The sequence below is a fragment of the Cebidichthys violaceus genome, unplaced genomic scaffold, assembly GCF_023349555.1.
Source record: "Cebidichthys violaceus isolate CVI_PGR_0920_01 unplaced genomic scaffold, fCebVio1.0.p SCAF_102, whole genome shotgun sequence".
NCBI lineage: Eukaryota > Metazoa > Chordata > Actinopteri > Perciformes > Stichaeidae > Cebidichthys > Cebidichthys violaceus.
In genome coordinates, this window is record NW_027176266.1 from 425573 (window position 1) to 569442 (window position 143870).

General features: G+C 44.0%; 6 protein-coding genes across 9 annotated transcripts; 4 read left to right on the top strand and 2 right to left on the bottom strand.

The window, feature by feature from the left end:
* The first annotated feature begins 30163 nt into the window (after window positions 1-30163).
* Window positions 30164-40192, top strand: stom (stomatin). Of its 2 annotated transcripts, XM_068729818.1 has the most exons (8): window positions 30164-30350; window positions 30813-30839; window positions 31258-31367; window positions 31620-31692; window positions 35222-35304; window positions 35466-35669; window positions 37689-37823; window positions 37922-40192. In XM_068729818.1, the coding sequence occupies exons 1-8, from the start codon at window positions 30290-30292 to the stop codon at window positions 38108-38110; spliced, it is 882 nt and encodes a 293-aa protein (XP_068585919.1). In that variant the 5' UTR covers window positions 30164-30289; the 3' UTR covers window positions 38111-40192. The 2 variants fall into 2 exon arrangements, with proteins under 2 accessions (XP_068585919.1, XP_068585927.1); XM_068729826.1 differs by lacking the exon at window positions 30813-30839.
* A 1-nt stretch (window position 40193) lies between these two features.
* Window positions 40194-57757, bottom strand: gsna (gelsolin a). 2 transcript variants are annotated; one of them, XM_068729802.1, is made up of 16 exons: window positions 57623-57757; window positions 50446-50646; window positions 49710-49864; window positions 49185-49346; window positions 48831-48980; window positions 48662-48751; window positions 48224-48356; window positions 47274-47578; window positions 46924-47057; window positions 46299-46389; window positions 44357-44527; window positions 43682-43856; window positions 41616-41737; window positions 41386-41463; window positions 41227-41287; window positions 40194-41110 (listed from the first exon to the last, which is right to left on the bottom strand). In XM_068729802.1, the coding sequence occupies exons 2-16, from the start codon at window positions 50639-50641 to the stop codon at window positions 40941-40943; spliced, it is 2193 nt and encodes a 730-aa protein (XP_068585903.1). In that variant the 5' UTR covers window positions 50642-50646; window positions 57623-57757; the 3' UTR covers window positions 40194-40940. The 2 variants fall into 2 exon arrangements, with proteins under 2 accessions (XP_068585903.1, XP_068585911.1); XM_068729810.1 differs by lacking the exon at window positions 57623-57757 and adding an exon at window positions 50738-50796.
* Window positions 57758-63927: 6170 nt separating this feature from the next.
* LOC137887064 (serine/threonine-protein phosphatase 2A 55 kDa regulatory subunit B alpha isoform-like) lies at window positions 63928-75600 on the top strand. The gene is made up of 10 exons (XM_068729836.1): window positions 63928-64221; window positions 66290-66358; window positions 68773-68870; window positions 69484-69649; window positions 70270-70382; window positions 71279-71456; window positions 71576-71740; window positions 72566-72735; window positions 73373-73464; window positions 73885-75600. Exons 1-10 carry the CDS (start codon window positions 64215-64217, stop codon window positions 74162-74164), a joined length of 1338 nt encoding a protein of 445 aa, XP_068585937.1. The 5' UTR covers window positions 63928-64214; the 3' UTR covers window positions 74165-75600.
* A 537-nt stretch (window positions 75601-76137) lies between these two features.
* Window positions 76138-87879, top strand: bnip3lb (BCL2 interacting protein 3 like b). The gene is made up of 6 exons (XM_068729847.1): window positions 76138-76534; window positions 79723-79945; window positions 83077-83155; window positions 83653-83756; window positions 84061-84210; window positions 85111-87879. Exons 1-6 carry the CDS (start codon window positions 76474-76476, stop codon window positions 85157-85159), a joined length of 666 nt encoding a protein of 221 aa, XP_068585948.1. The 5' UTR covers window positions 76138-76473; the 3' UTR covers window positions 85160-87879.
* A 6887-nt stretch (window positions 87880-94766) lies between these two features.
* dpysl2b (dihydropyrimidinase like 2b) lies at window positions 94767-120602 on the top strand. Of its 2 annotated transcripts, none has more exons than XM_068729860.1 (14): window positions 94767-95738; window positions 106153-106241; window positions 106766-106950; window positions 108311-108475; window positions 109722-109783; window positions 110682-110762; window positions 111001-111069; window positions 112568-112688; window positions 113481-113637; window positions 113771-113912; window positions 114251-114421; window positions 116898-117077; window positions 117193-117358; window positions 118471-120602. In XM_068729860.1, exons 1-14 carry the CDS (start codon window positions 95472-95474, stop codon window positions 118560-118562), a joined length of 1947 nt encoding a protein of 648 aa, XP_068585961.1. In that variant the 5' UTR covers window positions 94767-95471; the 3' UTR covers window positions 118563-120602. The 2 variants fall into 2 exon arrangements, with proteins under 2 accessions (XP_068585961.1, XP_068585969.1); XM_068729868.1 differs by lacking the exon at window positions 94767-95738 and adding an exon at window positions 98161-98479.
* Window positions 120603-131484: 10882 nt separating this feature from the next.
* On the bottom strand, window positions 131485-138661 carry adra1ab (adrenoceptor alpha 1Ab). The gene is made up of 2 exons (XM_068729516.1): window positions 137582-138661; window positions 131485-132240 (listed from the first exon to the last, which is right to left on the bottom strand). The coding sequence occupies exons 1-2, from the start codon at window positions 138555-138557 to the stop codon at window positions 131774-131776; spliced, it is 1443 nt and encodes a 480-aa protein (XP_068585617.1). The 5' UTR covers window positions 138558-138661; the 3' UTR covers window positions 131485-131773.
* Window positions 138662-143870: the final 5209 nt, after the last annotated feature.

Genomic DNA, 143870 nt, shown 5'->3' on the forward strand with positions numbered 1-143870 from the left:
TAAAAAAAGAAAAGAAAATGGCAGTAAAAAAAATAAATAAATAAAAAAAGGCGCTTGCTCTGGAGCTGGTGCTGCACCCCGGACCAGTCAGGGATGCAAATGATGCACCTTAACGCCATCAGGTACTGGAGTTGACAGAAAATAATGAGAACCCGCTGAATCTTTTATAAGGTTAACACTCACATTTCCCAGTCAGCTGTCACACAAGAAAGAATTTAGCACATGCATGCGGGCGAAATAAACCTTCATCGTCTCATTAATGCTGACAGGGCCCTGGACCGGCAGCTCCCAGCGCCGGCGCCGCCACCACCTTTCGTTTTGTGTCGGTAATTTGCAGCGGAGACAGACCCCCTTCTCCCGGAAAGAAAGAGGAGGAGAGGAAGAAGGAGGAGGAGGAGGAGGAGGAGGAGGGAGACATTAAGGAGGAGAGCAGGAGCGAGAGGGAAAGAGGGGAATGGTAGAGGATCGTGGAGCGAGTGCAGAGGGAAAAAGGGAGGGAAGGTGGGCTGGGGGGGGGGGGTGGGAGTGGGGGGGGTGGAAAGATGGCTAGCGCGCCAGGAGTCTGATTCTCCCCTAATTGGAAGCATTGGGCATTGTCAACGGAGGATTTTCAGCTGCTCACTGACAGGTAGAGCCGTCAGAATGATAGCCCACTTGTCAGCGCAAAAGACCAATAAAAACAAACCACTTTTGATTTAATTGGAGGCCTAACCATGGTGTGTGTGTGTGTGTGTGTGTGTGTGTGTGTGTGTGTGTGTGTGTGTGTGTGTGTGTGTGTGAGGTAGAAAGTGTGTGTTGCCTGCAGGGCCATGGGGGAGGTGGGAGGGAGGTGTGAAGATGAGTGGGGGGGGGGGGGGGGGGATTTGTGCCTGTGTGAGTGTGTGTGTGAAGGAAATCATCACTCTAGCCATCAACGTGCTCGCCCTGCCTCCATCTTTGCCGTCATCTCCTCTCTCATCTGGCGGCTCTTTGGGGGCCAGTGGTCACCGGTCGCCCGCGGTGAGAGGGGCTTCAGCGTGGGGGGGGGGGGGGGTTTGATTCCATCCCAGGGGGGGCTTCCCGAGCAGCAACATCAAGAGCCGAGAACAGTTTCTCCCTCTCGCTCATCTCCCCTTTGTTTTTCTTCATCCTCCATCAGCAGAGTTGGGTCCTTGTCGCCGATGCCAGCCCTTCAATACAGGATGAGCCATGTTTGACATTTCCCGCGCTGCTCTGTCGACTGACACCGGCACGACCAGAGGAATCCTGAACTTTTCTGTCCAACGGAGCAAATGTCACCAGCAGAGGCGTCCGTGTAGTCCCTGTAGTCTGGTTTGTCTCCGTGTGCTCGTTAAAGATGCATCAGCTGAATGTTGGTGACTATATGAAAATAATTGATGCTAAAGTTCAAATGGAGTATAAAGCAAAAAGACAAAAAGCAGGTTTGGGTTCAGGAGCGGTTCTCTGAGTCTGAGTCCAGCTGTCAAAGTTATTTGTAGCCTCTCAGGGCTCCAGGCCAACTTTTTACTTTGGTTGCACTGGTGCGCCTAACTTTTTTCATTTAGGGGCGCCCACATTTAATCTTTGCTGAAGATGTTGGGTCAGGATTACCCGGCCCAGGATGACGTCTGGGCCGGGTAACCCAAGCAATCCTCAGAATTATCTGTATGTTTTAAGGCTGCGATATTGCTCTTGAGGGGGAGAACTTATTTCTAGTAGTCATTTCTTCACCCCACCAACATTCAGCGAAGAAGAATGTCAGGGTCAGAGCCAATCAGAGGCAGAGTAGGGGGCGGATCTTTGCAGAAAAATACAAAACCTCCAAAAAGCTACACACATGCACACACAGAGAACGACCTGGACAATGTCAGGTCCACCTGTGCGACCAATGAAAACGTTTTGGTCGCATGTGAAAAAACGGTGGCACTCTGAAGCCATGCCTCTCTTGTGTTTGTTGATTTGACCCGTGCAGGGAACTGGTTCATATGACCTCAACCCCGTCATACACCTGTGGGATGAACTGGAGCGCTGACTCTGAGCCAGGTCTTGTGTGGCAAAATAGGAGCAAATCCCTGCAGCCCGACTCCAAAATCTGTTGGAAAACCCAGAAGAGTGGAGGCTGTTTTACTGGAGGAGCAGATGGATGCCCATGTTTTTGGAATGACATGTTTAACTGTCACATATGGGTGTCATTTCTGTAGTGTCCACATACTTTTGGCTAGTAATTTAGCAAAATGACAATCTGAAAGGTTTGATCATTGCTCTTTGCTCATGAATAAAAGAGGGAGAGGGAAGAGTAAATTGAAGAAGTCCATGTGCATTGGATCTGGTTAACTGACGGTTTTCACCGGTGGAGATCTTGTGTAGCTCATTAACGCCCCACATTTGGATTCCCAGGGGGCCACTTACACCTTTTAGTAAATATTTGCATTGATGGTGCTGCAATGTGTTTGGATTTCAAGTGCCTTGAAATATGTTCGTTCGATTAGGAAACTACGGTCCTGACGATTTGTGTCTTATTACCAAACAACACAGTATAGCACTTCTAATAGGTTTTGATCAACGTTATACAATGTTCTCTACAAAGCACCGTCGACACTGAAGCGGCTGCTTGAAATTGCAGTTTCCCGAGTAGTACACTTTCAGTTTATTGTAATTCAGATGATTTAGAATTAGCTTAGCATCAGGGTCTACACCCCTAAACCTTCCCCACACCATCACAACGAGCACACAATTAATTCACAGTGGTAATAATCAGGACGCCTCATTTGGCCCTCTGGTCTAATCTGTGCGTGTATTTCATAATTACAGGTCCAGGCGTGCATCTGAATGCTCACCCGCCCGCCCTGCACTGCGCTGTCGGCCCTGGCGCGCTTCCCCTTGCAGCCAGCGTTTTATTATTCTTGACAGAGTTCAACGAACACATCTGGTCAGAGGATAAGAGGGGATGGAGGGATGGTGCCAAGAGGCGGAGAGGTGAGTGAGGGTGACAGTGGAGAGGGGTGTGGGCAGGGGGAGGACGAGGACCTACAACCATCCATCATCCTAACCGTCCCCTCATGAGGAACGCCAGCTCCTTCAAGCCAGATCCCCTCCAAGAGAGGATGGAGGGGATCTGGCTTTAAGTGATTTTCTTTAGTTAGTGTTAGGTGTTGTAATTAGCAGTAGGGCTTCAGCTGATTATTATTTAATTAACAACTAGTCCATTGCAGGACTGTCCTCCCAAATGTTTAAATGACTTTAAAAAAACAATTGGTTTCTTTTGACCGTGACCACATTTTCTCTCAACCGTTGCCGATGAAGCTTCCCTCACTGACCGTGTAACAAAGTATTTATTTGAACCCAAACCATGATGTCTCCCGAATCCTAAATTATTTTTGTGCTTTAACATTATCAAACCTTAAACATACAACCTGACTGTGTATGGTCAGAAACCGCGAACATGAATCATCGTTTTGTTACAGTTACTTGCTGGCAGTAAGGCAGTAATAACTTTTGAATGTAATGTGATTACTTTTCTCAGTGACAATTTGAAGTTCAGTAAACGTAACAATCCTAGGGATGCTTTGTGACTTGGAGTCGATTTGTTGGCTATACCTGACTGTCGCTTTGATGGATGGCTTATATCACTTCTCGCCGTGTTCAGTGGACACACTGCTGTGGGACGGGACAGGAGGTGAGGAGAGGCAGTGAGCCTTCACCAAAAAAGGAAATGTGCTTCTCCGTTCCTGAAAAGTTCTCTTATTTACATGTTGTGTCTTCTTAGCTGCCAGCTAGCCACTGGTAGCTTGGTGCCTAGATTCGGTCTGTAAGCCTTCAGTAGAGGACTTTTCTGGAGTCCTGCATTAGCTTAGCTTCAGAGTTGTTTGTTGAAATCAATTGACTTACTTTTGCTGTGGTTTTGTTGCCCAACACTCCTGCAAGGTAAATGTTGGTAACGATGTTGTTGTTTAGTTTGGAGGACCTGTTGGCCAATATGATAACTAAGACACCTTTTTTTATGATTCTTTGAGGATTATAAACACATTTTACTTAAAAACCCTGTTTTCGTCCAAAAGAACAAGACAAACTTCTTAAATGTTCTAAATGGTACCGTTGTCTTAACACAAACTGCTGTGCAAGGATGTTGTCTGATAAAATACAATCAAAAAAGCAAAACTATGATATTAATAACAAAATATTTCATAAAAAACTGAAGATTCTGACCAAGCTTGGATACTATTATGTTCATTATTGATCAATCTGGCAAATAGCTTTTACTCATTTATTATAATGTGAGGATGAGAAAAGATTTTCACTTACAATGATATGAAACCAAGTCTTCCGTTTGAGAAACTGGAACAGTGCAGTGATGGTGCATCTGAGCAGCCGAACCAGTGCTAGATTAGCGCTGTTTTCCCCACGCAAGGTGTCATAGTTCAATGTTATCCTGTCATGTAGGCTCCCTCTGAGTGATGGCGTGTTGGTGGGCTCACATTGGGCGGGGGAGTCCCCTGCAGCTGCCACAGGGAGACGCACACAAGCTGCTGGACGGTGCGGAGACTTCCCCTCCAGGTCCAGGTTCGCCCCCCCACACACTCCTCTTTACCCTGCCAGGGGAGGCCGAGGCGGGCCGTGCCCTTGGCCTTCTCCCTCCATGTGGGGAAGCGGGGGCATTGGAGAGGCCGTGCTTACGTCCATGAATCACATCGTGTCACCACGGACACGCCCACACACACACACACGTATGAAAGAGCGATGAAAGCGATGTCTGACTGTTAGTGTCCAGGAGACGGATGGCCTCGGCTCCTCTTTAGGGCTGCAACTGAAACTATTTTCATCACCCATTGATCTGTTGATTTTGATACATTAGTTAGTTGTTTACTCAGAAAATGGCAGATTACTGAGTTTGAATGGAGGGCTGTTGCGATGAGATGATTATATCTCGATATCGTGTCAAAATTCTGTTTGAGACGTGTTGCTGAAGTTTTTATTTCTCCACGTGGAAAGAGTTTGTTTGATGTGATGCAAAGCAGTTCATCGCATTGCAAGTTGGTCATTTTAGATGTGGTTTTTGCATTATTTTTCTATCTGTGTGTTCTTATTTAGGTGGTGATATTACATTTTCTAGTCTTGCTGTCTGTGCTGAATTTTACAAATTAAATTTTAAACCTTAAATTGTTTGTATAATTGTGCAAATGTTCCTGCACATTGTTTTTCCATCTCATACAGTGAAGCGTATTCTAGTTGCATTTTTTAAATTCACATATATTTTTGCTCCTACACCTAACTGAGCGCTTGTTACTGCAAAAAGAAAGAAGTCAGGCCTTGTTCTAGTTTTGTCCCACACACACACACACACTGCGTGGATCATGGCAGGGGGGGCTCCAGCTTTCCATTCTGGCCTTAAACTCCCTGCTTCCTAATTTGGCCAATATGCAGGTAATATGTGGGGTCGCAACATCTCAATTATCACACCTCCTGTCAGAGGCTCCCAATCCTCCAGTCGCCGCTATACCTTCCCCTCCAACATGCCTTCACCCCCCCCCCCCCCCCCCCCCCCCCCCGCAGTGACTTTTATTGCTTCATTAGTATGCTCCACATGCTCCGGCGCACACCCACGCTCCGCGAGCCTCCAAACCCTAACAACGTTTGGCAGATCGGTGCGTGATGAGGGGATGATGAGGGACTCGATCTGCTAAAAGCCCACCTACCTGGCGCCCTGGCCCAGTTTTTGTCCGAGTGTGCGCCCGACCTGGTGATGTGGAAAGTAAGGGGAAACAGCTGGGCGAGGTGGTGCGAAGGGGTTTCCGGGTGTCACGCCTGAAATCTCGCAGCAGATGAGATGACCTGCCTAGGACCCGGTGTTATTCTTCTGATGCCAACTTTATGCCTGAGTTTTTGCACCAATACTTTACGTCTCTGGTTTGAATAGTCAATTCAATGTCAACAAAATAGAGCTTCAACTAAGAGCTGTAATAAGCTGATACAGAGCACATAAGGGTCCGATAGACGGTGTGGAATAAGGGGAAGTAAAATAGGGAAATTGGATGTTCAGGGGTTATTTAATGTTGACTTAACGCAAGCAACCATACAACTTTACCAATAGCAAAGTTATGACAATTCCTATATTTGACAGTGTCTGATAAGACACATTAGTACATACTGTAGTAAAATATTGATGTCGTCCCCACACCTGCCACAGATCACACCTGACACGGATCACTCACCTGCTCTCCTGCAGCGTTGTCTGATTTCTGTGTAAAATACCTGTTGGGATGCATGCGAGCATGTTCTAGTTCCTGTCACAACCATCCATCCTACAGCTAAGCAGGTATGTCCAAGGTGTGTTTAGAGTGTGTGTGTGTGTGTGTGTGTGTGTGTGTGTGTGTGTGTGTGTGTTGGTGTTCAGCGTGTAGAATAAGACCCCAGAAAATGCTCATTAGAGTTGACCTTGGCACTTGGAGCCTGCGTTTGATGGATCGGGTACAGGGCCAAACAAGCCCCCGGGGAGCCATGATCTTATCTCTTATTGTACACACACACCTCCTCCCCCCCCCTCCCCCGTTGACCCTGCCCCCGCTCCCCGCTCACTCACACTCCTCTGCTCTACACGCATCACAGGCAGAATAAATCTGTGTCTGACACCACAGGAAAAAAAGAGAGTGGGGAGGCCTGAGGGAGTAAAGGAGAGAGTGCTTGAAGAGAGATGGGGAGGGGGGGGGGTGTGACAGGAGGAGAGAAAAAAAACACAGAGAGGGCCGAGGAAAACCAATAGCTCACTGAGGTGTCATTACCTACATAAGTCAGATGTGTGTGTGTGTGTGTGTGTGTGTGTGTTTAAAAAAACCTGCTATGCCCACGGAGTGTTAAAGGAAAACTGAGGAAATTGGCTGAGTGGGGGAGGAAGGAAGGAGGGAAGAGGGGCGAGGATCAGTGGATGATGAGTCTGAGATGAAAGAAGAGACTCTCAGGTGTCTCTGTAGCGCGTTCACAGTTTGTTCTGTTCCTTTTACCTGTCCTTCTCCACGACACACACACACATATATATATAGCAACAAACACACACACACACACACACACACACACACACACACGCGCACACACACACACACACTATTGCGACCGCCACCCTCGTGCCTCCCCTCCTCTGCTCCCAACCAGGGGACACACCAAACACACAAAGAGACATGAGGCAACATCCACCTCCAGGATGGCAAAGTTTCTCCCCCAACCACCCAGCATCCCCATATTCACAGGGGTGGCATCACAGGCTTGTGGGCTCTTTGTGTTCTCTTCTTCTGCTGCTGCGCTACGGGGAGAAAGTGACACTCTGAAGTCTTAATTGAGGTTTACCTGGTGTGTGTGTGTGTGTTTTTTTCTTTTCTTTTCCCCCCTCAGTGTTGTTGTGTGTTAAAGTGCAGTTAAACTTTATAATCAAGCCTACAGGGTGTGAAGCGAGGAGAGCGAGGAGCGTGTGATGACATTACAAACACGGTTGTTTACCAGGTTGCTAGCAGCAGCAGCAGCAGCAGCTAGCTCGCTACCTGCGCCTAGCGCACAACAACAACAACAACACAAAACTCTGCCACATTCTCGCTGTCAGTCAACAGCCCTCTAAACAAACCTCTTAGTGTTCCCAGAAAAGGAATTTAAGTCGAATGCAACTATTTACTGAATCATTGGGCATGTTTGAATGGCTCCCTCGTTTTTCTCTTTGCACTCCGTCCCCCTTACCTCGCTCCTGTCTGTCAGTCTGTCTTTGCAGAGATCTGGGAGGGACTGAGAGACTGATGTCTCAGCTCCTCCAGGATCCCACCAGGAACGCCTTTTGACAGTTGCAGGAGCAGAAGGATACAGCGCAAAGATGTTGCTGTAATTGCACCTGGTTGCGTCATGAAAAAGTAATAATTTGCTGTCAAGGACGTCAAGGTGTCAGCGTTCGGCAGGAGTTGATAAGGTATTGACTGCCTCCAGAGTGCTCACTCACTCACTCTCACTCGTACTGCTTTTATAAAGTTGACTCCCAGAGAAAGAGGGAGACAGCAGAGGTTGGGGAACAGGGGAGAGAAAGAGGGAAGCGAAAGAGAAGGGAGGGAGATGGAAAAAAAGAAAATAAAGGACGAAAGGAGAGAGAAATGAACGACGAAAAAATAGGCTAAAGACAGTCAATCTGCATGCTCTGAGCTCCGAGACATTAATTGCACTCTATTTGCCACTTCGTAAACCCTGTTCATTTATAATACATGCACAGATTGCCTTAAATTATACATAAGCGATCAACAGGCTAAAGCAGCATGCCGTGCTCCCGGCAAGTTGAATAATACACAATTACCACCTGGCTCACTCTTCTATTCACTTTGATTACTGTCGCGCGGGTCGCGACTCGCCACTGATTGACACCCACTGGCAGGAGAGAGAGAGCGGGAAAAAACCTGTGACTTCTTGATGCGAGGCGGACCCCGCCGCTCCCAATGAACCCCGATCTGAGAGGGAACACAAGGCCTCTTGGGAAGGTCGACCTCCTCAGCTGAAGGCGAAACGCAAAGGTGTCTGGTGAACGATTGTGTGACTTTGAGCGGCGTTGAGTCGGGGTCAAGACCCTGAAATCAAAGAGTGTAATGTATGGCAGCGGCACAAATGAGTGCACGTACACATAGGAATAACTTACATTCCCATTTCAGAGTGCTCTTATTTTGAAAGAGTCAGCAGGGCTAGGTGTAGTTTAAAATGTTTGTTTACTAATTGTGTCATACATTTAGGTGCAAACACCAAATTAATATGTTTTATGATACCTTAGTTTGAGAAATACATGTTTCATGCACAAAAATATACAGTAAAAGAAGTTCTTAAAAGCAGCGGTTGGTACAGTAACTTTTGCCTTAAAAAATGGTCAAAATTCATTAAAATAAGATTTAAATCTATAACTATCTGATCACAGAATAAGTGATCAGGATTAGGTATCGGAGTGAGAATGTAATGCTTTCTGCACTAGATAGTTTATGATACTTGCTGCTACAAACACATTTTGATACCATAAAATGATTGAGCTTCGATCCCCGGCCCATCTTAGGAGTGCAGGAGTGTGTGGGCACACCAAGCCGACCTTAAAGAGATAGTACCAACAAAGACACTTGAAGCTGCTGGTGGCCATCACACTGCATGCTCTGATCCTGCTGTAGGTGAGAGGGAATAACTTCTAAGTACTCTCCACTTGAACTCCAGAGAACATCACAAAGAGGCCATCTCACCACCTCTGTGAATCTGATTGGAAAGTGTTGTCACATGCTCCGAATACAAATGGAGAAAAAAAAATAAAATAAAAAAGTCGCTCTTGGCAATGTAAAGTTTTGCTTAACTTTTCTCTGTCGGTGTCAGCCTGCGGTCTTCAGCTTGTGGAGTAAAGAAAAAGGCAAGAGGCAAAAAATAAGGAGAAACTGAACTAAATGGGGGAAGTAGCTGATGAGATGCGGAACAGCCGGTCCGAGAGCTCTTTCACCTTATGTACAGACATTCGCAAGTGAAATCATCAATCGTCATTGGACAAAACTAAAGTCGGATTCAATAAATGCTTTGACTTGTAGTGCAGTTGTAAAATAGAGGTTGACGAAAGCAGCATCTTGTGAAATTCAAGTGAAATTCAGTGGCAGTTAAACACTTTCTTTTTGGCGTTTTGGTGCATTTCTGACGCCGACGCTTAGTGACACCAAGCTGGAACCTCTGGTGATGAAAAATAAGGCTATTGCGGAAGTGCCAAAAACTGCAGTTCCTCAAGTGGCCACTTGACGCTGGCTCCAAAAGCAGCTTAGAAATAAACCTGTTTACAGTCTGGTACAAAAAACGGTTTTGGTCCCTATAGCTAATAAGCTCGTTCATGACTGTCCAGGGGAAATTCTTTTATATAACTCACCCGTTTGAAAAATATTCAGACTTAAAGTTAGAGCATAGTGCAGGGCGTGGCCGCTTTGAGTGACAGTTGGGTGTTGACTCAGCTTTGTCCTCTGCTGCGTCACCCGGGCCCGCCTCAGCTCCATGAGCGATCCACCTCTTATCCCATTTTTGGATTAGACGGTAGTTTGGCTCGTCCCTCCCAAGATGGCGACGGCCAGATCCACCCACTTTGAGGTTCACAACGGCCCACCAGAAACCTATGTGTGACGTCAGGGAGACCACGTCCCACATCTTACACAGTCTATGAATGACACCCAAGGGGCAACACATCGGGGCCACTTCAACAGCAGCCGTTAACAGGTGCTGGCATGCCGGCCGGTGGCTACCACAGCCTTCATTGACAGGACAATCTCTCTCCAACCAGTATTACACCGAGCTGCTCTGTGATCTTTGGTCGGGGAAATGCCCTCTGAAGTGGGATGAAGCCCCAGGCTCAAGCTTTGATATCCAACTTCCACCTATCCTCTTGATGTCGCCCATTCCTATTATTGTGATCGGGAGACAAAAACAGGTTGACGACGATGCGTTTGACAGTTATTAACATGCAACACGGCATCCACATGTGTGAGAGGAAAAACACCTGCTTCAATCTTTGCCTCTTGAATGCTCCACCCTGGTTTAGCATAATGGGAATGCCCCCCCCCCCCCCGCTTCAAAGCTGGGGTGACGTAAGCTAAAAGCCCTTTCTGAGCGTCAAGCGAAAGCCACCAATACAGCAATGCAGTGGTTATCTGTCCTCATTGTTGCTTAATGAACCGTCAATGGAGCAGCTTGGACCAGCTTATAGACTTCTCATTGTAGCACAGGGACTCCCAGGGTTGATGGATTCAGCGTCAAGGGTCAGGATTTGCGGAGCTCGAGGCACAATCCTTCGGATCTTTCCCAGAGATCTAAAAGCCAGTTAATCAGCTCTCCCTTCATGATCTCCCTGGCTGTTCATCTTCCCATGGACGCGTTCTATCAGTCTTTTTACCACCAGCCTCCTCGCGCTTTCTGCGCCTTTCTGCGCCTTTCTTCTGCTGTGTTTGTGTTTGGGATTTGCACCAAGTGGCCCCCAGATCAGTTGCCCTGACCCCGACTTGGCGGAGAATGGTCCGGGTCTTAGCCGCAGCCTCTCTTACATTTTAATCACAGCTCTGTGTTTTTTTTTCTGTCACCGCCACACACACAACACACACACACACACACACACACACACACACACACACACACACACACACGGAAACACACACCGTACTTTTTTTCCCTTCCGCCTAAGCAAAAATTATCCGCACAGTCGACGCTATGATGATTCTCTTTAACCTGTACTTCTAAACTGCGGTGAAGATAAACTCATCTCTCGCAGCGCCTCCTGTAATTAAGCCCGCTGTCTTTATTTCTCTTGGATCACCTTGCATTAAAAATTTCCCCCCGGATATCAAGTCTACCCCCCCCCCCCCCCCCTCCTCTCTCTCCCCCTTCCTCATTCCAACTGCATCCCCCCCTTCCTGTGCAGTTTGTCAGCTGAAGTGATTGCCTCCCTCTCCCGCCCCCTCAGTGGCATTTAGCTATTCTCATTTGCATGTACATGCCCTCGCTGTGCGGCCTGTGGGCTGGCGAGATTGATCAACAGTGCCGTGTTGTATTACATGTCAGTCGTAAGGGCTGGTTACTTACCGCACGCCACGGGCACACATGTGTGTTGCGTACGCCGGTGGGTGAGCACGCCGCGTCGGTTTGCGGCGCACGACAAAACCCACACGGAGCTCGTGCGTCGCATGCAGATTTTTGACAATTTACAAACATAATATGCATACCTGCACACATGAGACCTGGTAGAGAGGTACTGGGAACGCACACATCTTTCTTGGACTCCGCACCCCGCGGGAGTTGATGCGGCTGAGCATGTGCATTCTCGCTCGGCGAAGCCCGCGTCTACGGCTGGTATTTTAGCGTAGCCTAAGCCTTCATCTCCTCATATTACATCCTGAGCTGACAGATATTAATATGCAAAATGGGAGGATGCTGAACAAAATGCTGATAATTAAGCGAAGATGTTCTGGGTAGAATCGCTGCTTAAGGGTGTGCACGTGGGACCCAGCACATGGTAAGCCATATGCCTCTGCGCGGTAAGCGCTATCCTTTGGGGTAGAGGGGGGGGGGGGGGTTGGGGCCTGTCTCCACACAGGCACTGTACAAATGGAGCTTGTGAGACTTGAACTGTATCCTCCTCATACTTTTATAGAGTCGTCAGAGGAGAAAGCTGCTGTCCTCGCTCTGGTTTTTGTCGGGAACAAGATGTTGCTTCATGTGACACCAACGCTGGGGTCAAAGGTCGGCGAGATCTCCTCACTCTGACGCGGTGTCGCTTTATGAACCGTTGGACGGCGCCGTTATATTTCATACAGGCGTATCTCCCTTCTACCAGGTTGGCTGCCTTACCCACCAGCTCCTTTCTCCCTCCCCTCCCTTCTTCCCTCCCCCGGCTGATCTCTCCCTCCATCCCCCAGAGGGGGTGAGGGAAGTGGGGAGGATTTTCGTGCTGCCGGGGGCGACAGGCTCTCTGTGCCATCCACTTACACAAACGGCAGGATCAGCGCTCCACACAAGAATAATTAGAAGATAATGGGTAGTAATGCGGCCCGATCTGTCCCGATTATCTCCTGGCACCGACCGGCACAGCGCCATCTGGTGCCAGATCTCGGGGCAGCGGCTGCTCTGCCACATGAAAAGAAGGTGGGCTTAGGCTTAATCTCGCACCCCATTCTGTTATTGACTGTCTGTATGGTGCTGTACTCAAAAGTGAGCGCGCGTGTGTGCATGTGTGTCAGTCTGTGTCTGCCCCTCAGAGACGGTCGATACATATCAGAGGGAAAAAGTGAGATTGCATTTATATTACATGTATAGGTGACAGCCGGTGTTGCTGAGTGTCTTGGTGATCGACAGTGAAGCGGAGTGTTGCTGAGAGCCCGGTGTGAGTTTCTGCAGAGCTGTAACATGGACAAGTGTCTGTCACGCTGGGCTCTCTCTCTCAGCTTAACTCCCACCCTGCGTCTTCTTAAACAGCCTCTCTCCCACAGCTCCGGGCCAATTCAATATGACAGTCCATTGTGTGGCCAGTGTGGCCCCGAGGTTTAGTGCGTTAAGGCCCTTTGTGATTCGTGTTTACAGACGCTTTACGTTCCCGGCAGAATTCAAAAAGCCCTCGCTCGCCCCACACCTTTTGCACAAAACCAAACGGCCTAATTCGCCTAATACCCCGGCTATTATCTGTGAGAATGAACGGAGGCGCGCTGCTTTATCAAATGATCCCGTCACGTATTTCACACACAGTCGGTTCCATTTCGAGGAAGTCGTGGTTTTTACACAGCGAGCATGGATTGACTCCTGTCTGTATGAGGAGAGAGTTGCTCTGCATCAGTATTTCCTCTAAGTGTCAGACGTCAAATATCCTCCGTCTGACTGATGGTAAAATCAGTAGTCAGAGACAGTCAGACAGACAGTTACAGTGATCAACAACACTGTTTCCCATTTCTAATCATATCATTGGAAATTGCATGTCTTTTGGTTTTAGACAGTTTGTCAGCCAGTTTAAAGATGGCGCCTTGAGCTCTGCGAAAAACTGATGTTATTTTATGGACTAAAGACACAATCAACTGATCATAAAGACAATCAAGGCATTAAAATGATTTGATTCTGAAGCTATTCACTGCGAATCGTCAGTCTGACAACATGAGAACACTCGGTTCAAATACTTATACGTCACACTATGATCATTAGAATTGTATTATTTATTTTATTATATACTCCATTCAATAGGTAAAAAAGATCCTGTAAATAATGAATGTATTAATTTACAAATATAATTTATCTATTAGCAAAAACTACTTGAACACACAGAATACACACGTTACTCTATATAACATAATATATATTCTTGACCTATTGGAACAGTGTATATAAATAAATAGAGAAGTCTACTTTATAGCATTTCTGAGCTTTCACCTGCATATTACGGTCTTGATCACATGGAGCCTGATATATGTAATATGCAGTATATTGCAAATATTTTATATATTTACTCATTCAAATATGGAATGTATGCTTCTATGTGCCTTCTGCTAGCGTTTATAAATTATTATAATAATATGCGTCTTCATTATTATTTGATTATTCTTCTATTGTCATTAATTAGGCATACTAGATTATTTTTGAATATTAAGGATAATCATTTTAATATTAAAATAATCTCGCCACAAGGTCCTGTCATGTCATTTTCATCAGCATGTCATTGATTCATACATGTTAAAATGAAAGGACCGCTCGTTTACCTAAAAGTTGATTATTAATAAGAGTTGGTATAATATTGGGTAAAACCCCACTGCCCCCAAAAAAAAGTGCCAGACACAATAACAAGAGTTTGGACTGTTCTGTAACATGACAGCTTTCAGGTAGTATTTATCGGTACAGTTCTGTTCAGAGTTCAGCCTAACTGCCAGCTACCAGTATCACCCTCCCTCCTCCTTCCCACTTCTGTCTTCCCCCTCCCACAGTCCCTCTAATTTGCTCTCCGTACACAACCTTTGCTGTTTATTGAGATGCTAACTCTCTTTATGAGCACCTAATCCCGGGGCAGGGGGGATAATTTATGAAGCATTTACATGAAGAAGCCCAGCTAATTGGAAGCATGTGTCTGGGTAAGCCTCTCCAACGCAGACACACCGCAGATGAGCAGGCCAGGATTCTCGCCGGCAGTCGCAACGTAACGTCTTAATCACCGCTTCATCTCAAAATCGAAATTATTCCGAGACCGCGCTAGCCGGCCAGGTCCTGAAGCGCGTGTTACGCCGGCGCCATATGTCAAAGAAGCCAAGCTACCGGCGCGGAGGGTCTGGAAAGCTGTCTTTTGTTTGCCTGGACACGTACGGAGGCAGCATTTTTCTCAGGCTAACTGACCCATCAGCAGAAAAGCGAGCCGGTCGGAGAGGCACTCTGCGCTGCCTCTGGAGGCCTGACCCCCAGTCCGCTGCGTCCAGGGGGGAGGTCAGAGGTCAGGGAGGGCAGGTCTTTGCCAGCCAGCCAAGAGGGCACTGGCCATTTTGATGGCGGATGACACCTCGATTCTTTATTTACTGCACCCCAGCATCCGTGGGCCTATTCTCTCCGAAAACCCCGCCTCCCTCAAAACACCCCCATCCTCATTTACATCAGGTCGTTTGTTATGACTTTATGATTATATATGGGGCTTTGTCTGGCTGTGCATGTACCTTCACCACTCCCAGCTGGTCCCCATTAATAACAGGGCCCCGGTGTAGACGGAGCTGGAGAGACGGAGGAGCTTGTTAGCGTCATAGCCGAGCGCAGGGGCTCAGCATGTGAGAGTGGAAGGGCCGACAGAACAGGAGGGAGATGTACAGTACACACACACACACACACACACACACACACAGTCACCTGGAGTATCCTCTCACACTCCAACCACAAATTTGAAGTACATGACATGGTGTCCGGCATTTGTCCTAGCAATTGCACAAAGCCATCATGGCGTATTTGTGTGAAACTACATGTGTAAATATGTCAGTCTGCTGCCGTTTGTGTGTGTGTGTGTGTGTGTGTGTGTGTGTGTTTGTGGGCCACTGGGCATGTGTTGGGGTGAAAGCATAATGAGGCCGACTGGACAGAGTGGGCTGCCATGCAGACGGGCTCCATTGTGGGTCCCAAACGGCGGCAGAAGCCCCTAAAAATCTGCGTCCCGTGATCTGCGCTCCAGGAGTCGGTTTGGGAATAAAGGCGTGGAAATAGGATTTATTTAGCACGCCTCATCAAAAGGGAATTAGCAGGGGTTTGGGGAGGGAAGACGGGGCTCTGTGTAGAGCTAGGATGAATGGCAGGATCATCTCTGTAATCCTGCCCCCCCCCCCCCCCCTCTCCCCCTGCACCCATGAAAAAGAAGAGAATCACCCACATTAGCTCTAAAGGTGCCTTCTGTAGCCGCACCCCGAAACCTCAAACCAGTGATCCTAAAAAGAGAATCAGTTTTGTAAGATCTTAGCAGGTGAGCACCTGGATCCTTTCTTCCTCTCCCCCACCCATCTCCATCTTTTAATTCCTTCCCCTCCCTTCAAAACATGGCCGCGGAGCTGTCAGACTCGATGATGGCGAGGCTGACGGCAGAGAGCTGGCGCGTCAACATGCAACAAACAACGAGCGAGCGTGTAAACTAAAGCAAACAAAGCCCCTCTCCGCTCCTCAAAAGGCAGGATCCCTCCCACCTGCCACCCCGCACCACTGATGAAACATACAGTAACACAGAACAGCCATTAAATGGGCGAGCGGTAAAAGCGAGTTGTACAATGTGAGGGGGGGGGGGGGGGGGGGGCCTTGTTGTGGCACATCCTGCTCTCAGCCACACACACACACACACACACACACACACATACACAAGCTTGTTCATTATCATCCCTGCTCGTGTTTGTGTTTTCCGACTCCTCAGCCCCAGACATGGCGGCTGGGTGCATCGTGGGGGATTTGTTACCTGAGGAAACAGTGACAGGCTAAAGGGCGCTTGACTGGCAAATCTCTGTCAAATGAGGCAATAAAAAAAAGTTTTGCTCAAGTTCCAGCAAATCTCATCAACATTCCTCCCGGTATTTATATAATCCGATTTGGTTGGGGTGAGGGGGGAATCAATAATTGACAGGGAGCTCACTTTCCAGGAGTTGGAACAAAATAAGGTGTAACTATCCATTTTTGAAATGTCACAGAAGAAGAAAAAACAGCAACTGAAGTCATTTTTCCGTTCGTGTTTTCTGGTCAATCTCTCAATTTCTCCTGTTTAAAAAAAACTACCAAGCCGCCAAGGCTTAAATGAGGCTAAAGTCCACACATTTAGACAAATGAAGTTTTAATTGTGCTAAAATATGCAACGTTATTAATCTACATTTTCTGCTCCCATGGGCTCATCTCGCTCCTGCTCTGCGTCTCCCTCCTCCTCCTCCTCCTCTTCGTCTCAGGAGCAAGGCTGATATAATGGGCTTGGCCAGAATAAGCAATTCTGCCGTGCCCGTATATACATCTCAGCGGCCGGGTAATTCCAGCTCGGTTTATGTGTCCTGGAGGCTGCGCCGAGCCCCGGCAGACCCATAGCTCCTTTATGTAACACCCAGGAGAATCTGCCCCCCCCCCCCCCCCCTGCACAGGTACAGGCCTGGGAGAAACAAACACCATCAGTAACCTGTCTGCTGTACACAAGGATGCTGGGCCCACCTTCACCCCTCCTCCTCCTCCTCCTCCAATACATCCATCCCCTTCTTTTCTCTTCTCTCTCTCTCTCTCTGCACCCCGCAACCTAATCATCGCCGGCCCCCATTCCCATGATTTATCGCCTCGCGCGCTGCTGAAAACCAATAGATCAGGCTTGCGGCGGGGGGCCCGTGAGGCAGAGAGGTACATGGGATGGGAATGGTGGCGGAGGGGGGGCGGATAGGAGGGGAGGGGACCTGGAGAAAAACCCACCTATGATGAAGTGCTCTGTGACGCAGAGGAAAAGCAACAGCAACATTACAGCTCGCAGTCGGCGTCCTGCCGTCCCCCTGAGCGCATTCCTCTTCCTGCCTTTACTCCATCTCTCTGCAGCCCTCCCTCCAGCGTCCTCCTCTGTGTCTCTGTTGCTCTCATCTCTTTTCTTTATGAATAGCCTCCTCCCTCGTTGCAGCTTTTCCCCGTTACGCCACAAGGTCTGAATTTCAACATTAGCACAGTGATCATTTCCACAATTAGCTTGGATCAGCTGGCTGCATGTGCTCGGCGAATCGCTGAAATGGAACAGGGCCGTAGCCGGGATTTGAGAAGCCATGAGTATAACTTCCCCCGATCACTCTGGTCTGTCGGGAGCAAAGGAGGACGTAGTTTGACGTTGTAGGAGGGAGGAGGCCCGGGTTTTGACGGGTCAGCAAAACGTCCACCACTAATCACCGTAGACAACTGTTCACTTCCTGTTTCCTACCTACAGTGAAACCTTCCTACTTTTAACCACTACCACCATCGTTTCCTAACCTTAACCAAGTCCTTTCATGTGCCCAATCCTAACCAAACCTCAACCTTGCTGGTGTCAGATCAGACAACGGTTGTAAGTGTCAGGAGGACAGTTACAAACAACGCATGTTGGAGGAGATGTTGGACGATCGTCTGGAAACTTTGCTAACTTTAACTTTCTATTAAGGCTATGTTTTTAACCTAACACTGATTGAGCGGATACATTTTGTTAGATTTTGTTAAGTGCCTCTCAGTCAAAACTTTGGGAATTTCATAAACTAGGTTCTACGCTTAAATCAAATTGCCTAAAGGTGCTATAGAAACACACTTTGAGAATAAATTATGACAAACGAAGCATGTGATTTAAATGACCACTGGGGCTTCCGTTCCACTGAGGAGACGAGTAATGCTGGCAGACAAAAGCCTCCATGAAACAAATGTGCTAATTCCCTCGCTTTCTCTTCGGGGTTTCACTCCATTTGAGGTTTGGCTGTCACTCTTTGAATAAACATCATATCATGGCACACCTTCTTCTTCTAAAATGATTGAAAGCCACTCCACTGGAGAATTGGCAGCACCAGCTTTTCAGCAGCTCAATGTGTCCAACTCTTAATATTTGCATTACAGTAGTGGTTGGAAACTCATGTTCATTTTCTTTTGATTGATGTTTTAAATGTAGAAGCTAAGCATTTGGACTTATTTATTGAAATTAGCTATTGGATGTAAACCTTCACAGTCGAGCTGTGTGACCATTGACCCTGACACAAGCTCACCAATTACCTTTCAATGATAAAACAAAAACATTGCGTCCACAGAATATTGTGGACAGAACAAGTCAGTCACAACATTAATTGTAAATGTGTTAATTAACAATATATTGCATTATGGAAATGTGACCGTGTGTATTGGAGGTTGAAAGATTAAAAGAAAATTGGAATCCCGTAAGGTTCATATTCATGTTTGCATACATTAGATGCACATGGCGCATTTAATTGCCCTCCCAGCGATCACAGTGGCCATCCATTAACACTGTCAAAGCCCTTCTCCAGAAATGTAAATCAGTTTGCATGAAGATGACTAAATTGTTCTATGAGTTACTGCGAGCAAGTTCAGACATCGGTAGACATCGGGTTTACCTTTATGATCATTCTATTATTTGAATTTTGGACTAAGAATGGTGTAAAAGTTGCTCATCACAAGTACGACCAACAGTCCAGAATCCCAATTTATTGAATTCATGAGTCAAAAAAACCCTTAACACTTCAGGTGCTAAAACTAGTTAATGATTGGCATTGTTGCTTGAAAAGTGACTTCAATTATTAATGAATTATGTTGAATTAAGGTGAAAAAACATCTGCATGCTGTCATCATTAGGTTATTGTTGTTACATTTATTTACAACGTTTCAGATTGAATGACTTTCATTGGATATAGATTCGGGGTAAACTATCCAATCAGACAAACCGTCAGACAAAACGTCACAATATTTATCACAGTGGTTGTCCTTGGTTTACGCTAACGTAACTTTAAACTGCAGTTTTTGCAGATTTTGAGCCAAAATAAGACTAAATAATGTTGACCTATTATAGACCATCACAGTTTGTTTTCATTCCAACTTTGTCAAAAATACCATGTGTGTGTGTGTGTGTGTGTGTGTGTGTGTGTGTGTGTGTGTGTGTGTGTGTGTGTGTATTGACCTGTTGTCTCCACACCAAACCTCTCCTTCCAAAGGTGGACGTGTAGCACAACAGAATAATCCCCGGCTTTGGAGAAGCGCTCGGACTCGCACAGGTACGACCCAACACTTGACCTACTGGCCACCTGGTCTCTGCGCTCCGCGGCGGACACATGGAGCCGGTCCTCAGAGAGAACACTTCATTACAAACATAGATTGGATTATGTCTTCCCAAACAGACTGACCGTGTCCAATCACTCTAGTGCGCCTTTGAATGAAGAATATTCACCTTATGTCTGGACTGGTGGGTTGGGGAAGGTTGACGCGTACGCGCACACACACACACACACACACACTGTGAGCGTGGCCCTCCTGGGGACTGGTACATGGGGCTGACGGGGAACAGAGGGGCATAAAAGGGGAGGGGGGGGGGGGGTGAGCGAAGGAGCGAGGGAGAAAGAGAAATGTCTTTTAAATGACATCCCCATTGTGAGCCCGAGCAGGACGATGGCACTTTGCAAAACTGCTAACAATGAGCACAGGAGAAATCCCTTATCCTACAGGGGCCCGGCAGCATGCTCGCCATTACCATAGTCATTTAAATACAGTAATCTCATTTTCTGCCTCAGCCGAGGGGGCATGCTAAATTTCCCAGTGTGCCGGGAGGAGGGAGGGAGGGAGGGAGGGAGGGAGGGGAGCGCACGGCGTCCAGGGCATGCAGGATTAGTGACTTCTCTCAATCTGTGTTTCGTGGCTGAGTTTGTGGGCTGCAGTGGTGGCACACTGCAGAAAAAATATCCATTTTACCAAGTGATTCCTGTCTAGTATTGAGTCCTTAGAATCGAATCCTACTTTATTACAATTTTTGAGCTTATGGCCATCATGCTTTGGTTATAATTGTACTCACATAATGAATTGATAAGATATGGGAATGCAGTGAAAAGGAATCAGACGGGTTCTAAAGAAATTTCTCGTCAAACTTTTAAGGGAGAGAAAATAGAGGCTAACTTATTCTGAGTTAAATATACTTGCAGTGAGATACTATTGACTACATTTCTGGTGTGCTCTCTTTCAGTTTTATGTCCAAATGGCTGTCAAGTTTCTTGCCCAGTCCCAACATTTCAGCAATCAACGTAGTGATTACAGTGCTGTCATGACAAACACATAAGATGGACAAAGCCTACAAAATGAGGCCAGAGTTGTCATAAACCAGAATAATCCTTTAAATCAAGAGAGCAAAACAACCATCAGTGCAGCGGGTTATTTAATGTTAATGTATTCCCAAGTACTTTGTTTCAATTTCCTCAGGCTGCAACTAATAAGTACTTTCACAATCGTTATAAAAAATAAGTTACCTCAGCAGTGACTTCCTCACATGTCTTGTCTTTTCCAACCAAAGGCCCAAAAGCCAAAGATACTCAATTTACAACCATGTAGAACAGAGAAAAGCAGCAAATCCTCACAGTGGGGAAGCGAGATCCACTGTTGTCAAATAAAGAACCGCTGGAGCGGTTCACGGCTGGCTTTCAGTCCCGAGGATGGATCAAACTCCAAAAACGACGGATATCCTGTAATGCAACGCAACGGTATCTTTTCATGAGACAATCTCTTTTCTTTTTTCAGCCTCTCTTGATGTGAAATATTGTTGAAGTTCCCCATTAATATTGTGATGATTGAATGTTGCATTCATCATTTCAGCACCAACATCAAGCGTTAAGTATTGAATGTCTTCAACAGACTGAAAAACACAAATCCTTGGAACAAGTTGATGTGCACCGGCAGATTTGTTCAAGAAAACACAACTTTTAGGACTTTATTGACAAAAAATGCTCAATGGTAGACACATTTGTTGCAGTGTCTATGCATGTGCAAAAGTGTGTGTGTGTGTGTGTGTGTGTGTGTGTGTGTGTGTGTGTGTGTGTGTGTGTGTGTGTGTGTGTGAGAGAGAGAGCGTGTGTGTGGCCGTGGCTTGGGGTTGCAGCAGCAGCTTTGGGGATATCATATCAGATCGAACAACAGAAAAGAGGAGCGGGGGAGAAAAAGCTGTTTCCACATAAGCTGTTTTCATTCTTCTCCGCTTCCGGTCCAGTGGAACAGTTGATGAAGTTTAAATGAAGCAGAATTAGGAGATCAAGCAGACACAGGAGCCGGTGCTGATGGTATCCGCGAGGCCCCCCGCGCGTGGGGAAATCGAAACCGAGGGGCGGGGGGGGCGGGGGGACAGCTGACCTGGATGAAATCAAGAGAAAGAGAACCGTGGAGAGAGAGAAAAAAGAAGGAGTGAAGGCGAGGGGGGCGGGGGGCTGAGTGAGATAAGGGGATGAAGTATCCCCTAAATGTGATAATCTCCAATCACCTCTAACATCAATTCTGCCAAGGCCCGGGTTAATGAGCTCACAGCCGATCAAGCGTTATGCACCGGCACCCCCACCGCCCCCTCCCCCTCCACTCTCCCTTTCTCCCCCTTCGCTGTCGCTCTCATCATCATTGTTGTTCTTTTGATTTAATCCCTCTTACTTCAGCTGATTTGAGCAAGATGGGAGAGAGGGATGGAGGGAAGGGAAAAGCCTATTACCCAAGCTCCTCTGCTCTCAACTATCTAAATGCTAACGATGTGAGGGGGCGAGAGGGAGAGGAGGGGAAGGAGAGGAGAAGGAGGAAAATGATGATGGGAGGAAGACAACCGGGGGGAAATGGGAAAAGAGAGCGCGAGCGTGTTGGCAGGAGAGGACGAGATGCAGCGGAGGGGGGCTAATCTGTTGCTGCTCGGGGTCTCCGGGAGCAGTTTGGTTATTTTGAAAGCAGGTTAGCCGAGGAGAAAGCCCGGCGTCCCGTGTGCTGACCTTCCGTCCCCGGGGTCAAAGCACCTGGTCTCGCCTCTTTACTTCCGCTCGAGCAGTCATGACACACCAACACCAACATCTCCTGTCCTTGTCCGTGCTTATTCCTTTCCCTTTTTTTAAACCTGCTTTCACTTCTCTATTGATCAAAACACGAGAAAGCAAAGAATTACGCGTTGTGGATGTGATTCGCCCTGGCTGGTGTAGTTGGTCGGAAAAGACTGGGGTAAAAGCTTGCGGGTCACCTTGAACTGAGAGTAATGTCTGTGTCGATCTGGTTTCTCGGCGGCAGCGCCGAGGGCCCGGGGATTGTTTCGTTATGAGTTCTCGCTCTGCCTCCTGAACAATTGTTTTCTTAGTTAGGCTTCTAGATACAGTACCCAGAGGCCCTAAAAACAACTGAGTAAATATTTGGCAATTGCTCGAGCTGAAAATGATGATTATGAGCCAAGGTTTGGCACGACCACGGGATGCCGTGTCTGCGCCACCACAATTCAAACCCGCCGCTTTAATTGGAACTACAAATTCTCCGAAGAGAGCAGGCGCGATCCATTGTTTCCCTTGTTTAATTTAGCTCTTTTGTGAACTTTGCAATTACGCGGCGGTAGGTAGCGAGGCACCTGTGTGTCGCGGATTAATTGCCTCGCAAGTTCACACGGCGGCTCGGCTGATTTACATGGCGATATGAGGGAGGGGAAACACGCTCGCAATGTGCCACTCTTTCAACTGCAACAATCATTTTGATTTGTTTTTTTTTTTTCTCGCCGCCTGGCACTCAGCATTTCAATTCATCTCGAATAACACAAGAACAATGGGGGGAATTTGCTCGAAAACACGCATGCACGCGTTTGGGCTCGTTCGCGTCCGCCCCGGGAAGCACAGTCACTTATTCCTGTGCATAACAACTCTACCCCTCAGATTCTCCTCTTTCAAGAGTCCCATTTGATTTCATATTGGCCAATGAAACAGTGGAGGGTGAGAGGCAAGTGAACAATCAATCTTTGTAATGTGATCCACGGATTGAGCGCGGCGAGTAAATGTTTGCACAGGCAGCCATCCAAGCCTGCAGTCAAACGAATTCTGCAGAAAAGGGAATCTATCCAGGGCAGGCCTCTCTCTTTATCTCTCGCCTGCCCGACGGCAGCAGGGTATCAAGCACATTATATTCCAGCGCTCTGTGCATTTTTCATATAGGCTCGCCTTTTATGTTTTATGTACGCCAGCTCAGGGGAGAACAGCTGTGTGGGCGCCGCATCCTCTGTAAGTTTAGAGGGAGAGGGAGAACTCATTTCAGTGGGAGAAGTGGAGCAGAATGCCAAACGCAGCGAGCGCGGTACCTGCGAACAAACAGGAGCTGCAGACCAAGGCCTGCCTCAGCTATCACATTACCATAATACACGGAAACAACACCTCGCATGCTGTTACCGCAGTAATTTGAAAACAGATTGACAGGATTTACAAGTTCTCAGCTTGTCTTCGCGGTGACCTCTGTGACCTCAATCTTCACTGTCAACTTTTGGAGTGAAATCATACGTTGGAAGCTTATTCGCAGTTGTTGCAGACTTTTCCAGGATAATCTGGTATTATATATAATAATGGAAATTGATTTTTTTCTCTTTTTTTTTTCATGTTGCATTTGGTTTCTGTGGAACTGTGTTTCGATCAAAATGGAAAAGAATAATCACACTATATATATATATATAAATCACACTATATATATATATATATATATATATAGTGTGATTTTATAATTGACCCTACTTGCTCCTTCATACAGAGTTGATAAATCCCTCAGGCCTCTACTGTGACTGTCAGCCTGTTGGATTATAAAACACTGTATATGGAAGATACTGTCAACAGATCAACAGCAGCATTGTGAATTATTAGTATGTGCCATCTATGCAAAATGTTATGTTGAAACCTTTGCTTGTTTTTGCAAAAGTAACCACTGACGCAATGTCTAGTTAGATTCAACGGTCAAATGTTAAAGTGTAAGAGTGTTTGATGCAGTTTAAATGAATGTGTTCAAACTGGTTTTGTGGTTTTACAATATTGTTCAGATTATATTAAGATATAAAATCAAGAAAGTGCAGAATATGAACTCGTTCAGGAAGAAAGATTTAGAAACCACAAACTACCAATAATCTGTATTAAGTCTATATGACTGTATTTGAAATGAATTAACAAGACCCATATAGCTTTACAAAAATAATATTTCATACAGAATGAGTGCATCCCTTACAAATATTATAGCAAAGAATTTAGATTTCTTTCCATCTCTTTTTTGATAGATTACAGCAAACAAAACGTTATAGTGACTGACTTTACATGTTGTTTGTACAGTAATCATTATGGCCTCAGGCATTTATTTAAAAATGCATAGCTCTTTATTTTTTTTAATTTTTGCACCTGTCTGAGTCTAGATGGCAAGTTAATGTTGATGCATACTTCTTATTTGATTCATGAAAGTAAACGATAATACCCAGTGCTTTAGGTACAGTGGTGAAGTCATTTTTAGGAGTAATCTATTAGTCTTGAGCTGATCAAACCTGGTGGAGCTATAGCCTCAGAGGCTCACTCCTCACAGACTGAGCTCCTCTGCTGGAGGTGAAAGATTTCTGTTTAGAGGGACACACTGCCACCCAGTGTTACAGGCTGAGAGGCAGGAAGAGCTGAACTTTGACTGTCCACTTCTGACACCAGACACTTCTCCTCACCTTCCTCAGCAGTATTGATCCTGTCTGATGTTCATGTAGTCCAGAGAATCGGATGCTGAGAAGTATCCACCGCTGTGAGCGACACAGCTACAGAGAAATTAAATGCACTGCTCAGGGAGCTTCACAACAGCCGTATGACCCCAGGCCTTCAGTCCATATAATAAGTCTATCAGGCATATACAAATCTGTCTGGATCAAAATAGCCTAGAGGATTGGCCTGTGTTACACTTATATGCAGCGTTACTGTCTGCCACCTTGTCTTTTACAAACTAGCAGTGGGGAGCGTAAATGGAGAGGAAGTACACCTATATGCAGCAACCATGATTTTTAAAAATAGTTTTTTCTTTATAATAGAGAGGAATAACGTGGCTCAGTAGTTACTGAAGTATCTAGAATGGAGTGATTATTTCCATCCATTACAGGTTTTCGTCCTAATTATCCAGAGAGTGCTAATTACTTTTTAAAGGACAACTTAAAGAAAGAGTTTGACATTTTGGGAATGGGAATTTTAATTAAATGAGAATATTATCATGTTTGTAAACTGGATTATGTGTCTATGGATTAAACAAATGAGATTCTGAGAGACCTTTATGCTAAGCTAAGCTAACTGCCTGCTGGTTCTGGCTGCATTCAGCGTACACACATGGGAAAAAAAATGATAGAATCAAAAATGAATTATTGATATCATGTTCATAATACACATGATAATATTGTGTAAATAATACAGCACCTGTTTAATCACACTTTTTTGTTCAGTTATGTACAGTCTACAGACTTTCTCTCCACCAAAAAACAGACAAAATGCACAATGAACAAAGTCAGATTTTATTTTTATTTTTTGGGTCAAATTTTCTATAGCTGTCACGATACTATCATTATCAGGATTTTTAGTATAGTCACAGCAAGTTTTGAGCTGTATGCAGACGATAATGTTATATATCTGGTGGAACTACTAGGAACCACCACTAATATTATTCCTAAATAACTATTACTATATTAGAAATAATATGATTTATATATGGGACGCTTTCATACTTGAGCTGAGTTTCCCACTATGGGAATCCTTCTCTCATAAAATACTTATGTATACTTATACTTAAGTCATTTTTATTTGTTTCTTAATCTTCTTAAATATGACTAATAATATCTCAATCATTGCTATCTTGCTAGCGTATCATCATCTGAGTATGAGATATACAAATCTGAGAAAAGAAGGTTTTGTACTGTTTTTGTGTCGAGCTGATTGCTAATGTCAGTGAGGCACACAGTAGGTCCTGAAGGCTATAGTCAAATGTTTGCTCCCTTCAACAGGCATCCAACCTGCCCACCACAATGTAACCGTGACGCTTCAGAGTGTGTCACAGGTGCCTGGTTGGCTCCGGTACAGCCTTCCATCTGTTAGTCGAGATTCCTCTAGTTGTGTTTTGACAGACTTTGAAATTGTGTCGCTGCTTTACTCCCAAATTTTCACCATTTCAGTACATTGTGCACAATATCTCATGATAAGCGATCAAACACATGGAAGTTACACTATGTGGTCAAAGTCATTGTTCCACCATGCATGTGTCATTTATATATACAGTATATATATATATATATATATATATACTGCATATACAGCATTCAAACATTCAGAATGGCAACTGTTGGCTTTGCAGGGGAAATAAACAGCTGAAAACAAGGTGAAGTACTTTCTGCGGATTGTCTTGGACAGTTGTTGTTCATGGAGAAATGATGAATTCATATGTCAACTGCCATCTAGTCACACTATCCAATCCACAAACCCTTCCACTGCACCAACTTCAGAAATGATATCTGACACCATTCGTCTATTAATATTATTTTAATACCAAAATACATAATGTTCCACATATTACTGGGGTGATAACCATAGTTGAATGAAAGCCAGAACAATGACCCTGGACTCTTTATAACACAAGCATCAGTGTTCCTGCTCCCAGTCTGTTTCTGTTTTCCATAGAGTTCTGTTTGTCGACTCCTTAGGCTCTGATATAAAAAACTAGACAACTGAATGTTCATAAAGTGAATTCTTTTTTCAGTATAGTAAAAGCAATGCTCTTTTTTCAGCCTGAGATTACACTAGATCAGTTTGAGTTACTCATTGGCCACCGCTGTAGTCTGCTGATAGTTGCGCTATAAACCAGGAGCTCACTGGAATCACCCCAGTGACCCCCAGTGGTCACTTAACCAATCACTTTCAAACATCTGTAGAGCCTGGATATTGCTCAGTTCTTTGAGCAAATCTGTGAATACAAAAATATTTCCAGTGGTGTGTCTCCATTTACCTAAAATCCTCCTGAAGATACACCAAAAACTTCTGGGATTTAAAGCTTTTTTTAAACTGTTACTGTAAAACATAATTTGCACTACATTGATTCATTTTTCCGCGTGCTACTGTGCATGTAGACCTGAAGCACTATAATAATTGTAATTTATATTGATTGCATGACTTTCTTTGTGTCGTGACACATTAAACTGGCTGGTGTAATCCCTATCTGTACATGTTCAAAGATCTGAGTGGGCAGCGCAGACTATTTGGCCGTTAATCGATTCTTTTGTTCACCTCAATCCTCATCAGCATGAGGCTGAGCCTCCATTATTGACCAAGAAAGGAAGGAGGGACGGAGAAATGGACAGACAGAGCATGAAGACAGATAGTTAGGGATGGGGAGAGATAACGAGGAGGGCAAAGTACCCTGTAGGATTAGCAAAAAGGGTGGATAATAGGGAGCAAGTGTGACTGCAGATACAGTGGCCTGTCAAGTGAGAGTGAAAGGGGGGGAGGGGGGGGGGGTTACTGGGGATGAGCGAATCATACGCTGTAACTTATCCTCCTAGTTCACCAGAGACCAAAGACACTTTGGTTTATGGAAGCAGGGAGGCAAGTCTCCAGGTAGCCGCTGGGAAATAACAGGGCATTTTTTCACGCCTGAGAGGGTCTTCCCTCTACCTAACTGGCCACACTGGCCACCAGACCTGTACACTGGTCCCAGCTTGGTGCTTTGTCAATGTGCTGTGACTAATCCAGGAGGGGTCCCGCATTTTCTCTCACCCTAATTAAAAGAGGATTAGATGGGATGGAGCTCTGGGCCACTCCAACATGCACGAACCACCATCACTTCACTTTCCCAGGATAATCACACTTGCTGGAATTGCCTGGATTTTCTGTGCAGGCCACCACCTGAACTCCACCGACGGGGCTGCCTCTGAAATAGTAGCTGAGACTAAATGAGGCTTACCAATATGGATTGGTCTACAGAAAAAGGCACTGAAGCAATTCCCAAATGCACACTCCAAATCTGCGTTATTGTATTGCTTATGATGGCTTGACCATCATTTTTATAATAATATCTGCATGTGCTGTGAGGGTATCTAAAGGGCTTTTAATTACAGTAAGCTGCTTATTTTATTTTTGAAAATACGCATTTCTTTACAATTTGCACCAGTCTAATAATTTATTGTAATTTAGGGCAACTCTTCACAGTTCATTTCATGTAACAGCAACGTCAGCTCCATTAGAAAATACTGTAAACTTAAGAAATCAATACAAAGTGAACTGAAGAACCACATCACTTGAGGATTAACTGAATAAACAAACAAATCAACCAGCAGGCATGAGTCCAGCACCATGTTACAAAAGGCCTGGCTCATGGGCAGTCTTTGCCCAGCACACAGACCTATAGGCAGCAGATGGACCGGTCCTCGGGCAGTCACATACAGACTGTACTGACACCAGTGGTCAATAAAGCTGGATTTCTATCCAAATATTTCTTACTGCCCTCATTCTCAACTACATCGTTCATTTACGATGAGTTGAAAGAAACTAAAAGGAAAAAGCTAATTTTCTTAAAGGTTTTTCAAATTTGTAAAATACATTCAAATTAATCGGGGAGTTGTGTTTTTCATAAACACATAGATTACACAATAAGTAAGATAAATGGCATAGTAATGAAATTTAAGTTTGAAATTGATAATGTCAACAACACACATATACCTCCAAGAAAGGTCATGCCCATTGTCTCTCCCACGACTAAAGTGCTCATTGTGCTGCTCTTACGGTTATTTGTTTTATGTCAAAGTGTGTGTTTGCTTTTGTTATCCACCAACAACATTATGTAAGCGGTCATCTTCATTTTTCTTCTTCCCCATTTGTTATGTAGCCACTGTAGATGTTTTTATTTACTTACCACAAGTCATGTGACAAACCAAAGAGCCCCTTATATGCTTTATCTGGTGACATTTGTATTTATTTCTCAAACTTTGTCTGCAGCTGTATAGAAACAGGCATGGCTGAAGGTGGCAGGCACCCTGTGCCCGTAGACATGTCTGATTTGCATTGTTTTGCACTGACGGACAGCATTTCACACAGTTCATCTTTGTATAGTGACAATAAACATCTTGAGTGTCGAATCTTCCTACTGACAGTTAGTTTTGAAAGGTTAGTATTGGGAGCTGCTTTCAGCTGTTAACTCATTTTGCACAGTGGCCTATAAATAGCCATCTCATATTAGCCAGTTTAAAGTGCTGGTGAATTTAGATCCCAGCTGCCACAGAGTATACGGCACCGCTGGTATGTGGGTGGACCTCTGAGGCCCTGACCTCATCCCAGAACATTGTGTCAGTGCCGGTAAAGAGTGTTGGCTGCACTGTACTTTCAATCCCATTTGCAGCTTGAATTGTCAGTCACAGATTTTGGACGTGATCATCCAGTTAACTAAGCTGTTAACTTAACTGTTGCTTTTTGATTGGTGAATCGTGATGTTTAGGAAATGCAGCCTACACTCTGGCAGAAAAGTGACAGTACCAGGATAGTTTAAGACTGCATTTCAAAAACAAATGTTAAGACTTTGCATGACTTTACTGCTTCTGCAGCAAAGACGGGCCATTAATATTAATTGTGTGTATGAATTTGGTCGACTTTCTTGTAGGCGGAAACGCCTGCAGAACGTGCCTCCCTTTCTGCGTCACTGCACCTACAAGTCATCCATAAGGGGAAAAAACCCAAACAAGAGGGCACCACCCCCCTCAGCAGCAGCTCACAGGGACACGGTCACTCCAGTAAACACAGGGCTACAAGCGTTCCTTCACCGTTACATATTGTATCTGTCGTATGTTATGGATACCGACAACGAAGAAGTTGCAATGAAAGACTCCAGAAGACGAGAACGTCAATCAGGTAACGCTCGCTTAACGTTTCTTCTTAAATGTGCTATTTCGGGCAGCTCGGCCACAGAGGCCATCACAACTAGCGTTGAATTCAGACACCTAACGTGAACGGTCGTGCAGCCATTGGCTTTGTTTCTAAGGGTTATGTTTATTGATAATGTTATTCCGTGAAGATAGCTGGGTTAACGTCCACTGTAGCTTGTGCAGCTAGCCTAGTTAGCTTAGTAGCTGAAACCAACCAAAATGACTCTTCGTCACAGGGTGGGTTCAGCTGGTGACGCCTCGTGCTAATCAGTATTGATTATGTCAGTGACGTAACGTCAGTGATGATGCGCAGCATCAGCAACAACCCCAGGCCACTCATTGACATGTCTTGTTTTCATACCATGTATCCGTTATTCAGCCGTGCATCACTGCTGCAACGTTACTGTGAGTCGTTCTATGGCGTTCTGACGTATCACTCTGTCTGTAGGTCACATCACTTTACATGACGTTCAAGGTAGGGATCTCATTCATCGCATGTCCCTATCTCACTTTGACTGATCTAGTGAAATGCTGCAGGCAGGGCGGCTGATGTGGCTAATAAGTGCCAAAGAGTAGTGTGTGTGTGTCTGTCTGTCTGTCTGTGTGTGTGTGTGTGTGTGTGTGTGTGTGTGTGTGTGGGGGGGGGGGGGGGGGGGGTATGTGTGTGGGTCGAGGTGACATGAAACATGACTAACCATAACACATTTACAAGAAGCGGGTGTTTAGAGATGGATGGAAGCTGGTCTGGGGCATGATTGGTTTAGAAGTGTGTGCTTTTAGTAAGAGCTCACATCTGAATGAACTTGCTTTTCTTAAACAGCTGTTTGCAGATGTGTCAGATTGGGTGTATATTAAGATATTCCCACGGATGTGTTTGTCTTCTTTCCCCTCAGCGTTGGAGAATTCAGACTCTGACATCGGCTTGTGTGGCTGGCTGTTGGTCTCGCTCTCCATTCTCCTCATGCTGGTCACTCTGCCCATCTCCATATGGATGTGCATTAAGGTCAGCTGCTGGTCAACTCCAGTTCATTTTCCACTTTACAAGCAAACCTAGCTGGTATTATATATCTATATTATATCTGTTTTATTACATTTACTTTGTAGGGTTTGTACAGGAAACTCATCCCCTATATTATGTGTATATATATTTAACAGTCTTCAGAGCTAGATATCTCAATATCTAACTACATGTAGAATGTCAAATACGAGGAAGAACAGACTGATATACAAGCCTGTGGTTTGTCTCTGTGCACAGATAGTGAAGGAGTACGAGCGAGCCATTATCTTTCGCCTGGGGCGCATCTTACGAGGAGGAGCCAAAGGTCCAGGTCAGTCATTTTTTTTAATTTTCATACACCAACAAATCAAATATTGTGATATTTTTGACCAAATACCTGTCGATACTGTGATGATAGTGAAGAGTTGGCTATTGGTCCGTTCACTAAATATTTACACAATGAGGTTTTTGACAAATAATCATAATGATGAAGTGGGTGAATTAAAATAATAGAACAGTAAGTCCAAAGACAACACGTGTCTGTGTGTCCCCACCAGATTATGTTACACTAAGATGCTTTTTTTTTAGCGCTGAAGGCAGACCGACTAAGATCTAAACCAGTGGCGGCTTACAGGCAGCAGAAACCACAATTTAAAAACATGCCGGATGCCAGAGCTGCAGATAGTGTAGAGCTCCTGTTTGTTTATCAGATCAACTTTTAAATCCAATCTGGTGCAGTGCATCAGTCACTCAGTGTCCACGGCAAGTTGATGTCACAGAACCTAAGTGAGCAAATGATCACGTGATCAAATAGTCTGCTCATCTTGTTGGTCCGTTGTCTTCAGTACAGTCCATTCACGTAGGCCCTGTTCAGACCACCTCCTGCTCTACCGACGTGTGTGTGTGTGTGTGTGTGTGTGTGTGTGTGTGTGTGTGTGTGTGTGCGTGTGTGCGTGTGTGCGTGTGTGCGTGTGTGCGTGTGTGTGTGTGTGTGTGTCACACGATAAATGTGATCCACAACACCTCGTGTAGCTGAGGTTTACGTTGCGCCTGTAGCTTACTTCATGCTTGTCTAGATCTCATCCCTGTTGCTCTAAAGCTCTGTGCGCTGCCGGTGTTCGGCAAAAGTGCTGTGTCGGTGGAACGGAGGTCCTCTGGGACCTTTAATGTTCATAAAATGTAGGATATTACCACTGCTGTCTCCTGCTGCTTTAAAAACAACACAACATGTTGTTGTTGTTGAGGTAGGCTGCGTGTTTATTTGAATATAAAACAAAGTGGTAGTGAGATCCAATCACAAGCGGTCACTCGAGACACAGATGAGGAGACGCATTCTACTGCCAGCTCTCACTGTCTGTCCCCTCCAGCCAGGGACAGACTTACCGACACAGATTCGTCAGCAGACGCTTGGCGTTTTCCCAGCAAATGCTCTGCTAAGCCTTTACTGCAGCCATTTAGTTCTTGTGTCACGGACTCTTTGTCTACTGTCTTCAGTGGTGAAACAAGCGATTGGTTGTAGTGAGGTCTTTTGACTTGGACAGCCTTGCTTTCATTTTTATTTTTTTTAATAGATTCCTACACTTTTCACCAAATACAAACATACACACTCCTAATCTCCCGTAAAGCTGAAAGTCAGCCCTTAAACCTCATAGTCGGTGTTTAATTGCAGTGTTAGTGTCCAAATAGGTAAACTTCTATTGAAAGGACGTTTAGGGGCTTTTTCCTCAGGAAGAACATTTTCACTTCAGCCTAAAGGATACTGTGCTTTTAAGGCTGATGCCGATAACGACGACAAATATCGGATGATACTAAATATTGGTTGTCTGTGACTCTTGATTGTCAACAGCCCTAAAATCACAAAGTGTAACCTTTAAAGCCCAAATTATAGTGGTTGGTGCCTGCAAGTAATCCCTAAATGTTACATCATGTAAACCTACATAATGTTGTTTCACATATCAATGCTCATCAGATATTGTTTGTACAGCATCCAAACTCTGGAACTGTCTGTATTTTCAATATGCACTTGTATTGTAATATTTCATGAAAGAGTAAAACGAGACTGTGACCGTATACACATCCTTAGTTTGACACTTAACTCTAAGAACAGCTGAGACTAATGAACATGTTATTGGTTCTGCAGGTGTTTGAGCATTAATCGACCTATTGGGCAAATAAAAACCTAATGATGGAGCAAGAGAGACAGTCAGGGAATCACCAGAATCTTTACGCCTCAACCAGAGGGAGACATGAATGTCTGCACTAAACTTCACTTCATCCATTCAGTAGCAGTTGAGACATTTCACTCAGAACCACAGATGTCAAGCTGCTGGTGGACATTTTCATCCCGAGAGCCAGGCTGCTAAAATGGCTGAAAAGTCTTAACATGGGAAGAATCACACTCTGGGGGAGGGGGAAGGGGGAAGGGGGAAGGGGAGGGAAGGGAAGGGGATTTCCCACCCATCCCCTTCCTGCTGGGCAGGCTGACAAAAGACAAGTCAAATTATATTACATTACATACATTATATTAGATTACAACTACAAATTAAAAACGGAGAAATATGTAGGCCTAATAATAATAATAATAATAAGAAGAAGAAGCTCCATCTCAGAGTTCTACACAAGTTTAGATGGGCTCCCAGTCCACAGAGCCATATTAATGCTGCTGCTTATGTTTCTGTTCAAGGTCTGAGTGATTTAATCATTCTATTCTCAGCGATGTGACTTCTGTTTTGAGAGGCGGTGGATTTGTTTAAGTAAAAAAGAAAATAAAATTTAAAAAAATACAGACTCCCACGAGGAGTAATTTGCATGCATCTCATAACTGGCTGTCTTTTCATCTTTGATTTCTTGTTTTACGGGATCTGAAAAAACCAGGCAGTGTCCTCTCAAAATGCTGAAATGTGACTCCTCGGAGTGCCAGGGGACCCCTGTTTATGACAGTGTGGAGTAATAATAGCTCTCCGCCAGCTAACCTCACGTTCCTGAGGAGCTGGAGGAACCGGTGCCGTAGCTGAAATCAGCATTTAGTTCCCCGTAATGCCCCTCGCCCTCCCGCTCATAATCTGCCTCCCTCTCTCCATCTACAGCGCCTCTTATATACAGTTGTGACTTGGAGCGCTTCCCTGAATGTTTACTGCAGTTTAAAACAGGCTTGCTGGGATAGTTTGTCATAATATGAAAAGGCTGTGTTTGTGGAACATTTTGCATCTGTATCCACTTCCCCTCTGCCATGAACAGAGGTCTTTATTGGAAACGGGGTTTTTTTCCCAGGAAGCTTACTTGTGGAATTTTCCACTGCAACCCAAGATGGTTTACAGGAGTCTCTCGTGTGAGGGCGACCAAGGCCTCTCCTCTCTCCCTCTCTCTCGTCTGACGGGAACCGTAATCGTTGAGAATGCTAGAAATGTCACGGCGGGAACGCCACGAGGAGCCCGCCGCTGTCTTCCTCTCCTGCTCCCGAACAGATGGCTGTGATCTCACCATTTAAAAACACAATATCCTGACGGGAAGCGCCGCCCCCGCTAGTCTTTTTTTTATTTACCGGTGTGGCGTTAATGTTTGCTAAATGATCGCACACCTAGCACATGTCTGTTCCACTCAGGCACATGCCACGTGTTGTTTAATGCACTAATTCAATCATTTGCGACTTGAAACCCGGCTCATGAAAGCTGCGAGTATCTGCAGCTTTGCCTCGCTGTCAGCACAGCTGCAGCCTTACAAAGAGAAGCTCGACTTGGCCTCCTGCCAGAATTCCATTCATCCCGGTGTTTTCAAACATTTGTGAAGACGCTTCCTCATTATTGTGTTTACAGGGGCTTTAGTCTTTGTTAAAAACTGTTTGCGTTCTTGTGATTCCGCAGGGCTGTTCTTCATCTTGCCGTGCACTGACAGCTTCATCAATGTGGACATGCGCACCATCACCTTCGACATCCCCCCCCAGGAGGTACGACTCGCAGTCTTCCAATTACATGAAACAAACACTTTGTCACACTCGCAGACGTTCAAAGGACATCAAATTAATTGTAATCACTAAACAATTTCTCACTTTTTTTTTTTTTTTTTGTATTGCCTAACGTGCGTGTTGAATCACCGTCCCGCTCTCAGGTTCTGACCAAAGACTCGGTGACGGTGAGTGTGGACGGCGTGGTGTACTACCGGGTCCAGAATGCCACTCTGGCTGTGGCCAACATCACTAATGCGGATGCCGCTACCCGGCTGTTGGCCCAGACCACCCTGAGGAACGTCCTGGGCACAAAGAACCTGGCAGAGATCCTGTCCGACCGGGAAGAAATCGCACACAGCATGCAGGTAGAGTCCAGTAGCTGGTAGCTGTTAGCATCGTGTAGCATATTAGTTAATCTGCCATATGAGGTCATATGGACATCCATACACCGTCTCTCTTGTATGACCCTTGACTTCACCCACATTCTCTCCTCGACACGTCTCAGGATACCCTCTGTGAGCTGTGTTGACGTAAACATTGGAATGCAGAAAAAGATAAGAAATCATCATTATGGGAAAGCTGCACTGATGAATTGTTTTTAATACATTAACAGTAGATGCAGAGTGAGGGTTTCTGACACAACTTCAAAGGCTGAAGAGGTCCAAACCCCAGCAACACTTTTTTTATCTCTCTCTCTCTCTCTCTCTCTCTCTCTCTCTCTCTCTCTCTCTCTCTCATATACAGATATTAACAGTAGAACGTATTCATATAAACTGATTACGTAGTCAGTAAAAATAGATATAGGCAATAATGTGAGCCTCCTGACTGGCTGGTAGAGAAAACAGAATGCAGGATTACAGTGGCACCTTGCCTTGGAGCCACTCTGCCTGAACTCGGTGTCAGTTAAACTAACAAACTGCGGTTAAAGTGTGTATCCGCTGTAAACTGAGAAAACCTGAGGTAATCCTGGGCTCCGTGTAGAGCACAGCTGTTAGTTTGCATTTGAGTTCAATTATTTATTGATTCATGAAACTTTTACTTCCAGTTTATGTCGAGCTTCTGTCACTGATTTAATATTTATTCCTGATGCACACACAGTCGGAAGGTTTGTCAGCAATCAATTTAAAATACTGAATGTTTTAGTTATGCTGCATTACTGCTCGCGTCTTCACTCCATGTACATAGTTAGTAAAACGCTCTAATGTGACACTGATAAGCTCACAGTTATAAACGACACGGGCAGGGATGTACAGTCTGCAGCTTACACCAGGACAACATAAACACTTTGCATCTGAGGTTTACTCTTGTCACTCTCTTATTCCCTTCCTTCCTTCCTTCCTTCCTTCCTTCCTCCCTCCATCAACATCCTCTTCAGTCTCTTCTCCTCTGCCATGATGTTCTTACTGAGAATATAGAGCCAGCTTCTTCTTCTTCTAGTTAGCTGATGTGTGACGTGACGTGTGTGACACTTCTCCCGGAGGATTGTACCGGCTCCCCGTTCTCCCTGTTAAGTTTATTTATTAAGTTTATTATGTGTCAAATGGGAGGTTCTCCAAAGCAGCACTCCCAGTTCACGGTGAAACCTCTTCCTCCTCTTATAGTGTGTATTGTACTGGGGGTTTGCCGCCATCATCTGGCACAGGGTTGAATTGATAAACCATTTAGACGTCAACATCTGTTTGAATATGTAATCGCACAGATGAAGTGTCTGGTTCAGTGTTCAGACGACTATGAGAGTGTAATGTAGTGATGATTGCTTAAATCGCAGAAGCTGTGAACTAACAGTGATTCTGCTGCTGCTGCTTTAAGAGCCTTGATCGAATCACCGTTCAGTGAATAGCATTTAAACACAGTGGTCTTGATAGACAGAGTCAGAGAGCGTTAAATAATGTTTTCACAGGAGGAGTCTTTGTCTGATTTTGAATTAAATACAACAAGAACGAAGCTCCTTTCTCCAACAACGCCACTGTACAGACACCAATCTGTTTCTATGGTTTCAAGGCTCCCAATACGTAGGTGCTCATCTGCATGAAAGACTTAATGCATAAAAGTGAAAATAATGAATCACTGCAGTACGATGAGGCTTGCAGTTTTCCATTTAATTTTAGCTGTGGGCTAATTTCTGTCTGCAGGAGAGAATTCATGCGCTCAGGTGGAGCTCCACCTGCTGGACAAATGGAAAAGAGCACGATAGTTGGCTTTGAAAGAGGAACAGGTTTTGGGCAGATCTTGGTCTTTGATCTATAACTTTTTTTTTTTCCTCTAATCTCACAAGAAAGTGTTGACATGTAGCCAGTGTTTGTCAAATGCTGGCAAAATGAGATATTTCAACAGTGGCTCCGGAAAACTTTAGCAAACATGTCGAACGCTGTTTGTCTCCTCAGTCCACTCTGGATGACGCCACAGACGACTGGGGGATCAAGGTGGAGCGGGTGGAGATCAAAGACGTCAAGCTGCCCCTCCAGCTCCAGAGAGCCATGGCGGCTGAGGCGGAGGCCAGCCGTGAGGCCAGAGCCAAGGTAAGGTGGTTCTGCTCAAACTGCTCTCTATATTTACACCGGTATTGATTTCGTGCAGGCAGGCGTCCCTCACCCTGTGTGTTGTTTTCTTGTCAAAGGTGATCGCAGCGGAGGGAGAGATGAACGCGTCGCGGGCGCTGAAGGAGGCCTCTCTGGTGATTGCGGAGTCTCCGTCAGCCCTGCAGCTGCGCTACCTTCAGACCCTGAACACCATCGCTGCCGAGAAGAACTCCACCATCATCTTCCCGCTGCCCCTGGAGATGATGCAGGGCTTCATCAAACGCTGAGGAGGGAGTCTCGGAAACACTACTGTTCACGTTAGCGATGTCAGTTTCGGTTCATTTTGCTTTCGATAGGCCGACACCCATTGAGCAGTAACTAACCGGTTCATTTTTAGGAAAAAAAAACACTAAACGACATTTCTGGCGCGCCATTGACTCGAATAGCTTTGGCGCCGCTACATTCAATTTTAATGTTTTGTATTGTAAATGCCTTTTATTCATCTTCTGTTGGCTTTGCAGACGTTTATTATTCAGGCGACGGATCGTTATCAGCTGATATTAATTCTACACAGTTTGATCGGTGGCCTTAAACGCTAACTGTGGACATCCCTCATTCACATGCGCGCACACACACACACACACACACACACACACACACACACACACACAAAACATGCATCACTTACACACACACACTTAGGCCTCTGTGTCTATTAAGCATGTCTCTTTGAACCAGCAGTGCTAAGATGAAGCTTAGGAAGTTGTGTTTGGGGCTCCTCATGCACCAAGAACGTTTGGCAAATAACAACCAAATGTTAGCTGCCACAGTTCTTTACTGAATTTTAGGATAAAACTCATTCTAGCCTCGGCACCAAACATACATTTTGTCCTTGAAGGTTGAAATGAGTACCAGGACGTACAGTATACTGTACTAGACCTGCTCCACTCTCGAGTTACATTCACACTGGCATGCTGGCATAAAGATCTGCTGCTGCTCTTTGCGAGGCGCTGGATGGATCCTCGCAAAAGCTGCAGTGGAGTAATCCTGGTGGATTGCCTTTTTGTTTGCTGGATCACAACACTAACCTACACGAGAGGTTAGCAGTGATCTTAAAGTAGCCCCTTCAGAAAGTAGGGTTTGGACAAAGTGACATGCAAATAATACACACACACACACACACACACACACACACTACATACATATATACACACACACACACACACACACACACACACTACATACATATACACACACACACACACACACACACACACTACATACATATATACACACACACACACACACACACACACTACACTTTTTCTCCAGTTGCCAATACTTTTGTAGCAGATTATATAAAACTTGGCTGAGATATTACATGTATATGTTTTCTGTATGCTTTCCATTCATACATAGTATACAATATATTTAGAAGGGTGGACGACATGTTAGGAACGCCTCAGATAACCGTAGAGTCGTCTGTGGCTAAAGTGAACACTTACCGGCTGTTTTGTAGGTTCCTATTATTTCGTCCACCCTCCCTTCTGGTTTCACTGCTTAGGAGAAGCCTATCGCCAACCGTTCTGCCAAAAGCCTTAACTTACTGCCATCGATTCATTTGACAGCCTAATATCACGTTTCTATGCACTACGAGGGACAGTATTTTATCACATGAGCTCTTTCTAGGTGTAAACAAGCCAAATAGTTCAACCTCTTTGTATTCATCTCATTTAAAACTGACGTGTAGTTGTTACATCTGTCCTCCTTTTGACATAGAAAGGACAACGTGTAAATGTACGTGAAGAGTGTTTCTTTAGTGTATGTCTGACTCGATAGTGTTAATATGTATGTGTATCTATACAGAATAAGTAGGAGTTTACTATAGTTTTGCTGTGACTAGACAGGGTTTCAGGTTTAAAGTAAGCGCTGTAAGTTTATTTGTTTTTATAAAATACAAAAGCTGTTCCATCATTTTAACTCCTGTTTGTTTGAGAAGCCACAACAGAGAGAGAGAGTATTATTTTTGCTACGGCTTGATAGCAAAGAGTCTGGAGTAAAGCTGGTTCCACACATACGACCACATCGTGCTGCTGATCGCCGAGCAGCCACTCGGTAGTGTTGCATCATTCTCGTCCACTTTGTCACTGCGCTTCTTTTTCTTTTAGCTCACTTCTCTTATGTTTGGCTTCACTTTAAGAAGAAACCCTGCTCATTGCATTGTAGTATGTTATGTTAATCAGTTTTATTTTTTTAAGTTTTATTCACAATTTATGATTGTGTTTCTGCACAATTTATTTTAGTTTGCTAATGTTTGATTTTATCCTGACATAATACAAAGACTTTAAATAAAGACACTATCAAAAAGCGTTGTTGTCTCTGGGTTTTATTATTTTCAGATCAGTGTACACGTGTACAAGCAGAGCCATCAAACACTTGACACGTTTAATTATGTTTTATTGAAATTATAACAAGGTAAACCTTTAGAAAGTGTCACAGAAGACGTATCTGGTTTGTAAAGCAGCAAAGCGTTGGGTTCCCATTTAAAGTTGGCTACTGCAGCATCACACAAGCTTTGCTGGACATGAATCCAGTTATATTTAAAAAATAATAAATATCTTAAGAGGCATCTTAACTGAAGGTGCAAACAACTTCTCTATAAAGGTGTCCTTAAACTGGAACGGTACCTTTTTTAAAAAAGAAAAGCAGGTGTTCTGTAAACTAGAGGAAGAAATATTAAGGCATCAGTTGCATTTTCTTGGCAGGTGTCTTTTCTGATGTTGCAGCACACCAAGACTTTGTTTTTATTACATTTCACTAGTGAACAGGTTTTGGTATCAATATATAAAACAAATGTGAAAAAATTGGCTTTAATAAAAGAAGCATACTGTGTTTAGTGCAAAACCTACAGGAAGCCTGAGTATCTGTTGAAGCTCTATTGCTATTGGTTGAGACAAAGTGAATTAAAACATCATCGACCAGCATCCCTCTCAAAAACAACTAAAAGTTAAAAAGAGTTTTCTGGGTGCATTGGCGGCTAAAAAAAAAAAGTCTCATGATTGGAGCTCAGTGCTTGCGGCGGAGCGGAGGGGAGGGGGGGGTCAAAGGTCAGAGATCTCACAGGGCCAGTTCGGCCATGGCGCGCTCCAGGGGGTCGCTGGTCCAGTACTCGTGGTCCCAGCCCAGGAACCAGCCGGTGAAGGTGGGTGGCTCGAAGCCCTGCTTGATCTTGACGATGGGCGTCCTGCGGTCCCTGTTGGCCGGATCCGTCTCGATGTAACGGGCCGCTGAGCGAGATGAGGAAAAGCCCGAATTAGTGCTTGAATCGCAAACGCACCCCGGAATAATGTGTGTTTGCTAAACGAGCAGAATCAAAATAGGATTGTATCAAATATTTTCTTACCGGATGCCATCGCCTCAGTCTTCTCCTCCTCTTGGGCCTCGTTTCCGATCCAGACGAACACCTAAAAATGGGAGAGTTTTATACATATTTGTTCCTTTCGTTGCGGTGACTCTGCTCTGCATCTGTATGGTGCATCTAAAGGCGGCAAAAGCTATTTACCTGGTCCCAGGAGTCCAAGATCATGACATCATCAGTGGCGAGGTCGTCCTGGGTCATCTCCCCGGGTACCTCCTCAATCTGAGAGGAGGAGACGGATTTAGTGGAGCTGTATTGATGTTGGGACAATGTCTAGGGAAAACTGCCAACTGTGAATTATCCAGAGTAACCGGGACATTATTTGTCCTTTGAAAGGCGAGCAGCAGCACTCGCAGCTCAAACCAGAGACTTACGATGAAGTTTCCGGTCTTATTGGAGCAGGCGAAGAGCCGGGGTGGGTGAGCGTCCATCTTGTCCTTAAGTCTGGTAGAAGTGCGATATTCCGTCTTTCCTCCCAGAGCCTCCCAGAACTGATCTGTAAAGAGGACAGACACACTTCAAGTTATTATAGTTTTTATATTTAAACCAGGGATGGGCAGATCGATACTCACAAGCCCTGTGTCACATGACTGTAGAAACCATGTGACATCAGAAACTTGCACGAAGTCGCACGCATTCACAACAAACGTGAGAGAATGGCAAAAAGGAAACGTTGCCTGTGTGGCTGCTTTTCACCAGATAAAAAATACAGCAAGACGCACTATTTGTGACAAGAAAGTGACTCACTTTAAAAATATAATATATATTTTTTAAATAATTTATTCTTTAAATTTCTTTAAAATATTTGTTACACTTATTAGCACAGTAATGTGTCATGTGATTTGTTTTTAAGGGCTTAATCACGCTGCCTTTTTTTCCTCTAAAAATGACCATTATTTTGAAAAATGAAATACCCATTGAACAAATGACTAGTATACCAGTATTGTTAAAATTGTGTCAAAAAGTATCATATCAAATCAAACAAAGCGTGGTATCGCCCATCCCTAATTTAAACAGGAAGGATGCGTTTAAATACATGAAGAGCAAGAGCTTGAGGTTTGGAGAAGTAAACTTATATCTGTCAGTTAAATATAAAGCCACATTCAGGAGGCTGCTAGCTTAGCTTAGCACAAATACAGAAAACCATTGCTGTATAGGCCCTTTTTTCACAGCAGCAGCCATTTTGACATGTCACAGCAGGGCAAACACAGGAGTACTTAATAACGTCAATGACATGGCCCTGTTCCATTTAGGTTGGCCAAAGCTCTGGTATCGTTTATGCGGGCTCACTGGAATGGCTGTGACACACTAAATAGAATGGGACCATAGTTAAGTTTTTCAATTACACCTGTGTTTACCTGACCATGACGTGTCAAAACTGTGACTGTGAAAAGGACCTACTGAAGAGAAACAGCTGCACTGTCAGAAGGTAAACAGAACATCGTGGTTTGACCTAAAGGGACAGAAGAACTAGCTGAAACTGATGAAGTGCCACCCTGTTAAGTTGTTACAGCTAACTCACTAGCATACAGTTGCCTATTTACATGGCAGCAACGCAGTAGCATTCATGTGGAGTGACGTCTGAGTCTAATGAATATACTATAATACTAATATAATGCTATATTCACTCTTCTGTTAGCTCTGGTTTAAACCTCTGAGAAAGCTGTCTCTTTAGCCGCTAAATGCTTGACTCTATGTTCACTAGCTGGTAGCTAACTGTGTCTGTGTGCTGTTTGGGGCCGGGCTGGTAGTGTACGAAAAAAACAACCCTGTGACCTAAAATATGCTGAAAAGCCCTCTGTTTGTCACTATGAGCAACTCCTTCACATTACATCATTTGATCCATTGTTAATGTAATAAATATTGATAAGTGCAGCTTTAAAGACGTACAAAGAAAGTACAAAATGTATTGTTTTTCAATTATGAATTTTGATTCCAGATGTTTAAAAGTGCCAATAATAACTATCATTATAATACACACTTTGCCTGTGACAAATCCAACATGTTTGTTTTTTTTATACTGCATGGATTTTGAATAGGAAGGTCTATACACTACCAGCAAAAGCTCACAGAAATAAAATGTTGAAGTTCTGTTCTGTTCGGTCCCAGTTAAAAAAATGTCCTCTGTTGTGTTTTAGCCTCAGGTCTCCTGTTTGAAATTGTGAGCAGAGAATCCAGTTTCTTCTTGAGCTTTGAGAGCAAACCACAAGATCACTGATAACATCTAAAGGAGTGATGCAACCAAGTCTCCTTTGTTTTAATATAGATGAACACAAGCACCTACTTTAGCTGAGATACAAAAAGCAAACTGTCGAGCTTCACACTAAAGCGCTATTTCAGCAGCTTGAACCCAGTTTGTAACTGACACAGGAGTATATTAACTGGTAGTGGGTTTCAAAAGGAGAGAAATTGTTATTCTGTGTTCATCGCACTTCCTCACCAGTCTCTCCTCCCTCAGACAGCTCAGAGGCCGACACTCCCAGGATGTCACACAGCTGCTGGGCTCCCTGCTTCTCGGTGTCACTGGCACCAACGCCCACCCACAGGAAGGAGCCTCCGGGGGTCACCAGAATAAAAGCGTCGTTGGAGTTCAGGTTGGGTGACGCTGCGTCAAGCTGCAGGGAATGTGGAGATACCGTAGGTCAACATGCAGAACAAATGCAGTTTTGAATTTCCAAATTGTGCTGTAAGTCTCTTAAATAGACTGTTTGTATTAGGCAGCAACCAGACCTTATTGTGGACCTTATACGGTTGTAATGGTAAAAAGAAAATCTACTTAATTACTGAAACAGGAATAAATAATGCCTTTGTTGGGGACCATTTTGTCAGCTGCGGATTAAACTAGTGAGTATTTCAAGCAGCAGGAAGACGCTTGTTGGAATGAGTTAAAATACACTACTGTGTGTGTGTGTGTGTGTGTGTGTGTGTGTGTGTGTGTGTGTGTGTGTGTGTGTGTGTGTGTGTGTGTGTGTGTGTGTGTGTGTGTGTTTTCATCATAATGAAGGAACATGTGGAGCCAGTGTGGCTCACTGATGTGATTTGAATAGTCGTTGGACAACAAAGGAGCTCGATGGCACAGAGGGAGAAGATCTAATGACGACGTGTGTCCTCTTACCTCCACAGCTCTGGTGTGTCCTGCGGAGTTGGAGCGCACCTGGAAGAGTCGCGTCTCTGCAGGAGCGGACTGACCTCCCTCTCTGGACGTTCCTCCCTTGTACACCACCATGGGCTGTCCTCCAAACAGACTCATCAGGTGGGCCGGCTCCTTGCCCTGCACCACCCTCACCTGGTGCACAAACGGCAAAGTTAAAACACAAGAATGATAAGGCGCTTTTCAAACAGCACAGTGCATCATGCGCTTTGACGAACCACATCACATCAGACAGATCGTCCCCTGTTGTGTCTCGAGAAGTACGCGTCAACAATATGTCAGACATGTCTGCTGCACTCCCGACTACGGACACAAGGTGGCGGCATGGGACTGAGCCACAGTCTGTGAGGTGGTGAGAGTTTGTGGAATCAGGACCCAGCGATGACGCAGGTTGTGTCTAACACAGTATTATGAGTCTCTCTCTGGTCTGCAGCTTCTCTCAGAAATATATATGGCTGCCAGCTCTCCTCCCTAACAAATCAGCGAATGATACTTATCCTGAGAGAATGGAGAAATGATCAAATAATCATAGATGAGTTTACAGTCGGACACTTCCAAACTACACACATGCCCAGCAATCGTAACTCTTTGTGCGTCCTCTGGTATGATATGAAGCTGTCTCTCTGGTGGTCAGCAGGATTTCTTGTCAGACAGTTTTGCTCATCTCTAAATAGCACAAAAGTTGTATTTTAGTTTTGTTTTCTTACTTTAAATTTCTCATTAAATAATTGTCCGATAACTTGTTTTGGTTGCTAAAAGTCGGCGACCATTCGCATTCCTCCGCAAAGTCACAAAACACATTGTGCCTTCACCACAAAAAAAACTGTCAAATTCCAAAAGTTGAAGGTCAAGCATGATTTTAAAGACACGTTTGACAAACTGTGAGCACAAAAGTGTTAAAGTCTGTGCAAAACAGCTGCACTCTACTTTGACAGTGAGCGCAGCGAAACATCTGCAACACGTAAAGGTGACATCTGCAGATGTTTCCACACTGGATGTACTCATTCTGTATAAGAACATGCTCCAAAGTTTGATTAAACACACACACAGTCATGCCACAGCACACACACACACACACACACACACACACACACACACAACATGAACATGAAGGTTGTGCGAGCAAAGTTAAGACACACATGAGGAGTGAAGTGCGAATGCAGACCACAGAAATGAAAGAAGACTCACATGAGTACAGAGCCAGGGCTAAATAGCTCAAAGCTAACCCAATGATCTCCACAGTTCTTTCCTCACTCTAAACATGAGCTCTCATCGACAGGTTAAGTCACGATGTTGCACTGATCACGTCAGAGCAGAGTTTGGAAACAGGGCTGTTATTTATGTGGATTCGACAGAGTTGGCGACAGAGGAAGAGGGGGGGGGGTAAACTCCTGCTAACATCCACATCGGAATGTCCTGTTTGTGTTTGACCGAGACGGTTTCACTGTAATTCCGATTGGACTCATGATCACATTAATAATTAAGTCTTGAAGGAGCCATAAAACTGAGGACAACAAGCCCTTTTTTTTAAAAAATCACACTATTCACATTTACTTGTGAGGAAAAGAAGAAAACAGGAATTGGCTCTGGACAAAATCATATGAGTCCTTTTGTGAAGATGAGGAGCAGGGAAGGGAGGGAGGGAGAATACCTGAGTGGTTATAGGAGCACCAACAACCTGGAGACAGAAAACGTCGGAAACCAAAGAGGACAGAAGCAGCAGCAGTGGGGGGGGGGGGGGGGGGGGGGGGGGGGGGGGGGGACCATCAGGGAGAGGAGAAACAGTTAGAGGATGTAAAGATCAGAAAGGAGGTGACTGAGCTGAGTAAGCCAGAGGACGACAGGCTGTGATAACATGACGGATGAGATGAAGATTAGAAGCCTCTAAAGGAGCCGTGTGTTTCACCTGCACAGGACCACCGCCGAGCTCGTCGTCCAGCTGAGCGCCGAGGATCGCAGACGCCCCGATTTCATCGTGACTGGAGTCCGCCCCCTGCCTGGGAGACATTTTAAACGCATCGTCATCACACCGAAGAGAATGAGAGGCACAAACCGGCCTCTTTTCAAGGTACAATAAAGTAAAAATGTATTTTAACATTGTTGGAGATTGAGCTGCCCCATTTTATTTCTGACAATGCATATTATATATCTTTTAAGAAACGATTGTATGTTTTGCATATGAAGCCTTAATCTACTAATAAAATACAAATGTTGCTCCTTTAGTGCTACTAAAGGAGGCACCTTTTTAACTTCCAAATCAAACACTGGTTATGTTAATTAATATCTTTGATTTGCACCCTTTTTTAAATTCTTATTAAATATAAGAAGCACATTTCCCGGTCTGACTCCTCTGCGCTCAGTCTCAATCATTTTCTCTGCTCTTGCTTGGTTCAGGCAAACTTGTATTTTGCTCTTAGAATTCAAAGACACCCTACTTTTTAATTCGGCCAGTTAAGACAGGGTTTCATTTTCTACAACAAAAGCTTGCCTAATGCAGCTTTATCCGAACCGTTTGTCTCTCGTATTCTCACCACATGTAGATAATGTGTCCCTGACGTCCCCCATGACTGTAGTTATAAAGGATGATGTAGCTGTCTCCCCCGTAGAACTGTCCGTGTGTGGACGGATCCACCGCCACCTTGTCGGACGCCTCAATACGCCAGATCTGTCCAGAGAAAACTAGAATTACTGCCTCCGCAAACCAGTCAAGTTGCAGTTTACATACATGTCTGTCCAAAAATGGCATCGCTTCATTTTTATCTTATTCCACAATTGTGTGCAATTGTCAAAATTAGCACATGAATTCCCACAGGATGGGAAAGTAAAAGCAGCAGCAGCAGCAGCTGAGACCTCTATCTATTTCAGTACTCTGTCCCCTCACCTGCTTCTCTCCACTGCCGTCATCCACCATGCCGTGCTGGGCGGCCATGGCGGGGGAGTCGTGCAGGCCGGCAGCGTCGAAGGGCACCTTCTCGATGTTGGCGATGCTGTTGGCGATGTAGGCCACGCCCAGGCCCACCGTCTGGTCCTTGTCCCGCCAGTTTTTGAAGAACTGCTTGAAGAGTGGCGTCTCGCCCATCTCCGGCAGGATCTGGACTTGTGTGTGTTTGGGGTAACCCATCTTCTTGATGAACTCGTCCGCCGCTTTCATCGATTCCTTTCGCTCGTCCATGTTGGCGTCTTTGCCTGTAAGAAAAGAAAGAGGTGGTAAGGATTGTTAAATCAAGTGAGAGTATATGTAAAAACTTTGGGAGTGACTTCTATGACTGTAAAAAAGCAACAATATCTCATGAATGAAGCAGAGTTCAAATGAATGGGGATATTTGGATACCCCTCTCATATCTGTATGGTAAATATGAAGCTACAGCCAGCAGCTGGTTAGCTTAGCTTAGCATAAACACTGGAAGCAGTGGGAAACAGCTGGCCTGTTTCTCTTCAAAGGTGAATAAAATCTGCCTAACAGCACCTCAAAAGCTCACGTATTAGCACAGCTGTATCTTGTTTATTTAATCCGTACAAAAACCTTTTTACAAGGTATAACAAAAAATATTTTTTTTTCTTTTGGACAGAGCCAGGCTTTCTCCCCCTCAATCTTTACGCTAAGCTAAATGTCTCCTGACTCTAGCAATTGGTCCACATTTAACAGAAAATAAGCTTGGACTGAAACTCTTTATATGTCCAATGTGCTACACTACAGCTCAAATCCCAAATTACAGTTTTTTTCAGAGACCTGGCTATGAGACCTAATTCAGCCATGACTGCTCAGAATTGACTACCCAATACGTTTTTTTAACGGAGGCGTGAAGAATAAAACATCTGCACTGCACCGACCTTTCCAGACGAAGATCTTGCCATCGGAGCCGTGGTCCAGAATGAAGCAGTCGCCGGACTCCAGGGCGCTCTGGGCGAACGGGTTCTCCGCTGCCACCAGTGCGATGGTCATGCCTCCACTGGCATTGGACACCTGCATCGGGGCGAAAGAAGAGAGAGGTTGATTCGAGGCACCAGGTGTCAGAGCAGGTTGTCCTGAGCTTTTCAACCTGGTAAATATCAGCTGCCATAAAATCACTGACAATGATCAATAAGTGGAGCTGTGAAGTTCTGCCATGTTCGTATTTCGAGACTATTTTTCATAGTTTGTCAGTAAAATGATTTATAAAGTTGAATTGAACAGATTTTTGGCCTGATCTGATCTTATTTTATTTTCATTCTAACTTAAAATAGAGAATGAGAGAAATTAAAGAGAAAAAGACAGCATGTGTGTCTCACCTTGTAGAGTTTGGCCATCTTCCTGTTTGAAGCGTCGGCTTTGATGTCATCAGAGGCTCCGGGAGGCAGATCTGGTTTTGCTCCCAACACCTGAGGACAGAAGCAGCTCGAGTTTGAACTCCGAACTCAGTTTGAGACTTCATTTGTTCTCGTGACTCACTGATCTCACCTCCACCATCTTCTCTCTCTCCATCCCCTCGTCGCAGACATAAACCCGGGCCCTCCCACTGCGCTCGTTGTCACGGATACCCTTGGCAACCTGAGTAGCCTTCAGCTTCTCGAAGCGGTTGCTCTGGGAGCCGCACCACTGGTAAATCTCCTGAGGAGCGAGAAGGAGAGCAGATTGCAAAGACAGTGAAGAGAGCTGAACTGCAGAAACATATTGTGTTTTACAAACCATGTTCTCCACAATCCTTAAACAAACACACCATGTGTACTTTTGGCCATGTGGTGAATGTCTACTAGTGACAATCACGCCGTATGATATTGTATCCCTAAGATTGATCTGCTCTGTGTGACTCACAGCTCCCAGGTCCAGGATGAAGCAGTCTCCCTGGTTGAAGCTGTCCCAGCTGACCGCCACCTCCGTTGCCCGGACAGAACGGCGACCTTTGACCTGGAGCAGCCGCTGCATGACCACCTCGTTGGTGACCACGTGCTTGAACCCAGACGCCACGCCCCCTTTCTGTAAGATAAGAGTTGCACTTCAATACAAAATACTCACCTTTGAAGAAAAATGGCTCCAATTTAAATTTTAAAAATGCTTTTTATACATTTTTGGACAGATAATGGCAAATTTACGAAATAATAGCGTCATAACAGACTGGCTCTTCTATCCTAATGGATACTGACTGATAAAATGCAGTTTATGTTTTAAAATATGACAAAATATAACCTTAAAAATGTCAGTAAACAGATCACACTTCCCATATAACTTTACGTTTAGGTATAAAATGCACCAAAACAAAAGAAAACAAATCCCACAAAACGCATATTACACTTTTCCCATGTATGTGGATGTTTTGCGGCTACAAACATGCCATCTTACCATGTATTTGATTCCAGACTTGAAGTAGCCAAGAAAGGTTTTGGACTCGTGTCCCTGGACCTCGCGGTACTGGATGGGTTTCCCCCCCAGGAAGTCGTCCATTTGGACTGTAAAGATGGCCGCCGAGCCGCGCTCATCCTGGCTGCAGAAATCACCTGCACCAGAGGAAGCACACGCATGCCCCACGTTAATCCCCGTCCTCATTCTGTCTCAGCAGTCATCTACCCAGAGAGCTACATTTTGTGTTTGACGAATTCCCTCACTGAGGACTCGGTGAGTCAGGAGATCGATGTGCGGGAGCAGCAGCGGGTCAGATCCCAGCAGACACATTAATACATGCAACATTATTCTATTTCTGGTTTTACTAAATTAAAGGACGGAAGGCGACAGAAGGCTTTTACCAACAGTTCTCATCCCCCCAGATTCAACACGTCGCATGCAAATTGTCACATGTCTCATAGATTTGTATTGTGCTTCCTTGAAGTAAACATTTTATTCCGTTCTCTGTGTTTTTCATTGTTTTGGGGAGATGACAAAAGTGAATTCCCTAATTACTCAAAGTTACGTTTTTAGAGTACAGTTGTCATTTGATTTTACAAAAAGACAATAATCACAGAAGGAAAAATGCTGCAAATTAGCATTCAATCTAATGTCCTCTTTTAGAAAAACTAATACATATTCAATGTTTCCATTTCTCTGTAGTAACGCATCATAGCGTCCGTCTCACTGCACTCACCCAACCAGAAGTGGAGGTCGTACTGCAGGTTCCCGGAGCGTTGTTTGATGGTGTTGAGGATGAGGTAGGCGTCTCCCGTGTAAAATCCCCCGTACAGGTTCTCAGGGACGGGCACCAGGTCGAAGTTCTCCACCCTCCACACCTGGAGGCCCGGCTTCTGTCCGGCCAGCTGGAACTGTGGGTGGTTTGCTGCCATCCTGCCTGCGGGTGGAATAAACACACACCTGATGTTTATTGCTTTTCTACTGACCGGTCTTAAACATGTTGCCGTGGCAGCACGCTGTGACGTTACCCTCCGGATCAGCGGTCAAATGCTGGACGAATGAGAGTCGTGGAGCGTTGTAATAAACTGGGAGGAGACTGGGACTTCCTATTTGTGAGATGTTTGCTCTGGAAAGCCGCTCCCCTTAAGGCTGAGTTGTTGCCATGGATACAAAGATAAAGTTTAGGGTTATAGTTAGATATTAGTGGGACAGCAGGGTGAGTCACTGTTTCCTCCAGAGCAGGAAGAGGAAGTCCTGGCAGTTATGACTCAGGCGTAGTCATAACTGGCGAAAGAAACCCTGTGATTATAGATAGGAAAAGACTGGTGTGTAACCAGACATTTTACTCTTCAACCCGTCATAACTTTGTCCCCCATGTCACATAGCACAGCCCTCATGGACACATCAGCAGTCAGACGTTGGTCCAATCACAACCAAATTCATCGACATTCCTGCACACACATACCACACACTTCAGCTGTGTCTGAGAGCATTTCGAGGACATGTGGCGCCCAATCCAGAGTTCAGTGTGGGTGTCTGGCTGTGCTGCATTGGATTACAACCGGCTGGCCTCTCAGGAACATGTGTGGATGTTTAGGATTTTTAAGATGGGAGTTGAGCATCCTGTTAATTCCTCTAGTTATGGCCGTCTGGGAGCTGTTTGCAGAACAGTTTATGAATCGACAGCGAGGCCATCAGCTGATTCTGTTGTTTTGGACGTGTTTCACATGTTGGTCTTAGATCATTTAAAAAGAAGTGATTGTTTGACATGAGTTTCAAAAACGTGTGTTACGCTTCATATTTGCACAATTTCTATTAAAGACAGCATAACAAAGAAAGTTTCAGTGGTTTCAGTAACACTCTGACGTGCTTTTACTTTTGATGCTTACTTTTAATCCTTGCTTGGTGGAGACCAAAGACGGAGCCAAAAGAGAGTGACTAGGGGATTTAGATCCACTAACAAGCAAACAAGTTCACTACAGCAAGCTAACATGGATGTAAACAATGTAAGCTTCTTCCAGAAGTTGGCTTTGCAAATGAGTAATGAGGAAGGAAATGCATTAAATACATTTAAAGGAATCCAGGATACACACTGCGTGTTTTTAAGAATGAGAAAATGTAAACACAGGAGCCGGGATCAAACAGCAAACCTCGTGATGAAAGGACGACCCGCTCTAACCCCTGAGACACAGCAGCCCAGACCAATTCAACATGGTAAGCACTTTTCTTTTTTTAAATACAGAATTCTCCTTTAATACATTTTGTTGCAGGCACTACTGTACTTTTACTCTAGTAAACCATTGAATACAGGACTTTTACTTGTAATGTATTATTTCTACATTGCCGTTCTGTGGTTAGACCTCAATGTTTGCAATGTCAGATAACAGCAATCCATTTCATAAAATATGCAAACGTGAACAGATGCGTCTTCTGAGATTTTGCAGCGGACTCTGAACCACGCTGACTCCACACCACGTATTAATCGCACAGAGAGAGAGAGCAAACAGTTCCTCTGAAGTGAAGCAGTGTTCCCAAATTAGAACCTAAAAGGGCTTCTGTGAGCTTTTATGGTGCATTTCTATCCTTTATTTCACTCATGTATTTGAATGACGACGCTGCTTATAAGACATTCAACCCCTCAATGAAGAGCTGTTAATGAAGCTCAGGTTCATACCAACTCCAAACCGGAGGTCGTGCAGTTCAGAATGAACACAGCACCCAGTTTTCCACAGGAATGCAGTTTGGACCGGCTGCCTTTCAATCTGCATGACTAACGTCCACACTGGAGCAAGAATCGCCCATTCTTCTAGGCGGCCGTCTGCCCACAAACATGGCAGGAATTTGCTCCTGACCCTGGACGAGTGAAGTGGCTCAGCATTCATGGAACCAGCCCAACAAATGTGGGGTTCCTTTTTTCCCCCCTATTTCGGCTCTCCTCTTATGTAACAGACTCACTGCGCAGTGCTTTTTCAGCTTTGGAATGTTCCAGCCTGGAGAAATGAAGGGGACACTTTTCTGAAAGAACCATTTATTTCCTGATTTTTAAAACGACACATGGTGACACCTGGCTGGAGGATTTGAAGATGAATTATTTGGATAGACATCTGACTTTGAAAGGAAAGGAAACAAATGCATTCAGGTGTCGGACTATAGAGTGTATGCTTTCTGCGTCCGCGAGGGACAGGTACCTCACATCCTGTTACAACAACAGCTTTATTCATTCTAGGCACAGGAGCTCCTCCTCATCATCATCATCAACATTCAGGGCCATCAGAAGTAAGACAAGGATCATAAAACCACAATGGGCCACAGTGCTATGTATGCCTGGCGTGCATGAGAGGTGCCCACACCGTTCTGCACAGAACTCACAGCCACAGGAGTTTAAATCAGTTGGCAGCGCACTCAGTCCAAACAGCAAATAAAAGTAGCCAAAACAAATGTGTACTCTGAAGTCATGCGAGGTCATGCACCGTCTGAACTTCCATCACGCGTCCAGGTTTGGCCAGACAGAGAGAAACTGAGGCAGCCGGGCCATTCCACTGGGATCAACGTAACCTGACGGACGATGTGGAAAGCTGAGTTTTCCTACAGTGGCTCTAAAGAAGTCTGGTGGAGTTTCCAGACTGGAGAAGCAAATCTGCAGCCTCTGTGGTCACACAGGAAGGTTTAACTAAGCCTTAAGCGAGCTTTAAAAAGGTGCGATCCCTAACTTGTCAAGGCTGAACACAAAGATGCCATCAGATAAATAGCAGTTTTAAGGGAAGTAGGTTCACACTCATAAATTCAAAGGATTTTCACAAGGAAAACGCTGAGCGCTCATATTTTGGGACATGGAAATGATCAGATATGGAAACTTTGAACACTGACACAACTGTGGATCGTCTGGCTTAAATGTGATCAATCTAAAATCAGCAAAGGTTCCTGTTGGTTATTGGACAAAGTGGACTGGATGATCAAGATGAGATGGTTCAGCCCTTTAGGTAACCAGAATCTGTGTGTTTAACGGTGAGGTATGCAATGCTACAGCGGAGCACTTCATCGGAGGATGCTCAACGTATACGTAGGTATGGAGTCTGTTGAAGAAAAGGCGACCTGTTATCGTCATTTTTAAATCCAAAGGAAGAGCTTAAGATTTCAGAGAGTTGGATGAGAAGATTGAGACCACTCTTAGCTGTCAGTGCTGGAGCCAGGAAGCGATTAGCCTAGCGTAGCATCAAGACTGACAGCAGGGGAAATGGTTAACATCTCAAATGCTAAAACGCTTCTAAAATGAGACAACTAACCGCATCCTCCAAACTGCTACTTCCTCAATATCTGAGGAACCATCTGAAAACAATCGAGAAGAAACAATAACTTCATGTTCCCTGACAACCGGTAATAAATCAGTAACTTCTGCTTGAGTTGATATACAGCCATCCATTAACTTCAACTGACACACCCAGCTATATGAGAACAGCTTGTGTGCAGAGATCTGAGCTGAGCATGGGGATCCTCATTAACGCCGCAGAGACCTTCACTTCAGCTTGAAACCCTGACGGTGACATCGGGTGACATTAACGCCTCAAACTGTGCTCGTGACGCAAACATACAGTACGGGAAAAGTTGTCGCAAGCACACTTGGAGTAAACTTTACATTATTGCGTCTAGGAATTGAATCCCCACGATAGACGTTCAGAAACACGCTGCATACGTTGCTCTCTGATCGCTTGAAAGCAGATCCTAAAAAAGTTGACGAATTTAAGAAGTCTATTTCATGCAGCAGCAGCAGCCAAATACCTTTTACTCTGAAGCATTTCACACATAGAAAGATATCCCTTCATATTCTGGAGGCCTTTGTTTCTGTGGCACTAAATAAATATGACTGTCTTTGACTGTGATCGTCTCCTCTGATGGAGAGGAATGTTCCGTCAGTCTTTGCGCATCAAAGCCTCCTTTTTCTCCCACAGTTAGATACTCCTACTTAATAAAGCAAACATCAGAGGGGATACGCAGCATCCCATTCACCTCACACTCAGACAAATCAAAGCCCGTATTTAAAAATGTGACAACATGTGACAAAAGGGAAAAAAATCTATCAGGAGTGAGGGAGAAGGTTATGACTTTTTGTTTTGTTTTTACAAATTAAATAATTTCATGCAAAGTTTTTATTGAATGAATAAAGCATCATTTGGCGAAAACAAGCAAACATTAACTGTCAAATGTTCGAGGTTGGATTAAATGACTCAGGGAGGAGCACTTTGTTTGACTCAACACACACACACACACACACACACACATACACACACACACACACACACACACACACACAGTTTAAATAGAACTGGTCACATGACCACTGGATAGTGCTTCTTCTCTGGCATGCTGGGAAAAGCATATGGTGTCTGCAGGCCGCCCTGCTGCACCTCTGCAGAGCCGGGCCCCCTTCTCTGCAGTCTCTTTGCCCCCCCACCCCCGCCTCCAGACAAACGCGGAGTGAGTGTGTCATTCCAACCTCAGTTATTCGCTCCCCTCCCCCATATTCACCAGCCTCTCTTTGTGTCTGCCTTCCCTTGAGGCTTCGACACTTGAACGGTGGAGTCATATGATAATGATTTCTAAGCCCTTATGATTGTCTGCTGCTTCAAATAAACAAAATTGCTGCTTCAAATAAACAAAACAAACAAGCACATGTGAGTTTTATCTGTGACATCTGCGTCTCATGGGCCACTGTTTGTGCCTCAATTCTCTTTGTGGAGTTATCGGTCCCTGTTTGTACTCGTATGTGAAACTTTGTATTTGCTGCCCATCTTGACCCGGCCTCCCTGACGGAGGAAATTTCAATGGTAACTTTCTGTTTTTTTACAAAAAAGGATACATTTTCTGACCCCCCCCCCCCCCCCCCCCCCAAGAAAAAAGAGATTCCTTGATGACTCATTTTCTCCACGTATGCTACTCTCAGGGCTGAGCAGCTGTCCTCTACCTCGCTCAGGACCGATAACGCTCTGCTTCCCTTTAATCTGTTTACACAGTGTCAGACTAAGACAATCAAAATGGCTGCTTATGACTTAGTAAATAACCGACCTGATATATGGACGGTTATTAAAGGAGAGGGTTGTTTAGGGAATGATTTATCTGAAACCAGCATATAAACTCATATTTCTAAACAAAATATCAGTGTTTGATTGGCATTTACAATACACTACACTCTTAATAACAGAAATGTATGCGTATAACAATTTGCTAAGTGTTACATTTAATACCATACAAAGTTTCTACCGTTAACACGTATAAACCCAAAGCAGCTAGAAGTAGATGTGTGTTTTGAGTGAGAGGTGTGGCCTTTTTCTTCCTCGGCTGGCTCGAAAAACATTGACTATTAAAGTCAATGGGAAACACCCACAACTTTTGTCCTGAATTACAGTGTCTGTCAATATTTTTCCACAACAACTCGTGGTCTCGGCCGCTCACTCTTTTAGAAATCTGCTGTCTCATGTAGTAGATCTTAAGACGGGTATGTTTGAGGTCTTCTGTGAATGCCCCCACTCAACAACGACCCACATAACTGTCCAAAACACGACTCCTATGAGTGCCACCCTGATGATTAAGATCTGGCATCAACTGAAACTATGTGGGTACGGTGTTTCATATGCTATGTTTCAATATGTAGCTAGGACGCGATATACACTAAAATACAGTGATTGAAATGGTGGAACACAGTTATAGGTAACCTCGACAGCCCCAGTTTTCAACTAATGTTGACTGGGTGTGTAAGTCAAAACATCCACCCGACCTCCTCCCTGACGCTTTTCCGGTCGTGCCACCTCCACCTCTGCTACCGAGAGAGGAGGAAATGGAGGACTGTCATCGCATGACAGCATAATCCGCATGAGGCTGCCTGTCAAGAGACGTAAATATAACTTGTGTTTGCAATTAAATATAGTTTAAAGACCTATGCTGTCATTTTCCGTGGGAGGAAATTTGATTTACTGGCTCCAGCTGTTGACAAACAAAACGGTGAGCGGGAGCCTTAAAGCTCAGGCTTCAAAATGTCCCCATTACGTTATGTTTTTCTAATTTCATTTGAGTCCTAAAGGTAAATATGGAGAATATGTTCCCATACAAACACTCAAACCCTTGGACAGAAAGCGTGCGCACAGCTGTTTGAGGCTCATATCTAAATCTGAAGAGGCATATGGTACAGTCGGTGTGTTCAGGCCTCCTGTAATCTCTGTCTGGCTGACAGCTGAGTGTGGATGTGACACACACTTTCTAATTGGCCAACAAAGACCTGCCTGTATCTCTAACACACACACTCTCTGTCTGACACGTCACAGCTGCTTAACTCATAACCACATAGGGGATGTAGTGATTAACTTCCTCAGTGGACAGTTCTGCTGTTTGGTTGTGTGTTTCTATGGCAACCACAGATGTCCTGAAATAGAGAGGAGCATGTTTACAGCTGCTGAGGAAAATCTTTTTAACTGAGATGCTAAAACAACTTTTTTTTTCTTTTTGTTTTACTGCAATGCAGCAAAACACAGGATGTTAGATGCTGTATTGAGTTCATGTCAGCCTGAACTCACTCCAAACTGAGCAGGAAGAGACTGTAAGTGGAGGCACACAGCATTTTTGAGTCATCATGCAGGGTTTTCCACCGCCTGTCCATATATGGCAGCAGCTGCGTTGCACTTTTGACAATAAAAGCTGTTTACACTTCTTTAAATGAGCGCGAGACGCCAAGTAAAGCGTTTTACCTGCAGAGAGAAGCCCATCACTTCACCCTTACAGACTATTATTCAAACAGTTGCTCCATGTCCGGATAGAAAGTAACGGTACATATCGTTGCTGCTCCAATTAAGGCATCAAGTTACCGTCCCGCAATCTGTGCAACAGCCTGCTCATTGTCTCTTTGAATAAAGCGGCTTTCAACGTACCTGAACGCGTAGTAGCTTCTGTTAGGTGACGGACGGACGGACGGGTGTACGGTAGACCTGGCTGAGCCGCGGTAGGCGCTTCGAGCTGCAGCGGGAGCAGAGAGGCGTCGAGTCGGCGGGGCGTCGGAGTGCGTAGAGCCGGTGTTTATGCTTCTGGCCCGGGACACTCCCCGTTTGTGCCACTCCTCCTCCGGCCCGGCTGCTGCACCGCCCGCAGCGGAGGAGCGGCCGACGCATGGACGCGCACACGCACACTGATGTCTATATTAATCGAATCTAATCTAATCCATCTTCAAACTTTCTAAACAACGACCGGTAAAGATGCCGGTGTTCATCTTTTGCTGCAATGATCATCATTTTTTGATGGAGTCATAAAGGGGCGCGTGTTGTTCTCTGTACTGGATGCCAAAGTGTTTATGTTGGATATGCAATAAGACAAATTAAGATAAACTCAAAAGTTAGAGATTTAGCCTTGAATCAAACCCCATCTGTCTCAATAAATATAATTATGTTTTTTCTCTGAGTCGAAACTTCCGGTTTTTAACAGAGCATCTTGACCAACACTGCCCCTGGCTGGTCTTGGTGTAGCACTGGATGCTTACAAGGCGCACCTCGTTAGCACACTACGAGTGCAGACTGCACACGTTATTTTCCATGATCTCACAGAGGGTCAAAGGCTCATTACTACACGTTGTTCCTAGCAACGAAGACATTTACTGATTACATCATAATAACTACACCATACTTACCACACAATTGCATGAGAAATTATTTTTGCAAATTCATAATCTGTTTCCTTTTTTCTATTTAAATTAATTCAACACTATTTAACAATAATGTGCCTTAGTGTAAGTTCTGAGTACTTTTTTGCAGTAATTACTGAGATGCTAAGCTCATCCAAGCTGTCGTTTCTGTTCCACATTTATGTGCAAAGAAAATTCACTTATTTATAATATGATTTTGCATAATACCAGCCAACAAAATCAGGAAGTAACGTGTGCATGTCATCTCTACAGAAATACTCTGAAAGCATATTGTAAACAGTTTTTAGGCCTTGAAACACATCCAATGATTACCAAAGTTATATGGTGTATGGAAGTATGGAATTTGTATGAACATGTTAATTATCATTTTGAGATATTTTTCCATCTTCTAAATACAAAGATGTGTCTTTTTGAAAACCTGCCCAGGAAACCCAGCACTGCACTGCGTGGCATGGAAAACATGTTGATGGTAATAAAGGTATTGTCTAAAGATGCATAATAAGAACATGTAGCCATCTGCAGCGACGTAACACGCAAAATAGCATTCAGAAGTCAGTGAACAGTCCCTGTGGATCTTTTTGGATGAGGTAGAGGCACGCCTCCAAACATGAAATCATAGGTGGGGACGGCTTCAGACAGTCGGTTGACTCGGTAGATGAAATGGCCGAGGCTTAAATGTCTTTAAACTGGTCAAAGCTGTCAAGCAGACTCTGGAACCATGGCTTCATCTTGTCAGTGTTCCATTTCATTGTCCATTTATGTGCTTACTGCTAACAGTAATGACACGACTAGTGATAGTTAAGCTCTACATGCATTCCAAATGAATAGCATTTAAGTTAATTGTATCAAGATGTTTGAGGACAGGTGAGCGAGACATTGAGGCTGCTGGTGGGCCCTGAGTGGTATTACAGTAATACGCAACATATAGTTATATTTTGAACCTTTTACCAGGTTTGCAAGGTCACATTCAAATATTTCTAAGTGCATTTAGAATTTCCCTGGATATTACATTTGTTTATCCGACGCCTTTATCCAAAGTCACTTACAATAATTGCATTCAGCCGTTTGGATACAAGCCAAAAAATGCATGGGGTCATTCATCAACTTCTGAAACATGCAAAACTGCTTTTTTTCAAATGGGCCAAGGTGCAGTCCAGACAGATGAGTTTTTACTCCCTGCATATCTGACAACAGAAACCCACCAGTGCTCCCACCACCAACATTGTCCAGGTGGCCTTTTATCTTTTTCACATTTTTCACATTTTTAAATCTTGGTGGCCCTCTGGTGGGCAAAAGATAAAAACAGAATAACGGAGGAGAATGTGTGTTCATCCTCGCTGGCACATTTACTGGACAAAAATATGAGATTATTGACAAGAAAAGTAATAACAAGGTAACATTATCAGCTTATTGCTAATGTAACTTAACAGGATGTAGAAAACTAACAATCAGCTGTCGGTGGCTTTTCCTCTTTTACATCCTCTATGTTATTAACGTACCAGTAAACCATATAAATGCATGTCTTGGCTGTGGTAACGGGCAGCTGTAAAGAAGGTAGAATGTTCTCCTAACTATATCTGATCATGGTACATAATAACATGATGCATCAGGGCGCAGCAGAGACATATTCTTACTCTCCATGAGAGCAAAATGTTGATATTATCAGATTTAAGGATATCACATGTTGCCCCCCGGTTACAGATGTCAAACCGCTCTCACTCATGAACATCGTCCAGGTCATCCAGATTCTAAAATGAGGAGCTGTAATTTATGCACACATTGAAAGGCTTCAGTCATGGATGAAAACATCATAACAAGAAAGTCTTGTTTTTTGGGGCCTCGCTGTTTCAGACAGCAACACAAGCTGCATTCAGCCTGGCAGGAAGTCCGGCGAGCCTCAACAGGCCGAGCTGTACACTTGAGATTCGAGACTTGGACATGAGTTGGACAGCTCCACCAAATAAAAAAACAAAAACATATTTTCCCAAGAACGCAGATTGGGAGCCTTGAGGATAGTCTTATCTTTATTTGGCAAAACACATTATGCAGCCCACAACAGCGTTTTAATTTGTTTATTGCAACGGCCTTTTACTTTTTTCTAATAATTAATGCTTCCTTATTTGTTGTTGGCCATGCTAGCAGCATGGCTGTGGGGATGGCAGTGTCGATCAGACCAAAATATCACAACAACTAGATTGATTGCCATGACATTTTATTCATGGTCCCCAGAGGATACAGATTTAGATTTATTGTCCCAGAGGGAGATTTGTTTCCCAGCCAGTGCAACACAGAAACAGATACAGACGATGCATAAAGTCCACATGAATACTTTCATGATCCTTCCGGTGTCCCAGCTCACAACAGAGGCAGAGAGGCAGTTTGTTCAGGGCTGCTATGGCAGAGGGCAGAGACGGGGACTTAAATTACAGTAGAGTATAGTCAGTAGTCGGAGACCCACTGTAAATAAGGTTGGTATTAAGGTACTCTCACTGTTGTTGAAAAATAAGTTCTGGTTATTATGACATGCCTTATAAAGTTTTCAGTTTTTAAATGTTTAAAGTGATGATATATAACAACAAAAACTTGTGAAAGTCTTTTTTTGTAATAGATAAAAGGGTGATGATACCGACATGCTTTGAATTCCTTATAACTCTGTAGTGTTCTGGCTTGCAGCAGATGACAGAAAGTTCATTACAACTGTGAGAGACTTAAGACTTGACTTTGGACTTGCAAAAAATGACTTGTAAGCATTTCTGGCAGAAGGGACAAGACTCCTGCTGAAACAAGCCCTTCTCCATTTTAACCTCTCACCTCGACCAGGTGACAGTAATGTAAGGTCTTAAGGGGGGTGAACACCTATCGGTTCTCTTTTCAGCAGGTTGACATTTAGTGACAATGCCAACAGATGGGCAACATCTTCACTTATCTTGAAATCAAATGAACTATCATAATAACTCCTCCAAGGATTAGCAACACTTTGTATACAGACATTCATGGTTGCCAGATAACAAACCCTAATGACTTTTCCTCTAGCGCCAACATGAGGTTGACATGTGTGGGTTTTTGAGTGAAATGTGTTGCCACAACATTTGGTCCACACATTCACATCCTCCGCGGGATGAACAGTTATGGTGATTCCTTAACTTTTAATCAGGCGCTGTCATCCAGTCAAAAAATACTTCGGTTTATGACAAAATACCTGCAAGAACTAATGACATCCCCATCAGACTCAACTGTGCTTTAGTGCTGAGTATAACAAATGTTAGCATGCTAACACGCTAATCTAAGATGTGTGACCATGGTAAACATTGTACCTGCTAAACATCAGCATGTTAGTATTGTCAATTTGTGAACCTAAAAGCATTTAAAAAAAAAAAGACATGTGTAAAAAAAGACTGGAATAATCCACAGACCTCCCTGTGAACAACTGTTTTTAGGAACTAACAAAGACATATAGCAGTCCCAGTGAAAACCGCTGACAGCGAGCTTTGTGGCTCATCCTTCAAGATGGATGCATGAAACTCAGGCTGCCAGCTGGTCGTCACAACATCTGAGGCTTTTGATGGGGGGTGCCCATTACCCCCCCTCGGCATTCCTTTTATTCCTTTGCTGGAAGTTTTTTGCGCTGTCTGTCTCAGTGATCAGGGGCAGGTGCTGGCCCAGCAGAGGGGCCCACTGCTGCAGGTTGTTTGAAGAAGTCTTTGGAAATGTCAATTATAGGATGCCAAATCATTGACAGGTGAAGTGGGTCAGAAAGCAATGCCTGGGAGTGAATTGACAGCTTCCCTGAGTCTAATCAGATACTGTAGTTGCCAGTTTTGAAAGTTCCCCTCCAACTGCACACGTTCCTGGCAAAGGAAATATTCATCCTCTTTTCTCGTGGGCTTGTCATTTTATTCCTCACATTCTTGCATTTCTTACCTACGACTAAGGAATTCTGGATTTCTCTTTACTTCCGTGGGCTAACTTCTTCTGAACGAGAAAACTATCACTTGCACATCTGAAGGCCTCTGTATTTGTGGTGCTGGGACATATTGCAAGCTCTTAAATCCCCTCCAGAGGCCACCAACAGACTAATGTGAGGATGTGAGAGATATCTTGTTCGGAAACTCTGACAGGCAATTATAGACAGAGCAGAGGTCCATTTTGGATTGCAATAGTTATGCATGGAAGTAAATAGTCATGCATGGAAGTAAATAGTCATGCATGGAAGTACATATTCAGAATGTGCATAGGCTTATATGTACTACACTGCTATTATATGACAGACAAGCACAATGAGTGATGTGTCAGATAACTTTATTATCAGATTTTAGGTCACAAATCAAGTGTGCAGCCACAGCCTTGCAATGTGTAATTTCTCCTCTTTTTTTAGCTTAAGTTCAATAGTCTTGCAACAAAGCTGTTGTTGCAAAAATTATAAGCTGGATTTCACTTTTGGGGAAAAGCATGAAGCCAACAGTTCACATTTTATGTTTTTTTTTATTGTCATTTACTGTAAGAAGACAATAATCTTTAGTAACACTGGAGTGATTCTCTTATTGCTCTGCTTTCCCTTGAATTTGTCTAATGTTCCTTGTAAGGCCTCATTTATACAAATGTCAGTATGGCTCAGAATTGATGTGGTACTTCCAGTGTGTCATTTAGTAGGCGTGGAGAAGAAGAGGATGATGGTGCAACAATGATCTTAAGGATGATGATTAAGATTGGGCTCATGTTTGTGAATGAAAAGTATCTGACTGCATACACTAAGTAGTGTATGTTTCAGTTACAATCTGAAATCAGGTAATCTCTTCTGTTCTTCAAGTCAAGTAAATTTGTCTTTAATACTGTGCTCTTTCCTGTTATGAAGAAATATTTCAGAACCAGGGTAAACTGACGTATGATGGCACATGCAAGGAATTTCTCTCACATTTTAAAGAGCATACAAATGCAGATTTACAGCGAAGATAACAACATTTAATTTGTTAAATATACAGAAATAAGTTGGGCATACATAAAGGCCTATACACAGTATTTACTACAGTGTTATTGTAGTGCAAGAGTGCATGGCAGTGCAAAGGAAACAAATAAATATGTATAATTAGTTACTCTATAAACAGAGGTGACTTATGTGCACATTAGTGGAGAGTATGTGCCGTACAGTCTGCTTAGACGTTATATATTCATTAAATTTGAGAAAGATTTCGTACAAATGACCACAACTTTAGAGAACATCCCTTAATTGGAGCTGGTTGATTGACAAGTTGTCATGTTAGTCACATTTAAATGGATACTTTAAGATGCCACACTGGCCCTTTCATTGCAACAAATAGGTACTACATTGTATTTTGTCCTGAGTGTTTTTCATCACAAGAAATATGAATACTTCCGTAAAAACGTGGCTCAAGCAGCAGTATTAGGCTACTGCTTCAGTAGGACAGTCTCACACGCTCTCCATCCGTTCTAGCTAAGTGTTTCTTCATCTACGTGCACGCGCGTGCCTGTGCGTCTGCCATTCTGTGTGCGCGCGCATTCTAAAAACCCTTTGGTTCACGTGCGGAGAGAGAGGGGTGGGGAAGAAGTGACTTGTGGGATGCGGCAAGAGAGAGAAAGAGCGAGAGAGAGTGTGAGACTGACACATATAGTGAAACAACAGCGAGGGGAGCGGGAAAGAGAAGAGCAATAAAATAAATCGTTTGCGGTTAATTTAGCGCCTGACATTCAGGTTTGCGCAGACAAACGGCGGAGATTAAGCGGAAGAAAAAGTTCAGACCCCACTAACCAGCGCGTGGGAGTGGGAAGCAGGATCGTGACTGACTGAGACAAGCTCCACTGTCTGTCTCGTCATGGCAGGTAATTCATTCTACCAGTACACACACAAACACACGTAAACACCACGAACAGGCCGGTGTTTTTACTACAATCCGCTCCAACGAGCTCTCGGACGGTTGCACGATTTCGATAACCCAGCCTAGTATCAGTTAAGCTAATGGTTGCTAGCTAACAAAACTTAGCAGCTAGTGCTAATGTTAGCCAGTCAGGAAACTCGAGTGTCATCGCCCATCTATCTGGCCTGTCTCTGCCGGCTACAGCTAGCTAGCTAGCTAGCTAGCCAGCTGCTGCTAGCTAACGATAGCTTGTTTACCACCGGCCCGGGACCAGTCAAGCTAGCTAACGCTGCAAACCTTGTTAGCCAAACATTGCTATCCGCAACACCAGCCCTAAACCGCTAACTTGTGCTTCTCAGACTTGTGCACGGGATTTACAAACTACTATTAATTTAGTGATCTGATCTGCTGTTGATGTTGAATCAAATAGCTCTGCGGTTTTTCGCTCCAGTGCACACATTTCTCAGACATGCCATGACTGGTTTGACAAGCCAAGCTAGCTAACGTTAGCTCAAACTTTGACATTGCCCACATGCAGGCTAGTTCTCCAGGCCTGCTGCAGACTGAACAATCTGTTACATATTCTGTGCAATGTCTGACTAAAGGGACTGAAGAGTGAAGTGAGCCAGCATTGGAGACATAAATATGCATAAGTGGAAATGTTCTCCTCTCAAGTAAGATTTAGATAATCGAGATTTATGGTTGCCTAACGTAACGTTAGCATTTCACATTTCATTCATCTGCAGATACTTGTGCAGTGAATGCAGAGTTGCTTAAAATGTTATGCGGCTTAACTCTACTATATCCGATTGAGATTGTTGTCTATTTATTAATTTAGCAAATAACTGGTCACTACTGGCATGTTTAGTACGTGCATTTGGTTCATTTGGGCGGGGAAATGACACTGGTCTCAGGGCAGAGGCTTGTCACATCATCTTTTTGTTGAAACTGACTGACTGAGATGATTTAAACATTAAAACATCCGTTTACTGTGTGTATTTTCCTCTGCAAGGAATGTAGGCAATCTATGAGAGTGCTACATTTAGTACTGACCAGCACCAACCCTGTCCTGGCTGTTTGCTTTAAATCATGATTCATCTCAGAATACTGTGTATGATGAAGCCACGGTGACTCATAAATGTCCTTGATTATTCTGCAGAGCTGTTCCACTATGTGTTATCGACACATCAGACCAGTTTACATTGTGTAATAACTAATGATCACATGGAAAAAAATATGCGGAATTTATCCAGCTATGTTGTGCAATGAGCTGTGTTGAGGGATAACCTGTTGAGGCGAATGATGGAGGTCATCAAACAAGTCAGCATGTTTATTCTTGTTGATGTATTTTTATCTTACAATTCTGGCGTAAGAGCATCTCCCGCCGGTATCACAGTAGCCCAGCCTTAAAATGAGAGCTGTTTCAAGACTGCCGTCACCTTTTTATTACTAGCTAAGTACATGATTTGCATTTAACTTTTCTCTCAACGCGATAAAACCACCGTTCCAAGGTTTAAATTTAGTGTCTCATTAAGTATTCATTATTATTAGGTGTTAAAGATATTTGACATCTAAGTGGCATGTTTCTTAATATTATAAATGGTATTTTGCCTCCTGATGTGCCCATGGTATAGCTGGCCTTGCAGGTATCATGTGTGGAACACTTGAGGAAATATCTACATCTTGAGTTCAGTTTTAGAGGGAGAGGGAGTGCACATATACGACCGCACATATTTCGCAACAGGTCTACCATCTCGCCGCAGTTCCAACATCATTTCAATTATCTCACACTGCCTAAGAGTGCCAATTTGCTGAAACTAAAACGTATAGATGTGCAACTATTTGCAAGTATCAACGAGGTAACACATTGTGTAGTTAATTACTGCTAAGACACCTTACATTGCACGGCAACAGGATTCTCGCAACATCACAAGATCGCATCACAAGATCTCGTGAGAATCACAGGATCACATATCTCACACAGATCTGTATTTGACTGTTTATTTATTTTTATTTTTTTTGCATCTCTGTAGGACCTGGAGGTGACATGCAGTGGTGCTTCTCTCAGGTGAAAGGAGCCATCGATGATGACGTAGCTGAAGGTATGAGCTTTGCCAAGAGCTAGTATTTGTAAAGCACGGATAAGCAGGAGTGTGTAACAGCAGCTCAACGTCTTCCACATTTGTTCCTTTCCCACCGGCTAGATGTAGCTCAGTTTACCTGTGACGAGCTGTGATGCAACCGTGCGCTCCCTGCTTTAGGACAGTAATATGACGGGTCTTAACCCTAACAGTCAATTGACTGGCTCGCCATGTGTGGTCATCATGTGGATGATGAGAGAGTAGGTGCTATGTTAAACTCCCATGTAACATAATTATCTTTGTTGTGCCACTCCTTCATTCTGTTTTTTATTGGAGCTGTGTGTTCAAGTAGTCTTAATGCAAACCGATCTCCTCTTCCTGCTTCACATTAACAACATTACCACCGGAAAGTCACTGGAAGGTTCTTGTTTCTACAGGAAGTGCAGCTTTTGTTTATCACTACGGTTAGTGACCGACTACTAAGTCCTTTGTAGATCTATTTGGAATCAAACAGCAAAATGTGGACTATTTTTTTCAGAGGATGCTTTAGTATTTCATAAATGAATGGTGAAAGAGACAGCAGCCACAGTGAGCTGGGTAGATGAAGAGCATCAGGTGACAGGTGCCGCTTTGCCTGCATGATGGACTCGACTATAGGGAAGTTCTGCAGCAGAGCCGTCAGCAGGCCAGATGGCTGCTGATGGACAGAGGTTCTGAATAATATGTCCATGAGCGTGAAGGCTTATCAGACACAGCAGGTAATAATCCTAATAGACAGGATTTCTGGAGAATTGTCACGGCAGCGATAATTTCCCACTTCTCTCTTAATTCAAGGTAAACGGTTGAATTATTAAACGCAACGCTTCGCTGTATCTTACCTCCAATGTGTGCTGCTTACACATGCATCTGACTGGCCAGTGCTGTGCGTTTCCTGATACTGTTGCATTGCACTGAGTTGCCAATTTGTTATTTTGCCTACCCTCGTTGATGTAAATTGGGTGGACAAAGTGACACAAACATCACAAACAACTGCCTCCAAAATGCAGCGAAACTGTGGCGGCCCAAAGAGATGCAAAATATTTTCCTCATGCACCTTTTGAGAGAAAATGTATGTAAGAATATTTCTCTTTATTGTATTTCATTGGATGTCTAAACCCTCCCGGAAAACCGGTTCTAAATTGGTGAAACCCGGCGTATTGATAAGGTCCGGGGTTAAGGGTTCTGCTATCGGTACTTTAGAAGTTCCGGAATGAGAAAATCGCAGCGTCGCCAACCTCTGTGTCCGTCTTTGCACAAGGGGCGGAGTCGTGCTTTACTCTGACACACAGACACCGAATCTGGCTCACTGCAGCGTGAGACACGCGTCACGTCAGACCAAAAAGATGCAGTGTGGCTACATTTTACTTCGGTAGATGCTGAGAACTCTGGTTGTCACAAATGCAATAAAACCCTCAGAAGTAGGGGAGGTGACACCGGCAGTTTATCAAAACATTTGGCCAACAAGCAGGACATAAATGTGCAAAAATGCTCAGATTCTCAGCAGCCGTCCATCCAAAGTTTTTCGAACTTTTTCTATTGCTGCTCAAGAAAGACTAATTGTTTACAGACAAGAACAATAAAGCAATGTTGATTATTTTGTTAATTGTCTCTTTTTTCTCACAAAATAATAATAAGAGTATCGAAAAGAATCCGAACCAGTGATCAGTATCAATAAGAGTACTGGCATCGATAAAATCCTAACGATACCATCCCTACTGACCGTAGAGTGACAGGAAAATGGTACATTATCCTTGGCCTACATTTTGACTCTCACTGTTCTTGATTTATGCAGCGTCCACATACAAATAGAGACTTCCACTATCCATTAATATGTAATGCATCTCAGTGATGTGGGTAGTTGCTTTGCTGTGGCTGTGAGTTTTGTTTTCTTCCACCTGTGATGGACATTCCTATTTAATAGTAATTATTATTTACTTGCTTCCCGAGCAGAAGAGCAGTTTTCAGTATGTCCTCAAATATATTGCCCCCTACTTTTGGCCTCAGGCTACACCGTTCACAAAGACCTCCTCCTACAACCGTCTGCAGCATTGTCCTTCTGCTCCAGCGGGTAACAAAGGGTTAAATAAGTGTGTACGTGTGTGTGAGCGAGGTTCTGTTTATAAAGCAACAAACTACTGTTGGGGGAAGCGTGTGATGCTGGGGGAGAACTAGGTTACTGATCATTTTCCGTCTGCTCTACATGCTCTGGCTCCTCTGGCCTTCACACTCGTCCATCTAGTGCGCTCTGATTCTAGCACAGATACACCCAGGGTTAGTTGGGATGAAGTGAGTGGCTTCTCACTGTCTAAAGTATGTGCCCCCTGTTCACCATTTTAAAGGTCTATATTATATGTGCAAATTTAAATGTCCATGTTTCTTTTGTTGTTTTTTTACAGCGGACATCATATCCACAGTCGAGTTTAACCACACAGGGGAGCTGCTAGCCACAGGAGACAAGGGTGGCCGTGTAGTCATCTTCCAGCAGGAAATAGAGGTACGAGTTTGTCTTTTGTTGAGTTTCATTCCCACCTATAGGAAAGGTCAGCCCCTGTGCTCAATGACTCGGAAGTTTAAAAACAAAAAGATTGTTCTAGAAACTCATTCTGAAAGCAAATAGTGACATAGGGACATTCTCTGCTCAGGTAGACGTCACTCGATGATATCTTTCCACAGGAAATAGTTGTTGGTTGCTATATTAGTGTTACGAGTGATAAATACAGCTACCGTAAAGTAGTGACATCCGAAAGTAACGGTCAGTTCTTATTAATAGATGGTTATGTCTTTTTCGAATCTAAAATAAAAAAAGCAAGAGAGAACTGTGTTTAAGACGAGGACGCTGTGTCCGCGTTGCTCTAGTGTCGTAGGCTATATGAATGGAAACACATCCAACATCTGCAACAAACGACCCAGATGTGCAGATCACCCGGATGAGGAAAAAAAACAAACCCCGAGTCAAACGCCTTATCCTCGCTGCTTTTTAGTTAGACATCTTTGTCACCATTTTACCCCTTGATGAGTTTGCATGCCTGGCTTGTTCATGTCTAACGTCTGCTCCTTTCCATCTTTTTGTCTGATATTTTGCCCGTCTGTCTCTCTCTCTCGGGCAGAATAAGAATCAGCCTCAGTTCCGGAGCGAATACAATGTTTACAGCACTTTCCAGAGCCATGAGCCAGAGTTTGACTACTTGAAGAGTTTGGAAATAGAAGAGAAGATCAACAAGATTCGTTGGCTTCCTCAGAAGAATGCTGCTCAGTTCCTGTTGTCAACTAACGGTACGTTAGTCATTTCTAATTGAGCACACGTGGCCAGATATTTAATGGCAATCTGTCATTTCAAACTCATACCGGTGACATTAAAACCATTATTAAGAGAGAAACTAAAAATAGCCCCTTTCACACTTCACAGTCAAATGTGAGCAAGAACTGGAATTATGTCAGAAAACGTAATGAGAGTTTTCTCTGCAAGACTGCAGAATTCCCGGGAATCTTCCTGGTAGTTTGAATATTGATGAGTAATGTTTTCTGCTGTCTACCTCAAACACAAGGTCCAGGCTCTCTCCTCACTTTTCTTGGACCGTCATATCATAGAGGACGTTACTGTGTGTGACAGCGGCTTATGGGCAGATCTAATGGCTTTATATAGTCTGTGGCTGTAGACCAGCTACTTGAAGACCTTAAGTGCTTTTTTCTTTCTTTTTTTTTTAAATCAATGCCAAAAGGCACTAATTAACCAACAGCTCTCAATTGTCACTGGAGATTCAAAGTTCTCAGAAACATGCAGACTAAAAATATCACGTCCTGAAAAATTCCTTTTAACCTTTTCTAGGCAAAGAGTGTTCATTTTTCCTGGGCGCTATATTGTTATTGACATATTCATTCTTGTCTTTTGACAGATAAGACAATCAAGTTGTGGAAAATCAGTGAACGAGACAAGAGACCAGAGGGTTATAATCTCAAAGAGGAGGATGGACGCTATAAAGACCCCAACGCTATCACAGGACTGCGGGTCAGTCCCTGAATCAACCGAGAACTGAATATGATCGCTGCACAATTTATTGGATACTTGGTGTATTGAGAGAGCGGTGCTGCCCAATTTAGAAGGTTTGCTTCGGGAGGTAATGCAGACTGCATTTCGTCAAGCATCGGTATAACCACGGGGGCGGATCATCTGAGCAAACAGGTTATGTGGTTACAGTTATTCTGGCTCTTTGTAGGCTGAACCTGGGTGAAACTGTGCTGGCAGTTTGCTGAGATCACCAAATTATAGATTTAAAAGAATCTTACAGGAGTACGTTTTCCTGCCTTAACTGGAACAGGTGTGACAAAACAAACTGAGTCATCTAATAGGATGAGCTAAATGTTAGCTAAGCGCTGTCTTTATGCGGACATTCCTGAGATCAGCTGAAATACCAATAAGACAATACCGTCTGTGGGCGTGACATAGGTGTGTGGTGGCTTTAACTGTGGCTACCTATCAACGTGCATCTACACAGGTAATACTTTAACATGATCTACAAAATGTTTATGGTTGGGCCTCTTAACTTGGAAGAGAAGCTTATGCTAAAATCTTAATTTTTGGAATCTAAATACTATTAATTACAAATCTGATGAACTCTGATGCAACATATTAAACCTGGGTGTGTTAAGAGTCTACCTGTTGTGGAAGCAAATCTGTTCATTAGACTGGAAAAAAAAAAGTGTCTGAAAATTAGAGCGTGTGTTAGTGCTATCTTAGTTAATTAAATACATAGACTACTGCGTGACACACTACATGCTCTGGTAATGAAAGTCTATGAAGAGCTTTGAGACGGACGAGAAACTTAGAAGCCACAAGGAGCTTTCAGGGCCTCACAACGTCTTCATTACGAGTTTCAGATCATGTCCCATCTGTTCTCCTCTCAGGTACCGGTTTTAATACCCATGGACCTCATGGTGGAAGCCAGTCCACGGAGGGTGTTCGCCAACGCTCACACCTACCATATCAACTCTATCTCGGTCAACAGTGACGAGGAGACTTACCTGTCTGCAGACGACCTCCGCATCAACCTCTGGAACCTCGAGATCACCGACCGCAGCTTCAGTATCCTTTTAAATACATGTGGGCATTCTCTGAATATGAGGTTATGTAATGCCGGGCTGATCTAGGCGCCGTCCCAATCACTCAACAGGTTTGTTCCCTAACCCCTGCGCTCTTTTAAGACATTGTCGACATCAAACCGGCCAACATGGAGGAGCTGACGGAGGTGATCACAGCAGCGGAGTTCCATCCTCTCCAGTGCAACACCTTCGTCTACAGCAGCAGCAAAGGAACCATCCGTCTGTGTGACATGAGGGCGTCGGCGCTGTGTGACAAGCACTCCAAGTGTGAGTGCCCACTCTGGTCCCTTTTTAATCACCATTCCTCGACAGGTGGCTGAAGTACCGGATTCATGAAGCTAAGCCCCCCCCCAGATTGTCATTGAACTACACTCTAGCTCATACTCCTATTTTTGGAGATTAGAGGAGTTTCCCATTCAAAGAATGGAGGATGTGAACGCAGCAGGGAGCCACACTGCCATGATTTTATATACGTGTGTGTTCAGAATTCTGAAACAAAACAACGTGCTTAAAAATAGTAAAATGACTGTTTTAGAGGTGGATTTGTACGTGGTGGACATTTGTTAACCCTAGCTAGCTAACATGATGCACATTATATGTCACTGTATTAAAACGACTGATATGCAGTTATGTCACAGCTAATGATAACTCACAGTTGCCGTTTGTTATAGTAACACATCACGCTTTCCGACTCTGGGGTTTGTCAGGAGCTCAGCAGTCAGGAAAAAGTGACCACCGGAGCAGCGATGTAAAGATTTGACAAGTTGACGTGGCTCAAAGAAAGACACATTCTGAGGTGGCTGAGTCTTAATCGATGGCGTATTCACTGTGGTATCACTAACATCATATATGTGTGACGTGGCTCTCTGGAGTGCATGAAAACAAGACATGAAACCGCCGGTCTGTGGAGTCAGACATGCTAATGATTGACATGTTTGTCATTGTAACTATAAGCACAATACATATCAAACTGATCAGCCAAAGCCTCACACACGTTTGCACTACTGTCATTGCTAGTTTCAGACAGACGCGGTTGTCATTCCGACTGTATTTCATCTTCATGTTTGTGTCATGTTCCTTCCTCTTGTCCAGTATTTGAGGAGCCGGAAGATCCCAGCAATCGTTCCTTCTTCTCCGAGATCATATCTTCAATCTCGGACGTAAAGTTCAGCCACAACGGACGCTACATGATGACCAGAGACTACTTGTCCGTGAAGATCTGGGATCTGAACATGGAGAACAGGCCGGTGGAGACCTATCAGGTCAGACAAACAGAAGAACAGTAACTATGTGTCAGCTGTAAACGGGTTATGAGCAATTTACCGTTAGTGCTTAGCTCTGAGAGTCTTTGGTCAGTGAACAGCAGCATTACAGACTGGTTGTTTATTTTTACATTCTGATTTTTGCCTTGTTTAACGTTGTTAATTATGTTCACATTGTTCAAAGTCAGGTGATGTTTTCCTAAAGTTTTAACAGAAATTACACTAAGGGTTAGTATTTATTATAAATTGTCCATGTGGTTTTTACGCACTAAACATAATTTTATTCTTATTTCAAATTTAATTTAATGACCAATGTGCATTTATATTGTATAATGTTTATACTGTGTTGTAGATATGCTTCTAATTTAAATATAAAAGGAAAGATTTTCTTTTTTTCCCCCCTCTTTTCAAATAGTGGCCACGCCTTGTTTTTTTATCTTACTTGAAGTTCCACATAGTGACCACTTGGTGGCACCATACATTCATGGTGTTGCTGTTCTCTGGCCTCATAGACTGCAGTTTGTTCCGTTGTGATAAGCTTCTAGATTATGTGATAAGCACATTGATGGCTAACGATGCTAACAGTGCTGTGCGAGTCTCTTGGTGGCCCCTTCACACCTGCCTCTGATCCCTCCAGGTCCACGAGTACCTGAGGAGCAAGCTGTGCTCGCTGTACGAGAACGACTGCATCTTTGACAAGTTTGAGTGCTGCTGGAATGGCAACGACAGGTGAGAACATGCAGGAGGGCAGACCAACCAACACCTCGTGTAAAAGACTTTTAGGAATATCTTTGAAGTTGGACTGTTTCTTTGCTTTGTTGGTGCTGTTTGAAATATGTCACTATTTTTATTTTTACTGACAAATTAGTCAGTCTTGTAACTATTAACTGAGATTTAAATGTGCTGCTCGCAAGACATATTAGTAGTCTGAGTTTAAAAAGAAAAGAAAAAACGTTTAGAGGTGTTGTTAATTTTGAAAAAGTTGCATTAAATTAATTTGAATATCAGCAGCGTACCAATGGTGCATTTACATTAAGCCTGTTTCTCAGGTTTACACCTAGAACACGTGATTCTTTTGATAATGATCGTTATTCTCAGGTTGTTCATGTTAAAGGCTCACACATCTCTCTCATGCCCCCTCCCCATCAGTGTGGTGATGACTGGCTCGTACAACAACTTCTTCCGGATGTTCGACCGCGGCCAGCGGCGGGATGTGACCTTGGAGGCCTCGCGAGAAAACAGCAAGCCCATGCAGGTCCTAAAGCCCCGCAAAGTGTGCGCGGGCGGCAAGCGCAAGAAGGACGAAATCAGCGTGGACAGTTTGGACTTCAACAAGAAGATCCTTCACACTGCCTGGCACCCCCAGGACAACATCATCGCAGTGGCGACGACCAACAACCTCTACATATTCCAGGACAAAGTGAACTAACGACGCGGTGAGCTTAACGTGAGATCTGGCGCGGGTAACGTCATGTGTACCCCCCACCCCCACCCCCTCCACCCCTCCCTTGCAGCCTCATCCAGGGTGATCTGCTGTAACGCCAACAACCAGCATCCCTGTCCGTCACTACTGGGTGACCAGACTCTGCCACTTTGTTCTAAATGTGGACAGAGGAAGCCTCGCTCTTGCCCATCATCAGCCTGTTTGTGGCAGAGTAACACCTGCCTTGTTGTTTAAGTGATGTTGTGCCAATCCCCCCCCCCCCCCCCCCCTCCCTACTTTGGTATGGCTTTTTTTTTTTTTTTTTTTTTGGCCAGCCCACCTGCCATTTTCTTCCCCTGGGGTAACATGGGTAAATGAGTTTAATTTCCTTAAAATTCTGAATACAGACACCTTTATTTTTATAACTTTCCCCCCCATGGCCCTGTGGTAGAAAATGAAAAACACTTAATTAGTACGTCCCCTTCTTGTCCTGTGCCATTGTAGTGTTTATTTTTCTAAGAAAAAAAATGCCACTTTTTCTTTTTTTTTTTTTTGTATACACCTTTTTATTAAGTCATCTGTTGTACTGTCATAGTATTCTTTAAGTCTCTTCACATGTCTCCCCTCATTCATTAAACCATGCGTACTCAACAGTCACAGTCCCTGAGTCACTCGCCGCTCTCACAGACGGGACAGCAACACCTCAGCGGTGGCCACTGGGAGTCTGAGAGGTACAGTGTGCTTGTCTGTATTCACAGGTTGAGGAGTCGTCCCGCTCACTGCTGCTGTGCCTCAGGCTCCGGGTTCGGTCAAATAGGTCCAGACTCAAGAATACATTTTTCTCTTTCTTTTTCTTTTGAATTGGCTCTATGGCTCGTCATCTTCACGCATTGGTTCCTCTTCCTCCTTTTGTTTGTGTTCGACAATAGTCAGGTATAAGAGATGGCCTATTCAAAGATAATTATTATGATTGTCATATTTATATTAAAGAGAAAAAAAAAGAAGTAAAAATGTCACCAGATTTGTTCCGTCCCATTTTGTGAAATGAAACTGGACCGTACACGTGTTTTTGAGTGATCTTGAGTATTGTCTTCCCATGGTGCACCACAGCTCCGAAGCAGTACTGCACAACAGGGAAAACCTTTTGATTTGACACTGGACTCTTGCTGCACCAATTTAAGTACTTGGATGTGTTGAAAATTTAAAATAAAACATTTGAGGCATTAAGTCACTTAAAAGTGTTTGTTTAAACTACTGCAGACGTTATTACTGCTACTGTGTGTACTGGTACAAGAAGCTGCACATGGATTTGCAGCAGTTGATGTCTCCACACGTATTTAAAATGTGGACAGGTCAGACTATGTTGATGCCTCTACTAATGTATAACTACAATTTTAAACTATGACAGTGAAGATAATAAAGGAACTACTTTTTGCACCCTTGTGATTGCCTGATCGTTGATGACATCTCATCTCTGTTCTCTAGCTTTGTCCAATGTGTTCTCCATGTTGATGCCTCTCAGCTCCCAAATCCATGTAAACATAAACACAGGGCCAGCAGAATTAACTGATTAGAACACCGTCGGCTGTTAAAGACATGAGGGTGTTAAACCTGGGGTGCCATGATTCTCCATTCGGGTTCCTGCTGGTTTTTCAATCATTAAGAATTGCGAGCACCTGGTCCGTTTCCACCTGGATTGGTGTGAATCCAGCTTGTGGTCTGTCCCTGATCTGACTGATGGACCAAAATGAAAACCACCGGCGCTGGTACCTAACGACCGCTGGGGGGTTACTGCAAACAGCTGATGTGGTGTCTGGTTGGCTGCAAACTAGACTTGTGCACACATCTCTCCCCCCCCTCTCCACTGGCACGCATGATCCGTGTACGTGGTCGCACACACGCCCCCTCATATATAAGCATCAGCTCATGTCTAGTTTGATCTTGTACTTTTGATCAATGATCGATGCTAATAGGTCATGCATGCCGTAACCCGAGCGGGTGTGTGTGTTTTTTTCCCTAACCCGTTATGTAATTCCGCTCCCTCTTTTGTTATCGCCGGGACAGTGTGACGTCATCACCCAGCTCCGGGAAGGTCTGAGCGGCTCGCGAGCGCTGCTGCTGCTGCTTCCAGACCAGCTAACGACTGGAAAACAAACCGCAGCGGCGCGTTAGCTTAGCCTGCCTCGCTCTGAAAAAAAAAAACAAAGTGGACTTGCGCACGTCTGAATGTGTGCAGATAAGGTTGTGCGCGTTTTGCACTGACTTGAGCCTTTTTTTTTTTTGTATGCAACCCGCCCTGCTCACCAGCCGCTACGATGTCCGACGCTGCTAACGCGCACACTTCTACAGACAACAACGGAGACTCCGGGCTTCACGGTAAGATGCATGTCACCAAATTATCGGACTGGACCAGCCTGTCAAGTGTGTTTTCTGTCAGGAACGGGTCGGGGGTTCACGTGTATGTGTTTATAACACGTTTTTTTGAGTGTTCTTAATCATTAAATATAGTTTATTCTCCCAGTTTTGTCATTTTTTGTTTTGCCGCGAAGCTACACTGACAGTGGGGCAAAGCGAGAACGCTATGTTCCGTGTTTATTGACAGTGGTGGAGCCAATGGCGTTTTGGCAGGCTTGACTGACGGTCAAATAAGCCAATCAGCGACTCACGCGAGGAGGTAGAGGTGGGTTTAAGCTCTGTCAACAAGCCGAGGAAGAAACAACAAAAAAAAATGGGTGAAGAGAAATTTCGACCATTTACACGTAGTCACTACATTCTACAGTCAGTGATATCTAAAGAAAGAGCAGAAACATGACTGGATATCAGACGTTTGTACCCTCCTTTGTCTTTTCATCTTTAAAAATGGTCCCTTTTTAAAAAGTAGTTATGGATATCTAAATAAATTGTCATTTGGCAAATAGCATGTTTTCCACAGTGCGCTCATTACACCATTTAGTATGTTGAAATGCATCACATGAACATTCAAATAGAACAAGCTGCAGACAATACCTCAGCTTGCTTCAGCCATTAGACACGTAAACAAAGGCCTGTTTATGAACCCTGCTGCACTGAGTCAAGGGCTCACTAGGTGTAGTTTTACAACACTTAGTGGGTCTGTGACTTGGCATGCTATTTATGGCCACAGTGACAAGGGGACAGGCGTTTTGGACATGAAGGAGGGGGGGGGGGGTGTTACAGCACTTATTTTAAGAGACTCATGGATTATTTTTTAATAGGATCGGATAGCCAGTGATTAATAGTTGTGGAGAAAGCAAGTTGCCAGTAATACGCTGGTGGATGGAAACAGTATTCCACCCTACCTCACAACCGTATTCAACAGCATGTTAGCTCATATGAGGTGGAAAACAAGCAACAAGTGTCATTATGTTCAAGTCTGGTGTTCCTCTTGTATATCTTTAAAACAGCCCAACATACTTTTTCCCCCTACTATATCTACCTCTGGTGGGGCCCCATAATCCCTTGCTGACTGAGCCAGGAATAACCTAAGTTATGAAGTATATGATTCACTGCAGATTGTATTGACAGCGTCATGCACCACGACATATTAGGCCACAGCGGTACATGCTGAGACACCGCTTTAGGGACAATGAGACCATGCACAGATCAGATGGAGAGGCCTGCAGCGTGATATGTGAGACTGTGTTATTTCTGTCATTTCCTGGAGCTCTCGCACCGGAGTCATGTTTGTCTGACACTTAGGAACTTCGGGCAATAGTGCAGCCTCGGCCCTCCTCCCGAGCCTCCGAATGAGTACATCGAAGAGGTCACAGCGTGTCCGCTTCCTCTAAACCCGCCCAACAGCTGATAACCGGCCCTGTGGCCAGAATGTTCGGCTGTTCCAGCGCCACGGCGATGTGGTTTTGGAGACAATGGGCTGTCGCCAGCGGCTTGGCTCGCAGTCCGCTGGGTAATCCGCACGATGAGTGCAAGTGCTGAGTCGAGGTCGGTTTTATGGAGGGGGGGGGGGCATCGCTTGGGTAGTGGGTATAACTGGCCGACTGCCTGAACTGTGAAACTCAGTCCCCCTGAAAGCTCATGTGGACATGGTGTTTACTAACTGTTACGGGGTCATGTGACCTGCAGGAGGCCTTCCTCTTTTTTATTTTAGTGAGGGAGGACAGAAGGACAGAAGGAAAAAGGGATTTTGATGAGGGGTATCAGGGACCCCCCCCTCCAAATACTTGCCCTTGCTGCCCCTCATCTGTAGTTTTAACTTGTAACCCGCCTCTGACAAGCCATGCCTCGTAGATCACAGTCGAGGTCCACAAGACACCACAGCTCACACGCAGACAGGCATTTACTGCCCTTTCACCACACAGCGTTATATAGAGCTTAACTCATGGAGTCCTCTGACTGCCAGGCTCAGGCTGTCGTCTCTTTCCCAGATGAGGACAGGAAATCATTTTGACACTTTTCCTCTCTTTCTCATCCAGCCTTAACCTTGGTACACCTGGCAAGCCTTTCAAGGCCCCAACTGTAACGTTCTCTCCCCACATTGACAGATTTCTGACATATTGTCTGGACTATCGCTCTGCAGAAAGGAAGAAAATAGCCCTAATACTGTCACTACACAAATACTTTAAAGTTTATTCCTCTGAGTTATAAATCAGAATATAGATCTTGGGTCTTTTTTCCACAATATACATCAAAACATAAATGCAAAAGCATATGTCCAATTCATGTAATGATGGTTACATTCCCTTTATGCGTGTCGGTTTAGGGTCCAAGTGTTCAGCTTTGCTCACTGGGACACTTAACTGTAACCCTCAGCTTATTGGAAGCTCCTCGCTCACCCAAAGCTTCTGATGTGCATATATATATAATCAAAGGTGAACCTTGTGAAAAACAAATATCAGTGGCGGTACCAAAACATAAGATTAGGTAGGCAGTGCATTATCCTCTGCTGTAGAGGCACAGGCAGGCTGTTATTCTGGATAATGTTGCCAAAAGGCTGGTTAGTCGCACCGAAATGAAAAACAGGACACAGTTAAATGATGCACCTCATTTGCACGGTAAGCAAATGGACTGACTGCTCCTTGGGGCATACCGGATCTTGAGCTGAGCAGGATATTGGCTTTTTTTTTTTTTTCGACATGACTTTACACTGTATCAGCCGGTACTGACACTTGTATCCGGACATGTTTAAATGAAACAAACCTTTTGAAAAGCAATGCAACATTTTATGTCTTATATTTATCTTTACTCATGAAGTCCAGCTCTTTTTCTAAATATCATCTGAGGATGCTTTTCTACCACAATCATTCTAGTGCCTATTTTTCATATATATAAAATGTATTATTATTTTTCAAGAGAACATATCCAGGATTATTTTTGCAATATTAAGATCAAGTGAAAAAATGGGAATAAATTAAAATAAAAGCACTTGGAATGTAAACTCTTTTTTATCTCCTTGTTGCAAAGGAACGATGCGTAAAACATTATGGTGGTTAGTGTTTTCTTGCTTGTGAATTTATTATTATTAGAATATTCACACCACTGCTGTTATATGAAGGAAAGTCTGATGTTTGTCTGTTTTTCCCCCACAGGGTCCTGGGTGGAGTTGGAGATGAACAGAGGCACAGCCGGAGCAGCCCAGTCGTCCTCCACGGCCCCGGGCCTGCTGCCCCTCCCTCAGGTGGAGGAAGAGGAGGCCATGGTGGGGGGGCTGGAGCACGTCCCGTCCTCGTCCTCGATCCACAACGGGGACATGGAGAAGATCCTGCTGGACGCCCAGCACGAGTCAAGCCGCAGCAACTCCTCCTGCGACAGGTAGTGTTGGTGGGGGTTGCTGCTGCAGATGTGTAGAAAAGTTGCACAAAGACTTTTGTGGCTCCAGAGGAAGCTGTGTGAAGTCTGATAGAGTTTAATTAGAGAGAAGTGGCTCAAGGGTACATTAACCGCTACCGGCACAACACACCCACATCTCCAACCGAACTGTCAGTGGTCAAATATTGACATTATGGGTAATGTAGGCACCAACTTTTTAACAAGGAAGAAGAATATGTGGAAAGAAAGAAAAAAAGACTATCTCGGGTTCTGCTTCATAGATTTTGATCCTTTTCTTAAAAAGTTTTTTAATGAATCCGGCAACAGTGCAATACTAAATTACTGGAGTATTCTCCAGTGTACTGAACCAGACCTCTGGCCTCCTAGTTGTATCTGGGGAAAAAAATAATTTAAATGCAATTTAAATAATTAGACTGCATAAATAACAGAAAAACACGTTTTGAATGTTTATTTAAAAGTGTAATAATCCATTATGTAGATATCAAACTCTTTAGCTCTGAAACTCACAACATAAAGGCCGTTATTCTTCCTTTTCTTCCTTACATTAAATGCAGACGAGGGCACAGGAATTTTCACCTTTCTGTAAAAGTTCAGAGAACGTCACGAGTTCTTGGGTTCAGACCGGTCTGTGCTCGTAGTCGTGGAGGATTTAGAGCACGTGGTGAAGTTGGTTGCTCCGTTCTCCTGTTCCTCTTAACTTTCACTCATTCTGCCTCAGAAGTTACATTTGATTTCAAAGCCAAAAGCCAAATCACTTCCACGCTGTGTGCTGAGACATAAGCCTTGATTTGATATAAAGCTCGAGGATATTTGGAAACCTTTTTTTTTTTTTTCCACAAACTGTTGTCTCCACTTGTTAACGATGCCTGTGTAAAGGTGTGAGATTATGAAAATACACTACACAAACTGGAACGCACACCTGCCCCTCTGTTCCCTTTGCTAACAGTATAAATGAATTTAAATGAAGGGATTAGCATATATATGAATATATCAGCAGCTTTTACAGGTTAAGATCGGTGTCAGACGTCTATATATAATATATGTATAATACATTTTATCATAAAGGGCTGTTTTTCACTTGCTCGTCTCACACAACCCATACACTCTCATTTTAATCTGTGCAGATGTCTGCACTGGCTTTGCACAGGTAGCGTCTCTGCTCCGTCTTACGGGTGTAACTGTGACTTCCGGCGTTTATTTAGGCTTCAAGTCTAGTTGAGTCTGAATTAGCTGTGGACAGAGACAGAGATGCACACGATCGACCCCATTATCTCCTGGTGGAGATGATAATGATCATTTAAAAAATACCATTTGCAGTATGTCTGTCGCTGTTTTCTCTAACCTGGTGTGTAATCAGCAGCTCCTTTTGCGTTCCCTTCCGTCTGTTTCCTACACTTTCCTGTGAAGTAGAAACCGTGTGAAATGTCTTCTTACAGCAGGAAATGTAAACAACTTTTGTGTGCGGTGGGGGACAAAAAGTCAGGGTGGGGACGGGACATCGTCTTGATCCAATCTTGCTCATTTAATAACATCTTGGTGAGTTTGAAAAAAAATCCTCATTGAAACAGTTATTGTAGTTCAAATGAGAGAACAGCAGTCATGAGCGGCGTGAACTTAAACTGAACTTTGCATCCTCAGCGTAGATACCCAGAGGGCTGCTCATCTGCTCACCCCCCCATAAAAGCTCACGGGGGAAAGTGAAACTTAATAGCCTTTTTAAGAGAGGCGTTTGATTTTGGTCACATAGCTTCTGAAAACCCTCAACTTTCCGTAATATGTGGGAAATCAGCCCATTAATCAGGAGTGGCTTCTCTTTCATAATTGCCCTCTCAGCGTGTTGAGTCAGCGCTGACTCTCACTTGACGGCTGCTCAGGAGTTGAGTCAGCCTCTGCAAATTTAAAATTACGTCTTTTTCACAGCTTGCCTCCCTCTTTACTGAGGACGTGAGAAGATAACAAACATCCCGACCCTTCAGACTCCCGGCCGCATCACTGTGCTCGTGTGTAATAATTCGGAAGCGCTGAGGTGCAGCAGAGCCTATCAAGAGAGCCGAGCAGTCAGCTGTCAGCGGGTCACCTGAGGATGTTTTTGAGCACTCGAGAGCACAAGACCTCTGCGTCAACAAGCTGCCCTGAAATAAGCAGGAATGCCAACATCAACACGGTGCCGTGTGAATACTTTTAGAACAACCCAAGTGTCGTATTACACAGATTTAATTAGGAACATGTTGTCTTTACTTGTCCTGCCAAGACACACACACACACACACACACACACACACACACACACACACACACACACACACACACACACACACACACACACACACACACTTCATCAGAGGTCAGAGTACGGGAGCAGCAGGACTTCACAGCTGGGTGAACGTTCCGTACTGTCCTCGTCGAGGTGTGGTAACGTCACTCTATAGTGAGGACTCAAGTGTGCGAGAAGTCCTCACACTGGAGTGAAACTGAACATATGTAATACAGAATGACTTTACATACGTACATGTTGGTATAAGCATAACAATGCAGGCCTGGTTCTCACGACCAGTACGTTTTTACGCCAATATATATATATATATATATATATATATATATATATATATATATATATATATATATATATTTCAACTTGCAGACTTAAAGGAAACATATTAGCCCCACTAACTGACAGAATACATTAAACTCAGGAAGAGATTTGTAAGCATTTTAGTCATCAATGATTATTTATTTTATTTTTATTTGATTGACCTTTTTTTTTTTTTTTTTTTTTTTAAGTGAGCTCAATTTCCAGAAGCACATATGTCATTGTATCTTTTGTCTGAGCTTGACATTTGTGATGGTGCAAAATGATGTGAAATGATGAAAGACCATCTGAACCATTACTTGATTGATTCATTTTACGTTCATTGATTAAGTGACTGGTCTTCTCTATTACACCGAAGCCAGTAGGCGAGTGTCTGAAGTCAATAATGTAGTATTGATGAGTAAAAAGGGTTGGTTATTAAAAATGGTATCGTTTACTTTTACAAGGAGTCACAAGTTCATGACTTTGCAAATAAACAAGGTCTCTGATTTGTTGTTGTTTTTTTTTTTACTTTTTGCACACAGCCCTCCGCGGCCCCACAGCCCCCAGGATGACGGACAGATCATCTTTGACGTGGACGTGAGCGGCAGAAGAGACAGCCTAGTAAGAGCTTGTGTGCCTCCATCAGTCTGTTGTCATGCCAACCACTGGCCCTGAAGTGGTGTGTGTGTGTGTGTGTGTGTGTGTGTGTGTGTGTGTGTGTGTGTGTGTGAGTGTGAGTGTGAGTGTGTTTGTGTGTGTATGAGAATGACAACTACCGTCTGCCTTTTAGTTTCCATGGAGATGGCTGCCGCGCCCGATGTGGATTTCTCTTTGTTTTGCCCCAGCATGTGTTGTCACTATTAGTTTCACTCTCTCTGTCCACACACACACACAGACACACACACACACACACACACACACACACACACACGCCATTTAGCAAACTCTGCCTCCAGGCTTTATGTCCATGATGACCATTCTTTCAAGTCAAACAAGACACGTTCTGTATGTTGTGTGTGTGTGTGTGTGTGTGTGTGTGTGTGTGTGTGTGTGTGTGTGTGTGTGTGTGTGTGTGTGTGTGTGTGTGTGTGTGTGTGTGTGTGTGTGTGTGTCTTCAGTCAGAAGAGGACGTCTTGGACAAGGAGAGGGACATGGACATCCTGATGAAGGACGCAGACTGGGTTGCTGACTGGTCCAGTCGACCGGAAAACATTCCCCCCAAGTGAGTCTCAAACTCGGTAAACAGCAGCGTGATGTTTCCACGGCAACTGAACACACACACACACACACACACACACACAGCTGCTCGTTAGTCATTATCACGATGAAGTTTGGTCTCAAGCACAAATGTAAAACCAGCAGCTGGATAATGTGCACCAAACAAGTTTTGAAGAGAAGACGGTTCCTCGATGTAGAAAGATATGTCGTCTAAAGACAGAGCTCACAGAGTGATGTACACAACAGCTGTAGATGCTTTTTGGGGCGTGCTTGCCGTGTTGTGTCTAAAGTGACTGAACATTTTGCAGGGAGTTTCATTTCCGTCACCCTCGACGCTCAGTAACACTAAGCATGAGGAAGACCGGGGCCATGAAGAAAGGAGGAATCTTCTCCGCCGACTTCCTCAAAGTCTTCATCCCCTCGCTGCTGCTATCGCACATCCTCGCTCTGGGGCTGGGGTAAGAAAACAACAATCAGCACTTTAATCAAATGTATAGAACTGATTTCAACCAACGATCCACATTAATTATGTTCCTTTAATTCTATTTCTTCCATCACTTGACTTCCCCCCGTTAGAAGTTCTAATGTGTTTTATTTTGAATCACATATTTAGTTGTATGTAAAGGCCACTAAGGGGAGCTGTAGAACCGTAGACTGCGTCCGTCCTCCCTTCATATCTGTGCGTCCAACTGGCGGAGCAGCTGCCGGACGGAGAGGCTGCACACCTGCTGTCTGGTTGTGAGCCGCGACTCCCATGAGCCCTTTCTGCCGGCGATAACGCTCGTTATGATAATCCCGGTTTCCTCAATCGGATAAAGTCACAGCGTGAGGCCTCAGACAGGAGGCGGCTCTTGTACGCGATGAGAGTCAAAAGGAAAAGGGATAGTTGTTAGTGGTTTCTGTCTTCATCAGCTGTCAAAAGCTATTGATACAGTATAGTAATCCAGTGTCAGCCTTACTTATAATAATAATAATGCTACTAAGTCCTACACACTGGTCCTTCTAATGCCAATTGTAAAATTAGCATTATGGGGATCTATTTTTTTTATTAGTAAGTCCCGTACTAATTGTTTGTCTACATCTATTTCTATCTGATAAGATAAAGTTTGCACCCAGTCCATCTCCCTTCAGTCCATTTCTATGAGCAATTCATGTTCCTATTCAAGGATTATTTATTGTCATTATGCAACACAGGGATGCACAACGAAATCCTGCTGTAGCCCATTTGTAACACAGCAAACACAAAACAAAAACAGTAGTACAGTCCTTTTTGAATTTGCATCACCAGGAATGTAAACGGCAGCAACAAAAGTCAACATGCACGGTGATGTGTAACCTGCTCGCTGTCCTCTCCTCAGAGTGTACATCGGAAAGAGGCTGACCACGCCCACCGCCAGCTCCTTCTGAACCTGGACCGGAAGAAAAGTGCCTGAGGAGTGGCCACGAGTCGTCGGAAGAGGAAGTTTTGCTGTCGCGAGAAGAACGGCCGTCTCTTTTCCCTCTGTCCCTCCTGCCCCCCCCCTCTCTCCTCTCGTCCCTGAGATATGACATGTTCTCAGGAGAGATGCATCTGCCTTTCTCCCTCTCTCTCTCTCTCTCTCTCTCCTCTCCTAGCCCCCCCGCCTTTTTTTTCTTCTCTAAGTGTCTGTAGATATTCCCCTCCCTCTCCCGACTTATATCCTTCACTCATTTGCGTGCGCTTTTTTCGAAATGAATGAATAAGGTCATGTTTCACTTTCCCCAGCGATTGGGTGCGATGTTTATCAACGGGTGGGTTTCCAGGGAGGGTCGCAGCATCAAACCAAACTCTTCTACTACACACTGCCCCTTGATCATGTGACAACAGGGGAGGACTGTCCAGTTTTAGAACTGACCACAGATTGTGCCACCTACGCCAGTAGCCCAGCACTCCATCTCGGAAAGGGTTCGACCAAATCCCGTGTCGGCCATGCAAACCGAAAATGTGAGCATGCCTTTTTTTGAAAGTAGCCATTTTCTTTTTAGCTTTTTAATTTTTAATTTTACAAAAGTGGTGGTTTATTGAGCGGGTGTAATGATGAAAGTTACCATAGTGGCCATGTTAAACCACAAGCTCTCATGAATTGCACTGGGGAAGTCTCTGGCTCTGTCTGCCAGACGGGACAGATTCATGGGACTTTTTTTTTTTCTTCTTCACGTGTTCTGCAATGGGAACTAGGAACTAGAATCTACTCAATTTCGCATCTGAATGAATATTTTGCAAAGCGACAATAACTGGAAATAAGGGTGTAGATGTGTGTCGTGTCCCTCTCTGAGCGGTCCAGGCGTCTGTCCAAACGGTGTCCACGTTGTCCTTCCAGTGAGCTTCCTGGTTTGTCTGCAACATATCGTGGAGCTGGTTTGGTCCCGACAGATCAGTTCTCACTTATCTTTTTGACACTGCGGTCATGTTTCATGTCCAAAGTCATCAAAACGCATTCGCTACCTAAAAGCTTTCTTTAATGGCATTTGTTTTGAGGATTTTTATTTAAAAGTCAAGTATTTCCTGGAAGATGAGTTAAATATCAAACTGGAATCAGTTGACTTTTACTTTCCAGATATTGGTTGGGTCAGGAGAATTGATTTATCTTTGTATGGGAATGTGCGGTGGTGGCCGGCCCTGCCTTCTAACACTCCAACGCGTTTGCCAACCTGTCCACAGAAATACTGGCATCAAGCTGCAGATGAAGGGAACTGACTCCAGGGTTTAGACAGGCGGAGAGCGATCCTCACTTTTGACATTTGTCGCAGTGACACTCCAGATGTTCAGCAATTTCCAATCGACTGGGGGAGGTTTTTTTTTTTTTTCACCTGAACGGGCTCTACTTTAAGTGTAAACACACGTACTTGATTAGTTCAATGAGGCCCACAGCACGGTGGAAAAGCTTCATCAGACTTCCGCTTCACGGCAGTATCTGAGCTTGGACTGTGGCCAGTTTTGTCCCAAGTGGACCTTCCGCAGTCAGACCTGGGTCAAATAATATTTGATGTAGAAGTTCAGATCTCCTTCAACACCCATCCAGAAGATAAGAACTCCTAGAGATCTGATATTTTAGTTACTCAGGAGAACTTTTTTTCCCTTCCACTTGATGGTTCATTTGACGACTACTTTGATAGATGTACAGGTTTTGACTGATACGATGACGCAATGATTTTCAGTTTTAAAGGTGAACATTATACTACCTGACGTCGCTTTGGTTGCCTTTTCATAAAACTGCCAAATGATTTTTATGATTGCTGCATTTCAGTGTTACATTTCACGGAGCGAGAAAAGAGTAGACAAAGAGGAATGACTTCTATGCGCTCTGACAGTCAGTTACATCAAGGCTTGAGTGTCATAGATGTGAAAGTATCTGATAAAAACACTACTTAACTTCTTTCTGCCATCGACAGCTACTTGAAGTAAAAGTCAACTTAGCCGCTCTTTGATATAATTTTGCTGCAAATACTATTTGACCCGGCAGGTCGACTCAGGTCCCGTTATCTTTTTTTGTTTTCACACATCCAGACGACAAGTAAAAGGTGCTGGACAGAAAAACATGTAAAAGACGGTAAAATCGAGTCGGCGGTACGAGACGATGCACCGAAGAACATTCAACCGAAGACCAAAGGTGACGTTTTGCTCTTTGAACCGTCACTGGTGGTAATCAAACGCATGTTCACGGATGCGTCATTGAGTGTGCAGACTCTGTTTCTTCTGTCTTCTCTTTTAGTTTGAACTCTTTTGACAGACTCATTAACTACCAATGACGATCTCCATTTCAAGCACAGAGGTACTTTGGTGCGACACACCCGGTTTCCTGTTTGTCAGCAGTATTCTGGATCCTTCTCTCCTGTTTTAAGTGTCCGTGTTTTTGGTTTTTTTTTCCTGATGTTGCAGAAAGATTGTGAATGCACAGAGTCGAGTTTAAAAGATGTGAAAACAGAACCCTCGTTGTTGATGGCAGAGCCTACTGTGAATAGGAAAGGAAAGGTGTGGAAAGAGACTTCCCTCAGACTGCGATGGTCTAACATTAGTTATTGTAATGATGCGTTTGCTTTGATTTTCTTTTTCCCACCACATTGGAAGATTTAATCAAGATTTTGTCATTAAAAATGACCTGAATGAAGCTTTTCCCTGAGTGCGTCTTTTTTTTTTAAATGACAGTTCTGAATAAATCACTGTAAACCTTTTAATACTTCAGCCTTTTAAATATGTATTACTGAATATCTTAACATGATTAGAAACAAACTGGGGAATTTAACAATGCTGCTAAATCCCAGGGTGTGTAAAGTCAAATTTCCTAAATGCTGCTTTGAATTCCTAAATTTAATTACCTTTTTGCTGGTGCTTAAATGAGTTCAAACTAATTATAATTTTCATGTTTTATTCAGTAATTTTTTAGCTTCTACTTTTAAATAATGATAGTTATAAATGATATAAGTTATCAGAACTCAAAGTGATCAATGTCCTAAAATTAGTGGTTTTGTTTGACCAGCAGCCCAAAAATATCTACAATATTGAATTTACCATATATGGAACTATAAGAAGCATCCCGATCTCAAAGTTACCAAACTCATACAACCACAAAAGTCCTTAAAGAGGACAGACACATTAACATTTAGAAGAGTTTTGATAAAGAGGTAAAAGCATGGGTCACATGTCGTTAAGTGTTTTTTTTGCGTGTCATCGGGCGCACACTCAACCATTGTCTTGGTCGTGATTCAAGTCCACGGCGGCAGGAGCTTCCTTCAGCCGGTTAGAACACACAGATGAGACCTGAGGAAACCAAGGAAATCACAAGACGTTTCCCAACTCGCTGGTAATTCCTACGAACTCTTGCTTGACACTTCATATGAAGAAGATACTCGATTCAGTCTAGGGTCAAAAAGAAGCAGAGCTTGTCCTTTATGTATTTACAATGGAGAGCTAAAACGATTACATTAAGGCTGAAATGTTGCCAGATGATGCATTTCAATTGTCACAAATGGACCACTTGATGGCTTTGAGATTGTTTCTCTCCTCTTGTTCTGTGCGTGTTCTCCGTCGCCCTGCTGTTGCAGACCTGTTTGTTCCTCTTGTCAAATACAACACTTCGACAAGTGTCAAGTTGTTCTTCCCAGAAACCTTTAACCTTGACCTGGATGTTTTAGCTGCTTGAAACCAGAGCAGGAAGACCTTTAGGAAGATGTCATGTTAGCGCTGACATTTAACTATTTGAAGCTGAGTCGCTAAGTGTCTCTCCCAGCGGTGAATCTGCTGGCTGGGGGAGCACTGCACTCCAGTGGCAGACCGTCACCGCTGTTAAGACCCCATCTATAGTTCCCTCTCTCTTAATGATGTTAATGTGTACTTTGTTCTTCAGAGCCTGTTTGTTGTTGAAGGAATAGTTTGTAGATACGCTTAGTTGTTTTTAAAGATGAGAAGATTGAAGATTGTTAGCTCAGTTTAGCATAAAGACAGGAAGCAGGGGGGAACAGGAAGCCTGGCCCTGTCTAAAGGTAACAACATCTGCCTACCAGCACCTTGAAAGCGCACTAATTAACATCAACTTGTTCGCTTATTAATCTGTTCTGTCAAAAACTGAAGTGTAAAAAGGTGTAGCTATTTCTTGGCTGGAAGGCAGCAGTGATGTCACTGCGCCCGGCATTAAAACACTCCGATACATAACCCTTCATAGATTTTACATTTTGATTTCTGTGCTGAACAAACAAACCAGTTTGCTTTTATTCGTTTTCAGGCAGAATTCACATGAATCAACATCACTGTAAATGTGCTAGTGTTAGCCAAATGGCTAATTTTCAACTGTTGTTTCTTGGCCAGATGTTAAATTAGCCAAAAAAAACAACAATACAACACACAACCTGTCAAATTAGAAACAGAGAAAGTGAAACATGAGCAGCTGAACAGGATAAAAAAAAAAAAGCTAAGAGGAGTAATCCAAGCATCATGCAAAGTAGAACATGTAACATACAGGCAATTAACACAAAACAATGTTCAGCAGACAATCAGCATACATTACAAAAGACATGGTAAAACCAGAAGGGATGCAATCTGACAGACAATCAGCCAAGGACATGAAAGCAGAAGCATGCAGTTTAAGAGTATAATGACAGACAGTTTCCCCCTGATTTCAGTCTTTATGCTAAGCTAACTTAACTGGCTGCTGGCTGGCTGACATGAGTCAGTCTGTCTTCTCATCTAACGCTCAACTGGAAAAAAGCAAAATAGTTCCCAAAAATGTTTCCTTTCAAGATTTAGAAGTATCATTTTTTTTAACAGGTTGAATGACACTTGAACGATCCTCTTTTATAAAAAACGCTCCAGAGGCAGGTTAAGCTTTTGTTATTGACATTCGAACATGAATGTGGGTCAGATAAAGATAATGGGTTCAGTCAAATATAGCAGACAGCCGACATGAATGGAAGAAATTGTAAAAGGAAGTGCAAAACTGCTAGAGAACGTTTTAAACCTCAGTTAAAAAAGAAAAAAAGAGCAGATAAAGCTCTGAATAATGTCACTGATCTGAGAACACACACACACACACACACACACACACACACACACACACACACACACACACACACACACACTCTCTGAACCCTGCCCTCCTCCTCAACAATGCCTCCTGTGGTCCTCCTCCATCTTCCCTATATGGAACCTCAGAACACCTGTTCCCGGGCCAATCCGGACACAGTGTGACACGTAGCTCCTCCCACTGCAGCTGATACGGCGTTACCATGGGTTACAGGGTGGTGGCCAGCTCCGTCTTCATCCCTCTGGTGAGGAGACTTTTTCCTCCTCATCTTCTCAGGCTTCAGCAGCACCACACTGCTGCAGCAGCGTTAAATCTTCTGCGGTCAGAATGCTGACAGTCCGTCAATAATTAGTAATAATTCAGTGTGCTCGGAGTGCTCATGTGCACGACGAGCTTCTCTGGATGCACATCAAAACAGCTGTTGCAAATGTGAAACATCAACTGTGTTCATGCTTTATTTAGAAAGTCAACTGATCAAACAGCTAACACAAATCGCAGACACACGAAGCCATGAAATATAGAAAAAGCAATTTATATTTATTTATAAAAGGAAGTCAGAGGCTTACAGTGCGTGACAGAAATGTCTTTTCCTGTTTGTCTTTCCTCTCCTCACTCACTGCCACCTGTCTCCTACAAGGAAGAAACGTGAGTTTTTGCAGATAAAAGATCTGTGTCAAGGTGATCAACTTTAATATTATTCTTTAATAATGAAAGAGAGGAACAAGTCTTTGAGTATTTATTAGAAATGCTCCTTTCTCTCCGGGTGGGCGGGCAACATTTAGCATCTAAACTGAGCGAACCCGTTCACTGTGCTACAGCTCACCAGCTAATTAGCCATCTAGCAGTGGACTTCTCCTCTGGTGGATGCCGGTTTTGGTCGCTCATGGCTTCATTTAGTAAGTTGTGGTCCATTTGGAGTGAAATAGTCCATAAAGCAGGGTGTGCTTCAGGACGGGGCTCCCTTGTGATTGACAGGTCTCTACCCGAGGTTGCCTAGTCTGGGAGTTGTCCGTGTTTTCTTCTTAACTTTAACCCTTTCACGGTGTGTTTTCAGCTCATGAAAGCTAACTGTCGGCTACAAACGTCTTATTCAGAGTTCGGTTGTGCTTAGCTCCACCCTCTCGCGTTACTCTTAGTTGCACAAAAAACAAGATGGCAACGGTCACAATGCCGAACTCAAGGCTTCAAAACGACAGTCCACGAACTAATGTGTGACTCCGCAGTGACGTCCACTTCTTATATACAGTCTATGGCAGCTGCCCCAGGGCCTCAGACAACCAGGGGCCCCAAAAGTCCCAGCTTCTCTGTGAGCCATGTGGTCTGAGGTTGTTTTCATTTTTTATTTAACTATCATTTAACAAAATGAATACTCCCATTGATGTTGTAAACCTATTTTTGTTATATAACAGCATTAAAAGTTGCAGACAATTCACTGGAGGCTCTCAGCTGATTTATGGCCCCTGGGCCCCTAAGTGGGCTGATCTGGCTGTGTTTAGGGAGGAAAAGGAGGGAGCAAAGTAAAGGAGGAAAGAAGACAACAGTGAATTTTATTCTATTCTCTCTTCTCTTCACTTTTAGGTTCCGGCCTCTTTTAGAACATCAGCCCATCCGTTGTGAACGCTGATTAATTTCAATTTACTTCACGTTTGGATCTGTTCTCCCGCAAAATCCAGCAAGTAATAAATTGGCTCCATTCAGATTGACAAACCGCTGTGTAGACTGAACTGGACAGAAGCAATAAACTAATCTAATAAGCAGCTCCACTTTGTTTTCATTGGGAGCAGCCCATTAGAGACTCATGCTGCTGATCTCACAACATGTCCTACATCTGTTGCTGAATGCCAGGACCGTGCCCTTCCTGTCCAGAGACCAGACTCTCTCTCTCTCTCTCTCTCTCTCTCTCTCTCTCTCTCTCTCTCTCTCTCTCTCTCTCTCTCTCTCTCTCTCTTTCTCTAACTCTTTCTCTCTGCCTCTTCCAACTGTATATTGGGCACACTGCCAACTTTTCCCTCTAATTATCAAACACTCCACACCCCCCCCCACCCACCCCACCGCCCATCTCTGCTCACAGCGGGAGACCTTTGCTTTGTTTTGTGGAGCTGTCTCAGCCTTTGGGCGTGGCTGCACCCTCAACATTTTTACTTTTCAGTATCCACCTCTGACATTCAGACATCAGACTGTTGGCTGCTCCTGCAGAGATGACCACCCACCCACACACACACACACACACACACACACACACACACACATACACACAAACCTGCCCTCACAGCCCCCTGGGAGAGGAAATAACAGCAGCAAAGCCATTTGCTGCCCACCACGTTGTTATGGCAACTGTGTGGACATGGACTCTGTGCTGAAATGTTTTTAATGGACATTTGTGCAGAAGAGCTTTTGTCTGCTGCAATGTGAGTCAGTATTAACAATTTGAAGCTGGTCCTGCCGGCTCTCATTGATCATTGTGCAGCACTGATTTATTTCCACCATGAGGCTCAACTGAAAATGTCCATTACAAACCATTATTAATGCAGACACATATTTGTCAAATGACAATCTATAACTTTACTGTGAGCAACATGGTATATTGATGAAGTTTAATCCACATATATTATCAGTTGTCATGGCTCTTTTCCTATATGTGACTTTAGTTATTACTTATAATACACACAAATGCAGCACTTCAATAAGAATTTCCACAAGTTATGATGGATAACATTTCTAATATGATTATTATTATTATTTATATATATATATAGATATATATATCTATATATATATCTATATATATATACAGTATATATATATATATTTATATATATATATATATGTATATGTGATACATTATTGCTTATGAGAAGATTGTTCTGATATCCCTACGATGTTATTCTAATGTGTTGGTGCAAATAAATACGATAACCAGACTCCAGTAACAGTCAAATGACACATCTGTATCAGATGTATGGTGCATGCTCACACAGTATATTATAATGCTTTCCGGTCTGTGATGCGTTGATAAAGTTCTCACCATGCGTGTCGGATGACTTGAAGGCCGTTACGAACAATGATTACTGAAGCGTTACAGTAGCAGTAAGAATGACGAGCCTTGAGAATGCTATCACAATTGATTTGTGGCTGAGAACAGAGTTGTGTGCAGAAATTATTAAGCCTCCGACATGCTTTTAACAAATGTTTCGGAGAATTTGGACTGAGGAATACTGATGTTCTGTAGTGAGTTTGTGTCAGTAAGTTAGCGATCTTGTCTTTTACCTTCTTGGATGCAGAACATGTGATGGACTTTTACTAACCCCACTTACAATAAATGTCCAGCTCGTGTTGCTGACATATTGATGGAGTTGAACGTATATTTCTCATAGTAAAATGTCAATGGAACCCATTATGGACACTGGTAAAAGGGTTTAAAGAGGGGCAGCTTCCTGAATCCATTGAATACATTGTATACTGTAGCCACAGTGTGGTATACTGTGTGGTGTATGTAGTGAGTGACACAGGCGGAGCATTACTCTGCTATGCGACAGCAGAGAGTCAAATGCGTGAAAAATAATTAGAACCTTGTGGGGAGAAGACAATATGATGCTGGAAAAAGTGTCAAATTTGAAAAGTCTGAAAACAGTTGACTCAGCAGAAGTTTACAGTGCAGGAGTTTGCTGAGGTAACAGTCAATATAAGGATAACAGTGGGTGTGTATTACTGGATATTGTAACTGGTTCTAGTTGTTTTCTGAGCCATGCTTTTGGTAGTAAAACTCAAAGTAGGGTGGAAATTAAACTAAGAATATGATGTCGAAGTGATGGGCAGTCATGGCCCCAAACAGACTTGTATCCCCCTCTAGAGGAACACTGTCAGAACAGAGGATTCCAGGCAAAATATTTCACCTGATGACAAGAGGTCTGTTTGCCATAAAGTTGGGTGACTGACATGAAACAAATTTAAAAAAAACAAATGGTCAAAATAGAGCCAGCAGAAGCTGAGATATGTCTTTTAGTCCCCAGTATATCGAGTCAAACTCTGAAAACACTGACTCCTACATTTCCCATAATGCAGCCTGTATCATCATTTAATGTGACAGTCCCTACATTTAACATACAGATAACCCTGATGACGTCACCGGGGTTGAGAAGCTTCCCTTCCACAACACGTCACTGTTACATGTCTTTGTTTCATGTTTCTTGGATACTAAACTTTGTATTTGAAATCTGCACACTTCGCTGCCACTTTTGCGTGTTGTTTTCTGTCCATCACCCCCACCTGTCACGATACATTCTGTTTATGATTCTGAGCCTTGTGTACCTGTCCTATACCTGTCCTGCACCACATGCGGCTGAGACAATCAGGCCGCGTGTGGTGCTGAAGGGACAGCTCCCTTCAATGCTGGATTGTGGGTGTGACTTTTGGGAGAGCTCTCCGTGGTGCTGAACGCTCCTTGACCTCAAACTTTGTGCCAGAAACGCCCCTCTGAGACGCGCACAATAGACACAGAGACCCAACTGTATGACATGGTTCACTTGTTCGATTACTCGGCTTTTGGACTCACTGACAGGCGGGTAACTGCACCCTGATGGATTAGAGCTTGATCGAACAGGTCTTTAGCGTGGGACAATAAATGACCGATCACTTCCGGACGCTCGGATCAGATGCGCTCCCGTCACCGCCGGTCTGTGGACGAGTTCACACAGGCTACAGGTAATCCTTCATCCTCCTCCTCATAGCCCATTGGATCTTTAATAGAGAGTAGGTCTCACTCTCATATGCTGAGACTCGTGAAATCGCACGAGGATATAGGCTGGAGGCTAGCGGGGCTAATCTTGACTCATGAGTAAGCAAATCAAAACTGTGTGTCGATCATAGACCGGGAGAACGGCGGAGGATTGTCTCACACCTTGCCCTGATATCTAAGAATATATCACGGTGCATATCGCTCTCCCTACAGTGGGAGTGTTTTCACGCAGCAGTAGCCGAACAGATCTTTTGTCACAGTGCGACCACCTGCGCGTGAATACCGGCAAAAAGGCGGTGGCTGTCCAAGCGTGCGGAGCTGAAAAAAAAAAAAAAAAAAAACAGAACAAGAAAAGAAAAAGAAGCAGCTGAGAGACTCTGAGCGTCTGTGCCGCTACTTCCCCTCCCAGAAACCTACACAGTCCCACACCCCCCCACACCTGCAAGGCATGTCGACCGCCGGGGAAGTACCAGCCTTCTTCAAGAGCATGGGCTCCGACAGCCCGTCCAGGCCCAGGCAGAAATTCTGTGGCATGTTCTGCCCGGTGGAAGGCTCCTCGGACAGCAAGACGCTGGACTTTGACGCTCTCTCGGCGTGCAAGGGTAAGAGTGACGGGCGAGTCATTGACCGGCAGACCGACATCTCCCAGCCGAGGAAGGTGGAGATCAGGGAGAGCACGGGGAAAGAAGCTCTACAGAACCTGGACGATAAAAGGGTAATTTTTGCGTATTTTTCCATGCTTATTGCGCATGTTTGCGCCCCTCTTTCTCTCTGTTTTTGTCTGTCTTTCTCTCCACCTCTAATTTCCGTCCTGCAATATTCAGACCTTCGCACAAACCTGCGCCATTTCCATTTAAAAGTGTTTCAGTTAACAGCCTCCACTCATTTGAGTTTGTGTAAGCTTGCAGTTCAATGTATGTCAGTCAACTTGCCTCGACTACATTTCCCAGAAGGCAATGCGATGCAACGGAGTAGATGGATGGGGCCCACCATGCAGAGCAACCAGAGGGAGTGGCTCCTGTTAGTTGAAGCTTGCATTGGTGTTGATTTTGCTGCACAGTGCAGCTGATGGTACAACACTGCTGTACTGTTCATGAAGTGTCCTTGAGCCTGCTCAGTATTAAGAGGTCTGAATGAGAAAAATCAGAGAATACCTGGTTCTGAATGGGACACACAGATGATGTTATGTGGTTGCTGCATTATTGTGCTCGTGCATAACAGCAGCGTTGAGGGTGTGGGTCTGATGGACAAGAGATGGCAGCTTTGACTTGCATGACTCGGAAGAAAAATCGGTCAACTTTTTCTGCTGCTGGTTCAAACTCACCATCCAGCTTCTGCTGTTGGGTGGTGAACCGTTACTTAATATCTAAGCACTCAGGGTGCTGTTAAGAGCTTTGTATAGTGTTGCCGATCCTCATGTTACATATTGATTGGAAGCATTAGCCATGCATGCTGCTCTTTTAAATCTATTTAACTCTTATACGCGTAGTAGTTCGCTCTGCTCTTCTCTGATGAACGAATATACATTTGAAATGAATTGATTTGTTCTTGCATATTATTGATAAGACGGACAAAATAAAACGATGGGATGTTTAAAGGCAAGCCTACATCTTAGCATACGGCTTGATCATCACATCAGCAGACTGCAGTGGTAGAAAGTAACTGAGTACATTTACTCAACTGTAGAAAGAGTATTTACATTTCTACTCCACTTCTTGTCAGATGCAAATATTGCACTTTCTTACTCCACATTTATTGACAAATGAGTTACTTTGCAGATTCAGATTCACAATACAAAATATAATCAACAACTCATTTATGAAATAATTATAATGAAATATCGGACTTTATTGATCCCATGGTAAAATTCACAAGCTGCTGCAGCTGTATATTAAGATAATACAAACGTAAAATTATTAAACATCTTTACACATTAACGCGTCACTATAAATATTTATGATGCTTAAACTTTTACACGTTTTATATTAAAATAAATATTAAGTAATACCAAGTTGGCACAGTGGTGCAGTGGTCATCACTGCAGCCTCACAGCTAGAAAGTGTGTGAGACTGTATATGAGGGTGTGACGGACCAGCCGAAAGCAAACAAATATATATATTGAATGTAGTAAAATATCTTCTTCCAGCACTGGCAGACTGCCAGGCTCTATATTCTAAATAAAGGTTGAACTTTGGATAACAATATTGCCTCAAACTGACTTTTGCAACCTTTTACAAATAAAACCCTTATAGTGACTTTTCAAATTAAAGTCATGTTATTTAAAAAGAAGAAGCAACACTTCCTCTCTCTTCTAAATGAAAAGTTGAATGCATAACAAATAAAAATGTGTTAAAACCAAGGGTTCTGCTGTCACAGCTTCACCTGGTCTGGTGGTCAGCTACTAACAAACTGTCTATTGCTCTGTAACTGCTGAGTCAGTTTACTCAATCTTCTCTGCTGGTGTTCTGTGAGCAAAGAAAGACATAAGCAGACGTCCATATTCCCATAGTAAAAAGAAAAAAAAAACATTGCAGTTGTCCACAATTTGCCATTAGATGAGAGATGCAGTCCATTAAGTATTACGATATTTAATTGAATTAACTCTAAAGTGAACGACTGTGAATCTTAATTCTGAGAGAATTTGGGGCATCCATTCTGTTATTGAAAACAAACCAAATATAGGCTTCAGGCTTCTGCAGTGTATGAAATATAACTATTCTTCAAACCCCATCGTGTCCTATATGTGCTGTCTCCTCTGGTCCCAACAAGTGTCCCCTCCTGTCTCTAGTCACATCTTAAAACTATCTTGGGAGTATTTAAAAAAAAATCACCAATAAGTAGTGATTCAAGATAATGTCTGAAACGAGCTCACCAGAGGCAGAAACACAGGTGAAGTGATTTGAGCACCGACTGAGATTTGATTCATTCTCATAAAACCAGGTTTTTAAAACACAACACAAGAAGAAGAGTCAAGATGGCTGCTGGCTGCTCCTTCATCTGTTCAGCTGGTGCACTTCCCTGCCTTCACTAATCCGAAGGAGAGCAAATTGATGGCATTAGTGGCTCTTTCCTGTCAATGGAGCAGGGCGAGGCTCTGCGCATGCTCCGTGGTGTCCTTTCATTGGGACGAGGCTCGCGAGTGGTCCCTCCCCTCCCCTCTCTCTCGTCTCACTCCGTCTGAGAAGGAAAAAAAAAAGAAGGTTTGGTGCATCGGCGGAGACCGGGCGGCTGCCAGGACGCGATCCGGAGTTGAGAGACAACTTTCTTTCCATCTGTGGCCTTCCGAGGATCAGCTGAGTTCTCCTTCTTCTTCATCTTCTTCATCGTTTCAACCCGGCGAGCAGCGGTAATCCGTAACATCCCGTCGCATTGATTGCGGTCCACGGCGCAGCGCGAGACGAACCACCGGCGAACATGTCTGGCTACCAGGGCAAGAAGAACATCCCCCGCATCACAGTGAGTGTTTATAGTGTGTGTGTGTGTGTGTGTTTTCTTTGACGTCGAAGTAGCTGAGAGTGTAAGCATTTGGGTGTCCCGGTCGCGTGGGCCTGCATGCTGCGGCGAGTGTGCGCGCGGCGGGGTGCAGGATGTCACCGGGGCGGCACGGTGCCGCTCCCCTCGATTACAACCGGAGCTCGGAGCTAGCTGAAGGGCACGGCCGCTGGGATGGTCGCTTCCTGGGATGCATTTTTGCAGACGCCCGTCGGTTTATTTTTTTATGATGAAATCTGCTTCACGGAAACCGAAACCGCACGCTAGGATCGATGAATCAATGTGGCCGCCGATAGCGTGGTGGTGGTGGTGGAGGAAAATGTCTTCTTTTTTTGCAGCATCTTTGCGACAAGTGCTCGCGTCCGTCTGCTGAATAAAATGCTCATAAAATGTATCACCGCTGCGGATTCACGCTCGAGTCTGCCGGTCTCTCTCCGGGGTATTCATGTCAGTGGAGCTTTTCACGCCGGTGGTCTTTGTTACGCTGGGGGTCTTGGAGTCGGGTGCGCACCCACTAGTGGGGCGAATGCTTCCCCTGCTGTAACACTCAGCACCCGGGCAGGATTATTCTCAATTTCTCCTTCTCACTTTGACACATGGGTGGATGTTACTGTGGGCCAGGTTATTTCCCTGAATTCATAGCGGCATCGCAGGGATGGCTGGTGGTGGTTCAATGGAAAGTAGAGAATAGGGAGGGGAAGGGAGAGGGGAGGGGGGGAAGGAAGGGGTGTGGGGGGGCGATGGATCCTATTTCCTTCCATGTTTTCCCCTCTCAGCTGTGTAACGAAGATGAAGGGGGAGATGCACGTGCAGGCTCATGCAGATCATGGAGGAGTAGTGAAATGACTGGGCTGAATTATTAAAGGTGGGTCCGAACATGCAGAACAAAAGCCACATGGGGGGAGATGTGCGTCTCATTGTGGGCTCTCGATGCCAGTATGAGTCGATGCTTTGGTGCAGATACTAAATGAATCACTTGGTCCTTTTGATCAAATCAAATTCCCTTACTTCAATAAACTATAATCAGGACATTGGCATGATGAGGGTGGGGTGGCGGCTGCTAGGAGGGACCCATCGTCTCAACGTCCGTTCGTTCTCATAATGCTCGATCAGCAGAGGCCCTAACCTGGTGGACGCCAGACAAGCGCAGCCAAAGTGACCACCGACACAGTTCATCACCTTCATGCACGCGCTCCGAAGTTGGAATCGTAGAGACTGCAAAGATGCACGCCAACGTCTCTGTGGAGCCGCCGCGTGGAGAGGGGTGTTGTGGGTAACTGTGTCTCCAAAGGTGTCCCAACAAGACAACGTGCATCGTTTGCTCATTTATTTGGTCTTCTCGAACCACGTTTCAGCCTCGACTGTGCGTCCGTTTGGTGAAGCAAACAAACCAAAAGTTCCATCTCCCACTTTTCAAATGTGAGAATTCGCCGTCAGTCTCTGTTGTAAATTAAACTTCTCTGACATTGGTCTACTTAATATAGTGGAGAAGATTAAGCTTAAATGTATTGCTTATATTGATTGTTTATGAAGACAGAGAACATTACGACGAGTCGTCTTATTTACTAGCTGGTATCATGGCGTCCTCGGTGAACACAGCAGCCAGCCTCTCAGGTGAATCATTTCCCTCCTGGACTCTCTTGCAGAGTGCTTGCAGCCAGTTGGCGGAGAGCTCAGAGGATTAGTAAAGGTTCTAGTCCCAGTAGTGATTAAGTCAGACCTAAATGGATCCAAAGCTTATTCTTGAACAGTGCATGAAAGAAAAAGAAGGTCAGCGGCAGAATTTCAAACGTTTTAGTTTTTTCTCTCTTAAGAACCGAGCGTGATGAATGTGTTGCCTGAGACTGCGGCTGCTGAACCGGAGACTCTCTCAGTGCACTTTTGTGGCCGTCGTGTTTCCAGCCGGTCCCGGCTCAGAACCACCTGCGTCACCACTGGGCTTCTCCGAGAGTGAAGGAGTGGATGAAGCTTGTTAAAGCAGACAGAGAGCCGAGAGGAAATGAGGTTGAAGCTAAATAGGAAAGGCTGCAGCAGAGACAAAGGAACCCTGTGTGTTCATGGCCAATAAAATCTCAGTTTTCATCATAATGCTGAATTTGAACGTGTCCTCCATCCATCCTCAATCATAAGGGGTGGAGCGTCCTGGTTTGTCTTGGACAGATGGAGTCGGGTCAGCGTCACAGGCAGAGACGTACTTAAGGCGGATCTCATCAAATATGAATGAACCTCCACAAGTTCACCACCTGGGTTAGCGTGAAGCTAAACCGGAGCCCAGGTAAAAGGTGTGAGGCAAATACTAATGATTGTTTTTGGGTTTGGTCTTTTAACATGTAAATAAATTGCCCATTGCTAGTTCCAGAGCGCCGCTGGATAAATATAAATAACCTAATCGATCGATAGATTATCAAAACTGGCGTGAATTGGCAGATCGCTTCAGCACAAGAGTCAAGCCAACGTTATTTTTGCCCCAAATAGGTGCAGTGTGTCTTGATTAGCGTTGGAGCATAAAGAGAAGGATATGAATACAGGTGAAAACAAAGCCAGCGTTTCAGTGCAGTAAATGCAGCTCTACCGTCCAGGTTAAAAATAGACCGCGGCTATAAGGAGACTGTCCTGGATTACAGCCCCTGGGACTACAATCCTCAGCGGATGAGAGATCAGCAGGCGGTCTGCTAGCGTACCTGTAGTCCAGGTAGCAGCAGCCGTCCCCGGTGGAAGCTCGCTGTGTTTTTTTCGTTCACGCTGTTATCTCACATTGCTCAGCAGCGGGCTGCTCTCCAGATCACACACACACACACACACACACACACACACACACACACACACACACACACACACACACACACACACACACACACACACACACACCAGCTCAACGGGATTCTCAATTCATTCATGAAGCCAGAAATTCATTTTTTTTATTTTTTTTTTTATTAATCAGCACCTGAACAGAGGAGAATACTGATGAGTACAATCTGTAACGGGATCGCGGTGCCTCCAGCTGCACAAAGAGGTCAATCAGGGTTTGTTTTCATAGTGAAAGAGAGAACTTAAGTGATTCCATTTCAGATGAAGAGATAAGTAATGTGAGTATTTCGAATTTAGGGTCAATTTAGACAATTTTTATTATCAAAAAGATAACTTTACGTGAAATATCATTGTTAAAGTGAGAAATTTAGGAATGTTATCAACGTCTTAAAGAGAATTCAAGACATTTTTTTTCAGGCAAAGACGGAATTTGTGTGAATATTTTATCATTAAAGACAACTTAAGCTTATTAAGCAAAGTGCATATTCTCAAGAGCATTTTGAAGTGAATAATTCAGTGAAAGATGGACTCAAATGAGTCCAGTTTCTGTGAGAAGTCATGCGGGCGTTTCATCCTCTGAATTCTCTGAAACGAAGGATTTCCCCGGTGATGTGAACACAAAGGTCAGTTAAAGAAACACACACACACACACACACACACACACACACACACACACACACACACACACACACACACACACACACACACACACTCTCACTCAATGTTGTGCTGTATTTTGCAAGGTGTTCAGTTACACATTTATCCCTCTGGGAATGTGTCTCTGTTGATCCTGTTGAGCTGGTTGTTTTGAAAGAGCAGGTCGTATTAAAGAAGCTAGTCTGTGTGTTTCTGCAGCAGTGGTCTGAACATGCACTCAGATGATTTTGGTAGCTGCTTTTTTGAATAATCCAGGACACTCGTAAATCAACGTGCTGAATGTCTGACCTGGCAGCGTTTCTCCACCTGACTTCACAAATGTTCCCCGGATAGTTTCCAGTCGGACAACAACACGCCGCGTTGCCGGGTTACGTCTCGACACTGGCAGACGTTTTCACAGCGCCCGAGTGGATTTCATCCGGATTTCGTGAAACTTTTTGTCCTCTGTTGAGGGTTCTAGCTTTCACCTATGTGGATTTGTTTATACAAAAGACATGTTTAATGATCCTATCTTAAAGGAGCCATCAATCTGACTGATTGTTTAAAGGTGCAATCTCTAAGAGCTTTCCAACATTTTAGTTTAAAACATTCATGAGATGAGATGAGCTGATACAGTGTTGATGTTCCTTTAAAAGACGTTTTATGTGTTGTGTTGCAGACATATCAAAATACTGAAACGAGCATGCTAACCAGCTAGCCCCGGCTAGTCCTGTCCTGTAGTGCACTCGTATTGGCGATTGGTGAGTCTCTGCAGCGTCCAGGCTGTCCTCTGTCCAACATGAGAGGACAAAGAAGGTAGAGCTACCTCGAAGGCTCGTCAATTACGTTGAAAAAAAACGACTCGTATCTTTTGTTTTCGACCTCGCCGCCGCCAGGAGACCACTTCGCCCGGAGGAGGGCGGGCTCCTGTTAGCGGTAGCAACTAGCATTCAGCATGAATCCCACTGCTCTTCATGGGCCTACTCACCCTGTGCAGCATTCCAAGCACTAAATTGAATCATGCTAGCCTTGCTAGCATGGGAATACACCTTTTTTTTGTTCCTATTTAAAACAAATTCATTCAGTTTTTCTTTCTTTTTTTCCCCAGTGTAACTCTCTCCTCGTGGTCATGCAGGCCAGCCCTCTCAATTCTTCTACGGGAGCCTCAACAGCCAGGATGTTAAGAAAGTTATTGCCTTAAACAAAACAAAAAGTCTGTGAATGATTAATCACTGTACAAGTAGCTTCACAGCAGTGGTCTTTCTCAAGTCACGCTAGACCAATTCCATGTTTCTGCTATGACATTAGCATTAGCGAGGTAGCGTGCCATGAAAACACGGCGGCTCAACAACAGTGAGCCCATTGAGCTTCATGCACATCCTGTTTGTGGCTGTGAGAGGTTCCCATGAGGGAAAGGTCACTGTCATGTTTGGCTCTGAGCCAGTACAATCAGACACTCGCTCTCCCAGCCCCTGTGCGCTCCAAAACAATCAGAGGATTATACAGTCTAGTTTCAGGGCAAGGCATTGTTCTGCTAATTTTTTTTCTCCCCGTCTTTTTTTCAGCGTTCGGCAGCTGAAGCTAAAGGACAAAAAGAAAACACCTCTTTAGTGAGACTTTCTCAAACCATCTGCCTCTCGAAAACCCCCAAAACGAGCCCGTCGCTATGGATCCAAAATGAGTAATTGCTTCTGAAAAGACGGTTTTGCTGAGCAGCTTCGGGGCCGTGTGACATTACATTACATTACATTACATTACGGTCATTTAGTAGACGCTTTTATCCAAAGCGACTTACAATTCAGTATCTATCTACACACCGTAGACGCAGCTACAGGAGCAATTTTTGGGGTTAAAAAAGGCGGCCCTGCTCTCCACTCAACCACGGTCACCAATATGAGTGTCGACTCGAGAGACGGGGTCCCTTGGCGAGCTCCACTAAGCACTGGGATCGTGGCAGTCGGTCGTGACGAGGCTCATGATGTAACGGCATATTTCAGAGCCGAGTTGTCGCGGTTTGAAAAGCGGCGCCAGCGTTGGGTTGGAGGCCCGTTGATAGATCCCAAGATCACCACGTGATCTGTTTGCATCAGTTCCATCAGCGCTGTCGGAGCGTCGCCACGCCTTTCAGTTGACAACTGCTAATCGCTTTCCAGATCTGCTGCAGTCAGCACGTGTGTGTGTGTGTGTGTGTGTGTGTGTGTGTGTGTGTGTGTGTGTGTGTGTGTGTGTGTGTACTGTTGTGTTTGTGTGTATGTCTTCCTCCCTTTATTCAAAAGCCATGAGCCGCCAAAGAAGTTAAAGAAGAGTTTCTTATGTCTTAATCAAACTTGTATGCCATTCATGATTTTGACAAATTTAAGCACAAACTGGTTCCTACAAATACACCTAGAGTTGTTTTTTTGTTTCATAAACGGATGTTTCTGAGCTTTGGATGGATATGATTTCTATATATCTATTCACATGATAATCTATAATTCAAGGCTCATGCTACTGCACGTGGGGAAACAAAGTAGTTTGAATCCTTTTGTGGCTCCAGAGGGAGCTGTGTGAAGTCTGATATACTGCCTCAAGTGTTAAGGACCGAACACCAGAAGTTCAAAAAAAGGAAAAGTGTGGAGGAAGTGCGGAGAAAGAAGTGAGCTCGCCAGACCTCTGCACCTCTGACTGAACTGTTGGCGGCCGAGGTGCATTGTGGGTAATGTAGGCCCCAGGTTTTGACAAGGAAGAAGAATGCTGGGAATAAATAAAAGACAATAGCTCTTCTTCAGCTGCATCCATCATCAGTGTTGTGTTCTTCAAAGATTACTTTTGCAGCTAAAAATGATTTTCATTATTGATAAATCCGTAGATTATCAATTAGTCTACAAAATGTCAGAAAATAGTGAAATATCACAATGTCTCAGAGCCCAATGGTGAGGTCTCCTAAACAGTCTAAAACTCACACACACACACACACACACACACACACACACACACACACACACACAAATGCAGACATTTATCTAGTTTGATCTTGGCCGAGCAGCCCGATCAGGAGTCTCGAAAGATACAAAGAATATGTATCCTGTGATATTTGACAAGGCGTAGTCCTGCAGTGCTCAGCTGTGTGTGTGTGTGTGTGTGTGTGTGTGTGTGTGTGTGTGTGTGTGTGTGTGTGTGTGTGTGTGTGTGTGTGTGTGTGTGTGTGTGTGTGTGTGTGTTCTGGTTCACATGCAGGGCGGGGTCCCAGACCGGGAGCCTTTGCAGAGCGGCAGCAGTTGTGTTTCGGGGCCAGAGCTGCTGGCCCGGCTCGGAACAGAGCAGCCTTTGTTAGTCGGGGGATGCTGGAGGCCTTGTGACCAGAGCCGCCACTCCCTTTTTGGACAGAGCGACTCCAGGGAGGAACGGCGGTAGGGGGGCTCAGGGTGGGAGCTTGTGGAGGTGGCAGACCCCCCCCCCCTCCTCCTGCAGAGAAACACAAGTGGCACAGCAGCAGGCGTGGATGATTGATTACACAGTCTGTGCCCTGATTGGTTCTCACGTGTCTGTTCCTGTGAGCCACATGAAGGGGACGGAGGGGTGTGTCTGGAGGGTGGGCTCCTGTCCTCATTGTTGCACCAGTGAAGACTTCACACCCCTCATTCTGTCGCTCAAGCAGAGCGGGGATGAAGAATCACTCGTAGCCATCGTTCAAACATCCACAGAGAAACCCGGAGCGGATCCAAACATCACAGCTCTGCTCTGTGTCTGTGCCCCCCCCCCCCGCCCACACACACACACACACACACACACACACACACACACACACACACCCATTGGATTAGTAATAAGAGTGGGTCTGTGTGTGGAGATGAAGAGAGCCAGTATCTGCACAGCCATGTGTTCCTTATCAGAATGCATCCTACAAATAAAGGCCAAGCAAAGGCTGCTGTGTAAATTCGACAGGTTTGGCGTGTTTATTTTTTATTGTGACATCTCCCAAAAAGCATTTCATCAAATGCACTCAATTCAGCATGAAATGGAGCCAGAATCAGATACTCGCCCCTCATAAAGCGTATTTTTATAGGTGTCTATAAAACCCTAGACCGTGTTCTGGTCTGCAGTGTCTGGTTCCTATACACCTCGACGTGAGCTTTTCCAAACGAAGTACTTAATGCAGCGTTTACGCATAATCAAATGTGCGGCGACTGAATCCTTTTTTATTTGTTTTCCAGAGTGACCGTCTCCTCATCAAAGGAGGGAAGATTGTGAACGATGACCAGTCCTTCTGTGCTGACATCTATATGGAGGATGGAGTCATCAAGTGAGTTTACTGGGATTTATTCTTTGGCACATTTACACGATGGAAGCGCTCATGTTAATTCACGAGCGTTGCGCCTTCTTAAAGGGACAGTGTGTAGGATTTGGTGGCCTCCAGTGGTGAGGTTGCAGATTGCTGCCAACTGAATACCCCTCCCTTTCCAAGACTGTGGTAACGTGAGCCGCAGAGTTCAAAACGGTGGTAACGCTGCAGCGTTTGGTTTGTCCGTTCTGGGCTGCCGTAGAAAACATGGCGGACTCTGTGAAGAGGACCTGCTCCCTGTGTAGATATGAAGGGCTCACTCTAAACACAACCAGTCTTAGTTTCAGGTGATTATACTGAAAACATAGTTATGACTTTTGTATTCCATTATTGCTATTAGATCCCCCGAAATGCTGCACACCGTTCTTTGACTTTACAAATAATGCACGTGAAGTATTTATAACAGATGTGAAGTTGTAATTTGTGTAATTTCCTTTTTTTTGTCATTTCTCCGTTTTGTAATTTCTTACGTTTCTTGTCAACAGACAAATCGGGGAGAATCTCATCGTGCCCGGCGGGGTGAAGACCATCGATGCCCACGGCCGCATGTTGATGCCGGGCGGCATCGACGTCCACACGCGTTTCCAGATGCCCGATCGAGGCATGGTGTCCGCCGACGACTTCTACCAGGGCACCAAGGCTGCGCTGGGCGGAGGCACCACCATGATCAGTAAGTGAGATCTGGGCCTTGATTCCTCCGTCTCATTGCGGGTCCTTTTCTGTGAGGGAATCAAAGCTGAACGAGGTGTCTGCAGAGCGTCTTTCCCTCTGCAGTGGTTCTTCACTTTAATTGAACACATATTAACGAGACCAGGAAGCGTGCCAGGCCTGTTCATCACCGAGCCAAAATGTGAAACTGTCCATCTGCTCTGAGCACTCTGAGCACTCAGTTCACACTCAGCCAGGAAGACAGTTAATTTCCCTTTGGACCCATTCTGATCCTCATAGTTTTTTTTACACACCTCTGTGGATGCTTTTCTTCATTGTTGGCTTTTTATTATTGATTCTATTCTCATTTGTATAAAGTTTAATATAAATCTCTGGCCTGTTTTTTCTCTCGAATTGTCTCAGCTTACAGTTGCTGGAGTTTGGGTCTGATCCATTTTACATCCAGCTTCAAGTTGGTGAAAGTTGGAGTTTTGTCTCTCCCTTTATCACTTGAGTATTTACTGAAATTATTTTACTAGATGTTAGCTACAGTATATACTGTCGGTTCCCTACCAGGCTTCGATAAAATAGAGCTAACGTCATGTATAAAAAGATAACACAATTAGACGGAGCTCTGCCCCCCCACCCCACCCCGCCCCGCCCCACCCTCTGCTGACCCAGCAGCTGAACTCTCCTCTCCCTCGCCTGGGAACAAACACTCCCAGGCGACCCGTGTGTCGTTGTCACCTCGAGGCGAAACGCTGACTGCTGCAGGGTCTGGCAGGTCTGGAGCTGGGAGGTGATGCCCGGCAGCCCGCTGACTGGAATGTGAGTGGAGGGCACGTCACGAGTGAACAGATGCGACCGAATCACAGACGCTGAGAATTTTGACTCTTCATGCCTCAGATGAACGCGTTTACAATCTGCTCTGCAAACATCGAGATTAAACTGCCAGACTTCAGTATAATATCTTATAATCCTATCTTATACTATAATATTGTTTATATCTTAATTACTTTTATCATGCTCAAAAAACCATCTTGAGCCCATATATTGGAAGTTTGCCGATGTGTGGTAGAAACCATGAGCAGAGGGAGCACATGCCGGTTTTGTATTTGGTGCTCTGGCTCTCAGAGACGGCAGTCCTGAATCTGGTAATCCTCAAAGATCAGTGACACGGTCACTTGAGACAAAATCTGGAACGTATTTGTCAGGTTTGAACTACAATCTGTCTCGATGCAACATTCGCGGATGATGATGTGACAAGAGGGTCATTGTGTCCCTGTGTGTGTGTGTGTGTGTGTGTGTGTGTGTGTGTGTGTGTGTGTGTGTGTGTGTGTGTGTGTGTGTGTGTGTGTGTGTGTGTGTGTGTGTGTTCCCAGTCGACCACGTGGTTCCTGAGCCTGGCGTCAGCCTCGTCTCGGCCTTCGAGCAGTGGCGCGAATGGGCCGACAGCAAGTCCTGCTGCGACTACTCGCTGCACGTCGACATCACCGAGTGGCACAAGGGCATCCAGGAAGACATGGAGGCGCTGGTGAAGGATCACGGTACGGGCCACGCCCAACGCATTCCATCAAGTCAACCCGTTTCACAGAAAAGCATTTAATGCAGCTAAAAGCTGTTTTGTTATTATTATTAAATTGCAGGTTTTTGAAAAATAGTTGAATTTCAATTCCCAACTGATGACTGTAAACTGCACGACGGCACATTTATGTTCTAAAACATAATTCCCCCTGAGAGCAAGAAGGTTATGAGCTCTGCTACCGGCTGCACTGTTCACAGTGTATAGAAGATTTTATGTCCCGATCGTTCATTGATTTCAGGAGCAACATATTTGTAATGCACATTTAAAGGCAGGGTTGGAAATCTGGAGAAACCAGCAAGAGTACGCTAGATTTAAAAGATCCAGCTGAAAAGCACAGCCCAGTGTTGCCAACTCTTTTCCAATGACAGCAACTAGCAGCACTAGCCGCAAAAGTTGCTAAATCCAGCAAGAAAGTTGCCAAGTCTGCAACACTGATAGCCCACTCCTTAAGGCCTCCCCCCCAAATTATCATGATGAAGTTAGACAACAAACATGACTCACAGCTGTCTTCTGGATCCATGTCCAGTCCCTGTAATTGGGCTGATTGACATGATTGGGCGGGCTTATGACAGGCCTGCTCCAGCCACAGATTTGTTTCTGTCAGCATTTAATGAGAATTTCAACTGAAATATTGAAAATGTTTTTGAAGAAGATTACCAACCCGTCCTTTAAATAAACAGAGCAGTGCTTTCACTTTCACACTGTGCTACATTTCCTGCAAATGAACAAATTGTTGCATCAAATAATGTTCTTCTTCACCTGAATTCAGTGCATTTTTGTAAGAATATGCATTTTATATGATATAACGCAGCAATAACATTCAGGGAAGTTTTTTTTACAGGCTGCCGCGTGAAGCCGAAACATCTGGATCGCCCCCTGGTGGCTGGCTGTTAGTTTAGGAGGCGCTTGATTTGATATGCAGCAGAGCACGCATTATAAACGTCAGTCGATCGCGTTCATTTAATATGGGAAGCCAAATTCATGATGGCGGATTAATGTTGGAATAATTGTGCAGCTCTAGTGCACAACCAACCAAATACTACACTGTCTCTGTAGAAATGTTACACTCTACTCAACCTCTTGTCATAACCAGGATGTATTTGTTTCTGATCAGATAAGTTAAAGGGACTCTGTTGTCACACGTTTAACATGTTGTTCTGTGTCAGTCCTCCGTTGTTTTCACGCTGACATCTGGTCTTTTCTTTTAGGCGTCAACTCTTTCCTGGTCTACCTGGCTTATAAGGATGTTTTCCAGCTCACTGACGCTCAGGTGGGGCTTCCTCTCTTCTCCCCGTCTCTTCTTTCTTCTTAATGCCGTGCGTTTTCGAGAAGCTGAAGACTGTAATGCGTTTTCTCACATTTTCAGAGACGGTACATGCTGTAATCAAAGGTCAAACCAGAATCAGATATGATTTGTAAGATTGATATGAAACCTAGAGGGAGTTCGGCATGCTGTAGCGCTGCATTCTCCTGTTAACAATGACACTGATTGGCCTTTTTGAGATGCAGCCTCTCCTGCACTGAATCTAATTAAACCGGAAGTATCCTTCAACACAAAAGTCGCTGCCGCACACGAATCCCAATCTGATTACAGTCGATCCTAATGACCGTCAGTGCTGCATGAAATGTGAGACGAGATCCTCGGACAAAGACGATGCTGTGTACAGCAGAAGCAACGGTTGGATTAACCAAAATAACAACTAAGTCATAACTTGTTTACTGACAGCTCAGCCAGAAGAGTAATTATGGTAAAACAATATTTCAGTCTGCCAACAAGGTAGCCTTCATCCTGCACTGAGAGTCTGGGCGACGCCGTCATCTCGTAGCGATTGTTTCTCTCATGAGACTGAATGGACAATATAAAAAAGAACACGTCTTCGTCCATGTCTCTCTCTGACTCGTGGTTTAGATGAATGAATCTCGCTTGAAAGCGTTTTTTTGGAAACGGATCAGTGTCGGTCTTTTCCGCACCTGTGCGAAGAAGGAGTTTTCTCTCTCAGGTCAAACTTTGACGGCTCTGTACTGTTGCATTTCTTTTTTTTTTGCCTTTCAATGTGTAAATAAATGATCTATTCATCCATCAAGATGTGTATTAGTGAACACACGGTGAAGAGGTGATTGCATTTGTGCCTCAGAGGTCATAACCTGTGTCCCGCTCTTTGCTGCAGGTGTACGAGGTGTTCAGTGTGATCCGCGATCTGGGAGCCATCGCCCAGGTGCACGCTGAGAATGGAGACATCGTAGCCGAGGTACGCCGCTCCACTCCAGAATGAGAGCCGGGGTCTGGCTGGGGTCCAGACGCGGGGTTTTCTGATGTGAAACGGAAAATGAAAGCCCGAAGCTTTGAGTGTCTCAACGACGCTGCTCGTCTCTTTCACTGCCAAGGCTGGTCGTGACTCAACATCTCCCATTTTTAACTGTGTCTATCTCTGTGTGTGTGTGTGTGTGTGTGTGTGTGTGTGTGTGTGTGTGTGTGTGTGTGTGTAGGAGCAACACAAGATCCTGGAGCAGGGGATCACTGGGCCTGAGGGGCACGTGTTGAGCCGGCCTGAGGAGGTAAGACAGAGCTTCAGCCCGCCGGACACCGACCCGTCTGGGTCTTGTGCGAAAAGCTGGTTTGGCTTCGGGAAGTGAGTTCACCTCCGTCTTGTAATTGCAGAAGTCCTTTTTTTTTGTGCCGCAAGCGGTTTTGACCTTTCCAACCTCCGCACAGGTTGGTGTTTCGTTGTTGGACAGTTTTAATTTGAATCCGCGGGCCGTCTGGCTGCCTCGGGAGATACTTGCACGTCCTCCTCAGAGTCACCTTCACGTGTTTCACGTAGTAACCTCACAAGTGTTACAGATAGGAGCACATCCTCTACATAAATCATTGTCGTTACGCGTGAACGTCCACATGTGGGAACAGAGTAGAGTAATGACTTACGGCAGCTGTTTTTATTGCTTTTTCTCCTTTTTAAAAAATCCTTTTAATCTTATTCCTAAGGCAACGGCAGACAAAAACCAGTCCTCTGTGGTGATTACAAGCTTCATTTAAAGTGAAACACTGAGTGATCGCTCACTGCCCTGCAGGAATTGCTTCGGCAATGCCGTTCCTGCTCCGATGAATCAAATCTTGATTGTAATCCAAACTGTTATTTTTGTAGTGATTTATAGAGTGGTTATTAAAAGCCTCAGACAGAAAGAGAAACGTAAAAATAAGCCAGTATGATCCAAAAGATGACGAGATGAAGAGTCCACAGTGTTCTCTCCTCTTGGAACACTTTCTTGGTGTTAAGTCATTTCAATATCGCAATCCTGCCACCTCACTTGTCAAAATACACTGCCAAGGTTCTCTTTAGTCTTCTACCTTTTTTTTTTTTTTTTTTTTGGGTTGCTGCGGATGCAAAACAACATTAAAGGACTTTCATGCATCAACAAACCGCAAAGGAACAGCTCCACATTTTGGAAAATATGCTTCTTAGATGAGAAGATGCCACTCTCACGTCTGTCTCCGTAGATACAGACTGCTGGCTTGATAAAATCCACCGACCAGCACCTCTAATGCTCTATCGCGTTTTTGAATCTGAACAAAAACTAAATGTAAAAAGGACATGTGGGCGTTACTTCCTTGAGACGTTTCCAGGCTTTATGCTAAGCTGAGCTAGTCCGTCGCCGGTTGGTAGCTTCATATCTACCGTACAGATGAGAGTGGTATTTTTCATTTAATTCACGGCAAGAAAGTAAATAAGCGTTCTGCCAAAAAATGAAGAACTATTCCATATAAGTGTATAACTACTCTGTTAAGAGTATTTCCAAAAGGCTGCGTTTAAGTTGATTTGGTCCACTCTTTGTTTGTCTTTAACTCATTTTATCTGGTTAGGATTTATTTTACTTATAATAATTACGAGAGTGCATTAGTGTTGATGCCAAATCCCCCATAATTCTACTTTATGATCGTATGAAATGGGGAAATGATGGACCTTTTTTAGTGTTCGGTAGTGAGGAAAGCATGAAGTAGTGGAGTGTGGACTAATATGTCACCCCACCGCTTTCTGTTGTCCCTTCTCTTCTCCAGGTGGAGGCGGAGGCCGTGAACCGCTCTGTGACTGTGGCCAATCAGACCAACTGCCCTCTCTATGTCACCAAGGTGATGAGCAAGAGTGCTGCTGATGTCATCGCCCAGGCCAGGAAGAAGGGTGAGACTCTTAATACATCCTCTACATACAACTGATCTCAAGATAAAAAAAAAAACCACTTTGATGAAAACATTAACTTTACTTCACACATCACGTAAGTTACTCAACTTCTGCCTCGATCTGTTTGTGTGTTTATGTTGTTGAGTTACTTTAAAACACCAAAGGTGGTTAAATTATTGATTTTATCAAAGGAGTCTTGTGGCTTTGAACCCGCTCTGTTTGTAGAGGTAAACAGCTCATTTTAAAGTTAGGAAAAAAACAATGATTCTTATTTTCAACATTGCCAATAGATCCCCTAAATGCTTCACACTGGCCCTTTTAAACTGATATCAATATTTTTAAGTCTTGCTTCTGTCCCGTGATTGATTTTCTTTTGTGCTGGTACCCCTGTCTCTTTCTGGAGGCGTGCCGACTGCCATCTACTGTCGGTAATACACTCTCTGTGGATAACCAGCTTCACTTTAAAAAATTGGAACCATCCCTTTTAATGTCTTTTTGTTTCCAAAACTAGAAACTGGAGATATAAGGGTTCAGATAAAACCACAGTCTACACCACTACCACTGACATAAATACTTCATTTGTGGGTTTCCACAATTCTATTTAAGTTTTGGACTAGAATACCCATACTTGCTTGAAATTACTCCAGCTCCAGTCGAGTGTATTCATGCAGTCGTTTTTCCAGAAAACACAGACGGTAAAACAGACACAAACTAGTTCAGACAGGAACCACTGCAACAGTCCACCCCCAGGAGCGTAGTATCTGGTGGTGTAATTGGGATTGGACTTTTCAGGCACCGTGGTCTACGGAGAGCCGATCACCGCAAGCCTGGGAACAGACGGTTCTCACTATTGGAGCAAGAACTGGGCCAAGGCAGCGGCCTACGTCACCTCCCCTCCCCTGAGCCCCGACCCCACCACACCAGACTATCTCAACTCCCTGCTCTCCTGGTAAGAGGGAGATTCAAGCTGGGGGCACGCAGTGGAATATATCTTTATGTCCAATTGTACTGTCTTCATTTTCTCAATGATGTACATGAAAATTCCGTCTTTCCTCCTCCTCCTTTCCACACCTTCTGCGTAGTGGTGACCTGCAGGTGACAGGAAGCGCCCACTGTCCCTTCAACACCGCCCAGCGGGCCGTGGGCAAAGACGACTTCAGCTTGATCCCCGAAGGCGTCAACGGTACCGAGGAGAGGATGTCCATCATCTGGGACAAGTGTGTGGTATGTATGGCGAGCTAGGGGCGGGACATATGGATACATATCACTATATATTTAACTGTGTACAGTTATATCTACAGGTATCATCTTTCAAATCAATTGATTTTACATACATACATACATACATACATACAAAGTATAGAGACGAGACAAGACACATGCACCAGTAGCAGAACAAAGGGAAATGTGGAACAAAAAACCATGCACACATAAAAAAATGCACATCGATAACAACACACATAAGCACACACTATAGTCCACAGAGAATATCGGGACAAACAAGACCAAATTAGAGTAGGAGGGTGACTCCCTGTCCTGTGCTTGGCTCCGCTTCTCTTCAGGTCACTGGTAAGATGGACGAAAACCAGTTTGTGGCGGTGACCAGCACCAACGCCGCCAAGATCTTCAACCTGTACCCCCGCAAGGGTCGCATCGCCGTGGGTTCGGACGCCGACCTGGTGCTGTGGGACCCAGACGTCACGAAGATCATCTCTGCCAAGAGCCACAACTCGGTACCAGCTTCACGCATTACTTCATAGCGGATCGTGGGAGAGGGAGGCCTCTCAACGTCAAATGTTAAAGCCTCTGTGTGTGTGTGTGTGTGTGTGTGTGTGTGTGTGTGTGTGTGTGTGTAGTTTCTATGTGGTTGATGTTTGTCACATTGGTTTGTTCATTTTCAAATTCTACACATAGTGGCTTTAAGATCCTGTTTAAGACTACTCAAGTTGCTGTTGTTGTAAATGCAGACAGTAAAAGCTCGAAAATAAAATAATAGCTTTATTTATTTAGCACCTTTCAAGCAGAGACGCAGCTCAATCTGCTTCACAGAACAGACTTTAAATGAGGAACAAGGTTAAGCAGAATACTAGAGCAACGATTAACAACATGACTAAATATGTTTTCTATAAATCAAAAGTTAATATCCACACATTTAAGACTGAACAGTTGAAATATGTCCATCTTGTCACATCATTTATGTCTCTAACTTTATTTCGACACGTGAAACTTATTCAGCTCTTCAAGAGGTTTCTAGTAATGAAATGTCTGAGTGTTTAAAGTGATAAGAAATAGGCCGGATGTTGGAACAAAAATACACAAAAAGAAAGCTTTGCGCTCGGGGGCTTTGTTTATATTAAAACAGGAAAGGGGTCCTTCTGGAACAGCAGCCACAAAGTTGGAATCTTGCTCTTTAAAATATCATTGTGTGCCGCAGCGATAAGATTTCCCTTCATTGAAACTAAGCAACCTCAACCAGCCGCACACCACAAGGTACAAAACGTGTGTGAACAGGGGCTTCCTCATGCTTCTGCCATGCAGTGTAAACGTGGAAGTTAACATGACTCCAAATTAAAAAGTCAGATTTAAAAAGAGTTTTTTTTTTTAACTTTCTTAAAAGCACCAAGTGAGCTAGTGATTCCACATGAAATGCATCCCCATCAAAAAGATCAAAATCTACTGTGTGATAATGATTAATGAGGAGAAGAATTCAGTTAACGTAATCGATGGCAGTCAGAGCGACGGGTTTATCAGTCCGCTCTCTCCGTTTGGCCAGCTCACGGTTGGACAGGGTGTGGGCCTCACACAACGTCAAGGGAGTGATGTCATCCCTAAAATCTGGAACACATCGTTACTGATTGTAAGCAGGCGTGTGTGTGTGTGTGTGTGTGTGTGTGTGTGTGTGTGTGTGTGTGTGTGTGTGTGTGTGTGTGTGTGTGTGTGTGTGTGTGTGAGTGAGTGTGACTATTGCCGTGTATGTTCTTTGACTTTTGTTTGCTTAAAAGCCCGTCATGTTCTTCGGTTTCTTTTTTTATTCCGCTCGGTCAGAAATATGACGGAACTACTGTTCATGGGAGAAACAGCTCATTTGGAGTGTGTGTGTGTGTGTGTGTGTGTGTGTGTGTGTGTGTGTGTGTGTGTGTGTCACACAGTGTAGCCTGGCCTACTGGTGATCTCATTTCAGGCTCTGCCATGACCTCAGCTCCGGTAGCTTTTAGGAAAGAGCAGTCATACAGAAGCTTCCACCCTCCCTGTCCTCACACACACACACACACACACACACACACACCCAAACCACACAGACGACCCCGCTTCTTCTTCCTCGTCGTCCTCCTCCTGGCCTTAAAACTGAGGCCTCTGAACCACATCAGCGGTACGATTTAGCTTTGCTGTCTTTATTAGCATTAGCAGCCAGAGGGGACACTTTCAACTGTGCGTGAGTTAGATCAGTTAAGCTCCTTACACAAGTGCACTTCAACCCATAAACATCCCGCTGATTTTACATGCTGGCGTCGTGTGCGAACACAAACTGTCCTGGCAAGTCTCCAGAGAAAGACTTTAATAAATCCCTGAATTCCAGCAGCAACATTCCAAGATACGGCACAAGGTTACATCATCCTTATGATGGGGGGGGGGGGGGGGGGGGGGATCGGCTGGAGAACATGAATCACAGTGTTTCTGTGATGATTTGATATTTCCAGCAGGAGGAACAACAGCTGTGCCTCAAATAGTTAAATAAATAGTCTAGTAATAGTAATAAATGAATGAATTTCAACTAAACATTTCCATTGTTTCCTGTCAATTGAAGAACGTTTTCGCTGTGTTCCCAAAAATCCAGCCAAGAGAATAAACCTCCTTTCAACTGCAAAATAATAATTAAAAAAAATCCATAATTTAGAACCCTTCTGTTCTGTGTCGTCCTCCTTTTCCAACTGACTGCTGTTAAACTTGAGTGAGTTTACGGCTGGAGACGTAAGTTGGAAACAGGAATGAGTACCTGAGATGAATAATAACCTTTCCATCAAGAAATGACGTCACGCGTCGTGTGCCAGAGCCCCGCTTTACTCTGGAAAAATGGGGGATTGATTAATCCTCTTTTAAAATGTGGATTTATTTCCGTATATTTGCATGCATTTGTGGACGTTTTTGACAGACGTTCATACCTAACCTCCCTTTTTCATTTCCTTTTCATGTCATCGCTCCCCTCCGCAGACTGTGGAGTACAACATCTTTGAGGGCACGGAGGTGCGCGGCGGGCCTCTGGTGGTGATCAGCCAGGGCAAGATCGTCTTGGAGGAAGGGAACCTTCACACCACTGAGGGCTCGGGACGCTTTGTGGCCCGCAAACCCTTCCCCGACTACGTCTACAAGAGGATAAAAGCTCGCAGCAGGGTACGTTCTGCTGCCGTCTGTCCGTTGCGCGCCTGCACACCCGTTAGGAGGACGGGACGTTTCTCCTTCATTCTAGCTGACGTGAGTGTCTGTGTCTTCTTTTCTTAAAATGCAGCTGGCTGAGCTGAGGGGCGTGCCCAGAGGACTGTACGACGGGCCGGTCTGCGAGGTGTCGGTCACCCCCAAAACCATGACTCCCTCCTCCTCCGCCAAGACCTCGCCTGCCAAGCAGCCCAACCAGCCCGTCCGTAACCTGCACCAGTCTGGCTTCAGCCTATCCGGTGAGTGGACACGTTGGCCCGCAATCATTTCCACAAACATGTTATGCTGAGGAAGAACTGTACAGAAACTTCAAACACTGCCAATACTAGCTGACAGGAAAGAACAGTTTAAACCATTCTTCTCTCGTAGATGGTTAAACGGCCGAGGTGACTTGCCTTGTTTTCGGGGTTTGCAACCTCTACTTCTTCTTCTACTCTGTTTTCTGACAGATTACAGCTGTACGTAAAGCGTAGCCTTGTAGCGCCAACTTATGACGAAAAACGACGCCGTGCATAGCCTAGTTTATACGATCCAAAATGAATTTTTTGCAACGTTTCAAAAGTTTGCTTTCATTTAGTCTGAAAATTGAATGGAAACACTGCTTGTCTTTTGTTACTCAATTCTGAAGACGCATTAAAGGAATTCTCTGATCTCTATGAACAGAAGCAAACTATTCATTTCTCTGCATGCAGTGTGATCGTCTGCCAAACAGTGAGCTTCTATTATCACTGTTTGATTCTATCATTTATGGAATCCAGTGACGGGTCCTCTCAAAATGCACTTTCATCTATATTATCAACTGACAAGCTGATAAACTGCAGGATGTAGTGTGTGTGTGTGTGTGTGTGTGTGTGTGTGTGTGTGTGTGTGTGTGTGTGTGTGTGTGTGTGAGGCTGGAGGGGATAACGGAGCTCTATTTTGTAAACAGGCTTACGTAAAGCATGAAATCTTCAGCTTTATAGAAGGTGCATTTCTGCTGCTGCTACTTGACGCCATAAAGCCTCCATAAATGGAGCTAAGGTCACCATTCACAGAGAACCATACAGAGAAATTGTTGTTTAACATTTATTTCTACCTATTTATTGAAATATGTGACCTGCGGCGTGTGTGGAAAATGTTTTTGGGGTCCCAGTGGATCATGGTGTTGCAGTACCACAGTTGGCCACTGGGACAAACTACACTACGGATGGGAAGTAGCTCTGTGTATACCATGCACTGTATATAAGAAGTGCGTGATGCTTGCAGCAACTCATACATCCGTGATCTTTGTAGAGTCGACGTTTTTTAAAGTGCCTGCCACAATCCAGAGTCCATAATAGTTCTAGCCAACTGTCCATTCTGGTTGTCACAGGCGCTCAGGTTGACGACAACATTCCTCGCCGGAACACCCAGCGCATCGTGGCGCCACCGGGCGGCAGGGCCAACATCACCAGCCTGGGTTAGAGGCCCCCCCCCCCCACTGGCCGCTGAGGAGGAAACGAAAGAGATCGGAGGACGGACGGCCGACGGGAGCTGAGGGGTCGAGGGAACCACGCCACGACGCCGGGAGCCGAAAACCCATCGCAGCACCTGACCGGGCCATCCGTCAGCCTCAATCTCTCACCTCCTCCTCCGCTGGCTTTCCACGGGTCTCCTCCTCCTCCTCCTCCTTCTTCCCAAAACCCCCCCCGATCCTAGAGGACACCGATAGAAACAAAAACAACAACAACAAGAAAAAAAGGTCTGCCTCGTATGATGAAAAAAAGAGAAAAAAATGAAAACACTCCTCATTTGAGCACTTTTGAATGCATTATTTCATTTCATTTTTTTTTTACACCGTACTTTCTCCCTGCCATGTGTCCTTTTGATGTTTGATTTACTGTTGTGAGACTAAACTGAATTAACACAGCTAAGAGAAGAGGAACATGTTCATGCAGGATGTGCATTGTGTTCCCACTCTTTCATTTGGGAGAGTAGTCTAAATGGCACACCGGTACAAAAAAAAAACCAGTATTGTTTTGATCTTTTCTTGCTTTCCTTGAACAGGCCAAACAGCAGCTTTGTTTGGAATCTGAACAGTCTTACAGTTCATTCAGCCGACGAGCTGTCGAGCTTATTTGTGATTTGTATTATTATCGTTGCACTTCTGTTGCTTCACTTTCCACTGCATCCCCATCTGTCACAACATCAATACCCAATTGATTATTAGCCAGGAGGACGGCCTTAAGGTTTGAAAAATGGAACAACGCGGCGACCTTTTTATTATCGACCCTGGCTGCACTGACTCATCTCATGTTTTCCCACCTGTGGCTTTGTGTAGGATCATAAGTAGATAACCATATTCCACATTTGGCAGCTGCCTTAGAGCTTTTTCTTTTCTTTTTTTTTTTTTTTAGCTGAGGAGCTTCGGCAGGTAGAAAATGGAGGTTGATGATAAGTGGGAGAACGGAGGGAAAGATCTGGGGAGGAAAGAGAAAGTTTTACTCGCTTGTCGCTTCAAACGCAACCTTTTGAGAGAACTTTCAGAGAATCCTAAACGTCCATGAAGGTTTTGATTAACGGCCGTTGAGGCTCCTGATCCCCGTCCATCACCATCCAGTGCATTTACACACAGAATGTTTCTCCTCCAAATGTGACTGTTTTATACTCATCAAAACCCCTCTTTTCTTTTCTACTCTTTATGTGCCTGAACCCACAGAAGTTGTACTGATAGTTTTTTGGTTTTTCTTCTTGTTTTGTTATTCTTATTGAGGTTAGTGAAGGATGTAAGATAAAGAGGAAAAAAAAAGAAAGATGTAAAATAGCCAGGATAAAGCCGATTCAAAGGTGCCAGATTTTGCGCTTTCCACGGGGCCCGCTCTTGTCGGCGGAGCCCCTGTAAAGACGGAAAAACGCTCGATATCTTGAAATGTTCTAATGTTTTAGGGTTTTTAACTTTGTCGTCAAACTGCTTTTTAGTGTCATTCTGTAACTAGGCGCCTGAGGGCCGAGCGCTTTTGATTTACGCTTGAAAGTAGACATGAGCTGATGTACTTCTGACTAGTGTGCGGTGTTGATGTGTGAGGGATGGGACAGCGGCGCAGCGGGCCCCCTGTGCACCACTTCTTCACTGGTGAGGACGTGACTTTGCTCCGGGCTGTGCTGAGCTCTCGACGTTCCTTATTTTATTTGTATTTTTTTTTTTTTTGCATGATCTGGTTTTCATTAAGCCAAGCGACTGATTTCCTTTGTTAGTCCTCATGCCAACGAGGTCTTGGAAACCAGTCACCATCTCTCTCTGCAGCCCCTTTTCTTCCCAGTGAATCAACACAGAGCAACAAGCTCACCCTGGCGTGGACATAGGGACCGGTTCAATACATGAGGCTCAAGACCGGTCTCTGCTTTAGAGCGCGTTCTGTAGACTAATCTGATGAAGACCATCTCCTGAATTAATGTCCTACTAGTCGCTATAGCAGCGCATAAAAGCTAGCGTTAGCTCGTGTCACTCACACACATACATATATGATGTGTATTTTTATATTTATATATATATATATAAATATAAAAATTTATATATATATATATATATATATATATAAATATAAAAATGTGTATATATATATATATATATATATATATATACACACGAACTACACCAACTCTGTGTTTGTGCTTTCAACCCTAGTTTTCCAGGCTTCCTCCCCTCTGAGCTAACTGGAAGCCTACAGAAGGTCAGCATTATGGATGGTATGTGTGTGTGTGTGTGTGTGTTTTTGTTTTTTTTAAAGGATCCAAAGCAGGGGGAATGAAGCTCGTGTCTGAAGCCATCAAAGATGAGACATGATAGGAATCTCCACGGCAACTTGTGCGCCACACAACAAGGTTTCTGTAAGTCAGGAAGTAGGGAATAAGAACCCGTTTGACTGACTGCTGTTGCCTCGTTTCCTTTTTTTGTAATCACCCTAATTAATGAGAACACTAAACACACTTAAACACAGTCCTAGCCCTCTCTTCTTACAGACACACTCTACACTATGATGCTCCCTCCTGCTCCACTACTTCGGTGGGAGAGTATCGGTGAAGAGATGGGAGGTGAAGTCCTCAAACACAAGCGTAGCTCTTGTGAGAGTAACAGCACGCTCCTTGTAGTTTCTATTTTCCGCGTCACTCCTTCCTTTCAGCTTTGTCTTTATCCGTCTTTCTCCTCTTTTCATTCCTCCCCTCCTCCCCTCTCTGGCTCCGTCGTTGTTTCTGGCTGTTGCCGAGGCGACAGACCCCTCCGCTCTCACGCGGGGCTCTGCTTTTTTTTGTTTGTCATGGCAACGCTTGTCAGATCGGAGGTTGCTCGTAGCAACTCATCTCCTGACCTGGTGCTACTAGAACAGCTCCACACACACACACACACACACACACACACACACACACACACACACACACACACACACACAGGTTTTTATAATTATTCTGTGACAGTTCTGCACCATTTCTACATCATCCTGTGCTGAGTTCCGTGGAATCCAGAATCCCCTGCTGCTTAAAAAAAGTAATAAATCTGTTAGTTGAAAGCGCACACACACACACACACACACACACACACACACACACACACACACACACACACACACACACAACTATACTCCTTTAATGCTCTGTCAGCTTGGATGCTTTTTCTATGCCATATTATGCTAATGATATATGAGTGATATGTATGTACGCAACGTGCTGCAGGCCGAGAGGAGCTTTCCTTCCGTTGAACACCCTCTCGACACCCCCCCCCCCCCCCCCCCGCCTTGTAAGCCTCCCCCCTGTGCAAGTGGAAACTGTGTGATGGTATATGTCTTGGTGGCTGTGGGGTTTCTGGGATGCTTGCTCATTATGGAAAAAAAAGTATCAAATCCCATGGATGGTGATGTTAAAAAAAAAAGAAAACAACAACAAGGACTTCAGAGAATAAAAAAAGAGAAAAAAAAAGATCTCTGTTTCTTTTGTTTCTGACATTCTATGGTAGAAGTTGTGTGAAAGTCGCAAAATATGGACACTGAAGGAAACAAGCACATAGTGAAAACGGAAGAAAATACCTAAATTTGGAACGTTTACGATTACCTTTGGTTTTCCTGCTTCTTTCCCCCCACAGGGTACAGCTATAAGATAACCGGTTGGATCACTTACTTGCATTCCCGGCCATCTTTATTTCCACATCACCTTATATTAACTTGAATTTGTTAACCAGCCATTTAGAAGAGGTACACGTTTGACAAAAACATACTTTGTTTCATGCATGCTATTGAAAACATGCACACATGTAAAACACTTTATAAAAGAGACCAAATAATTGCATGTTGGTGGAGTTAACAGGCCTCTCATTCTTTTCATTTCCTCTCTTCAGTGAAACAAACATAATGTACGCTGGTGTTTCATGTTGGATTCAATGCCGGCTGCAATCATTAGAGCAATACGCACATTCAGGCTCCCTCGTGTGGCTCAAAGCCGTACTGCAGTTAAAAAAAAAAAGACGAAGAAATTCTGCAAAATTATTCGCCGACCCTAATTACATCTCCTGCGACCCACCTGTGGGTCCCGACCCAGTGTTTGGGAACAACTGGCGTAGAGTTTAGAGGTGTTCTGAATCCTCATTATTATTACTGACTGAATCAGCAGAAGAGAAGAGGAGCTTTACTTTCTGGTGACTGAAAACGCACAGATGGTTGCCAACCCTCTGAGTGGTGCTTACGTAGGGTCAAGGCCTTAGTGTGCTTCAAACGAACAAGGTGGGCGTGTTGTCCGGACCGTGTGTAAAATCACTTGTTTTCAGACAGCAGGCCATTATATTGGGTCAATGGCAGGATCCTGTGTTAGAAATGGACTCAAAGCGTGCAAGTAACAACCAAACCTGTGCTCATATCGGACAGTACTCTCTCTGCAGGGATTCTTGATGATGCACGTGGTTGCAACACATTAAAAGTGGCAAAAAATAGTTCATGCGAGGAACCAAAAAGACAACATGAGAGAAGTTCTAACCCTCCGTTCCCACCGCTGTACACACCTGGCCAGCTGCAACAAGCACACCAACGAAAGCATGCCGAGGCCTTTATATTTGTGCTCCGAACTGAATGAAACTGTTCAAACTGGCGACAGAGAGCTTCACTACAGTTGGTATGTTCTCCCAGTGTTCAAGTGTGTGTCCTTTGAAAGTCTTAAGGGGTTAGGTGAGCTGGAAGAGCTAAATTGCACGTAGGTGAGAATGTGTTCGCCCTGTGATAGACCAGGGTCCTCCCTGCATGCCTTTATGCTCAGTGCATGCTGGGATGATCTCCAGTTGGACGAGATAACAAGCAAGGTCACAAAAGATGAATAATTCTGTGTGTGGATCTGCGCCTGCCTCAAAAACAAGCACAGCAGGGTGGTAACGCCGCATGAACTATGTCACAAACTGTGCAGCAGATCTCTATCAGGAGGAAGCGTTTAATGTTTCTCCACTAGGTGGCAGTGCTGTCATCTTGTTCACTCCACTCCCAGCTGTCTCTGTCCTCTGGGGTTTCCTTTTATTTTTCTTCAGCTCATGAATGAAAAATGATATCGGCGGTGAGACATGGGCACATCTTCTGCTGCTCCTGTTAGTGCATTAGCGGAGAGAATAAAAAGCATAATCAACTGCAGTAATCTTCACGTTGGGTCGATACGAAATTAGCCGGAATGTTAATGTGGAATGGTTAAAACCAGTGGTTAATAACCAACTATCAACCTAGCCAGGCCTGGTCCCAAGAGTGCTGATGTGAAAACTCACCATTTCCTGCACTGCAATGAATTGACACTGTTTCCTACATAAAAGCATCCTTTGACATCAGAGGCACTTTCATGTGCCTTCCTCAGAGGCACGCTGGGGTAAAAAAAAAAAAAATGGGAGAAAATATGACAAATTATACACCGAATGAATGTGAATGTTTGAGATTCACATGAAAAGTACAACTTCTCATGTTCTCAGTGCCTCTCTTTGTGTTTTATCCATGGCTTGCATTTTAAAAGGAAAACGCATAAAGGCCAAACTCCAGTCCACCTGAGATCAGCCTAATTTCTCATCCATGAAATGATTTGATGTATTCTATATGAGCCAGAATATGGCTAAACGCACTGCTTTTGTTTCCATGGTCATGATAGTAGGACAGTAAGGATTACATCGACTGATGCTCTGAAATCAAATAGTCTCCTTTGCTAAACTCATTTTATATAAATTAATATACAAACAAACAAACTGTGAAGTCAGTTACTGCCCTTTGACTTTGGGGCACAGTGCATCAAACGAACGCTTTACAGTGTTTGCTAAATTAATAAGGGATCTGATTTGAATTAGTAAATATAAGTCAAGGTGAGGCTTTTAAGTTCCTACGCGTCTGAGCAAAGTTTCTTCAGTTCAGTCCAAGGCTCCCACGCTGACCTTAACCTCAGGCGTTTCTGGGCCCTCCAGTGTGTTGTTCGGTACCGCTCTGTGTGCAAGGTCATGTTATTTTGCCAATTTGTTTTCTTCTTTCTCCCCCGGTTTTCTGACGGATGAAAATATCTGCACTAATTACTTTTGCCAAGGTTGATGCGAGCTGTAGACACAAAACTGCTACCCTGCCATTTTTTTTGCTCTGTGTTTTATTTAACTGCAACACTTAAGCTGTCCTGTTTCTGTTCGTATCAGACGAGACGGGACCACTGACCGCACCAGTGTGCTGACCTTTTCAAGCTCAGTCTGCCTTTTTTTTTTTTTTTTTTTTAGAAATGAGTCCAAACGTGGCTTGTGCTCGTTTGCTGCCCGGAGTCTAACTGTGGCTATACGACTCAGCCCACAGCATCACATCTACCTCCATACGCGTTTCTGAAACTCAAGACCTTACGAAACCGCTTAAATCACTCGGCTCACTTACTGTGAAATGGTGTTATTTAGAATTTGACAACCGCAAAATTGGAGGCAAAATAACGAGATATCCAGGCACAATTTGGATTGTTGAGGTGTAAAAGGTGTTTTGATGAAGTCGAGAGCAACTTGAATGAACAAAGGAAAGAGAACTCAATGTGCCAGATGGCAGCTGAGGGCTGTTGAGACAAATGTTCAGTGACATGAGTATTTCAGTAAATACATCTTACATGGCATTTGCGCCCTCTCACACGCCGAGGCTTAAAGTCTTTTCTAATTAATATTCATTCATGGTTGTCGCCATTTAAATCAGTTATTTCAAGTCCACACTGCTTTAATAGCTTTAATAATTACAAGTGCCAGCACTAAAAGTTGTTAGGAAGAAGCTAATTAATTGAATCCTGTATGGACCGTTCCAACGGAATTGCATTGTTTACTTCCTGTCAGCTGGTGAGGGAAGTGAGGGAAGGCTCATTTTGGGACTCACCTTGGTGCCAAGCTGGTGGCATAATACGTGCATTTGATTGTAATAGAGCATTTTTGTTATGAATGTAACAAATTCATTCCAACTATTAAACGACAATGATATTTAATAATAACCCGGTGGGCAATTGTTAGCCAGCTCCCTCTTTTATTGTTTTGTGCCAATCGCTAAACTTTCTAAAGTTATGTCTCTATAAATCTAGACCTTTATACCGGTACTTGTTTTATTTATTTTTTGTCAATGCACTAAGTTAAGCTGATGTTAGCTAGCAATGGCTCTGTTCAGAAATCTCAAAATTTAATTTTGAGATAAAACCATTAATGTTAGGGAGAAATAATCCTTGTTGAGGTGTAAAAAGTAAAAAGACAGGAGGCTGCAGTGTTTACAGCCTCTGTCATGACTTATGCTAGTAAATAATATAGCATCACTTAACGTTTTCTTTCTTTTATTGTTTGGAAGCATTTTTCATTCAAAGGTGACACAACACAGATTATGATGGGTTACAGTGGGACTCGCCTCATTCACATCAATGGAACTGGCACCAGTGGCAGAATTGGAACGCTGTCACGATGAAGTAATGACCCCGCCTTCTTCTGTAGGTTCCCTAACTGCAACAGAGAAATAAACTGGGACAGTAGTAACAAAAACGAGAGAAAGCAACAGATTCATTTTCTAGAGTTTCTGCAATAAAATCACTTCGTTCCATTGCAATGCTGAAATACATTGATCAAAAAAGCTTGTTTGTTTCCCCTGTTCAGTCACTGTATGCTCCCGGCACTCAGCGTCCTCATTCAGATCTTCAAGGACCTTCGGCTGGTCTGATCCCATTGCAAGATGATCTCTAGTTTACTAATTGTGATTAGACTTCTGTTAGTTAAGTTTGTGACCTACACACAAGTCTTATCAGGGACAGTAAGAGGAAACACCTGTTTAGCATAATGTGTTTAGCATAATGTGTTTAGCATAATGTCAGAGTATGTTCACAAATAGAGTGGTGCAGGGATGACGTGTTTTTGAAGGCCAAGCACAGGTTTCCTCAACAAACAAAACAAACTCCATTGGATTTTGGATCAATGCAGAACATAAACTCTGTGGCAAACACAACTTTATGATATTAGATGTTTTGTTCAGCAAGATAATCTTCACTAATAAACCACTTTAATGATTTTGACATTGTGTCACTGCCTCAAAGCTTATCAGGTGGACTTGTGTTCAGCGTTCTATGGGTTCATCACGGAGTGTCCAGTTCTTTAAGTCATTAAATAATGATGATGAATGCTACTGCCATGAGTATCCGTGGCTAAAAATAAGTGCCTGAGATTGAAGGGCATTACATGGCGTATGGGACAAAAGGGGAAACTTCAGAGTTATAACCCACCATTATTTTTGTCATATTACAATTTCCAATGCAGCTGCTCTCCAATCTATCCTACTGAGTAAATGTTAAAATTAAGAAAATTGGTCATTGTCCAAAAAACTTTAGAAGCACTTGGAACCGATAAATGAGGAAGCCCAAAATAAAAAAAATAATTAAAAAATGTATTTCCGCTGGCAGACATCAGTCACCCCTTGTGTCACATTGAGTCATCTAAAAGTAAATGAAACAGAGAATTATTAACAGAAAGGACACAGCGGGGACTTTTTTGGCAACTTTAACCACGAAACTTAATTCCAGGAGCTGCATTTGCCAGCAGGGTTACTCATTTTTAGCACATTAGCTGCAACATCAGTGCCGAGACATCGTGACGTAACAATTGAGGAGATGTTGCATACGAGAGAGTTTCATTAAGCAGCACTTAAGCAGTGGGTGGATTTGGTGTGGTTGCTTTCCCGTAGCTTTCCCACATACAGAAGTTATGTTTTCTGAGAGTGTCAATAGAATTTCAATTCTATGCTCAGTCACTTGGAAGAACTCCAGAAGAGAAGACTGTCAGAAGAAGTTTCGGGAAAGTCTCCCCGTTTGACACATAACACAAACGATACTTTCTTCATCGGAAATAATGATGCTCCTTTGCTACCCTGACGCAGTTACAGTTCTTGTCATCTGCTCGACGTCGTTATTAATCATGATCGCCGATTTGTAATGAAACGGCTCTTTGCTAAGTCGACTGATTAGGTTAAACGGCACACGCTTGTCTTTGCAGTAATGGAAGCCTGGATCCATTCATCACAACAGCGTTGGCAGCTGCAGCAACACTGTTTGAATGAGGCGCTGACAATGAGAGCCGCATGTTTAATAGGAATCTGATGCATTTATTTCCATAAATGATATTTGAGCTGATGGGAGTCGGAACAACACCGTTCGACTGCTCGTCACACACACGCACACACACACACACACACACACACACACACACACACACACACACACACACATACACGCGCGCACACACACACACACACACACACACACACGGTCGTGTTTTCACGACTTTTGGGGACATTACATTGACTGAGGCTCAATCCCAATAGCCACACCAACAGACTTTGAGGCGCGCTCCCATAAGGGTCCGTGAGGGTTCAGGATCTGTCCCACTGTCCCCCAGATATTTTGAGCCCTTTATGAACACTTTCCGTAAGTCTGCAGTTCTGCAGACTTTGTCCAATTACCCACAAGTCTAACAAAGGTAAACAAAGAGGACGGCACATGGGTGTTCAACCTGGCAAATTACATTTACTCAGAAACATTAAAGGTTAAAGATGGAACATTAAAACACATGAAATCAGAGGAATGGAAGCAGAGATTATATTACACAGATTTATTCATCAAACATTTCATTTAGTCACTGAAGCTGTTCTGACAAAAACGAGTAAATAGATTAATTTAAATTACCTCTCACCTTGTGAGGAAAGTGCCTGGAAGACATTCAAATTAGGGAGTAAATAAATTATATTTTTTGACGTGAAGTCAGTAAGTCCCTGAGGGTTCAGGGTTTAAGGCCTTAGGGGGGACATTGGGATTGGGCCTTACATTCATTTCTTGGAATTACCTTAAACGCCTCTACCAGCCTAATCCTAACCCTTAGCCTAATCTTACCCTAAATTTAGCTGGACCCTCACCTTAAACCATGTCTTCACTCACTAAAACGATTTACATTATGGGGATGTGCGATTGTTCCCAATTTGTCTCCCTGAATAAGATGAGTCCCCACAATGTCACTGTTCTCATAAGACGACTAGATGGTTCTTGATGAATCTCCATCTACCAGTGTCCCTCTAGTACTGTCATCCCCTCATGCATCATTATTTTTTCTAAGGTTTCTTTTCTCTTTGAAGGCAGCGTCTGCTGTGCAATGCTGTGAATTTTAGCCAAACAGAAAAAAAAAGGCGAGGATGAATTGTGTTACGTAGCTTTGACATTCAAGCATGAGAAAAAAGTCACTGGAGATGAAAATTCATTTTCCATGTTTATACTTTCAGACTGAAACGGATTTTAAGTAATGCATAAAAATGCGATATAATTCCAAGCGTGAAATGTCATTGTATTTACTAATATATTTATTCAGCCATGCCTCTCTAATGAAAAGTCAACGCATCTCTTTCTGCTGTACTTGTCGCCTAATGCAGTGTAACATTGAGTGCCTGGCCGCATAATGTCAGAAAACGAGAGCTGCATGTTTATTAGTTGTCCGAGACATTTACAGTGATGTGAAGTGTGGGAGCTTACAAGAGTTTTAAACAGGGGCGTTATCCTCCTGAACGGTTGCACAATGCCATAATGTTAAAGTACAACAATGCAGAATGAAGGTTACTCTTCTTCCGACCTTACCTCAGGTGACTGTGAAATGACAAAATCATCCGTCTTCGAGAAACCCTTTTCAACGCCCTGCATTTCCCAGATAAGCATTCTCAGGCATTCATCACTGATATGATGTCTGGAGGGTACAAAAGAAATGCCTTTAATCAAAGCACAGCAGAGAACAACAGCTCTGTAATGGGAGGAGGCAAAGCATTTATAGTGAAGAGGAAACGTGTGACAACTTCTTAAAGCAGATCAGACAACCAAAATGTCTTTCTTTTTAAAACTATTAATCAATTTTCATGACATGTTTCTTCATGAAACACTCACGTTGTCTGGACACTGGACCACACAATGTTTGTTTATGCATTTGTGTGATATAGTGGGCTTTTTCTTGTTAATTGATGAAATTCCAACAAAGCGTGTAGGCTGAAACACCAGAGACATGCACAAAGTATAATGCAAGCCCATACAATCGCCTCATAAAATAATGGTCTCTCAGAGAGATTTAGATTCGTTGGGAGTCTTCGTTGTTGATGATGGGCTTCCTGTGTGTTTGCATATGTCATGACACTCATACACACTTTTATTAAAGGTTGTAGTGATTTATTTTTTATAGCCTCTACTGCAGCAGTGATTTGGTTTATTCAAAGTTAATTAACCTACCCTTTCATGATGTGAACCGAATGCCAACAACCTCGCAGCAATCTCCTTCCATCACAAGGCCACAGGTGCACATTTATTTCTGGCCTTGGATACTAGTGGAAAAGCAATAAGATTTAAAGATCCATTAATCGACATTTTATAAATCGACAACAATTCAAGCGAGTATGTAAAATGTGGAAGGGCTCACTCGTAGTGATGAACCCACCAACTCTGCAACGCTTCAGTGGTTTTGGGCCTCTTTTAGGATTGAGCCTAAGTCCACCCACTGCATCATTTTGAAAAATGCAACAAGAAAATAAAAGTGGGCAAGGGGCTAAGACACACTTCTTTATGACGAAAGCCTTGACGTGGCGTCAACCAACATGACAGGCACTGAATTTGATGGATTTACTGAATTACACCCGCTGCTGGAAGACTACTTTGCCGGCAGCAGAGCGAGTTCCTGCTGTAGTCCCCTAGTGGCGGGTAGCGGGGACCCACCAGCTCGCTGTTCCGCTTATTTTCTGTTACCAATTTAGCGTTAGCATGAAAACATGGTGGAATTAGTAGGCTAACGTTAGCAAGCTAACTAGGCAGCCGCTAAATGAGTAAAATTAAAAAAAGCGAGTAATTCATCGACACACTCTTGTCACAGTGCAGGAAAGCACATTGCTAATACTAGATAATCATCAACACGGATTCACTGGATGTTGTAATGTTGTGCTGATAGCTTGATTTCCAGTCCAAAGAAAGGAGAGAACAGCCTTGTGCTGTGCTGTAATGCAACACAGTGGTTACTGAAAACGTTGAAACGATAGTACGTATGTGTTTCATCACAGTACAGTGAATATCATTTAGTTTAAAGTTTAACTACTGAATTACTCATTTTACTCAGTTAACACCAGAAAGTGATGCAGTATTTTCCGGTGTTTGCACGGGGAAAACACAACTGCCACTACAGGACAGCAGTATTCAAAAATAGAGAAAACCATCTGACACCTGTTCATTTATTCAACAGCACCACAAGCTACCATGTCAAACATTAAAAGTCGATCCAACGCATCTTTGATGCAGCCTCAACAAAAACAAAAAACTGTCCATTGAAAGCTTCAGAGGGGTTTTGTTTGTTTGAGACTGCACTATATTGTTATTTATCCCACATCCACATAACAACTGATATTTCTTCCCTCCAACAATTTCTAACTGTTCTTTTCAAAAAAATAATCCGTGACAGTTATTTTAAATCAGATACCTGCGCATGTTTTGTCCCCTTAAAGCGGAGTTAACACGTGTAAAACAGACACTCTTACACCAGATTCCACTTTCTCAGAGCTGTCAGTGAGCGCTAATTGTGCCGGGATTTAAGAGTATCTCGCCCTTCAGGGCTTTTGTGAAATCTGCAGAAATACCACTAATGTTTAAAGAAATCAGGTCTCCGGAGTTCTTTTACAATGCCATTTCAATGACATTCTGTTATCTGTTTTATTCCCTTTCAAGTGCAGATAGAGATTCCTACAAGCCGTGTGTCCATACTTCCACCAAAGACGGTTGTAATATATTGGAAAAGTCACTTGCCAAGCGCTCATACTCCAGTGTTCTTCCTGTTGATCACTAGGTAGCTCCTATTGAACACTTTGACACGTAATGCTCGGCCTCTATTCATGAGCAGCTGAGTGCTGGCTGTTGAGTGTAGGCAAAATATTACTCATTCACTTTCCCAAGTTATGTTTTTTTGACACTTCAGGCATTTACACTGGCATAAAGCCCATAGGCAACAGAGTTATCGTCTGCCCGCTCTGGAGCCAAGTCTCACTGCCCGCTGGCGCTGCAATCTGAGGGATTTATATATGTATGCAAAAGTTGTATGCAAGAGTTTCCACGAAGCACAAGGCTTTATGCTCAAAAATTCCACTGTCAAATCAACATGCCGATCAAACAGCCTCTCCTGTAACGCCGAGAGAAAGGCGTAAGACCTTGGCCGATCTGTGACCGGAGGGGTTCTGCGGTACCGGCGTTCCACTTGCCGAGAGACACCACGCCTTCAGCAGACTCTTACTCTGGATTTGAGCCTGATCCGGACCACAGACCGATGACGAAGAGGTCGACAGCGGCCCGCAGCAACCCCACGAGGAAGCAGCGACGCGGTTTTGGGCCGGGACATCAGAGGTATTGGACGTGGGGCCAGGACTGGAGGTGTGGGTGGCGATGTGTCCTTGTGGTTTGGCAGCCAGCACCCCAGTTCTCAGGCAGCGTCCACGGAGCACGCTGTGAAAGGCTTTTTTGAACTCCCGGCTGAAGCATGGGTAGATAATGGGGTTGATGCAGCTGTTGAGGTATCCCAGCCAGAAGGTTATCTTAAAGATGGTTTCAGAAGGCTTACAGGACGGGAAGATTGATCCTAAAGAGCACACACAGACAACGACAAATCAAAATATGAATGGAAACAGATCCACCACAATACTTTTAGTCCCAGCTAGAAATAGAAAGCACAAAGGGAGGGATTTCTTTAAATTTACAGTATTTTGTGAGTTGGTCTCTGTCTCTCTGTCCCTCCTCTCCAGCCACATTCCCGATTCCCCAGGCCCCTTCATTGCCATTTTCCATCCGTCCACCAGATGCCCTCTGACTTTCCCTCCTTTCCCCATCACCTGACTGCCCCGCCCATCTACACACCTGTTACCACATTCCTCATCTGATCTGCAATAACCAGGCCTTCCCCACTCACCCCCTGACCTGCATCTCATTTACTCATCAGCCTCTCAGTTCATGTACCGGACCCAGTTCCATTCATTACAAGTCAGTTCTTCAAGGTTGTAAACTTTTTTCTTCCGAGCTTCTGTAACCTGAACCTGGAACCCGTACCCGCCTGTCTGTAAGTCTACATATGTACTTTTCATCGGCATTAAATCCCTGAACTTACCTGCTTTGTCTGCATTTGGGTCCAATCCTGCATTTCATTGGTTATGACAACACTAACAAAAGTCATTTTAACAAATCATTTTTGGAGAAAATCTAAAAACAGTATGTGATTATTAGGAATTTTGTGAAGATAAATTGTAAGAAATTTGAAGTTGGCTACTGAGTTCCGCTATATAGCCAAACGTTTGTGGACACGCCACTCCACATACTATTGTGTACCTTTTGGACTGGGGCTGTTTTTAAAGATTTGGGCCCATTAGTTCCAATTAACAGTAATCTTGATGCTACAACATACATGATATTTTAGTTTAGTATGTTTCCAATATGACTCATAGACTGTGGGTATTTGCCGGGTATCTCATGCAGCATTTTTTTCCCTTTACGCAATCTGCACTATCTATTTAAACAAGTGCACTGTTGCTACATCCTGTGCTTAGCACTGCCCAAGATGATTGTGATTGGTTTAAAGAAATACTAACAAGTTAGAGCGTCCCTGTCCCCCCCCATAGCAGAATGAAAATGTGTGAGACCTTTTGACGCATAGCTCTGTGGAGATAGGTCTGGCTATGCGAGACTAGTGTGTCTCCAACTTTGTGGCACCAGTTTGTGTTTGGTCTCCTGTTTAAACCCACCGTGCACAAAGCCAGGTGCATAAAGAAATGGTATTCCTAGTTTGTTGAGGAAGAACTTAAATGAGCCCTGAACTCAACTCCATCCAACCCCTTTGGGATCATTTCCATTAACCAATGTGCAAGACCAATTTTTCACAAACGCAATGTCTCACAGCGGCTTTACAGGATGCCATTGATGAGCAGCAGTCCCCTCCTTTTATGAGCTCTGTAAACATACTGTGCAAGTGATTGGCCGGCATGGTTGCGGTGGCCACCGTGTGCTGCAGTTCAAAACAGGGTCTCCATCTGAAGTACTCAGGAAAAATACAAATTGAGAAATTCTGTAGTTTTTCAAACACTTCTCTTTGGGAATCTCAGACTATCAGTGTCTCAGAGGGCTGCGCTGTGAGCCGTGAAGGTCTGTCTCAATTGAAATGCGTAGCTATTCTCCGATGACTGGCTGCCTTGGGAGGCTGCGGGGTGACTGAGGATGCCTCCAGGCATTACAGCCCATTAAGCCTCACGCCTGCTATCTGTAATAGCTTTCATATGAGGGAGCAATAGTTTGGTTCATTCCATTTCATCTCACAGTCGAAGCCTATTCTGCTCCAGCGTGGTGTTTTATTTGCTCTCTTTGGTCGCTTGTAATTGAATTTCTTGATGTCTCTTCTGAGAAACGCGAGCAGCAGTAGAGTCGAGGGACCGCGTGGAAAGAGGCAGGTCCTGCCCGGTGTTGTGTTCATAGAGGGAAACGTACCATCAAGCATCATTATGCCAATGATTCAGGCCTCAACAGCTATTGCATCACAATAGCTACAATAGTAACCCACAGGGGTGTTGCTGTCAGAGCTACATCATAAAAAAAAAGGCTCCGTCTGTATTTTTAGCCGTGATAGCGGCACGGCTCTGTGGATGGCAATGTTGTTCTGTCAGTGACATACATGGTCAGCCCACCACTTTGGTCCAGACTGAAATAGCTCAACAACTATTACCATTGCCATGAAATCAGATATTCATGGTTTCCTTAAGGTTGAATCCGGACTCTGGTGATCCCCTGACCTTTCCTCTAGCGCCACGATGAAGTGAACACTTGTTTTTTTAGTGAAATGTTTTGACAGCTATTCTCCTGACGAGAGCAGCTACACATTCATAATAATATATGACAGCGATGATGCTCGTCTGCCTTAATGACACCGCAGTCTACACATCTTTATAACTGCTGATGTCTTGAATCAGAGTTCTATTGAGTGAAACATGATGCAGATTCCTCAGTAATATATAAAAAGTGTCTTTGTATTTCATTGTCTGATAACCAAGAATGATATATGACATGAAAGAATTACTCGTAAGTCAGTGACATTCTCAGCCTAGATGCCTTGACACACAGTTCAAGGCGTGCTTACTTCTCATTGGAATTTTTACAGCCAAGTGAAATATCAATTACAGTACCATGAACCTTTCCGAGAATGATATGACTATATAGCATTGATTAAAATACTAAAATTAAAATGGAGTTCCACTGAATAAATCTTGACAATAAAAAAACCCAAAAAAAACGAGCTACAAATTCCAGTAAGTCTAATTTACACTGTCACAACACGTTTTGATTGAAATGTCTTAACATCTACTGGATGGATTGACAAAGAACTTTGTACATGCATACATAGTTTCTAGATGATGAATCCAGATGATCCCTAGACTTTCCCCGTTGCGCCACCAGGAGTTGTACATTTGTGGTCTTAGCATTGTCACTGCGAGCACGTTAGCTATAGCATTTAGCTCAAACCACCACTATGCACAAGTGCAGCCTCACAGTAGTCTCTTTGTGTTGTTAAAATACATTTTAGGCATTTCCACATGCAGTTTGAGTAGACCTGTTTCTCTCCTGCGTTTAGTTATATCGCTAATGTAAATTAGGGCGGAATGTAGAGCTATTGACAGTATATCTGTGTTTTTCCTACTGTGTGACATGTAAAAAAACGGCTTCTGACAAAAAGCCCTTTTAGCAAAATGTTTCATCAAGAATAATGACATAACCATGAAAGTTAAACTAAAGTCAAACTTTAATAACTTGGTTATTGTGTAGTCTTAATCCCTGTGTCAAAAGACCTGGTAATCAATTCAGGACAGACAGCAGCTCCCGCTTTTTTGGTAGAGCGACTCTTTTGTTTACACCGTTTACACATTTAATATGGCTGCTTATGAATAGACACACACGAAAAAGAGAGCGCAAAAGATAAAACATATTATTATTTGTCCAGAGGATTTGTTTCATCCATGTCCCCCTCCATCCTGTATAATAGATTGTGCTTTCCTTCAATAAGATTACAGCTTGTGTAACAAAATACACTTTTCAGAAATAATCTCACCATCTGTGACCTGGGAGGTAACTGCTGACAGACTATCACCCTTAAATACACACCGGACCACACTGACAATCACTTATCTCAGTCAAAGTCATGAGCGTCATTTCAGAGGCAATTAAGATTCTAGATTAGGCTTCACAATGGTTGGGCGCTGTCCTCTCTTACGCCTGCAATAACATCGCTGTTATCTCCTTCTTTGACAGAGTCTGACAAAAATGTAGGCGTAATTAATTGAGTATGAAGTCGAGAATATCTGGCTCAGTGGATGTAGCAACTCATAATGTAATAACTGCGCATAATGTCAGCATACGTGTAATAAAAGCTAAGAAAGCCATGCGTGCATAACGCAGAAACACTCTTGTGCAGCATGTAATATGTTATTACAGCATGATAACATTATTACATTATAAATTAAGCAAAAAATAAGTTGAATAATGGAGTACTCTCATTCTCGTCGTAAAGCATAGGAACCCTTCTAGTTTTACTTGATGCAAGAGGAATCCTTAATTTAAAGCAAAGTTTAATAAACCGGGTGATTCTTAGATATATAATATAAATACATAATTACTCCTGTATGGAACAAATATTTCATCTCTGTAAAGGTTCTCATTTGTCCACTTTTTTTTTGTTGCTTAGTTTATAATGTTACAATCTTCTCATAATGTAATATTGTTACATAATGCACAAAACTGTTATTTCATTATGCGCTCATGGCTTTCTTACACAATGTGTTTTTTATTACATCATGGGGTTCTATTACATTTAAATGATTGCATTATGAGTTGCTAAAAGTGGACAGCTCCTGATAGCGTAGCGCATATCTACAGTAATATTTGACTTGGACAGCAGACTAATCCTTAATTAGTTCATTTCTATTCAGTCTTGCCTTTGCATGACTGAATCATTTTTTTATTAACATTTTAAGAATTTTTCAGAATAAAGCAGGCCTCTTCAAGAAAATTAATCTAATTAATCATTGGAGTTCTCATTATGACATCAATTAATTTCTAAATCCTTTTTTTAGATTCATATGATAAAGAAGATCCATCATTTAAAGTTCCTTTTTTGTCAAGTTGGCTGGAGTCACACCCCATTGCTCTCCTTATATTGCCATTGCATTCAAGTCACAGAGCTACCGTAAAGACTTGTTTTTCTGAAAGATACTGTAAATCTATGACAGTCTTTCAAAAGCCCAGTAGTTTGTTTGACTTGAAACTGTTTTTTGGAAGTATTTCCAAAATCCTCAAAGACTCTTATTATATTGTATTACGGACACTGCGCCGTGCAAAAGACTGCTTTTCTGGTAGTTTCAAGTCTGTTGCACCTGTAGCTAAATATGTCAATTACGGCAACCACTATTTTATTAATGCATTCATCGCTTGTAGTGATAACTGTTGAACGTTTCCACACTCACTTCTCTCATAGCATTCAGCAGGCAGCTCTAAAAACCCCACTGTACACTACCTGCTGAGCCCCAAACAGCAGACAGAGATGTTTGTTGAACAGAGTGGAGCATTTAGCAGCTAAAGAGACAGATATTTCCTCCAGGAGTCGGTAGAGATTGTAGAGTTGTTGCTTGATTCGTAATTCATGTGACAAGTTCTTACAACCTTTTTTTTTTTTATTGTCCCGCAAAGAAAACATTGCTTTGGTGAAGATGGACTGAAGAGTCTTTGAGGATTCCAGTAAAGCATTCAAACCGGCAGTGAGTGTTGTTAAATGATCTTCTGGGTTCTTGACGTATTTCTTTTAGATATACAGACCTTTTGCTTTGTGAATATCATGAAAACAAATGAAAAGGCACACAACAGGGTTTAGGCAGAAGTTTAGGAGGTATACCTACCGATGGGTAACACCAGGAAAAAAGGGAGCCAGCATAGAATGAAGCACCCGACAACAATGCCGAGAGTCTTGGCTGCCTTCTCTTCTCTTGAGAACCTCAGCAGCCTCGGCAGCGAAAAGGTGGTGCGTTTATGTGTCGCGGCCCCCTCGTTGCCCCCCTCGGGCTTCCCTGTCTGAGCAGCGTTCCCTCTGTGAACTCTCAGCATCACCCCCTCAGTCTCAACGCCTTTTCCCTCACTGCTCTTCCTGTACGTCTTCGTCTCTCTCTTCGCCACAGTATACACGCGGCAGTACATGGCCAGGATGATGGCCAGAGGTATGTAGAAGGACCCCAGTGCTGAGAACAAAGCGTAGCCGGGCTCCTCCGTGATGCTGCACACCGTCTCGTCTTCTGGGTCGGGCTCCCTCCAGCCAAACAGGGGGCCCACGGATATGGCTCCCGAGAGTACCCAGAGCGCCACCACCGCGGTCAGGCCTCGCCGCCCCGTCGCCATGGCAGGGTAGCGCAGAGGGTAGCTGACAGCCAGGTAGCGGTCGATGGAGATCACACACAGGCTGAGGATGGAGGCGGTGCAGCAGAGGACGTCCAGGGCGGCCCAGACGCTGCAGAAGGACCGGCCAAACACCCATCTGCCGAGAGCCTCCGAGGTGGCGGAGAAGGGCAGGACGGCGGAGCTGAGCAGCAGGTCCGCCGCAGCAAGGTTGGCGATGAAGTAATGCGTCACGGAGCGCCAGTGGCGGTGGAGCAACACCGACAGGATGACCAGGATGTTACCAAGAACCCCGAACACAACAAACACCACCAGCACCACCCCCAAAACCACCGCCTTGGCTACATCCATCCCTGCGTAGGCGGAGGAGCTGCAGTTGGTACAGCGACCTGCCGCAGGGAAAACACTGGTGTTCTCAGCAGCAGCCATTGTCATCTGTTGGGTGCATTGAGTTGTGCAAGTGTCTTGCCGATTGATACCATTCATGCCACATCTGCTACTCAATTACAGCTGCCTTGTTCTGCTCCTCCTAATGCAGCGGATAAAAGCTTTTCCTGCTGCACAAACTGCTCCGCCAGTTCATTTGGAGATGCGGGGACTGTTGCCAACACTCCATCGATCACGTGGCCTCTGGCAGGGTTCCTTGGCACGATGTCATGTTCTGAAAGAGAAACAATGCCACGGTTTGGTCGTATTTAGTCCACAATAGCGTGACAGAAATGACAAATATTCACGTTTTAGGTGGTCACTGGTGGATTTAGAACGTCAGGTTATGTCATGCTGAAAGGCTTTAATGCAGGAAACCTTTTAAAACAAGAAAAGGGATAAAAGTATATTCAACAACACATTCAGAGGATTTTATAAAAAACCTCTCAAAGGTCCAGTGTGTAGGATTTAGGGGGCTCTATCAACAGAAATGGAATATAATATTCATAACTATGTTTTCATTTGCGTATAATCACCTGAAACTAAAAATCGTTGTGTTTTCGCTACCTTAGAACGACCCCTTCATATCTAGTGAGCAGGTCGTCTTCACTGAGTCCGCCATGTTGCACCGCCCATGTTTCTACAGTAGCCCAGAATGGACAAACCAAACACTGGTTTTAGAGAGAGTTTCTACGTTAAAGGCAGCCGTAGTAAAGGGAGGGGTGACCATACAGCCCACAGTTTATGATTAAGGGGTAAAATATCACTTAATAATCTCTTTTTAGTCTGCATTTTTAGTCGGTCTCTTTTAGATTCAGTCTTTCTGTTTACAAATTCTCCCCCCTATTTTGCTGCATTAGCGAAAATGGGGGTTATGCTTGAATGAACTAAATGGCATTTGCAATTTCCTTATCCGTCCAAAAAAAAATGCCAACTTGTCTTTTTGCCTCTGCAAGCGAACTACTCACACCATAAAACCCCCCATTACTAATACCTGAGTCTTGTTAAACATTTATTGCACCAGACAGATCAATTTTAAAGCAAAAATATCTATTTACTGGGACGAGGCAACAGAGCTTGTGAGCAGTAGGGGTGGTGGGTATTATAATAGAAAAGAAAAACAATGGACAAGGCATAATCAAAAGCAACAGGGGTAAAGACGAGGACACCACGCCGGCAATAATGATCCTCGGGGGCAAAAAGAAAATCATCTGTGGCATTATGAGAAAACCAGCCAGCCATGCAGGGAATACAAAGATAAATCAAAGCAGAGATAATTCAGCCGGAGCCTGTGATGGCTTCCTTGAAGGTATCTGCAAGCTGGGCTCTAACTCAAACGGTGGATGACAGGCCAGGAATTGAACCTTGAGGAGGGAACTATATTACCGAGGCAAAGGCTTCGGCCCGCTGATAGTCCCACTCAGCAGCACTCTCGGTGTACGTGTTGGCGATCTGGGATGTCACTGAGTGAGATAAACGGCGGCGAGGGAAGAAAAGAAAAAAAAGCAGTAGGAGATAAAGCCTTTGGAGAGCGGAGTCGTGCTCGTAGCCCGTTCCTGCTGGATCAAAGGCTTTCGCGCGCTGCGCATGTCACCACAAGGCAGAACAAAATCTGCCCAAATAAACACCCGATGCCGGGATTTCCACGTCAGTAGCCGGAGGGGGAATTTGAAAATGAAATCGGCGGCGAATGGATGTCTCGGATTGTTTCAGCAGGGGATGGCTGAACGCGGTGATACTTGGAATGGCTTTTTTAGCTTGTAATAAGATTTCTCAGTGCGGCGAAGTGCCTGCGCAAAAGAGATTAACCGCGTCTAAAAAGTGTATTTTCTCAGCCCACCTGTGTTTGAGGACTACAGTCACTGTGAAAAGTGTCAGGCGGGAAATAGATTTACATTGTCCCCGAGGCGATACAGTAAAAACAATTCAGCGACGGTAAAAACGACTTTATTCCGGCAAATAAGTCTTTCCTAAATTTGAAAACATCTGGGACATGTGGCATGTCGAAGTCCTGAAGCTGCTTAGCTGACACATTGTATTTAATTAGCATGTGCTGGTTGGTCGCCCACCCTGAGGCTTAAGAAGTAGCTAAATCTTAAAGTAAAAAACTCCTCTAATTGTCTGTTTGCTTCGTGTTTCATTCATGCATGTATGAGCAGGGAAGGGTCAGGGTGATAGCAGCGCTGTGACAAACTGATGAAGTGGTGTAAGATGTGTTAAATGACCTTTTCAGTCTGTCGCACTACTGACATCTATCTTGGCACTGTCTTTTTGGCGTCTTTGTTTCATAATTTTCTTTCTCCAGGAAAGTAGGACTATCAGACTAAATGCAAATGCTGTTGATCTGCTAATGTGCTAATTGCAATGCACTTGTCTCATTAAGCCACTTGTTAGACATGTACAAGCTTCAAAATTCACAAGGGCAATATTTAGCCACCTATTTTATATTGCAGAACACAACATTAAAATCTCTATAGCTTGCGATAACCACATTATTTATGACAAACTAACCTAAAAATCTGATTAAAAAACCCATTGACTTACAGACGAGGGAACTGGAAGTGCAAAAATGCTGACTCATTTCCTGTTTTTAGGACTCATTCCTGCATCGCTCTGCTGTAACATCTGCGCATTTCTCCAGATATGAAATGGAAGCAGAAAGATCAGAACAAAAGCCCTGCAACACAACAGGGAACTGATCGACATTCTTAAAGTCAATTTAAGAATCAATGAAAACCTTACAAATCCTATTGATGCGTTGACATGTGCCCTATAGGAAAGACATCATCCTCAAATGCCAAGGTGTTTGATTAACCTCAGAGCATTCACAATTGATTCATTGTCATTTATCAGGCAAAAATACCAAATATTTGCTAATTCCAGCTTCTAAAACGTGACGATTGGCCACTTTTCTCTATTAATCTATCTATCTATCATTGGTCAGAAAAAGAACAAGTTAAAGACATCACCTCGGCCTCTGAAGAACTTGTGATTGGCTTGTTTACTCAATTTGGAATAAAATAAAAATAATGCAGAGATGAATAGGCAACCATCACTCGTTGCGTCCTTAAGAGCATCTCGTCCCAGCAGTGAGACTGCACACAGCTCTCATTCCCTGCAGGTAATATTTGATTAAAAGCCATCAGCGGATCATTACTATCCAATTTACATCTGAAATCCGAAGGTCCACGGCTCATTTTATTGCATTAGTGGAGTTCATGGAAAGATGACGCTTTGCCCTTGAAGAAACTTTCCCGTCAACCTCCTCAGTCCGAGCAGCCATTGCAAAATGTAAGCAAGTTTAGAAATAATAATTAGGGTTCTGTTTTAGGAGATGGAATATTAGCGAGCATATTAAATGGCTTAATGTAGCCTGACCACGGGCATATTCAATCAGAGCAGCAGCTCACAGCCTTACTATCACAAGGGCAACGTGCTCAATATCAGCTTGAGTCTTCCTGACAACATTTACTCTGTTTGCTTTTCTGAAACACAAACTGTGCTGCATTGTGTTCCACAAATCCCTCTACATGTATTGTATTTAGCGAGACACTCATTGTCGAGGTTGTAGAAGAAAAGATTACAGCTGCAGCACTTTGTCTAACCTGCGGCATGTCTGATTTATTGCTGCCCACGGGTTCTAGGGCGGGAAAGAACAATTATTTTCATTACTGATTTTTTTTTTTTTTTTTAATCGACTACCCGTGAAATGTGTCGATTGGTTGACAAATGACAGAGAAGAGTGGAAAAATGGCCATCAAGTGTTCCTAGAGACCGCATAGACTTCTTCAAATTGCTTGTTTGGTCCCAATGATAGTTCAAACCCACCGACAAAGATTAATTCACACTGATGTAAAACAGAAAACGCAGCAAATCTAGGAAGGTGGGAGCAGAGAATGTTAGTTGCTAAAATCACAATTTGTATTGGAACACTTCTCCAACAACACCACCACTTGGACGAATGCTCGGATAGTTAATGTCGACTGGCATAACCGTCCTTTAGGTCACATCAAAACAAATGAAACCCAGCATCCTTTTTAAGTACACACATGGATCTCCTTCACACGGTAATGTATTCTGCTGGCAGCTCAGGCCACTGTAGAGTTCATATATCATTTTCAGATATTTTTTTTACCAACTGTTATACAACAGTTTGTGTCAGTGCACTACCGTGATAAATTACTCTACACTTAAAGTCCATTTCTGAAAAGCTGTTCTCTCCAGGAAAAAGGTGTGTGTGTGTGTGTGCGTGTGTGTGTGTGTGTGTGTGTGTGTGTGTGTGTGTGTGTGTGTGTGTGTGGGGGGGGGGGTCATAACTTAAAACATGTTTGACATTAATCATTACATCTTATCACCCTTGAACACTAGCTGCACACTGCCCTTCAGAAAGGGAAGTTAAGTGTGCTTTCATCCATCTGAGGGGATTGTGTTTATTCCTGAATGGCAGGATATTTAATTTCCCTAAGCTTCCAACCATGAGCCTTTGCAGCTTTCATCATTCCTCGTTTTCTTTTACAGAGTATCTTTATTTACAGCCCATTCCCAGTTCTGTGTTTTTACATTTAGATGGCCTACCTGTTGAGGGGAAATGTTCAGGCAATAAATCTAAATGAGGCTGCAAAGGGAAAGTGTTGTTGTTCATTATAAAAATGAAACGTGTTTGCTTTGTACTTTGATCACCTGCGAATACTTTTGAGATATGCATGAAATAAACAATTACTGAACGTCAGACTGCATGAATCAGCTTAACCAAATGACGGAGGGAAAAAAAGCAATTTTCACAATGTGCTCATCAGTGGCCAATTAAAAAAAACAATCATCACATCCTCCAGCTGATTAAAAAAAAATCACAAATAATCATAACGATCCATTATGGAAATTGGAAGTCACTCAGCCTGTGAAGTGAGCTGTGGGATGGAGGGAGAAGAAGAAAAAAAACTTACCTCTTTCGGAGCGCGCACTCATCTCACTGCACCGAGTTAAAAAAAAGAAAAGGAAAACGTTATTTTTAAAGCTAATTCTCTCTGACGGCAGTCGTGTGTTCTTCTGTCCGACAGCACGCAGAGCAAGGAGCGGCCGTCTCTGCTGCCTCCTCTGCTGGGAGAGAAAGTCACAGTGGACCCACCCCACCTGATCCTCCCAGGCCCCGCCCCCCTGCACGCGCGGCTGCTCATACTTTTTTTTTTTTTTTTATTAATCAGCGGGTGTTCACGCGCCCTGATCGTTTATTAACTGTGTGCGGGACAACCCACAAAGACATTATCACGCACTTACTGTACATTAATAATCATCAACTCAACAAACTTATTTTGTGTAGCATGGAAGGGACGTTTTTTTAAAAATTCATACAAAAGGTGGAGAAATAACACTTAA

Coding starts and splice junctions, on each gene's coding strand:
- gsna (XM_068729802.1), bottom strand. CDS start 50,641: ATGGCAGCAAACCACCCACAGTTCCAGCTGGCCGGACAGAAGCCGGGC. Junction 44,528..46,298: donor TCGGCGGTGGTCCTGTGCAG/GTGAAACACACG, acceptor TTTGTGCACCAG/GTGAGGGTGGTGCAGGGCAA. Junction 41,111..41,226: donor GACTGAGGCGATGGCATCCG/GTAAGAAAATAT, acceptor CATCTCGCTCAG/CGGCCCGTTACATCGAGACG.
- dpysl2b (XM_068729860.1), top strand. CDS start 95,472: ATGTCGACCGCCGGGGAAGTACCAGCCTTCTTCAAGAGCATGGGCTCC. Junction 109,784..110,681: donor TCCAGCTCACTGACGCTCAG/GTGGGGCTTCCT, acceptor TCTTTGCTGCAG/GTGTACGAGGTGTTCAGTGT. Junction 114,422..116,897: donor CTGCCAAGAGCCACAACTCG/GTACCAGCTTCA, acceptor TCCCCTCCGCAG/ACTGTGGAGTACAACATCTT.
- stom (XM_068729818.1), top strand. CDS start 30,290: ATGGATACCGACAACGAAGAAGTTGCAATGAAAGACTCCAGAAGACGA. Junction 31,693..35,221: donor AGGAGGAGCCAAAGGTCCAG/GTCAGTCATTTT, acceptor GTGATTCCGCAG/GGCTGTTCTTCATCTTGCCG. Junction 35,670..37,688: donor AAATCGCACACAGCATGCAG/GTAGAGTCCAGT, acceptor TTGTCTCCTCAG/TCCACTCTGGATGACGCCAC.
- adra1ab (XM_068729516.1), bottom strand. CDS start 138,557: ATGAATGGTATCAATCGGCAAGACACTTGCACAACTCAATGCACCCAA. Junction 132,241..137,581: donor TTTCCTGGTGTTACCCATCG/GTAGGTATACCT, acceptor TGTGCTCTTTAG/GATCAATCTTCCCGTCCTGT.
- LOC137887064 (XM_068729836.1), top strand. Junction 69,650..70,269: donor GTTCCTGTTGTCAACTAACG/GTACGTTAGTCA, acceptor GTCTTTTGACAG/ATAAGACAATCAAGTTGTGG. Junction 71,741..72,565: donor GTGTGACAAGCACTCCAAGT/GTGAGTGCCCAC, acceptor CCTCTTGTCCAG/TATTTGAGGAGCCGGAAGAT.
- bnip3lb (XM_068729847.1), top strand. CDS start 76,474: ATGTCCGACGCTGCTAACGCGCACACTTCTACAGACAACAACGGAGAC. Junction 79,946..83,076: donor AGCAACTCCTCCTGCGACAG/GTAGTGTTGGTG, acceptor TTTTGCACACAG/CCCTCCGCGGCCCCACAGCC. Junction 83,156..83,652: donor GCGGCAGAAGAGACAGCCTA/GTAAGAGCTTGT, acceptor GTGTGTCTTCAG/TCAGAAGAGGACGTCTTGGA.